Raw genomic sequence first — 144179 nt, forward strand, 5'->3', positions numbered from 1 at the left:
TCCTATCAGTCTGGGTTTTCTGTTTCTTCTTGATTTCATTCATATTGTGATGGACTAACATGAACGCCTTGTGTTGTTCTTGAAGGGCGATCTTATGTTGATCTTCCCCTGCATATCTTCGACGAGGTTTAAAAGGTTTAACGTATCAAGAGGTAATACAACGTCTCTATTGTTCAGAAGAAATGTACATGGGAAAAACTGAGGACTCATTCGTATGAAATCGAATGTCTGAAAATGTCTGCTTAAGTTGAATATCCCATGGTTGAGCGTTGTTTGTTATCTTCTTAGCCATTACGTCATTAAGAGTGTGATGGAATCTCTCCACTTTGCCGTTGCCTTGAGGACTGTAGTAAGATGTTTGTGATGTGGTTAATGTTTAGTTCTCTCAAGGTTTCTTCCACTTTCTTATTCATATTCTCTGTTCCATTGTCTTTAAGAATATGAAGCGGACAGCCATATCTTTCGTACATTTCTTCCATTATAAGGTGTACTCTAATGTTAGCTGACTTATTAGAAACAGGGAAGGCTTCTGGCCATCCAGAGTAAATGTCAGTGAAAGAAACTATAAACTTGTTTCCTGAAAATGAGATGGATATGGTCTTAACAAGTCGAGTCCTACCTTAGCCATGGTGGTCTGTCTCTTAAAATGGGGGTTGAGTCCTCTTATTGGCATATTACGCATCTTTCTCTGTAAGAATATAACCTCTTGTATAAATTTGGCATATAGTATTTTTGTCTGATTACGTCATATGTTTTGTCCACACCCATGTGCCCAAAGTTCTAACTCACGTGGTATATACAGGCACATTCTCGGGCCTTCGGAATCCCCATCTGACAGATAGTACATTAAGTCATCTATTTCAAAAAAAATTCTTTTCTTCAGTCGCCGTTGCTGTTCCCTTGCTTAACCGATTCTTCAGCTTCTTGATCTTCTCATCGTTTTGTTGACTTTCCTTCATATCGACGAAAGGCTCTTAGACTATCATTTCGTCCTGCTGCTTATTTTCACACTTGTGTAATCTTTTAGATGAGAAAGGATTGGAATTTAATACGCTCACTGTAAAGAAATTGTCCTTAATAGCCGGTTCATCAAATTCAAATTTTTCTTCCTCTTCACCCTCAGAGGTAGCGTACAGTAACCTGGATAAAAGATCCGCACAGCAATTGAACCTCCTCTCAATGTACTCTACTGTTGCAGTTATATCCAGCGATACTCAAAGCCCATAATTGACTCCTCCTAATCTGCTTTGGGGATTCTATGATGTTTTTTTAGCGGTTTATGATATGTTCTTATAATAAACAACACTGTGAAGGTAATAGTCCAGCTTCTGGAGGGCGTAGTTTATTGCAAACGCTTTTTTTCTATGGTTGAGCATTTCACTGAGGTTTTACTCAGTTTGTGGGATAGAAAGTATACTGGCTTATCTTCGACAGTCTTTTTAGTGAGGCATGCTCCGATACAATTGTCGTTGCCATCAATGTACACGATGTTGGGCTATTAGTATCTGGATAAGCTATCAAAGGTGCTGCCGTTAAACTTTCTTTAAGGAAGTCAAACGCTTCTTGACAGCATGATCTCCATTTGAATCTGGCATGCTTTCTGGTTAATTTAATCAATGGTTCCAATATCTTGGAGAAATTTGGTATAAATCTTCTATAATAACTACACATACATGTAAAGCCACGGACTTATCGAACTGTAATGGATGCTGGTAATTTTCTAATAACTTTCCTCGGATCCGGTTTGACGCCATGTTCATTGATGATGATGAAACCAGTCTGCTCCTTGCATGAAAAAGATACACTTTTTTCAACTTCAGTTTTAGTCCATGCCTTCTTAGATGAACAAGCATACCTTCCATATGATGGAGGTAATCTTTCGGCGTTTCTTAGAATATGAGGATGTCAACTAGGTTTGCAATAGCAAACTCCTTCTCTTCTTAAAGAACGATGTTCAATAGTTCTTGGAAGACTGGTGCATTACGTACTCCAAATGGCATCCTATTTAACTGAAACAATCCCTTGTGACATGCAAATGCTGTTTTTTCTTTACAGTTTTGATTCAGTCGCGTTAACGGTAGGTGGTATAGCTTTCATACATATCGGCGTAATATCGCATATTAATTCTTTTGTGCAATCAACCAATGCTTTTTGTATTTCATTTTGTAATACGTGATTTGACCTTGGATTTTGTCTTATTTGCTATAAACCTAACTTTGAGAGGTTAGAGCTTTGGTTTTTATTTCCTTTGGACATCACGTAACAAGAAATCTTTAGCATGCAATTGATCCTGGAGTCTAGTCTACTCTTGTAAGACTAATGTTGGACCAATTTTGGCCTTAAAATGTCATACAGTGTAGCAGTGTTTCACAAAGACATACTCTTCGTATTTATTAATACCTGAGATCATATAGAAATTGGACTTTTTGAGCCAATGGCCCAAGTGGCCTAAACATATTAACGAGGCAGTATGCGACCGTCCTGTATTTGTAAATTTACATGTATAGACAATGGATTAGATTGGCGCAAGATTGTCCATACTGGCGGTCCTTAATGTGAATAATATTATATAAATATATTATATAAATATCATATTACTATACGTTTACACACGGCAAAGCGTCGTCTGAGAAATGTATATTATTCTAAGGTTTATTACAAGAATGTCAAGGACTTGTACAGACACTTTCTCTCACTTCAGTTTCTCCAGCACATACATGTATATTCCCGATAGCGAAAACTTCTAGCCAATTTAAATATAATAAAAATGCAAGGTACTGCACTATCAAACAAATGCGCAGAGGATAACCAAAATGAATTATATTTTTCCTCCCCAGTACCCGTATCCTGTTACATGAAAGAATACTTATTCAGAGTACAATTTCTCCTCGTAGATGGTGGTTCAGGGCAAGGCTGTCTGACATTGAAATATTTCTTTGAATAATATGATAATTCCTGTCGTATAAGAATAATAAACCATCTTTTTATTGCAAGAACTTATTTAACATCAGCTAGCGGCCTAGCTGATGTACCCAACTCCTGCGCATTACTGCTAACGCGTGTTGGGGTCCGTGATTTCCACGAATCGATTTTTTATAGATTCTTTTTAGGTCGTTCCACGACGGAATTTCTTCTGACGCGTTTGTCTCGTCTAAATATTTTTTGATATAGTCTCCTAGAGAACCTTTACTCGTAATATACGCAATCATTAGCCCATGCAAATGAAACAAATGGCAATGTCACGTCCATTCTGTCCTCCAGTGGATTAACCAACCAATAACATGTTCAGAGCCACTGAATAAAGGTTTTCCTGTGTCTTTTCAAAACATAAGAAATAATGTCCTAATTTTGGAATGATTTTCTCCATGGTTTAAGAAGACTAGTATTTGTGAAAAGCGGTTGAATTTCACAGCTTTTACATGAAAAGATACAAGTATGAATAAGAAAACCATTCTCTCCATCTCGTTTCTGTCTGTAGTTCCCGATCTGAAAAACTTCGGATGGACGACCTGGGAGCTTCATTGTCTCCCAACACCATCACCAGACCCGTAAAGTGAGGTGGTGCAGTTTGTAATCGTATAAAAATGGCTTCGACGTGAATTTAACATACTTTGTTTTCCGATGTCGGTTCGGGGAACGTAGCCAGCAACGGGGATGGGGGGCGGGGGCTGGCCTATCAGGGAGTTCCCACGTGTAAAATTATTAATTTTAATATTCCAGAAAAAGGGGGAAGGGTGTTTCGAGATCCACTGACACCCCCCCCCCCAAAAAAAAAAATTTGAACATTATTTTCATTAACATATGACTCAACACAAGGAAGAAAAACACAAAACGCTATTTAAAGACATTTGTAATTAAAATTTAAATGCATGTGCATTTTTACATTACAAATGTTTATATTATACATGAAAATTACTCTTTAATTTTAAAGATTCAACACAGTTTCAATATTAAAGAATATAAGTTTATAATAGATTGTAATCGTATTTCCATTAGGCCTAGTAACATAATGTACGCATCTGTTATGTAGAATAACATCGGAGATGTTCCTGCTTGTATTCAAAATTTAATGATTGCCCGGTGCTCAATTTTTTAGCGTTGGGCGTCCCTTTTCGGCGATATACATGTTACGGTCAAAAATTCTTCAGTTTCACTGAATCTTTCACAAACTGACTTTCGAAAGTTATTGTGATGTCATATAAATACTGTGCATTTTTATGCGCTTATATGGTACATTTTTGATAAGGAAAATGCGCAAAAAATATTTTAAAAAACTAGACACGATCTCGTTGCAAGCAACGAGTGGGTGTTCCGTTTGATTATTACCGTCTTCCTTGGAAGACGGTATAAAGAGTTGAAATAATTTACAGTCTCCGGGTTGTGCACTTCCTTTCCTTTGTGATTGGTAGAAAATACATGATGTGAAAATTTACATTTATTTCATTGGTTGAAATATTGTTCGGCGCAAGGGAGATAATTTTCTGATGATCTTTTTTATGTACGACTTAACAAATTTCGTAGATTTCAAATCTTAAAAAGTGAGAAAACGAAAAAGCAATACAAAATTGCTTTGAATGAAATTCAGCCTTTGGTTTTCAGGTCCAACTAGTTGAAAGTAACATTCTATAATATCTATTAAAATTATTTGTTTTTCTTTTAGCATTGTTTATTCAAATATTTATACAAAATAAACAAAATTGATGCGGTATGCCTAATATCGGTAAAGTTATTTGCACCTTAGATAGATAAATACAGTGGGATACCAATAATACAAGTCTACGACCCTACCTAAGATCGCTTTTACCCTATAGTCGATCTCAACTTACAATCTCGGGTACGCAGTTCTCAATTTTAGACACGAAGGCTTAAACGACACATGACATAAGATGTTCCACTCGCCATGCTATGTAGAGGAATGTGACATTTATATAAAAAGAATTAAACTGTCTTTGATAACTAATTGCTGTTTAAGGTTTGTTCTAAAGACGGTAAGCTTTTTAAAAAAAGCTTAACTTGTGAATATATGATAGGGTTGACATTTGGTACGAGTTACTATATCAACTTCCTTTGAAACTTTTGGACCTACACTGCAATATTGAGATTTCCGGAATAGGTCTTTTTAAAACTGCAATATCTCTGCAATGCATTTCTGAAAAGAAATTGTTAATTTTTTTATTTGAAAAATTTTAAAACCACAATTTTCTAGAAATGCTGTTTCAGCGGACCGGAAGTGACGGACGATCATGTTTTATGTGATCGGCACTAAGAATTCAAAAATATATTGTTCCTGAAAATTTCAATGTTGTATCTTTAATCGTTTTTGAGAAAAAGGGAGCATAAAATCACTTTTTAAAAAAAGAAAAACGAACTAACGGACGACCGGAAGTGACGTCATCAACAAAAATGTACGTGATAAAAGCCCTTAATATTTTGTATTATTTGTGTAAATTTCATAAAAATCCGTAGTAGCATATTCGAGATATTTGAGTTTTAAGAAAAATGTTAATAAAAAAAAGAAAATAATAATATAGTGAAAAATAGAGAAAAAGAAACCTAACAAAAACAATAGGGTCTTCCGATTCCAATCACGTGCCATATGAAGCATATCTTTTCATAATTATTAAGCTTATATTTTCATGGTGCATCTAACAAAACCAAATCTTTACATATTTCTTAGAAAATGCGTCAAGTTTAAATCTGAATAACTTCGCTGGTATCATGCTAATAGTTCGATCACAATCGAACTTGTCCGCGAACTTTTCAAACAACCCTCTTATAATCAATATATTAGTGCCAATTAACTTCCAACAATAATTTTAGGTGTTTTATATTTCCCGGTACTTTTCTGGCGTGGGTCTAGTTTGAGGGGGGTTGGGTCCGTACCCCTAGTGAAAAAAGTTATATAGTTAATTTACCATAAAAGTGACTGAGAACACCGCCCACCTTCCCGGCAAACACAAATTTTCTCTCAGAACTCCGCCCCCTCTTCCCGAGGAAAAATTTCTGGATTCGCGCATGCATTGCATTGCGTCGAAAGTTGAATGATGGTGATTGTCATGAAATTATTTACCCAACTAGATTATACATGTAAGATCTTAAGTGATAGTTACCTGTGTTTCTAGGAAAGCCAGCATCTTTATTTCATTCTGTCTCTATAGAATGGGACAATTTAATAATTCTAGCCCTTCAAAACTGACTTTTGTATTTAACATGTTACCCACAATGAATTTCACACATTAATTTACTTAAATTTAACAATCCAAGTAAGAAATATTGGACATATATAAATAATTTTTAAAAGTCACAATAGAATATCATACCTCTATCTTTGCTACGGCTTCTTTGTATAAGGTCTGGTCTCTTTTTGCGAGGCTTGCTTTTTAATCAAACGATACGAGTATACAAGTTTTTCACTGGATGTGGTTATAGATACTTTACATCATGTCTGCATGATATTTATACCCCAAGGTATAAAACAAGGGTTTTTGGGGGGGGGGGATATATATAGGAATCACCTTGTCCGTCCGTCCGTCTGTCTGTGCAGTCGTGTCCGGTCCATATCTTTCTTATGGAGAAACATTTGAAGTTTTTCCTTCACACAAAGATTGCTTATGACCTAAGGGTGTGTCATGACCTTGACCCAAGGTTATTTGGTCAAGGTCACTGACAGAAAAATGCAAAATTTGTGTCCAGCCCATATCTTTCTTATGGAGAAACATTGGAAGTTCTTACTTCACACAAAGATTGCTTATGACTTAAGGGTGTGTCTTGACATTGATCCAACGTCATTTATGGCAAGGTCAAGGTCACTGGCCGAAAAAGTGCAAAATTCGTTTCCTGTTCATATCTTCCTTATTGAGAAGCATTAAATATTCTTACTTGACACAAATATTGCTTATGACCAAAGGGTGTGTTATGACCTTGACCCAAGGTCATTTGGGTAAGGTCAACGTCACTGGCAGAAAGTTCAAAATTGATGTCCAGTCCATATCTTTCTTATGGACAAATATTGAAGTTCTTAATCCATATAAAGATTGCTTATAACCTGATGATGTGTCATGACCTTGACCCAAGGTCAATTGAGGAAGTTCTAGGTCATTGTTTCAAAAATGCTGAATTTCTATCTGTGTAATGTCTTGTATTAATGGAAATATTAGAAGCTAAAATTTGACACAAAGCTTGCTTGTCTTTGGCCACATAAAACTATTTTTAGATTCTCATCCCAGTCTTTCTGAAAATGGCCTGCCCCGATGAAATTTTTTCCTGGAAAAAAAATGTGTGAAAAATTCTTTCAGAAAAAATCGGCTCAGTATACCAATAATACATAATGTTTAAATATTACATGGCTGCTTGACATGTGGATTTCGTTTGATTCGAGTCATGGTTGTTAACGTATGTAAGGATGCAAATATGCTCATGCATTAAGTTAAACAGTTAACTTAAAATAAAATGGAATTAAAGGATAGAAATTGGTTCGTTTACTCATATTAGCATTAACAGTTTCAAAAAATAGAGCAGTTGTTATTCATAGAAAATGGACAGTGAAATAGATTCATCCAATATTTTTTTATAATAGCAAAACTACATGCGTTATGATTTTTTTCTTAGCGGGGGGTTTCATTTGTGAGCCTGCTCACAGTACCTCTAGTTACTTTTTATCTGATATTATCATGAGATATCTAGATTATTCAATTTACCATCAATTCCACATGGACTTTTCCCAAAAAAAATTTCCGCCGTTTTTCTGTATCAGTTTGATAGAATTAATTATATCAAAAATGTTTCTGAAAGGAACGCATTGATCAGGATATGGATTTGTAGATATTTAAGTTCTTCAACACTTAATTAATTGTGTATTATTTAGATATCAACGAAGCATGATCATTGTTAATGTTTGTGTTCATCTTAGTATCTGTCAAAGTAGTAGTTTTTGTTAAAGTAAATGTAGTGGCGAAAAGATCTCGTATCAATAGTGTAAGAAATGCTTAAGGTGGAATAACACATCATCACAAAATGGCTGACCTAGCTTTGGTCGAAACGACATTTCGTTTTATTTAAAAAGATTTCATCGGCGGTATCACGTAACTTACTCCATAGCCGAGTGGAGAAAGTGTCGGCCCTATGACCTGTACATCTCGAGGTCGTATCCCGAAGCTTAGATATTCCTTTTTTATCCCCAAACTGTAAAGGATCTATTTCGAAAAACCATTTAGTTGACCTATAGGGGAGATTTCCCCGAAAAAATCACTTTTGAAAATCAAAGTCTTTTTGTTCTTTTCTATCGTATTTCTAAATTTTTCGAATATGCATTTAAAACCTGTCATATTGCTCTTGCAATTTTATTATTAATCTTCAAAGTTGGCCAAAACAGCATTCTCTTAGTAAAATGGTAACTTTCTGCATGTTTTTGGTCTAGATATCCTTCAGGGCCAGCCTGTCCCTAAACATCTTATACATTTTAATAAGTTTTGTTGTAAATAAACGCATATTATTAAAGTTCATGTATCGTATTATAGAAAGTAAACTGAAAATAAGATTTAAAGATAATAAAGTAAAAAAGGCATCCATTACTCATACTGCTCGGACAACGACTGTAAAACTTTTTTTCAATCACAATACCTTATTGAGAACTAGAACCCAAGAGTTAACTGTGTATGGTCTAAAATCAAGAAGTGGAACGGAAATTCGTTACTTGTTTATAGACGGAAACCAATACCGGCCTCATAGGTCAATTCGATTGTAATAGACATTTGATCCTATTTCGCTTCTTTGACATACATGTACACTGCATGTATGATCATTACATGTATATCTTTCATAATTAAATAATGTACTGTAAATTTGAGAAAATTTTTCCGGGTGTGTTATTCCACCTTTACTTGAAATCCTGTGTTTTGTGTTGCTTTGATGCAATATGTCGTCTTGCGTACAAAGTGGATAAAAGTTAAAAAGGTTTTGAATTACTGGACGAATTACTATGATATGTTTAAAATTGTTGTTTTGTGGAAACCGCGGGATAGCGTTGTTTTATTTCCTTTTACATTAAGGAATATGTGTTGTAAGCTATTGACAACTATTGGCGCGGAGCCATTATGATAGGCAAAAGGGGTTGAAGTTGAGGGTAAATTTGGTGGCATGCTGGCATGAAGTACATCAAGTTACAGTCTTGAGTCCCCGTAAGTGAGAGAGAATTGTACATATTATGCGTGATTTGCGATGTTGGAAGTACATGTAGGCTTTGCTGTAAATTAAACGCGTATCAAATAAGAAATTATAAGTGTCAGCTAAAGGCTTGCAGAATTTTTTTCATAGGATTGTGGGCGGTTGCTTATAGACCCCAAGCCAGATGATCCAGGGGGCGAAACCTTCTGCAGCTTCTAATCATTTTTTTATAGATTTTTAAGAGTAAAATAACCGTGAAATTAACCATAATATTGGTGATTCCGTTATATAATAACAATTATAGTTTCATTTTATAAAAAAAAAATATCTTATAAACTACTACGTCTGGTGCAAGAATATCATGCTAGTGATTGGCTCTTCTCCAAAATCTAGTATTATATAAATAGTGCCTGTTTGGGAGGGTAACAGTTGAAATTGACACCCCGAGAAAACCATTGTCAACCGACGCGAAGCGGAGGTTGACAATGGTTTTCGAGGGGTGTCAATTTCAACTGTTACCCTCCCAAACAGGCACTATTTATTTTGTTATACTGAATGTCTTAATATTAAAGAAAACTTTACTGCTTTTCATTTCTTTTAATAATTGATCAACAATAAACTTCAACAAATTCATATTTTGAATATTTTGTAAATAATAAATTAAACAGTTCAACAATGATTTCAAATGTTCAACAATAAAATATTGAAATTGGAATTCAGTTCATTTTGGAGTTTGGAGTTGATTTAAAATTGTTCAACAATAAATTATTGAAATTGGAGTTCAGTTCATTTTGGAGTTCATTTTTGAGCGTAGAAATTGAAATTAACAGTGGAGTTATTTATACGTGGACAAACTAATGGTGGCATCATGTTTGAACTCTGAGCTTTCAAAACATTGACTGCTTGTTGCTGCTGTACAACAAAACTGCTTGATGAGGACGAGATTTCATCAAATGTTGTGTCATTAAAAATTGCATCAAGATCCTCTTGTGTTAGACTTGAAATTGAATTTTCTTGATCGATGTGGGATTCCGTAGGATTCTTATTTACAGTTCCCAAAGCTGAGCTAAGACAATCCGACATTTGCCTTTTCTTTGGCTCGTTAAGTCGACATGCATAGCTTCTAATTGATGATTCATTTTTGTGTCCCGAAGCACGCATAATGTGTCTTGCCTCTATCCCTGCTTCATCCATAGCTGTTATAGCTGTTGCACGAATTGAATGGTTAGTATATATGCGAGACAACTTGGCTTTCTTGGAAATTTCAGACATAAGGGAAGCTAGAGTGTTTTTTCCTAATGGAGATCTGCAGAACCATGTAGTACTTTCTTCTGAAAAAGCCTCTAATGGACGCTGCCATAACGCATCTAATTTCTTGTGAAGTTTTGACAAATACTTTTTAAATGAATTCACGGGGCACATGCTTCCTAATTGTGGCTGTGCATACATTCTTCCTTCTCCAATTGTTTCATTGGGTGCTGCATTGGATCTGAAATTTATGTACATGTATTAACAATCATTAAAATCATTATACATTAAATGTGTTTTAATAACATAATAATAAATCATTTATTCTTCCTTTTAAAAATGTAATAAATAATCTTTACCCGTGATTTTTGTCAGCTTCATCAATTGCCTGGAACACATATTCTCTTCCAATTGCATCAGTTTCAATTCCAAACGTTTCCTTAGTCATTTTCCGAAGGTTCTCCCGACCTCGTCTGCATAGGTAGAACATAAGATCAAACCAGACTTTGCTTTGTAATCCACAAGGTGTGTTAACATTGAATACAATGGTCTCAGAATTAAACAGTTTATTTAGATCCTCTGTAGAAATGGCTGGTTTATGATCCACGGATCCGAAACCCTTCTTTTTCATGTCCATCACGGCTGCCTTGAAAACTACTTTTGATTCGTGGAATTCTGAGCCATGAATGTCAATTTTGCAATTGTCTTTTAAATATTTAGAAATACCATATTTTATGCTGTTCAATGAACTCACTTTTAGGTTCGTTCCTGATTTTGTCCTAATGGAAACATAAAAAAGTCGCAGATTCTCGTTGAGTTCTTGCTTGGATAGACCCTCGAAATCCCCGCTTCCTCTTTTTTCAATCAGGAAGGTTCGGAATAGACTAACAGACCTATTAATAGTACGTTTAGTACTAACAGAGTCTTTCTCGTCCAACAATTTAGCAATATGGGACTCTTCCACATTTGCGAACATGATTTTCCTTCGTGAAAGTTCGTCTAAGTTGTCGTTTGTTTTCTTTAATCAATCATACTCGGGCGCACGCTTTAATAAACTCTTTATTTATTCGCATTACTTCAAACGCATAACTGACTTCTTTAGGAATGACGTGAATTCTACGGCGAACCGTACGCGCATAATTTACACGCATGTAATATTTTTTAATGTTACCCGTTGCTAAGTGCGTTGCTAACGCTGAGGGTAATATTAAATATTATTAACTGCGTCTAAACCAATCAGATTTCAGTATTTAACATGAAAGTATAACAATAAGCTGTAATCCATCTCTTTACGATCTGCAAGAAGACAGTGCTGCTCTTAATTTGTCTAACATATGAATTATAGTAATCACATCGGTTGCTATTATATTGAAATGAGAGAGAGGGGGCGTCGATGAAAAGATTTAATAGTCTTATAAGTCAACTTGAAGATTAATAGTACAAAAATTAGCATTCATTTTAGATGCTATCCAAAGTATAGAAAAAACAAACATTCGGATTCCATTTAGCTAAATCATAAGTAAAGAAAAGGCTCCCAAAGTTTCTTAGGTCCTTAAATTTTCTTAATTTTGCCCAAGAGTAGCAAGTATAATTTATGAAATGTTAAGACAGTTTTGTTAAAATGATGATTATGATTTGTTCATAAGAAAAATTACATTATCACGTTACTGTCTGTGTGCTCCAACGCTAGCATTTTTTTATGTTAAAAATAAAAGACAATCACAACCTTAATTTATAATGTCTAACTAATCGATCCATTAGATAAGGCATGCATGTGTGGCATGACCATGATCGTAATTTGTAATAAATAGAAATCTATAGCAGATAAAAAAATATTTAAAATAATTTTTCGTTTTTCTAACGGTGTTTACAAGTACAAGTATGTACAATTTTGAAAATATTTATTCATTTACTCATTTACTTTTTATTTATTTTTTAATCTATTTTTTATCATCTATAATTATTTACTTATTAATTGTTTGGTCTTTACATTCATTCTTATACTGTCTATGAAAGATCTGTGTCAATAAAATTGCAGTGATTTTTATCATCTTTTTAAAAATTTGGAGAGAGGAAGAAAGAGATGAAGAGGTGGCGAAAAGTAAAATAAACTTTTTTATAATTACTAGAGTAGTACTAGTCATAATTTAAAAACCACTTTCGGGTCGACGGATTTTATTTTTATAGAAATTAATTCAAAGCCACATTAATTCATTCATTATTGGAGAGATTCTACACAACATGTATAATTTACACGGTTTACTTCGTGCAATACAATGAACTGAATAAACACCCATTCGGAAATTAATATGTTGAGCATCCAACAGACCCAATAAACAGTAATCAGTGTTGAGTGTTATCATTGCAGATAAGAGAAATATTGAACGATAAAATGGTCTACAGCAAGAACTAATACTCTCTCTCTCTCTCTCTCTCTCTCTCTCTCTCTCTCTCTCTCTCTCTCTCTCTCTCTCTCTCTCTTCCCATTTTTTGTGATTTCAAATGGAAAGACCCAAATAATCCACCCTCTAGATCCGCTACTGTAAATATACTAATTGCAAACTCTGAAAATTTCATTGGAACGTTCAATATAAAGTACCGGGGGGGGGGCAGAGGGCAACTTCTTTCTCTGCCGACCAAGTTTTTTTTCCGAACTTTTGTATCATTATCCCCGAGTACCCAAACTCCGTCACCATAAGCAGAAAACCTCCCACGTTTCTCTGTAAATTATTTTTTGTGGTTTTTATCATTTGCAATGACTAAATATAATCTAAAACAATATTCATAATTCATAAAATTATTAACAAAAATATTTTTATTTTTATTCAAATAAGCCCTCTGAATACGACGTTTACCACGCGTGGCTGTTATATCTTCTGAACCTAACTCCGTCACCCACATGCTCTATGATATGGCAGGGAATGAAGACACATTAACAATTTAGTTAAAACTCCATTTGTATCTAGGCAGAAAACGTCCCGCGTTTCTCTGTAAATTATTTTACTTTTTTATTATAAGTAATATATTAATTAATGATATAAACTATTTGAAATATGTAAGGACATAAATCAAACGGCGTCCATAAATTCTGAAAAGGCCATTGTGATTGTTGTTACATGGACCCATTTTTTATTCTGGCGATCATTTCATTTCGATGAAATTAAATAAAATTTAAATTGTATGCACCATTTTTACTTATTATAACTTGGCCTAGATACAAATTGAGTTTTAACTAAATTGTTAATGTGTCTTCATTCCCTGCCATATCATAGAGCATGTGGGTGACGGAGTTAGGTTCATAAGTTATGATAGCACGTGTGATAAACGTCGTGTTCAGTGGGCTTATATGAATAAAAATAAAAATATTTTTGTTAATGAATTAAAAAATTATATAGTTTCAGATTATATTTAGTCATTGCAAATGATAATAACCACAAAAAATAATTTACAGAGAAACGCGGGACGTTTTCTGCTTGTGGTGACGGAGTTTGGGTACCCTGGGATATCTCTTTGACTGACAAAAATTTGAATTTTTTTCCGGGCTTAATGAATAAATTAAATTTTGTTTCATATAATTTCTTTGTTGTTTTTTGGCGGATTGGGTTGTTGGGTCAATACTTTGGGTAGGCTCTTCATACCTGTCTGTTCGGAATGGTTTTTTCCAACGTTCTCGGCTTTTGGTCTTACTCTTTCATTTCCGGACACTTTAGGAAGTTCAATCATGTCGAGGAGGGCAAACGAGGGTTCTCTTTTTATAGGCAGACTCAGCAAGTCAACTAGAGTTCGGGACTTAGAAGATATATTTGAACCGTATGGACGAATGACAAGATGTGAAATTAAATATGGTAAATAAAAGATGTGTTCTTTGTTTCCACAATAGGCCTATCAGTTTACTGTCTTCACAATCAGGTCACTCAATGTAAAATGGCGCCCAGAGAGGTCTGCGTGGTTGTTTTAATCGAACGTTTATCTTGTTATTTCAAATGCATTTTGGTGTCTTTCATTAATTTTGTTGAAAATTTATACAGAATTTTAGACAATATATTATCCATATTATTTTCGGTTAATGTGAGAAATTCAAGAACAGTAACTCTTGTACATGTAATAACACCGACTAGTATATTGTACTAATGTACAGGTTGTTATGAACTAGGCCTACCGAATTTTAAGTCAAATAAAAGCCGTGAATTTTATGAAGAAATCTGATGAGCATAAATTATAGTGACGTGTTATTAAGCTCTATCATGCTGTAAATAAGGGCATAACAAGTTGATTTATATTATATATTTAACAGGTTGGGACCAATCACCCAGATAGAATATAATAGCCTGGTTTGGGATATAATATCCCAAATGAGATACAGAAGTGCAAAAAATGAAAAATTTTAATTTGGTATTTTTTTTATGCAAATTTGCATTTAATTTATATCAAATGCAACAACTTTTTGAATACAAGTTCTCCTTTAAATCTTTAGTTTATAAGATTGGTTCCCAAGAAGTTTTGGATATACTGAGGGAACATACTCTGTAATAGTATAGTTAGTAAGTTACAGAAAATGTTAAGGTTTATCTATTCTAATGCAGATTTACCATATTTTGAGAAAAATATAAATTTCTATTTTTGGCACTTAAAAATTTATATCCCACTTGGGATATTATATCCCAAACAGGCTATTATATCCTACTGTGCGATTGGTCCCAAGTCCCAACCTGTATCATTCTACATCTACTAAGTAAGATTCCCTCAATTTGTTATGGAAATTGTGTATAATTCACTGTTCACTAGAAACAGACAGGACTGAAATTTACATGATCCAGCACTAACCAGTTTATTTATTGGTCGAAACCTTCAAGACCGAAGAAGAATCACAGAATGAACAAAATATTCATTATTATGTTCGACTCAAATTCTCATATAAGACGATTTGACTATTTCTTTTGTCTAGCACACTTACATTAACAATGATTTAGTTACTTTTACTTCATTTTTACAAGCAATTCATTATTTAAAAGGAAGATGTAAATCTAAACAATATTAACATTCTCTTTTTTATTCATGATTCATGTGGGTTATTGTCGCTGCCTTCATATCACACATCAATCACCAAAGATAGTATTGTTGAAATGTATATACACCACCAAAAGAATTCTGTATTAAATACTACATCACTAATGTATAATTAAATTTCCAACTTCTTTAATCTCAATTTTTCTTGTAGGTGCTGAGATGGGTAAGTACCATTGTAAATAGGATTTACAACATGTTTTTAAATCATATTGAATTATTAATGATAAATACTTTAAAAGATATTATGTCAGTGGTGACATTTATTTTCATTATTGTTTACTGAAACACAATGTGTGATTTTCTTTTGATTCATAATCTTTTGTTGTTGTAGCTTATGCATTTATTGACTATGAAGATCACAGAGATGCTGAGGTAAAGAAGAATAGGATAAAATATCTTCTCAGATACATTTACAACCCCTTAAACAGTTCCAATTTATTACTTAGCTATTATAAAATATGACATGTTTCTTATTTTACTGGTTAAGGTTAGAGATATGAAATTACTTTTTCACATTAAAATGTAACTTAATTGTTTAAAATTTCTCACGTTATGTAAAAAATTTCTTTGCTCAGTTAAGATCAAGACACTGGAAAGACATAAGTAACTGTAATTGAACAAAAGTATTATTGTTATTTTGTAGTGTGCATTTGTCCTTATTTAAGTGAAATGAAACAATTAGCCTTTGGGAATTTAAAAGTGTTAACCCCTCAGTCTTGAAACCACAATTAAAATTTGTTAAAATGTTTAGGCAATCAAAATTGTTGATTGTTTAACATAAGAAGTCCATGATATGCAGAGAGTTACCATTAGAGGAATTGTTTATATAAAGCAGAGACAAACAAAATTAGAGTACAAATGAAATGGCAGTTAAGTGTTGTTAATGCGTATACATTGGGAGCACTGCATATGGTGTTGAAATATGATCCTATGTACATCTTGCAGCAAAAGCCGCCATGCCCAATCCAAACCATTCCACCATCTTCGTGACCCCAATCCAAACCCAGGTGGCCACGAATCCATTCCCTTCCATCCATGAGTCCAATCATCAAATCTCTGTAAAAACAAAAGCCAAATTCTGAATATTCTGAAACACAAATAGCTGCTGTCATGTGCTTCGACTTTCTCTTGCTGTCGACCATGACTGCTACCCTCCAGGGTCCATATTTTGACACACGGCCGCCATTGTTAGCCAATCCAATCCATGTTGCCAATATAACCTTTGCCATTGTAACCAAACTTTACCACAACTGACTACAGATTTCAATGGTATTAAAGGGTATACAGTTCAAAGTTAATGAGATTCATCTGCTTTATTTGTTTTTGTAATGTTATGGTCTTTATTTATGTGTACTTTAGTATCATGAACTGCAAGTGGGTACATATTTGACTTTTCATATTTATTTTTATTTTATTTGTTCTTTTTTCTTTTATTAGTACATTTGTTTTTGTCCTTATCTGTGTTTTAGTATTTGTGCTTTATAACAATTTCAAATCACATAGAAAAATTATCTTTTACTAATGATTGCTCCCTAGTTGTACTTTGATTTTACATAAAGTATTAATTTCTTCTCTTTTCTTTATTAGGATGCAGTCCGCTATGAGAATGGCAGAGAAATATGTGGCTCCAGTATCATAGTGGAGAGGGCAAAAGGGGCACCCAGGCGCTCACTTGCTTCAAGAGGGGTCAGTAGTTAATTCTCTTTGATCATAGATATACATGTATATAGACTTGGTATATGCATTGTTTGTATTCAAATACAGTTTAATCAGTGGATTTTTGTTTACGTTCAATTCATGATGGTGTGTTGTGCAGGGTTCTGGCTATGATGACTACAGGTCTGGGCGGGGCTCCAGGGATTACCCTGACAGGTATGACAGGCGCAGCAGTGGTGGTCCTCGTGGTGGCCGCTATAGATCGCCCTCTCCCTCACGACGAAGGTCAGTGTACATTACCTCTTACTCCAAGCTGAATGCTATTTCCTATGACTTACTTTCCAAAAAAATTGATCTTATATTAAAACCAGTTTTTTAACAGTCAAGGTAAACAAAAAGTATGTCTTTAAAAAAAACTGTTGACCTGTATATTATTTGTAACTTTTTTTCTCTTCTTTTGTATGTTAATGCTAGATCTAGATCACGCTCACGTGATAGAAGAAGGCGAAGTCGTAGCCGCTCCCATAGCAGCAGGAGAAGAAGGAGATCCAGTTCAATCAGTCCGCGTAGGTCCAGCAAGAGGTCGCGATCAAGGTCACCAAGCAAGTCCAGAAGTAGGTCAAGGTCACCACAAAGTAAATCAAGGAGTCGATCTCCCCCAAGAAATGGGCAGCTAAATGATGATAAATCTCTGTCACGGAGCCCTGTTGATGATTGAATCAAAACTTTTTAAATGTCTGACATTGTGATTTTCAGTTATGCATTTCATGCATATTCAACCATTGATGGTATGTTTCAGAGCTGTAGCCAAACTGTTTTATACAACATTTTTTCATGATTTTTTTATTTTTGTTGACATTTGAACAGAAAGTTTGTCTTGAGACAAGCTAAAGTGATGATATTTGAGTTTTTAAGGCGTCGAGCTAATGCTCGGCAGCCTTCTAGCGATCGTCTGGATTGGCAATCGTCCAAAAATTCACGCGCTGCGCCGCCTTTTAAATGCGCATAAGAAATAAGTTCCTAAAAGTATTAAACGTAATACAAGATTTTTTTTTCCATTTATTCAACTAAATTGTGTACAAAAAACCCAACTTTGCCTCCCTGGTGATTGACAACTCATTGCATAAGAATAAATTTGCTTATTCAAGAAATGGCGGATGAATACAATCAGGCCTAAGTGTAAAGATTCACTAGATATTATTTTAGTTTATCGCTTACATTTTAATTGGAGACCGTGCCCGATAGAAATAACATTTTAGATGTAAATTTATTTGTTATCAGGCATGGTCTCCAAAATAAATGTAAGCGATAAACGTATCTAGTAATTTCGTTGCAAAAAGTAAACTCGATAATGCAGTTAGTTTGGTTGAGCAGTTTGTAAACAACCATACCATAGGAAATCTTGTTTCAAACGGAAATTGAAATAAATAAATGTATGTTTTATTAATATAATTAGGGACACACTGTTAATGTATTCAAATTATGAACCTATGAAAGTTGTTCAAAGACTGTTTGAAGCAGAAAGAAACAAATTATTTTTGAAATTTCTTCGATTTTTGCAATTATGATGAGTTATTGTATTAAAAAAGCACCACTACCTATTTTATAAGAAAAAATACCGATTTTTGTTTTTAAAGCAGCAGAAAACATAATTCAAATACTTTCTATTCTAAGTCTAATATCATTTGATATGACTATTAGTACAGAAATTCAAATTATTGGTATCATTCTATATAAAAGAAAAAAATGTCAGCTCGACGCCTTTGTGGCCGTTCCAGCCTTTGATTTATTAGTTTAACGATCAGTAATGTTTCTACTAGGGTTTTTTTATGGGAGGGGGAAGACAGGGATTGGGATGTTGAATTTCATTTGATTTTAGTTACATTAAAAAATACTATTACTTTTGAAATGTTCTCACTTAGAATTAAAACATACATAATCAAATGAAAAAAAAACCCAAAAAATAACGGTTGAATGTAAAAGTACATGATTATTTCTGTTAGTCAAAGATTGTTTTTACTTCATAATGTAGGTATATATGTGTCTTGTTTTGTTTACCAACATGTTGTGCATTGTAAAGTGATTAATGAGATATGAAAAGTATTACTTTAATGATGGTTGTACATTTATGCCCACCAACCTTCTCAAATCGAAATAAAATGCAAATTTTCAATGTGTGTTATGTTTATGGTCAATGAAATAGTTTCAAGATTGCTTTGGTGCCATCACAAGAGGCAAGATGGATGACGAGAAGGAAATAAGAATAAAAGAGAATTTTGATGGAAGTTCTGGACACTGGACCATTATGTATATTTAATTCTCTCAAAATATATGTTTAAGATAAAGGAAAATAATTTCCTGTTTTGTTTATCAACCCTCTCCCCGCAAATGGCAAAACGATTGATACTAGAGTTATAGGATATGCAGCCCACATGTAGGACACAATGTGTAGATCTATGATCATACCGGTATTACTAATTGCCCTTTCGACTTCAGAATGCTGGCCCAATGTTGAATATGGTAATGAACAGTTTGTAAGAGCAAACTTCTCTTTGACTGCTGCACGAAATTTACAATGAAACTTTGTCGGTATTTAGGACACAGAGTGTAGATGTGTATATACCAAGAAATTCCGTTATTTTTTTTTCGGAATATTGGCCCTTTTAAATTCAGAATTTTGTTAACGTTGTCAAATACAAGCATTATGTGTAGCATAGTCAAGTAATGGTGGAGCTTGAGGCATATGAGCTTGCTCACCTTTTCTTTCATTTGCATTTGCTATAGTACCTGTTTTCGTCCGCCGTGCAAATTGTTGCTTCTATAATCGACGTAATATTTACTGCTGCTTAGCTAAAATATTTTCAAATAGCTAATGGTTATCCACATTTTACACATTTTAAGGAAATCATTCTCACGACGCATGTGTTTATTGGCATTGCGGGCACTCATATACGTATGAACATGTGTGGGTATCAAGTGTTGTATGACTATCAAACCCCAAAAATGTTAAGTAAATTTCCTCAGTTACTCGTTTTGTTCTTGTTTCACTTACTTAACTAGTACTTAACTGACCCATGTGACCGCAATAAAAATATACGTGCACGTAAAGACGATGAGACAAACGTTACGTCTGTCTCCTTCTATAAAGAGATATTTAATTGATTTGCTCCGCAAATATAAAGCTATCGGTCATACCTCATATAGATCCAGATCGCACAGTCTACATAAAAATCAGAGACATGTCTCTGATAAAAATCCAATCATATATTTAAAGGGGGTGAGAAAAAAACTAGAAAGCATGGTAATTAATTCTAATGAAAACGCTGAGTTATTGATGTCTCTGGTTATAGAGATAATCTCATTTTCAATTCAACCCTTTTTGGGAGTTGATTTTAATCAACTCTCCTATGCCGTTACTCTGGCAAACCGAAAGTGAAACAGTGTTTTGACCTAAGCACAAATCATCACCGCTGACAAGACGTAGATCTTAAAAATAATAGATAAATTCGGTGTACTGTATGCTGTACCATTGTTTTCAAAAGAAAAGTATCTATAAATACCTTGAAAATAGTCAGATTTTATATAGTACGAACAATTCAATTGTTTTTTGTAGTTGCATGTATTCCTCCGCTAGAGCTCAATATAGTCTCGATCAACCAGACGCTCGGCTGTCTCCGTAAATCTCCGACAAGCAGAGAGTCTCTCTTGGTAGTCGGAGATTAACGGAGACAGCCGAGCGTCTGGTTGAACGAATTGCTTGGATCCAGACGTGTACAATTTTTAGAAACTTTTCGATTATACTGATACACAGTTTAATGGAATTAATTCTATCTTTAAATAGTACACAAAATGATTCATATGGGGTTTTCTCGAAATTCTTGTCGGAAAATTTCGAGAATTCATATTATAAAAATTTGCATAACGTTGATTTAAAATTGATAATAATAAATAAAATCAACTCCTGACAGTACTTCAGTACTTTGATTAGAATAAGGTATAGTTTTGGCAACCGAATGAATGAGTGCGGGCTACAGAATTGTTCGGCAAATAGACCTGTGACATTTGAATGAGGTACAAATCGGCTGAGGTGTGCAGTTTAATATTTTTTTTGTTGAACCCCCCCCCCCCCCCCCCCCCCGATGCTACATGCTTGACAAAATAGACGAAAATATTTAATCTGTAATAAAACAACAAAATCCTTTTGAAAAGGTAATAAAAAAAAAAAACATCGGTAATCAAGTGTGCCGTGGAATGGATTAAGCTGTGACCAAAGTATCAAAAAATCATGTGTCTCAAAACGCCCAGGCCCCAAATCGTCTTACACCGCATACCCTGACCTTTGGCTGGTTCCCGAGGCCCTCCGAAGTGCAACGAAGAAGCTTGCATCGGAAAGCCTCGGGAACCAGCCTATACGAAACCGAAAGTTGGGAATCCGGAACAAATATCTTTTTGACCAAAATGTTTGTGCCAGTAGAGATTGGCGAGACGTGTCCACTAAATGAGACAGAATGGATGAAAAGGAAAGCGCTGTTCAATTGTACAGATACAAGTGGCAATCCTCCAAAGGAATATCACTGTCTTACAAACAACTTGGAAGTTCCAGGGGAAGTGTGCATGGGTTCAGGATGGGTTCAACCAAGTAGGGACAATTTGGGGATTTTTTTTTTCTAAAATATGTTTTAAAAATAGATACTCTCGTTTTATCTTGTTGCAACTGACAATTTTTATCAACTCAGTGACTCTTCATTACAATTGAATTGTAAATTAAGATGGGTAATTGAGTTGGTAAAAGTGAAAATGTGCAAGGGTTTGCCTCTCAACTGCTCAGTTCAATACAAAAAAATACCTGAAATTAATACCATCATTTCATGATCATCCTAATCAATATTTCAGTCCTATAGGTCTCAGTAGACCCTTCTTCAAGATGCTCAACATGCTCAAGGGTTTGTTTTAAAAATGAGCAGCCCTACTATACTCATGCTGTCCCAAGATATCCTGGATTTACATTTTGCTTATAGTAATGCATGATATTTATTAATACCTCAGGATTCAAACAATGTTCATTCAAAAGTATGAAAAATTTCCAAGCCCCTGTTAGCTTATCAGGTTTCAATACAATGCTAAAAAATGTTATGTCTACGGGGATTTTGCATTGCAGTAAGCCCAAATGATAATGTTGTAGAATATGTGCGATGTATTCCGAGTGTATTCCGAATGGAGAAAAGATGTAAACATTCCCCATTATAAATCTCTGTAAGGAAAATTTTTTCGTTTCTGTGAATTTTTCCGAGTGAAAGATGAAAATGTGTCAATGAAATTATCTTGGAAATTATTCCTTTCAACTATTTCAATTGCACTTTTTTCATGTACCGCGTATGTGTATTTTTATCAAAAATTGTCCAAATGTGCTAAATATCTTGGGACAGACTATAAACAGAGAACTCTTTAAAATCAACAATTTATGTACTTGAAACACTTGTAAAAATTGCGAGTTTTTGGGCCAAATTTGAATCATATCATATCTAGTTCTTTAAATGTAATAATGCACAACTGTCATTGAAAAAATTAATACATGTATACAGAGAACATGTACATTCATAAGTTTTCTTCAGTTGATAATAAAGTATAATATCAACAGATAAATCTTCTAGTTTCATGAATATACATCTGAACATAAGAACAAATTCTGTTATTTAATTCGATAGATAAGGCAATATCATCCTAAAGTAGAACTTAACAATATACAATATCAATTCTTGCTGAAAAATATCAACAAAGGCAAGCCTTGGCCTCAGCTCTCATAGACAATATATAAATCTTCATGTGTGTTATGTTTATTTCCAGACTACTGTCCAGTATTTAACCTAAACGCTAAAGGGTTTGATGCAGTACCTTGTGATCCGCAGAGAGGAATATGTTCATCTCAACAATTCCAATCTAGAGACGTGTTCAAATGTAAGGAAAGCATGATTTTTTGTTGTTTTGTTATGTTATTAGCTTACCTTAGCCAAAGGATCAAGTAAACTTTCCTGATCAAAGTTTATCTGTTGTCTATCATTGTTGTCATCTTGTTGTGGTAAACTTTTCACATTTTCAATTTTCTTCACCAAATCCATCAGACCAATTTCAACCAAACTTGGCACAAAGCATTATTTGGTGAAGGGGATTTACGTTTGTTCAAATGAAAGCATGAAGGGCCATACCCTCTTTAAAGTGGAGATAAAATTTGTTGGTATTTTTCAAAAATCTCTTGGCCAGAAAAGCTGAAACTTGTGTAGAAGCATCCTCAGGTAGTGTAGAAACAAGTTTATTCAGATCTTTATCCCCTGTGGTATGGTTGGGCCACAATGATGGGGAGGGGGGTCAAATTTTTACATTCATGCAGAAGTATATAAAGAAATATGCTTTAAAATCTTCTCAATAACTATTTGGCCAGAAAATCTAAAACTTGAATGGAAGCATCCTCAGGTAGTGTAGATTCACGTTTGTTTAGTTCCCTATCCCTGGGGGGGGGGGGGGGGGGTTTAGTCGACTTTTTGATATTCAATTTTGTTTAAACCAGGCTCTCTAGAAGGGGGTAGATGTTTTTATTCCTTATTCTCAAAAACTGATATGAAACTGAAACAACAAAAGTAGCTAAATGTGTTAAACGTAAGAATATGTGGAGAAAAAATTGGAAATTCTTTATAAACAAGGTATACTCTACTAAGTTGTCTATTTATTTTACTGGTATATTTGATACTCATAAGAAGACCTAAAGCTTTTTGTTCAATTATGGTAGCTGCAGGTCTGTAGCTCCCTATCTGAAAAAAATTGGATGGATGACCATAGAGCTAAAGTTCCCTATAAATTAAAAAGGTTGCAATATACAGCACACGAAAAAATGAACTAGTATTGGAATGATTTACCGGTACCTTATTTACACACAACATGCACAAATTCAGTTCAAATAATTAATACCATTAAATTCTTCAGACAATTTACCACAGATATCATCGCTTTACTTGCTTCTGATATTCTTTTAAACACCATTACCAGCCCCATAAAGTACCGGTAAGGTAATGTTGTGTTTTTTAATTAAACATACTTCATTTTCCAAAGTCAGCATGTTTTAGAGAAAGTCTGAGGCAAGTAAAAAGACGACTTCATTCAGTCATATTCAGACTGGGAGCAACAAACCTGCAGCTACAGTTATGGCTATTTTTACTCAGATGAGGGATGTGGCCAAGGTACATGCAATTACATACCCTTAATTCTAACTCTACCCATTTATTCACATGTCTATTTCTACCTACTTGATCTCCCGCATCCAACTTCAATTCAAATAAAATTCTACCATGTTTCTATGAAATTTGTTTTCTTTTGCAGCCATTCTGTAAGTCATTATAGACAAAATCTCTTGTTGGTTTGAAATTATAGAGCATGACTTCAATCCAGAGCATACAAACAATTTTTTAGTATTTATTATTGATAAGATATATCAAGATTAAACAAGATGCCAAGGGGCCACATTTCTCTATCTCCCTGAAAAGAACTCTTTCTCACTGTGCATATCAGCATATGCATGTTCATTTTAAACTCTTCCATGCTTGGATCAATGGTTACCTGAAAAGCTACGAACTGTTGTCAGTGAGAGAAATCACCAGGTGAATGTGTGAATGATGTAAAGTCATCCCACATAAAACATTTGTGTGAGGCCCCAGGCTACTAGGCTTTCTGTAAGATAGTCAAAGCCATAACTATACTGACTGCTGCGTACGTGTCCCATTAAAACATGGGGCATGATTAAGACACACAGAATTTCATTGATGTGAATTTCTGATGAAGTTTGATTATATTCAGTCATAAAATGTTTATCTTTTCCCACCTTTAGATTCAGGCTGTCTGAACTTCACAAGACAACCAGAGTAAGTTTTTTTTCTCATTAATATTTTCCAGTGATACATGTACAACAACATCAAGAGTGGTAATAAATACCAACAAAATGTATACTTCAAATAAAGAAAACATTCAGTAGCAGTAAAAATTCAAATTCAAATACAAGTTTATTAGTATCAAATGTATATTTACAGTGTTTTAATTTACACCAGAGGATTGTTGATTTTTTATGTTATCCAGAAATAAAATTTATACCATAAGACACCTTTTTTCATTCATTCAAAAAGTGATTTTGGTAAAAGGTGTTCAGTGACCTTGAACCTTGCATATAGATCAAAGGCCAATATCATAGCAATCTTCTTTGTGAAATCCTTATTCAGGCCATTTATTATAATATCCCTTTGGCATGAACTGGCTCAAATATCACCAAAGAGTTCCTTTGTGATAAGTGTGCAGTGACCATGTCAAAACTCAATGCAAGGTCACAAAAGACTCCTGTTTAAGACTTGTAAGTCCTAGTCTGGACCACTTTGGTCCAATTTGACTTACTGTAGATTCCTAATTAAACGCGAGGAATTAATATCTGTGTAAAATCGCAAGAAGCACCCCTCGTGGAATTTAGAATCTCGCTTTTATTTTTAAGACAGTTTTGTACTTAGGAAATTATAACAAACAATTTGTGCCCGCAATTTTGTATTCTTGCGATTTGATACAAAACAGTGGAATCGCAGAATAAAGTACTCATGTAATATAAGGAATTTACAGTATACTTACCAAATGACTGCATGTAGGTACATGTAGTAACTGTGCAGTAACCTTAAGCCACAAAACAGGACATAGCAATACCATTTGAATTTTAAAAAAATAATTTGTTTATGGTTTCTTTGAATACAGCGTTGTTCAAAATGGTGGCATGAAGCTTGCGCCCAACTTCCTACCACTGATTGCGGGGGCAGGGGTCGCTGTGGCTACCTTAGTGGTCATCAGCATTTGTTGTGTCTGGTACTGTAGAAGGAGAAGTGGAGGATCAGGTACGCTTGTTAAGTTTGACCTGCTATTTATTACTTGATACTGTTGTTGTGTAGGAAAACGGAAGCCCATGACCATGTTTAGATAAACGGTACATGTATCATTGTGTACAAGTAAATGACGTTGCTTTGATTTTTACATCTTATAGACATGGTTAGCATCTTTTTTTTTTAATAATTCAGTCGGTCATTTAATGATATCAAGGGATAAAAGCCACCCTGATAAAAGAAATTAAAGTAAAATGAAATCTACTGTTTGTTTTGATTATTACTTGCTCTAATGAATATATATAAAATACATGGTTACTGTCTTGAAATATAAGCTATACCGGTATTTGGGCGAGGGAAAGAAAACATGACAGAGGGCAAGGCTTACCAAGCCCTCTTCATGTTTTTGACCCGAACCCAAATATCACTTATATTTCAAGACAGTTATCATGTATTTAATACATATTCACAAGTCTGTTCAAGAAGTGTTTACTTTCTTATCCTCAAAAGTACAAGATGGCTGCACATCCCCCTTGAAAGCAAGAGGCTATATTGGGGGCATTGACCGAATATAGCTTTGGTTTATTTGGTTACTTTTTTTTGGTCAATGCAAAGGGTAGCTGCAGGATAAATAATCAGTCAGTTAATTTGCATGTTTAAATTCAACAACTATTGAAAAGATAAGCAGTATCTACTTTCATAATTCCTATTGAATTTGTCAAATAATCAGATGATCAAATGAATATTCAGTTCTATAATGAATAAGAGAACTCTAGTTATTTACATTTTCTCCAGTGTCATTGACTGTAGAATTTTGATTGTAGAATTGCTGAAAATTATAGAAATATAAGTAAGAAGGAATCTTTCTTTGAACATTATGAGGTGATCATTTACAATCAGGCTTTAATTGATTTGATCACCCTGACCCTATTTGATAACCTTAAAATACTCAAAGAATGTTTCCTTATTCCTTAAATTATAGTTAATTTTAATGCCCCTGAAATTGAGAGGTGGATTTTGGTTTAGGATGATAGTATTATTTTTTGTTTATCTAATACATGTGTATCTTTTTAATTATATCACTGTGTTTAAAAAAATCTTTTTGAAAATGTCATCAACTTGTTGTGGTTCTTGGAAGTCAAAGAGAACTATGTATTAAATTATTTCTTGGTGGTTTTCAGTTGTGATTATGAAAGATGCAAATTAAAGTGTACTGGACCAGCATTGTGAGCAGTATGTTTACTTAATGATGATCTGTTTTCAGGGAATAATAAAAAGGATGACATAGAGATGAGACAACCATTAGTAAAGAAATTTCCTGAAGGTAAAAAATGTAAATCTGGCCCATAAAATTATAGAACTAAAACCATAACAATAAATTGTTTTATTATGAAGTACAAAAATGTTTGCATTTAGTTTTGAAAATAGCAGAACTGTAATTAACTTGCAATATTCTTTTATTTTTGCTTAAATTTTTATATGTAAAAAGAAAAAATGTATTTGTAAGTTCTTAAATATTCAGTTAGGTTTTTTCTTTTGATTTGATGATACAAAATGATTTTTTTTTCAAACAGAACTTCTCAGAACTTGTCATTATTTGAAAGCCAATGTCTTCTACCCAACCAAAGTCTTCACAAAATGCATAGGTGTGTTTGAGGTGCATGGCATTTTGACATTTGTTGGTCCCCATGGATCCGGGAAGACTACTAGTGCAGTCAATCTCCTTAGCAAGAAGGAAGGAACACAAATCAATGGCAAAAAATGTGTGGTTGAAATCTGCGAGTCAGTTGAAGAAGTTGGGAGTAAAATGGTTGAAGGTTCTGTTACTTGTGTGCTACTGGATGATGTTTTGGAACAGTATGCCTTTCAACCAACACTGCTTAAGGCTCATAAAGTAATATTCGCAGAGCTAAAAAAATCCATAGATGAAGGAAGACTTCAACTGATATGCACTGTAACAGATACAACTTGGAGAAATTGTGCAAAAGAGATTGGTGACTGCCCACTGTTCCATAGAGACTTTGTAATTGAGTTATCTGAAAAGGTACTGGATAAGCCTGAAAAAGTACAGATACTGAAAAAACATCTAGCCTACAACAAGTTTAATGTCACTCAGAAAAAGAAGGAAGAGAATTTGAAATCAGTAGACAAGCGACATGGAGATAATTCTTTAATTAACATTAATGAAAAGACACTGCAAAACTGGGCAAAGAAAGCTAAAGTCAAAGGAGGTATAGGCATTCCACTTCTCTTCGATATGATGTGTGTAAACAAACATTTGTTTGCATCTGCAGACACTCTTCTATCTGACAGCTTGGAAAATGTCTTGAAAATGCGAATTGATTTTGATGCTAAAGATTCAACAGGCCCCAACAGCAAGGATTTTGTCTGTTTACTGCTTTTTGCAGCCTTTTCTGGCGGAAAAATTTCATTGGAAGATTTTAGAAAAAAAGGCGATAAAAGAAAGGAAGAAGTATATGTTAGTATTTGCAGTAGGAAAGGTTGTAGTATAAAAGAAGAGAATAAAATTGGAGAATTGTTGAGGTCAGATGAATTGAGCGGGTTTTTTTACCCTCTGGGAGATGCCTATGTATTTCATCACAAAGTTTTGACTCCTTTGCTTTTATCGATGATTGCTAAAGAAGACGAGGTCTTAGTTTTGAAACATGCCGAACTTGATATTCTTTTTAAGGTTCTCCAACCTCAGAAATCAAAGTATCCATTCGCAGTGACAGTAAGCGAGAATGCATTATTGTCAGAACTAATTCCAAGAATTTGGAAGGAACCCCTCAATGTCATTGCTAAATGGAAACAGCACGTGGTCATGCAATCAGAAAAACTGAAAAAGCAATTGGAAAATCCACCGTCCTCGGATGGAGAGAAGAAGAAATGAAGAGGAAATGCATTGCAGTTTTGATTCACTCTGAAAGTACATCTATATCATGTAACAGAAGTTTTATTAGGACAGAGAAGAATTCTTTATTTTTTGTTTTTGAAATGTGATCAAACCTGGTATATAATCATGATAATGACAAGCTTAGAAAATAATCAGTGTTTTTCTGTGTATTCTCAAGACTTTGCCACTCTTATTCAGAGTTTAAACGAATCGTGATTTTTTTTTTTTGGTTGTTTTTTGAAACCATGTCCTGGATTCATGTTCGAATAAAGAATGACAGCATAAAAATGCGCGAGAAATGACATGTACTTTGAATTGTTTAGAGGCAGCAAGTGCAAGTACTCATAAACTCGATTTTGGTGATGTGGGAAAGTGAAACATATGAGTGAAAAGTTTTTTTTTACAGATAAGGTTTGACCCAAAAGGAACCGTTATCTTACTGCCAAGAAGAACTGCATACTCGCATGTTGTTGTACATGTACATGTGAAGTGGAACCCAATTATATAGATGGACATGTCATATAATTTAATACATAATTTTTTATACGTTATGTTTTTACGCTTGTGTGAATTAAAAAAAATATATGTATAAACATTGATTTGAGCTGAAGTAACATTATTCCGACTTTTTTATAATCTGACAATATCAGGAGGAAATATGGAGAAGAAATACATTATTGCAGCGAACATTATTCTGTTTTTATCATTATTACACATGTATCATAACTCAGAAGTAGAGGTTTTCCAAAAAAAAAAAAAAGTTGATTAGCTAATTGAATATCAATTGTAAGTGTCACTTACATCAAAGTTCTATGGAGAAACAATATCGGATTAGAATAGACTTATTAATGAACCAGATCTGGTTACAATGATCAGGTTTGACATTCTTGGGAATGATTAATGGATAGACGACTTCTTAATTGTGATTTTTTGTTTGCTTGACGAATATGTCAATGACATCGTTAAAATTTGATAAACCATCGTGGACTAGAAAATATCTCATGAGTGTCTTTGTAAACTCTTAATCGAGTTGAGTATCAGCTTACCTTTAGATGTTGTTAGTAATTGGTGTTTGTTTGTGAATAGGATTGTAATTTTGTGGTATTGTGATCTGAATTATTACATACAGGTACATGTATTACATTTTATCGTCAATGTTTATGTTGACACTGGACAAAAACCATTTTTGTGCAATAACCAATTGTTGTGTCTGAAACAATCAATTTATACATTTATTCTTACCGTTCTTTTTTGGGGTGTACCTGCATGCTATGTCGTAAAATGTTGATAATTTTCGCTGCAAAGGAAGTAATTCTTACACGTTATGTGTAAAGACTATCGCTTTGATTATCCATCAAGTCAATGACTTGTTTTCCTTTACAATGGATTGAATAACACTACCCCTCCCCAAAAGAGTATTTTATTCCCCTGTTCGCTGTTCAAACAGCATTATTCGATTATTCCAAACTTTTCATTGATTTTGCACTGTATTTGAGGGATGATGATATTATAAATGTAAAACAATATGATAAATCAATCATTATTCTTTAATTGTTTCATGAAATAACATTAAAATTAGAAATAATATAATTATGTTAGAAGCACCCTACTAAGACCACGTATTTCAAATTTCACAAAACTCGGTTAATCGTATGATATCCATGACGATAAAGCTTGTCAAACATGTTACATGTTATAACTTTGTTAAACACCTGTGTACTATACATGTAGTTACCAATGCTTCTTTGAGCCGAGGATCCATTGAAATCTCATGCAAATAAACATAAGTAAGCATTTGAAATGTTGCACAAATATTGAGAAGACAAATGCTGTTTGGAGAGCGAGTCATATTTATATTCCTAATACTCCTAAATGTAAACACAGTTACCAACTTGTGTTACACCTAATATTATCAAGTGCCATATATATATAGAGAGAGAAACCTTGTATAGATATATAACCATGGACTTTGTGTCATTTTATTAACATATTTTAGAAATGTATATTAGCCAAATACATGACTTATAAGTTAATGTCAAGTAATGTTCGCTCCTCATTGCTAAATATGTACAATTCAAAGTGTCTTAAATCTTGAATGTGTTTATTTGTTGTGGATTTTTTATATTCTGAATATTTTAATTAAACACATTCCAATCTTCTTTTTTTCAAGAATTCCAGCCATTCTGTGTTTCAGTGTGTTTCACGTATATAACAGAACAATTCTTTTACCATGCATTTATTATTGTATTTTTTTTAATAATTATAGTTTATGATATCCTCAACACATCTTTGAATGTAAATCTTTGAATAAAAACAACGTATTTGAGACAGTTGACTAATGGTTCATGCAAAGAGAAGAGCTATATACATATTTTTGTGATGAAATGTTTAACTATGATTAATGTTAACCTAATTCTTCTTTAAGTGTAAATGTGTATAACAATAACAGATTATTTTGCACATTTGTGTAACGAATCTTGTTAAGAGAAGAGCTCTTATATACCATAATTTTGTCAAAGCCTTTTACATTGTAAATTCAGAAGGTAGAAGTTATTTTCTTTCCTAAGTAGCTTTGCTCTGACAATTATATTCAAAATATTTTGATAAAATATATTAGTTTTTGATTACATTAATTTGTTTTATGTTGAGCAGTATCAAGAATTGTTTTTCTTCAAATTACTGTTTTATTTTGATTAAGACGTTATAGGCACATAGGCGTCGGAACCGGGGGGGGGCTAGGGGGGGCTTAGCCCCCCCCCACTTTTTTTGCAAAGTTATACCTAACCATTATAAACATAGCATGATAGAGGGTTCAGCCCCCCCACTTTTTCTCGCAGGAGAGACTATTGTTCCTAAATTTACCTTGAAAGATTGAGAGGTTAGATTCAGAAGCATACTAGCCCCCCCCCCCCCCCCCCCCCCCCCCCCCCCCCCACGGATTAGGGATTTCATGATTTTGGAGAAAAAAAATTTGGGTAAGTAAATTTTTTTTTGGAGGTATACCCCCCCCCCCCCCCCCCCCCACGGATTAGGATTTCCATGATTTTGGGAATAACTTTTTTCTCAATATTTCTGAGGTTTAGTCTAGCCCCCCCACTTTCAATTTGCTTCCGACGCCTATGAGGCAAATAACCTCTGTGTTGTATTATAAATGCTAGTGTCAACCAGTCTGCTATTTGAATGTATGTTGCTTACATAGAAATAAAGATGTTGTATTAAATATGTTCAATTTATGTTTGAAATATTCAGAAACAATCTATATCGACATGTGATTAAGTTTCAGTTTACAAAATATCTTGGTATTTTATTCAACGAAAACAGAAATTTCAAAAGTTGACGCGGAAAATTTATTCAAATCAGGAGGGCGATCGTTAATATCAAAAAATCATAAATTAAAAGATATGAGATTTTCCTCTTTTGAAAACAATTTTTAACAGCTGCGTTGCACCAGTCCTCGATTATTGTAGTGGGGTGTGGGGTTATCAGAATTTTCACTCTTTGGACCAAGTTCAGGATCGTGCTATACGGTATTTCCTTATTACAGATTAGCACAATTAGCTATTCGAGGAGAATGTGGATGGGCACCTACCAGTTCTCGACACAAAACAAATGTGATTCGTCTCTGGAATAGGTTAATAAAATTGGATAACAACTGAAAACTATGTGCTACTGGACATTCCAACCCCCCCCCCCCCCCCCCCCCCCCCCGGTGTGGAAACTGGGTGGTTTCGTCGTGAATCTCTCTCGACGATAGAATTTGCATCGTTTGTGACTAAAACGAAATTGAAACTGAAGAACACTTTATTTTAAAAATGCTCATTATATAACGACTTACACAGCTGTCGTTTAGAAACCACTTTAGGCTCCGAAAATTTTAATGACAACAATTATTTAGAACACTACTGTGTGCTCAATTCAAATTTAAAGCTTTCAGATTAAGACAAACAAAATTTTCACACTGACTTTTATATTTATAGGTCCGGTGGGCTGGGTGGAACAATAATATGTTACATTTCAATGTGTATATGTTCAATTGAAACACATGTTACTATAATAAATAATTTACTTACTTACCAAGTCCCATTTTTTTACGTAACAGCAGAACCATTATTTTAAAATAATTGATCAGGGAGATCTTTTCTTTGTGTTCAGCTAGTCGATTCAAAGGCACCTACATTTTTTACGTAATAAGAATTACACTTACCTAATAAGTATATATGTAGGTAGGGTGTACATATATTTTCCATTAAAAGGAATTTAGAAGATGGCACTTTATGCAGATGGTTGCGAATTCATGGAATAACAGCAATCTTTGTAATTAGTATTTTATTAATCTAACAATAGCCTAGACAATCGAAAAAAAGACAACAACCCCTAAAAAAAAAAGAATGTACATATCAGTATTTGAGGACAAGTCCTTTAATTTTGAACATTTAGAGAAAGATGCTTGAAGTTTGTAATGAAAATGTCTGACAATGATATGTTTAATTTATTAAATCATACAAACAGAGCTCTTGATGCATAACCTACAGTTTGTCGTTGAACATTAGCTCATCAAATGGAGTCGGACATCAATGGTTTATTTAGGGAAGAGATTTATGATCCCGTCATATGATGTTCATATTAACATATAATCTATTTGAGGAATTATATTTCAAAATCATATTTCTCCCCGCTCCCCCAAGAAACACTGCAAGCTTTATAGCCAATGCTTCCAGATAACGAAAAGGCATACTGTGGTGTTTGTATGGTTATTACTAAAGTTCAATTGGGCCGGAGTAGTTAATTATCAACAGGTTTTTTTAGAACTTATTTATTGTTCAATAATAAAAAACACAACATTAAGTTATAAAGTCATTAAAAGATCACAGTCGTTTTTAAACAATGTACATTTGTAGAGGCAGTTTTAAAAATTCTGAAAATAAAGAACGTGTACTAGCATCACATATTTAATTGCGTGCGTGTTCGATCACCGAATCACAGGAAGTAAATATACAAAAATATTGCAAATTTTGAATTTACTTTAAAAACTGTTTACCAAAAGTTCTCGTGAAATTGAATTTCGGGAGTTTCGCGAAGAACGAACTCTCTCTCTCTCTCTCTCTCTCTCTCTCTCTCTCTCTCTCTCTCTCTCTCTCTCTCTCTCTCTCTCACCAAACTTAAGTAGATACATGTATTTTGTATATAATGTTCGTAGTAATAGCATTTAATAATAATGTAAATCAATTATTTAAACACAGACTATGTTATAAGAAGAATCACAGCATTTGTAGAAATATTGGTAATATAATAAAAATAAAAAGAGGCACCTTATATATGATTCAATAGATGAATCGTAATGCAATTGTTCCAATAATCTATTTTTGTCATTTTTATATCTTAAGTTTGTTTGGTTTAATACCCAAATCGGTATTATTCTCGAGTATATATTGACAACGGCGGTATAACTAATACTGCATATGCACTTATCCATCGTCTTCTTCTTCCTCGTCCTCATCAGATGACTCAGCTGGTTTCTCCCCGAACATATCTTCCCCTTCGTCCTCAATACTAGGCATGTCGCTGGACATAAGCTTTAAGATGACGATTTCTGGGATATCATGCAGCCCGAAAGTGATCACGTGGCCGCTGTTAACAACGTGACAACAGGTTATTTTGGTGTCAGGTGAGAAAACTGCAAGTACAACACCTCTTTCAATATCCCACACAGAAATGTCGCCTGCGAAAACTACAGCACGAGTGTCATTATCGACGATAAAAATTTTGCTTAATTCATTAAATTCCAAACCATCGATGTTTTTAATTTTACGAAGAGAGGGAGTTTTTTGTGGTTCCCATATGTGTATTTCTTTGTTTCCTTTTCCGATGATAACTTTCGAAGCATCTTCACTGATACCGAGAGCCATCACGTTGCTTTCATTCTTTAGTCGTTTCTTCACCACGCCTTCAAAGCAATCCCACAAGGTAACATAACTAGTTCTCTGCTCCTCGTCATAATTTGCCTGTACAAGGTAGTTCCCAGTGTGTGTAAGAGAGGCTACAAGCAAAGATAGCATAGACGTGTCACTCTCAAGAGTGGTCATATGCGTGTGATTTTCTATGTCAAACACACACATGAAATGTGCAAAGAAAGATGCAACGGCGATTTTCTGATCTCCACTGAGAAGATATCTATCAATGCCACTGCTGCTGATCTCTTTCTTCAATTCTTCCACTCGTTGTCGCTCAATATCAACAGCGGCATCTCTACGACGTTGCTTTGCAGACAAAGATTCTACACGGCGCTCCCAAGGTGTCAGTTTGGCTGTATGACAGCGATCTTTTGCAAGCGACATGACGTCAGTTTCAGCTATCTTCTTTTCCAGATCCTTTAACATTGGTCGTATACGATGTTCCACTTGGCCGTTTTTTAAGTTCCAGATAACAAAGTGTGACCGGTTTTCTGAGAGTCCCAGCAGCATTTCATCCTTTAGCATGACGTACTCATGAGAAGGACATGGCGTTATGAAGCATTTCTTGATTTTCTTCACGAACTTTTTCTGAAGCAGGTCATAAATTAGGACCGTCTGAAAGACAGGGCGAGCGTTATCCTTGGCGTTTGCAATGCCTTTGTCAGTTAGAACAACTACTTTTGTGTCCCGCACCACAACAATATCGGATGAATCGGACAGACTACGTTCAATTCTTACAGCCGATTTCAGTTGTTTTGCTCTTGCTATGTTCCACACACTGACAGGTCCATTATTGAATTGGCGGGCCACTGCATATCGGGGGTTTTTAGTCATGGACATGATTTGATAAACACCAGACTGTTTCTTTAGTCTGGGCATTGACTGGTTAATTTTTCCGGTGAGATTCCATATGTTGAGCGTTTTATCGTTTCTACCTGCAGTTAGACAGTATTTGAAATCTGCACATGCGCCTAGCACTGAAGCTCCAGCGTGACGAGCCAAATGTTTATGGTCTTCTGTTTCTATATTCCACACTGCTATGTCTGACGTGTTTGTCTCTTCGCTGGCACATATAGCAATTGCATGTGATCCAATATAGTTAATATGAAGGTCCTTGATTTTATCGTGTATGCAACCTCGAACACTTCGTAAATACTTTCCTCTCTTTAAATCAAAAAGTTCCAGTTGGTATATTTCATGAAGTTGCATGTAATGCTGTCTGCAAGCCACGATGTAATAATCTCGGGATATACCTAGACTTATCACAGCTGAAGAATGGTCATTGCACTTCAGTGATAGAACCTGTTTTCCGTTTCGAACGTTGTTGACAAGCGCACAGTTGGCTCCCCTCGAGGCATGCAGGATCCGTTCATCAAACGAAAAGGGTGCAATCAGAGCGGAATTGTCTTTGTACACTCTGTGGTTCTCGGTGTGGGCCTCACTAATCATCGGATAGCCCGCTTTGTTCAAGTTCCATGTTCGCAAAGTATTGTTCCCATCAAATAAGGCACATAGATACTTCCCTTCTCCTGCCATACCAATCACGGGAGGATCAGGGTACTTGTCTACGCGTAACACGCGCTCTGAATACCGAAGATTCCAGACCTGAATGACGTTTTCCTCCACGGTAACAACGAAAGCAACGTTATATCCAACACGTATTCTTGTGATGTTTGTGCCCACGTCATGAAGGGTTTTCATCACTTTCCCAGTCCTCAGGTCCCACATTTTCATCGTGTTATCTTTAGAGGCAGTAAATGCTTTTCCACCATCTGATGTAACTTCGACTGCTGTAATTGGATCCGTGTGACCAGAGAGCAAATCGAATAAAATTCCTCCGGGTTCTGTCAGGCATCGAATGGATGGAATCAAAGCAGGAAGTGATGGTTCGTGAGCCTGTTTAAGTAAAGCGTGGATATATGGATATCTTGGGGGGTCTCCGGGTGCTCTTGGTATGTCGTTAGCAATGATAGTCGCCAAACGCCCAACAATTTGAGACGCTAGCTGTCGTGGATCTTTTGATAGTGCCTTCGCAGAAAGCTGAATAACATCTGACATCATCTTTAGTTCAGAGTCGGTTGGTTCCACCGATAATCCTGTTTGGTACTCTTCTACAAGAGACCGCAGTGATGTCCCACAGAGCTTTGCATGAATCCATTCAAAATGGCAGAGAGATTCTGATTTGTACAGAGCTATTTGCTGTGAATTGAGTAGATGGTATGGCAATTCGTTCACCTTCCTCACATTGTAGCTTCTATCAGATCCATCATGATTATTTTCGCATGGTTCGTAGTAAAATGGCTGCTTCGATACATACCGGAGGACTCCTTTCTCGCTACCCGTATAAGGCTTTGGTTTCGACGCCCACACTCCCTGAAAATATTCAGCCATGACTTTGTGGTATGAAGGTGCTTTATCTCGGTTTTGAAGATACCGGTCATCTGCCGCTTGGTGAAACTGGGAATGCGCCCAAACATAGGTGATTACGCCATACGTTAGTGTTGGCGTAAGAAGATCGGATAAGTCTTCAAGTAGTCTAATCCATAAGACGCTTGGACAACGCCGCTTTGATGGTCTATAATTAGCCATTACATCATCCATCACTGCCTCATCTAGTGAAAGAATATCCTCCATTTCAATGGAAGCAATTCCTTCACGAGAAGCTGTAATGTACCCTAGCGCGCGTCTCACTAATGGTTCACCATGTTTTGACTCAAGTTTTCCAAACTTTAATGCAGCCAATTTTGTAATTGTTTCTGAAAGCTTGCAGTTTTCAATCTCCGTGAAGGATGACCATGATTTTGATTCCATGAATGCTAATTTGAGATAAAGAGGTAATGAGCATTTGTTGTAAGCTTTTATGATGACGTCAAACTGATGTTGCGTTAATTCACGATTGTCATGTTGCAACCAGTACTTAAGTATCGACTCTGCGTCTTCTTGTGGCATATTGGGAATCGCTATTGTGATATCTTTGTTTGATCCGTAGACTTTCATAAGGCCTGGAAAACTTTCAAATTGTTCTTCAGGGTTTGTTGTTATTATCATTTTGACGTTGTGTGGGAGTTCTTTTGGAAGCCAAGACATTTTGTGTCCTTCATGTTCGTCTGAAAGAAGAAATAAAGACGATACAAAAACAGCTACATATTATAACACGAATGTTGAAACTTCTTACGTATCTACCAGAAAATACTGATTTTTTTTTCAAAAATCTCACAAATGAAGACAAACTGTGACATTTCTGCTCTTTCATTGATATTATTGGATATCAATGTTTCCTAATTTAGTACAAGTTTCGAGGACGATACGCAATTTCGTGGGTGATATGCCTTTCAATAAACTATGCTGACACATATCTAATTTTTTTAAATTGAGTCAATGACAAAATCAACGATTTTTAAATAATCATTGGTGTTCATCGAATATATAAATATACATGTATATGGAATCAAATATATACAAATCCAAGGAAGTTACATACCAGAGAGTTGGTCTACAGCGTCAAATATTAAAACTAACGGATCTGCTGTTGACGCATGGCCAAGTCTTTGGGCAAAGTCATTCACGAGTCCTTTGAATTCCTAGAATATTTTTTAAAAAAAAACATTTTTACCTTTCAACCCTCTTTTCTGCATTAAAAAGGCTTATTATACATTGATTAATAATTTGTTGTTTGTTACCATTGGAACCTCCTCTGTTTTGCTTCCAAATATATGAGACATCTGTAAACATACACTACGCAATAATGTTCGGACGTTTCTCGAGGCTGTTGTACGACCTACTGTCCTTATGATCACGTGGGATTTAATCCTAAAACCAAAAACAATAGACATAATTACATTGTAGATACAATCTTTCATATTCGGGTTTTTGTGAACTATCAATAAATAAACTTACCCTTTGAACCATTTTTGAGTTTCGAGAGCTACTTTACAAGCAAGCGCCGTTTTACCACAGCCAGCTTTGCCATGTAAAATTAGAGGCAGACGACACTTTGACCGGATATACGATTTCACTGTTTGTAACAGTTCCCGTCTGCCTTGGAAATGCCGTCCTCTGAAATAACAAAGAAGAGATATAGAAATAGTATCATAAAAATAAAATGGAAAATACACCTTAAAACAATTTAGTACCAAATACACAATTTTAGAGAGTCTGCATATGATATACCTTTCCTGACAGAGGGACACATGCTGTGAAATTTCCTGGTACAGTTTAGAAGTTGGGTCTATCTGCTGCACGTGTTCTGTGATGTGACAAGAAAACTCCCTTTTCAGCACCTCTAGTACTTGTTTGGACATTCGGTCTAGATAGAGGTGATGAGCACGGTTCTGTGCTGGCTGAACGCCTCCCTTGCTCCACTCGATCTCGTGGTTTAAGATGTGGTTATTATCCACCTATACAATGTAACGTACATTAAAGATTCAATATACTAGTAGTTATACACCAAATTATTTACAAATTAATATTGTCAGTTGATGCATCAATATAATGTCTATTTTTATTCTTGAAAATTGTTCATACTTTTTCCGGAATGATTTCCGTTTTCAGTTTTTGCATGTAAGATGTCTGAGGTTCCGACAACGTTTTGTCCTGTGTGGAACTTAAATCTGCGTAGTCGGCCATTGTCGAGTCTCCAAGATTACTTAGCAAGTCCGTAATGTTTCTATTGACAACAATGACGTCTTCCGTGACGTCGTCATTATTCAAGAGACATTGATCAAGTTCTTGTTTAAGGGCTGTAAAAGAAAATGAAACAAATTTGTTATCGAATTTGATAAAGGCATATTTATCTTTGATATTGATAAAGTACGAAAATATACGCCTGATGTAACTTACAAGACGAAAAATAATTCTTTCTAGATTGTTCATCTTTGATGGCCAAATCCGCGAATTGATCCAAAAGTTTGCGTAGTTTTTGAACAGTTTCGTTCCACATAATTCGACCTGATTCTCGTGTTCGTGCGTCCCCTCGGCTGTATTCCTTGATCACTGAGCTAAAATGACACATCAAAAAATGAAACTTCTGTTTCAAGAGTGGTTTTGACAATAAATCGATCGCGACATATCATATTCACACACGAATCAACTTTGTTCTTAACATATAAGCGGAAGCATTTTAGCTGACTAAGACGAAAATATACTTTCGGTCAAGTAATCTTAATCTTACACTCAAATCTTAACCTTGTGTAGAAGGAAATTTTAAACACACCACCTTATGTTTTGGAGTCTGTACACTGGCGGTAGACAATTCTCGTCCAGTTTATACCACTGACTAAGGAGATGGGGGCTTGGCATTGTTTCTTCTTTTACTTTCAGCGCTTTGATAATTTGTTGCTCCCTTTTGACCATGTCTGCCAAATTCCTGAACATATTAAGAGACTCCTTTCCCGTAGTTTCTTCTAGCTTAATGTTTAGATCCTGTGTTTTGAGGTGGTCCTTTTTTGTATCCTCCATGATCTGGCCTTCGGTGAGACCCTGTTGAATCTTCTTGTCGCGATCCTGTGACGCTGACTCGATTTCAGCGATTCTTTTTCTCATTTTGTCAACTTTCTGTTTCCATTCATGCAAGGACTGTTCGTGTATTGAGTGAAATTCGTCTACAGGAATCACAGACGGAAGAATGTAGGACCCATACTTGTTTCCAAGAACGACCTACCATCAACAAACGTTAACAACGATAAGAGGAGGACAATATAATAGAAAAATGTCTTTTACTAATTAACAATTCTTAATTGTCAATGAGTCCATAGTCATGGACTCATTGCCAATTAAGAACTGTTAATTAGTAAAAGACAAACGTTTTTTATTTTTATTGTACTTGTGACGAGTGTCAAATGGCAAGGGTACTTTTATCATAGGAAGAATGTATGGAATGAATATATTTAAAAGATAGATATTTATAAACTGACCAATACGATCCCACCACTAGTTGACGTCTGACATTTCCGGAGGTAGTTAAGACACATGGACGGAAGGCTATGATCCTCTGTACTGTCGTCCCTAAGTCCCCAGTGTAGGTCGTGTATCTGGAGTTCAAACCCATGTTCTCGACAGTGCGTGCGCAGCTCCGGATATACTTTCTCTAAAAAGGTGGATCTTTCTGCCTCAGTGTCTAAAACAACAAAAAACCATTTGTTAATAATATAACGAAAAAGGTTATGCTTTTGACATTCTAAGTTTATACATACAGTAAATCAAAGCTATAACGAAGCCCCGAGGAAAAGCTATATAAATTAGTTGTAATGTAACCATATTTCGTTATATTCGATCCGAAAAGATTTTGATATACATGCATATAGTAGTATTTTTATAAAAATCAAATTATATATAAATTATATGTACTTGGATTAGCTATAACTCTGTTTTACTCTTAAATAATATACGGCAACAGAATTTCAGTGTAAGTGAAAAGAAATATTCTACAAAACATGTATGATCATTATGGTTTTCTTTTATTCTTGTATACATCGATCATGGATACTTGCCCGTGAAGCCAGCACTGATATAAAGGGACACCGATTTACTCTCTGCTACACATGGAGGGTGAACGTCTCCTTTCAAGATGTCCGCCATGTTATCCGAATTCTCCCGCGCTTTGTGCCTTGTGATGGGTCTGAAAACAACGGGTGTTTGAACTGGAGAAACCTGCAACTCCCTGAAGTTTTCGTTAACGTCCGGTTCTTCATTTGCAGTCACTTTTGATAACGTCATTAGCTCTTCATCACTTTCGTCACCATCCGATAAATGTCCGTTCGTTGTTTCGTCACTACCGTTAGCCACTTGGTCTTTGATTTCGGGTAATACTTGTTTAGCGGGAAAATCGCCATTCATTTCCCCGTCTTCCTGAGATTCGACTTGTTCTTTTTCACACTCGTCACTACTCAACAATTTTGATTTTCTATATTGGTTTCTAAACGGTATTTTTTCTCCTAATTCTGAGTATTTTGTAAATATGTTTTTGTCTTCCTTTTCGTTCTGTTGAAAATTGAAAAAAAACTTATCAAATCAGTATGGGCAAAGCATGCGTTCAAAACTGCGTTTTTTCGGTATGCTTTTAATGCTTCTATCAGACCATTAAAATAACTAGTAATCTTTAAAAGTAGTAATGTATCTTGTCCAATGTTTAACCCAAAATATTTCCATTTTGAATACTAGAAAATTGCATAATAGTATTCTTTTAAATTGGCTGTTTTATTTATTTTCTCATCAATTTAGATACCTACCATTTTTCCGTTGGTCTTTGTCACTGATTCCTCTGTTTTCTTTTCTTCATCAGATTCGGCGTCAGTGCTTTGGTATTTGTCGTCAAGGCGTTTGTTCAACTTCCTCTGAATAAGTTAGTCTTAATGAGTATCATTATGCATGTATCACCGGCTTCATATTAATTAGAACATGTCACTGTGAAAAAAAAAACATTTACCACTTTTTATTAAATATGATACATGCTAAAGAGTTAACTCGCGTTGTACTTACCCTCAAGTGAGTTACCACTTTACGGTCAATTTCAAAACTGACCCTCTTGTACTTTTTCTGCCAATGACTTTCTCCAGCCTAGAAAGAATGACAAGTTTATCAGTATTTCATACTTAGGAACTTCAAGGTTTGGAAAGTGTTAATTTTTTTATAAATTTTTTATAATGTCAAATGCAATAAACATGCGATTGGTTCATTCAGAAAATTAAAAAAATGATCTTGATGATCAAAAACGTTGAAGGGTTGCAATAAATTTTTAATATGAATAGATGTATTTGTTTATATCTGCATAAAACAAATAGTGTATCGAAAACAATACCATAAACGAGAATTACATGTACGACACAGTATGATCCAATTTAAAAAATAATTTCATCATACATGTATGTTGTAAAAGTAAAACCAACCACAAATATACTTAGTCTGATAGAATAGATAGTGATGTACCTCGTCCGGGTTTTGGAGGGACACAAACCCCCGGGGTGTCCGGTGGAACGTGGGCTCCCTCTCCATGGGAAGAGGCGGGAGAGCGTTGGCGCGTTTCCTTCCTTCATCTGCGGCCTGGAAAAAAATGTACAGTCAAAGAAATGTTTCTTCATTTTAGTTGTTTTTTTTCTTTGGATGACATTATCATTATGCATAGAGAATGGGCCAACTGCATCTTTGTAAAAGCTGAGAAAGCCCTGCAATAAATTTTTCATGCTGAGTTAAGTGTGTGATGGGACCTATAAAGTTATTGAATTATACTTTGTATAAAAAATTCTGAGTTGCAGTGAATCATAACAAAGAAAAACAACACTGTTTTATAGCGAGGAAATTAATGTGTTGTCTTTGAATCCTGGAGATATTAACCAGTGTATGGTATAATGGAATTCTATACCGACTGTATCAATAGAATTGTTTACAAATACATCAGTCTGTATTGGATTTGCAAATATTCCCGAGCAGAAAAAGCAATTAGAAATATATCGTACAGGCAACATCCAAATAAATATAATATGTACCAAGAATTACTGACTGACCATTAGAGAGACGCTTTCTGTTTGACAATAGCGTGTGTACTTAGGAGGCCCTCTATGAGAGAACAATCGACTCACGGGGTTCAATCAGCATCCATTACCAAGATTTGTCAATAGAAAAACTATTCTTGTGATTTGTTACATTGATTTCATAAAACCAATGCATACAATAAAATTATAGATTCATACCGATTCTAAATCTCAAGAGCTTTAGAGAAGAGTTGCTTTGTAATAAGTAATGCCACTTCATCCAGATATAAATAACAACATGCCAAAGAATTAATTTGCAAATATTAAATATATGCATAGTCAGACAATTTTTCTGTCAATTCCCCAACTGACCCTAAATTCTTTTACTTAACTATGAAATATCAGACCAGATAAACAGCAATATTCACCAAAGATATAGTGAAGTGTTCTTCACTGAAATGTGCTGTATTTACATACAAACACAATTCACTGTGAAGGTGCTTGAACATTGTTGTTTTGATTTAAGCACTCTTAAAAGCCAGCAAACAGTATTGACACAAATCAAGCAGACGACTCGGATTTCACACGTGATCTTCGAAACTTTACTGATGAGCCAATGGATGACGTCTTGACCCGGAATCATAAACTTTCTCTTTTTTAGGGGTATAAACTTTTAAATTGAATGACAGATTTATGAGCTTGATGATTTTGTCTTTTGTTGTTTTTATCTATGGTTTAAACACGAGTTTGGGCTTATCGAGATCAAAATAAATACCTCAATCACATATTCTTAGTATTGTCGTCATGAGAAGGGGACACTTACTGATAAAAACCAAACATATTCTTACACTTAAAGTTAAACTAATAGTGAAGACCCGCGGACAACAATGCTGTGCCCTCCAGAGTCCCTTTAAAGATATTCTGAGGGATTATTAAGTCCGCTTGCGTTTGCAGAATGGCATTTACCTGTTATTGAAAGTTTTAAAGAATGGGAAAATGGTTTTTCTACACCAAAGCTATGGAGGGTAATCGTGTTCAAAAATCCAGACATGTAAACTTGTAAATCCGAATATGCAATCGTGTTGATGTGTGAGCCTGAGCCTGAATATGTGTAATTCTGATCGTGTAACCTATAAAACTCGGGCATAAACACGTGTAAGATTTGACTCAGTTCCTTCGCATGATGCACATTTTGCAACTTTATTGTTTACATTAGTTAATTAAACCTTCAACTTTGCACACTTTCAATCCGTAGTTTCTGCGTTTGTAACTTCAGGCTCGGCAATAGCACATCTGACATGATACAAATTAACAAATGTAAAGTCTACAAGTTTGTCGAATTTTAACATGACCTTATATGGAAACAGTGACGTCAGTGATAGAAAAAGGCTAGCTGCAGGTAAAGGCATGCCGTAATCGCCGGAATAGGGACGGAATAAATAAAAATATATATATTAGGTAAGCCTATAATCATATTATCTCTGGATAACAACATTTCATAGAGTATTATTTTTCGGAAAATTAAATTATGGGATTGGTGTACATTTTATCAAGATAATGTATAAAAGATGCGAGTAAAGAATTCGATCGGCTTCAGATATCCTCTTAGAACTGAAAAACATTACATTTAATGACTTTGTTTGAATACACGTGTATAAAGATATATACGCATTTTTATTCATAGGCGTCTGAACAGGGGGGGGGGGGGGGGGTTAGGGGGGCTGGGGGGGGGACTTAGCCCCCCCCCCCACTTTTTTGCCAAGTTAGACCTAACCATTAGGAACATAGCAACAGGGAGGATTCACCCCCCCCCCCTACTTTTCCTCGCAACAAACAAAATTGTTCCTTAAAAGACCTTAAAGAGAATGAAATATTAATAGTGATATTGAAAATTAGAGTCATAGTAGGTGTACTAGCACCCCCCCCCCACCACCACCACCACCACCACCACCACGGATAAGGAATTTCGTGATTTGGGGGGGGGGGAATTGGGCAGGTAAGATTGGAGTTATTGGTATACCTCCCCCCACGGATTAGAATTTTCATGATTATGGGAATTCTTGTCAATATTATTCATGATTAGTTTAGCCCCCCCCCCCTTTCAATTTGCTTCCGACGCCACTGTTATTAGAGTACATGCAACAAATTGTTAACGTATAGACCTCGGCTGAATTAAGAAAATATCTCCAAATGCATCCTTATCGCTACCTTATCGCTGTGACCAGACCCCCCCCCCCCCCTCCCCACGCGAAAAATTACACGGGGTCCGTCATCCGAGTTGCAAAGTTATCGATAAGAAAAACAAACTATTTAAAGACATTGGTTCTGAGATTGTGATTACCCGGTAATATGAGACATAAGAAGCGACACCCTCTTTAAAAAAAATGAATAAAAAATCCATGCAAAGATAAGGTTAACTGTCGTGAAATTAAAATTTGTATAAATTATTTTAAGAAATGTTTCTTTGCATTGTCGGCAATATATAGGGAAAAAAGCCTATCATGCAGGTAAGAATTGACATCTTTAAAAAATCATTTTAAGCAATTATTACGGCATTGAGTATGACGTCCTGAATGTCGGTTCAATACAGACTCACTTTGTGAAGTTGGCTGATAAAAAATTTCTGGAGAGCTAGTATAATACAACTTTACAGCCACTTGTGAACTAGCTGCAGGTCTGTAGCTCCCTGTCTAAAAATACAGATGGACGATCTTTGAGCTACAGTGCCTCCCATAGTAAAACTTCAATTTACGGCGCACAAAAAATATGCGCTAGTTTTTTTTATTATTATTGAAGATTGTGTTATTTTTTATCTTTCACTAACACAACAACAAAAAGTATAAATACATGTAAAGTAACATAAATTTTTCCGCGAAAAATTACCAAATACTTGCAGGTCGTTTATTCTAACTAATTCAGAAAAATAACAAGAGATAAAAATGGGGTACTCTATATGCAATGTTTTTGCCCAAAAATGGCTAGGTTCAACAGCTGATATTTTTATAAATTATCAGAAATCAAAATCCTAGCAATTTGCTTACTTCTGATATATATCATAATGTATAATTGATCTGCAAAAGAACAACTTCCTATCTTGAAAACTGTTCGAAGAGTTATCGGTACAATAAGGGTACCTTTTTGACAGCCACTCGCCCGTCTGCAATTTTAACTTTTTCAATAATCGGAAACCCGGTTAAAAATTCACTCTCAAAATTCTTAGAAGCAATTCGGAAGCAATGGAGTTACATGGGACCTCATGGCGGTCTTCGAACGCCTTGCCGCTCAAAATATATTTACCCCCTTAGGAAATTTCTTGATCCGTCTCATTTCTAGAAAAGAGTACGCATTTACTTATATTCCAGTTTAAATTACATGTCAAATTTTTTTTAGAGATATAAGATATTAGGCATTTCCTTTTATAATACCATGAGAATTATATTACGGAAATTAGCGCATTCGTCACATCGGCAACGTTTTTTTTCTACATGAACCTCTTCCTGTTTGGTCCAGTTTCAATCATACCTCAATTTTTTTCCTAAAAATAATAACGTTGTTTTCGATAGATAAGGTGTCGTTCATTAAAAGCTTATTGCAACAGTTTAGCTGAATATTATGTTTATTTTTCGTTCATTCCGGTCCGGCGGTTACGGCATGCCTTTTCCCACAGCAAGGCAGTTGCCATATAAGGTCATGTCAAAATTCGACAAACTTGTAGACTTTACATTTGTTAATTTGTATCATGTCAGATGTGCTATTGCCGAGCCTGAAGTTACAAACGCAGAAACTACGGATTGAAAGTGTGCAAAGTTGAAGGTTTAATTAACTAATGTAAACAATAAAGTTGCAAAATGTGCATCATGCGAAGGAACTGAGTCAAATCTTACACGTGTTTATGCCCGAGTTTTATAGGTTACACGATCAGAATTACACATATTCAGGCTCAGGCTCACACATCAACACGATTGCATATTCGGATTTACAAGTTTACATGTCTGGATTTTTGAACACGATTACCCTCCATACAAAGCATCTCTTGAAAATCTAATCAAGCGTGGTGGGTAATTACAATTTGGGAATATTTTGTTCAGGTCTTTGACACCATCCTTGTTTATAATAAATTGGAACACCGAGCCTTAGTAACATGTACCAAATAAGGAACTTCAAAGTTTGTACTCATAAAACAACATTTGACCGATAAGAAAACCTACAAGGATTAATTAGTGTATAAAATTAAAAGAAAATAAATAAAAGTAACTAATGTAGATATTAAATTCAATTAAATACAAATTTGATCGACAGACGAGCGATGCTCTAAAGGCCAATGGATTTATTTGTTTCGAGGAAAAATCAGCGATACATGTATATAAAACGGTTTGAAAATAAATGTTATACAATTATACATACAAGTATCGAAAGCGTAATTTTGGTGTATTCTTCTGTATTTTTATCGTTTTCTTCTATGACGATAAAAATTCGGTTGCTAATAACTAGCGTTTTAGATTTATTAAATTGCAAATGAAAATTAAACATTGATGGACACTACATATTAAAAAGATGTGGATTATAAATCGTTCTTACGACTTCTGATTTGTCCGCTTAACACTAGTATCTAAATGATCATGTCACACGTAAAGTACTGTCAGATAAAATGAGGAAAAGATCATTTGAAACAAAAACAACAAGAAAGATGAAATATAACGATCCTATTTATCTATTAGATCTCTTTGATTTTCAATGAGTAGTGATTTTATTACGATTATTTATCAGCTCCCAGAAAAATGGAAATATCAAATTGTGAAAGTGTATCGAACTTGTCTGAAAGCAAAATTTTTCCGGGTTTTTAATGTGTATACGATGAACGCTGTTTCTTGACTACATTATAACGATGACCGGTGAAATGTTTAAGTAGGGTAGCTAGGATTGGGACTCGTGTGTCATTCGAGGCTCTGTGTGCTAATATTGATTTCTGCGGTGAAGCTAATTTCGGGATGAGAAATTGATCTACTCCCGTAAATTATAAACCAAACATTGAGCCTCTACTGAAATTTTTGGTAAATGTTTTTATCACGAATCGATGGGTTTGCTCTTTGAAATCGAGAATGTTGTTAAAGTACTTGTTCTTCAAATCACGTGTATCTGGTATGCAAATTGTAAATCACTGGGGTTGTTTTTTTTTTATTTTTGGAAAGTATTGAAAATTGATTTTGCTTTATTCTACAAAGTAAGTCCCAAAATCAAAAATGCTAAACTTTTATTTTATTACTTAGGACTTATTCTCCCATTAATGATCAAATAAATGTAATGACTATGACAAACTATCGTATGTAATTTTGAAAGCAGTTTATCTTCCCGTATTCCGTCTCTCATTCGAATAAATCGCTTTAATATTTCCCCAAGTCATTAGGTTGATAGGTTGATTGTCTGTAAAGATTTAACATTTTTGTAGAATACCCATTTTAAATTATTCATGCTCTAATACAAATTTCTAATACCGCCGAAGACTTGCATGCACAAGCTAGGACTGACTTCACTGGGTCTGGAATTAACGTACACGTACTACCGGAGTGTGAAATTGCAACTTCGAGGTGGGCTTTTTGAAATGCAATTTTAAAAATAGGAAAATAAAATATAACGATTTCGGAACAGAACATCAAAGATTTTGCTCGTAAATTAAAGAATATGTGTTTTGGAATTTTCGAAAGAAAAACCTTTACCCATATTTATAATTGAATATGATGTAATTGCTCATTTACTCAACATGGAAAAAATGAATCATAATTGCAACCGTTGCTAGCATAAATATATATTAAGCATTTGATCTCCACAAAGTGAACTTTAACTTTAGAATATCATTTTCATGTAATTGCTTATTTGCTAGCTTTAAGGGATAGGGATGGTAATTATATCGACGGGGTCTTAGACAGTTTGAATAATCGAAGGAGGCGTATATGTTTTTAAGGGGATAATCCCTTCTTTGTCTGTTAAAGAGAACCTTCCTATTCCTTTTAAAAGGAAAGTGTGACTTTTTTTAAAAAAGATTTCTTTATATTGCATGCCATGCCATCTATTTTTATACCGTTGATGGAACGCATTAAGCCTTATTTAGTCTGTCAAACATGCAACGACTTGTATTCAAATAAATATTCCTATTTTTAAGAAAAGATTGACCCATTCAAATAATAGAAATGATAATTTTCATAGAACTGAAAACCTCATCAAGAACACTCTTAAAAGGAACACGAATATGAAACGTGTTCATTTTGGCTTACATTTCACTAGCTTCTCTTTTTCTTTTAGTCAAATAATAAAACGAACATTGAAATACGCTGCCACTCCAATTCGAGAAAAACAAAATATTTTGAAAATGTATAGAAAGTTTCAACAGAAGGGTTTTTAATAGCCAGCTACTTTTGGATATATTGCACAATCCTAAATATACACGTCATTCGAAGAGAACAATGTTAACAAACGCAACATTCTTTCATAAGCGGACTTGAAATTTGTCATTAATCGACTGAAATATTTTCATATTTAGAGATAATCATGAAAAAGATCTTAATCTTACTTGTTCCATTACGACTATTCTCTCTCTCTCTCTCTCTCTCTCTCTCTCTCTCTCTCTCTCTCTCTCTCTCTCTGTTGGATTTTTTTTGGGAGGGGGGGGGGGTTCAAAGAAAAATATTAATGAATCGAGAGAAGTTACCTTAATAAGTGAAGATATCCTAGTATTCACATTTTGCAGTTGAACTCCATCAATACTTTTCAAACGCACTGTGCGTCTGTTTTTAGGCATTGAAAACGGGTGAAAACGGCGGTTTTCTTTCACTCCAAAAACAGCAGTTGGCATAGCCAAAATCTTAGTGTCGTATTACAGATTAAAAATATTTATCCGATTTTCAGTCAGAGTATGTATATTCCATCACAACGTTCATCAAATTTTTAGAAATCTGAGAGATAAACTGTCGTTGATATTTAAATCCATTATCTACCTCTCTCAGTTCTGACTTCATTTGACGATTGCTAAGTAATTTCCTAAAACGGTCTTCAAGCCGTGGAGGGGAAAACGTTTTAAAGGGACATCTATATAGCGAAAACGGATATATAGACAAGGACTAATACAGGAGGATTATTGAAGACAGAAGGTGATCGGACGGTTCTAAATTATTCAACAAACAGCGGACTTTAAACTTTTAACAACGACAGACTCACCCCGGAGACGTTAATGAAATAAAACTCTCACAAAAAACTTTCGGAATTAAAATCATTGCCACAATAGGCGGCAAATATTTGTTTGGTACATGGAACATAGTGTTTTTATAAAGGCTTTTGTGGGCATTTTCTTTTTCTTTTTTTTCCACTGTGGGGTTTCAGACGATTACCCTGTTGTGGTATTTGCACTTTTCAGTATATATACTGTGTGGTTAAACACCTACATATCCGCCACGTTTCACCGATTTTAACCTCTTCTTTCCGAAATTCGATTTTAATTACAGTTTGGACCTGTTTTAATTCACGGTTGCTAGGAGTTTCATGAATAATTATCACGGGTTCGGAACAGGGAAAGATTTGGTATGGTCAGGGTCAAAGATCAGATGCTATTATACCTTTTAGAAATTATTGCAAAGAGCCAATTATATATTAACCAGGTATGCATTTATTGAATGTATAATATGTTATTTAAAATTTTCGTAGTTAAAACTAAATGGTATTTGAAAAAAAAAATAAAGTGTTTATTTTGAAATAGTTATTAGAATAGAAAAAATGTTGCATCAATTTAATATCTAAGATCGCTTTGAAAAATTGCCATATTTAGATCACAAAATTACGAAATCAACTATGAAACTATGAAATCCAAACTGTCACTCGAGTCGCGGATTATCGCAATGTAGCCTGAACCACTGCACTCCACTTTATAGGAAAGAGAATCCACATGAAAAAAACTCTTTTAAAATGACGATGTCGAGTTTTTAATAAGAAATACAGATATTAAATACATTCATTTACATTGTACAACTAATTCTTTCAGATTATATTTTCAGCTATATTTTCAGATATATTTATCAGATATATTCCAATATTTAAAAATTAATTTATTCCTAAATTAATGGTTGACACCAATAAAAACTGAAACGGCCACTCTGTAAAGTTAGAAATATAGCACGTACTCTCCAAAGGACAAAGGTTCTAAATCAACTCCTCAAAGTAGTTTTACAACATTAATTTACTTTCTATAAATCATTAATACATGTAGTTTAGCCTTTTAACCACATTGCACTTTATGTAATAGACACGATCGAGAAAGGTGCATGGTACCAAAACAAAATAAAAATGCTTTTTAAAGATTAATATTCTTATCGCAAAATATGTTTAGCATATGTAACCCAGTAATCAGATACACTAATATTTTCTGTGTTTTCGTCCTTGAGTTTATAGCAACCCTTTATCCTCAACTAAAAAGTTTACAGTCTGCTTCGCATAATATTTAAATCTTCATATACAATGATATATATTCAGAAACAGGCAATGTAGTGGGTACTTTAGTGGTTTAAAGAGGTACAACGATATTTGCAATCATGTAGAAGAGATGCAATTACAATTTTTAAAAAAATAAACCAACTAGGATAGGAATGCAGTTTCTCTTTTATGAATCGTTATATGCAGTTGGGATAATTGCAAATTTTAACAAAAACATTAGGGAATCACTCCTGTTTAATGCATTTGATATGAAAGCTATTTGTGAAATGGGCTTTAAATTGTGGTAAATGCAACAAAGAATGCAAATCTTGACACAGACTTTATTGGAAATTTCGAATTTACTTTTATTCATATCGCCTCTCATCGATGCGTGTAATAATAATTTTGCCAAGCCTCGCGTCCTCTAGAACCTGACAACTTCATTCCATTTCTAAACATGTTAAAAGTGCATACATATCCAAAGGTAATACCTCATTTTTTTTTTCATTAATTAGACATTTCCTATCTGAATAACGGCATTAACAGATGCTTGATGAATTTTATTTGTCTGTTGACAGGTCTTGTACTTGTATTACGAGGATGTAAATTATTTTTGATCTGAAAGAAGCACGAAAAATTGAGCTATCTTATTGACATTTATCTAATAATCTATACATATTATTCTTTTGGACAGAAATGTAGAACGATATTGTTGGTAAGCAAATCTTATCGGTGGGTATGAAAAGTTTTAAAAAATGATAAAAAAAAAAAAGAAAAAAAGAAGAAGTATATCACTTCTTTTAGCAAGGTACAGCAGATGAAAACAATCATTTTAATTTTTATAAATTATTTGGACACAGAATTATAATATAATTGATTTGTTTTTATTTTATTCTACTACCCTCCAAATTGAACGCACTTTAATTAACAGCGATGACTTACCTTTATCAAGAGTTTGACTCTCTTGTCAATATCCTTAGAAATACGTACTCCATCGCGAGATTCCTTAACACGCAAACTCGGAGTTTGCTGCAGCGATCTAGAACTCCGGCTCCGCGATTCTGACTCTGGGCTTCGCAGCAAATCGACTTTATTCGGATGGAGTTTGTGAACGACATCCATTGATATCTTACAAGTCACTTCTGATTAAATCCCGTATCGTTCATGAATTTAAATACAAGAATTGCCCCAGTTATTAAAGCATCAATTTTCTTCCAAAATATTTTTACCCATTAGGTCAATGCGTGTTAAATGAGTAGACATACACATATTCAAGTATAAAAGAAATCGAGACTATTTAAACATTTCTCCATGTTCACTTTTCGCCAGCATTCATTAGAACCTTCTAATGCCTGGTGCTTAAAGACTCTGAATAGCCTCAATACCGTTTATATAGACATTTGAAAATTTATGTTTTTTCCACCAAACAAAAGCGCGAATAGACTGATTGTAGTTTAGTGGCCGCACCTATGGCGCTGATGTTTAGAAAGTAATAGATTTTTGGCTTGAATTTTAATTAACCATTTTTATTCGGGGTGAATTTTTTTTTGAACGAAAATTATCGCAATAATTCATAGTCATGTATCGTTATTTAAAGCAACATTAAATACGTGCAGCGACTTTGATGAATCTTTAACGGAAACTTTAAAGCTCGAGAACAAAAGGTCTTTTATTTTATTTGGGCCACTTGAAACTTTCTTGTTTTAAATGTTAAATTTGAGATTGTAAATCAGAATAGTTCAAAAGATCTCAACTCTAAATGTACTCTGTTACTTGATGATCAAAAGCATATGAATGAGGGGATTTCGACTATATGTTATGTTAATTCAAAAACTGCTAAAATTGGTAAAAATACTTGCACATAAAATACTCAGTTTATGAGTGATTTATTTACTTTAAGTACAGATGAAAAGTTTTAAAGAGGCATAACCCCTACTTCAACGATCATAGTTCTAGGACCAGATTTCAACAACGATCGATATAGACTATATAATATAAAAATATAAAGAAAATGTACGCTTAATGCTGCAGAATAATGAATACGATAGATAACGATGACCGTAAAATCTTTTATCTTTGTTAAACATATACTGTCTACAAAAGTTCATGCAGCGTTAATACGTTAAAAGAAGGAAAGGAAAACATTTAGAAAACAACATCTTAAGCTGAGAAGACAGAATCATGCAACAGAGAAATGACAGCTTTTTCTGACAGTCCAATAGCCCTAATGGAAAACAATTAGTTATCCGAGTGAACAACAGAAGACAGGAAATAACTCTGGGAGGACAGTGATAGCTTTATCCCGAATAAAATACAATATGTCCTCTGTTAGAAATGGTTTAAGTGTGACAATCTGTCCAAAAGTATAACAGTATGTCAAAATTTGTGAAAGGATTTCAGTATGCAAATCTGCAAGGGAGAATTTAAGTATGCCCATCTTTAAGAAGGACTTTATAAAGTCCAGTTTTTCCAAAAGGAGGAAAGAAAAGATATATATGCCCATGCATAAAGACGTGTTTTTCCGAGCCTGCCGGAAAGGCCCGAGAAGCTGCGATTGTGGATAGGAATGACAGGAAAATAGATATGGTAGAGAGGCGATGATTAACCTGGATTTTGCCTCTCTGAACTCCATGCGTGTTTACAACCTAAAGTTAAACATTTAAACGAGGACGTTATATATACATGTATTTAAGATTTTTAAATTAAATGATCGGTAAAACTTTAATTACAGAGATAAAAGTGATAAACACCTGACTGTTAATTATCCAGTGTAACATATTTACTGGAGTAGAATTTGATAACTTTGTGTTGAAAATAGTGTCTTAGATCTCGAAGGTTAGAAGATATAAACACGTGCAATGAAAGAGACAGGGTCGTGTTAATACTAAAACTGACAGCAGGGTTTTTATTATAATTAAATGTGTATTGGGGTGTAGAAAAAATAACCTAGAAGTTCTTTCGTGGAAATTTACAATGTATGAAATTAAAATATTTTCAACGAAATGTATTCTTCACCCAGAATGAGTGCATAAAAATAAAGAGAAAACCCCGTGAATGTAATAATAAATGTTGTAACTGCATTTTATTTTTATTCAAATCAGAACTTTAATACTCTCATAGTCTAAATAAGTTACTAATTGGCAATAGTGAGTCATAAAATTCCGAAAACTTGCAACTGTATAAATTCAAACTTTAAAACTTTACTAGGCTTGTATGCATTAGATTGATGTCGGTTTACAAGGGAGTGAATCTTTAATTGCAGATATTAAAAGTCTGCACATCGCCTTTGGTTATTCAAATCAAAAGAAATTTTTGAAGTTTACAAAGTACGAAATCATTCTGATTAAGTCCCCGAGTATATAGATGAAACCGTACACCAGTCGTAGTGGGAAGATTCGGGTGGGGTTTTTAAACCTCATGATTCTAAACAAAACACCATTGTTTTACTTATTACAAACAGTGAAATACATGTAAATACATCCAACACATGATTCAGTTTCCGCTAGAACTCTCACAGTAATCCGATAGCACATTTACCTGTTTAACTCAGTGAACACAGGCAAAAAAAAATTATCCCTTATTACTTAAAGTTGTTTTTATGCTTTTGAAAAATACTTGGATCTTCAATGTACAGTACTGTATGTGAAATGTGGTTCGGGGTAGAGGGGTATTTTGTTTTTAGTCTTGCGCAGCAAGGTGACATGGGACATTAACAATCAGTAGAGCATTTATCACTACTGTCCCGACTTCATACCAAATTCTACACCGAAGAGAAAACATACAAACAAGAGAGTTTTTATGAGCATACACGTAACATATGTGACTAATTTTTAAAGAAAGGATTAGAATGTACACTATTATAGCAGAAGAAAATACAAGAGTCCATGGGCCACATCGCCCACCTGAGCAAAAATAGCCTAACTCTGATCAAATTAGCATTACAGTATCAAAATCAAAATATCTTGACAACTAAGTACAGTGGATCTTGCTCAAAATTGTTTAAAAATCTACCGATATTTATCCACATATTTCTATGGTAAAAAGTCCTTTGCCGTTGTTCCTGTAAGAAGATTTTTCTCTATTCCTTTATAACCCCCCTCTTTACTCTGCTTTTTGGATTGAAAACTTTCCCAGAATATTTTTAATTTTCAATATATTCCTATGTAAAAATTTACCATCCCCCATTGTGGCTCCGCCTTACACCCGGGGGCCATGATTTATACAAAATTGAATCCACACTATTTGAGGATGCCTCCACACAAGTTTGAGCTTTTCTGGCCTAATAGTTTTTGAGAAGAAGATTTCTAAAGATTTTCTCTATATACATGTATTCCTAGGTAAAAATCCACACACACACACACACACACACAATTGTGGCCAAACCCTACCCCTGGGGACTATGATTTAAACAAACTTGAATCTACACTATCTGAGGATGCTTCCACTCCAATTTGAGCTTTTACTGGCCTAATACTTTTGAAAGATTTTTCTCTATATAATACTGTACTATGTAAAAATTCATCTCCCATCATACCCCCGAGAACCATGATTTAAACAAACTTGAATCTACATTGTCTGAGGATGCTTCAACTCCAATTTGAGCTTTTCTGGCCTAATAGTTTTTAAGAAGAAGATTTTTTAAAGATTTTCTCTATATATTCCTATATAAATTTCACCCCCCATTGTGGCCTCAGCCTACCCCCGGGGACCATTATTTAAGCAAACTTGAATCTAAACTATCTAAATATGCTTCCACTCCAATTTGAGCTTTTCTGGCCTACACATTTCGATGTTGAACTGTGAACCCTCTTGGGGCCCTAGTATTGGTCCGGGGGTCATGCATGGTTTTATCATAAATCTTCACTATATAGATGTTTGTATGCTTTGGTGTAAATGTTGGCATTTCTAGTGCAGTGTATCTTGAGAAGATTTTTTTTAGACAAACACTCTATCTCTATTGTTTTGTGATAACTTATCTCCCTTTTAAATAGGGTTTTGCCCTTTATGTCAACAATTTATAATTCCCTTCCCATAAGAATGCTTTGTACCAAATTATATTGAATTTGGCCTAGTGGTTCTAAAGAAGTAGTCAAAAACATGAAAAGTTTACAGACAGACGGACAACAGGTGATCAGAAAAATTCACTTGGACCTTCGGTTTAGGTGAACTAAAAACAACACATTATTCAAAACAATACCAGAGTCCAATTGAAATATATACGATAGAATACGATAAAACATGCCCTTCCGCTAATTTTTTTCAAACACCAGGTGCTTTGTCCAGTTGAACTCTAATGCTCTTTTGCAGGACTTTTAAAAATGCCACACACAAAGTAACCATTAAACCAATTGTATCAAAATCTCCATCGACCTTGTAAAACAACCTTTGTTTCACAAAAAAATCTGATCGCGTCCATCTCGTATATATGAATGTCTCGTATATATGCATATGTTGTGTACCTTACAGTGCACGTACAGATAGGTCGAAAGGGCGCGTCTTATCTCATGCACATTTTGTCTGTGTCTACAGTCAAAGAGAATTAATCTTTAAAACTTTTCAGAAAAAAAATTATTCTTAAAATTAACGTTGAAGATTTAAAAGTATTGACAATTTTTATCGTTGTGTTCGCGTAACAAACATATGTGTATATGCATGTATATCCATGCTTGTACTTTGAACAGGTAGATTCTGTATCTGCATGCAGAACAACAATAGGAACGGTAACTCATCTTTTACCTCGGAAACAATGCAGCAACGCAACTGGAATAGACAAAATTACCTCCACTGACATACCGGCATATTTTTAATTTCTACATTAAAGTTCGCATTCTTTTAGCAAGATTTGAAAAGACTGAACGAAGTAAAGTCATCATTGAGACATATTACCTTTCTCTCTCCTGTCCAATCCACAGGTACATAGGTTGTTATCCAAACCTTGGATCGAGCAGTAATAAAATCAGGGAAAACAGTCGACATTTTCTTCAATCCTTGAAAATTAGTTCAAAACTCGTATTATGAAATCAACTTCTAGTGAAAATCGGTTTCTGAATTTTGTTGATTGCTTTTATGTCCTCGGGTTTTTATGCATTTCAACAGTTTCTTGCTACTTCATGTAGCAACAAAGTTTAGTCCAAGTAATCTGATCTAGAAACGACAATGCATCGTCTACATTGATATTTGTTTTACGACTGGGCTTCAGCCAGCAACATCGAGAGCTGCATGTGACAACGAGTCCTGGACTAGTTATCTTTTGAAGATGTCCTTCGAATTACGATGGGTCATTATCATAAGTACTTTGTCGATAGCGGCCCACTCGATAACTTTATAGCAAATGAACAGTTTAATGCTTCTTTAATGATTCTTCTCCGTTGCTTCCTTTTTGACATGCAATTTGTTAGACCCATCCATGACGCATGCGCAGCATCATCTTTAGAATTATGACAATAAATCCAGTGTCACATATAAACTGTGATGGCGAAAGTATACAAACTCATTGTATGGTTAAATTCCCGACACAATGAAGCCAATTAAAGTAAGTCTCCTCTAAACAGCGGCAAAACAGCGGGGGAACATTAATTAAATTTCCATGCTATACCCGGTTACAAATTGTGTATCAATTGTCCGCAGTAACTCAATAAACAGGCGTCATCTATTTTTCATAAAGTTTAAAAGTTCATTAGTGTCGTATGGAATGCCATAGCTGCCTTAAGGTCAATTTCATATTATATGAACTGGTATATTTTTTATATGCAATAGTAATATCATTATATGCAGTGCTAAAATCATTATATGCAGTGCTAACATCATTATATACTGTTATTTCACCATTATATTCAGGGGTAAAATCTTTATATGAAGTGGTAACATTATTACGTTATGTCGTAAGATCATAATGTGCAGTAGTTTATTCATTATATGCTATGAATAAATCTTTATATGATATGATAAACTCATTTCATACAGAGCTTAACTCATAATGAACTATTGTTCAATCGTTATGTTATATGGTACACTCTTCATGTGCTGTTGCAAAATCCTTTTATGCAGTGCAACTTCTTGACATTAGGTGATAAGTTCATTATATGCAGTACTAACATCATGTTATGGTGTATTAAAACCATTATGTATGGTGGTAAAACCTTTATGTATTGTGGTGAAAGCTTTACATGCAATTGTAAATCCTTTATATGATGTGACAATTTTATAATATGCCGTTGTTGAGTCATAATATTATGAGGTCAGTTCTTTACATGATGTGATCATTTCATTATATGGAGTGGTAACTTATGCAGTCGTAACTCTTTATGATGAGGTTGTAAACTGGTTCTCGCTGAAAAGTTTTAATGGGGAAGAGGTCCAGTTTTATTTTGAAAAAGATGCCGCGCGGCGTTCATTGTGACGATGAACATTTCCTGGTCAACTTGTCGTTTGTTTTGAAGAGAGAGAGAGAGAGAGAGAGAGAGAGAGAGAGAGAGAGAGAGAGAGAGAGAGAGAGAGAGAGAGAGAGATATTCTCTGTTCTTGATACATCGATGTGTGATAAATCGAATGAATTTTTAGAAGAGTAAGCGTTTAATTTTAAAAGTAAAATAAATTTCAAAAATAAAATGGTTGTACTTTGTAGAAATTTAATACCCCCCTCTGCTTCTAGATCCGCGCATACAGTTAGGAAGATCACTTTATGTATCTTGATATTAACATAGAACAATTTGATTTCTACTTGCTATCGTGTTTTAAATATGTAATTCTTTGGAACTTTTTGAATTAATAAATCTAATTCTGTCTCTTCAAAAACGTTTAAATTGAGGAGTTACTTTGCTCTTGAATGTTATTTAAAATAATTTTAATAGCATCCATATAAACCGTGGTGCTTGGAACAAACTTATCCGTATTTTGCTGATTCATACATTATTGCACGGCTTGCTTTTAACGATGTCGAACAATATGTATATATATTTTGAAAACGACATATTTTACAAAAAAAAAATACATGAACTTTATCGATTAATGCGTTACTTCCTCGTTCAGCAGCAAATGTTTTAGCTGCAGATCTGTAGCTCTCTGGTTGAAATCCGAATTTTTTCAACCAGAGAGCTACAGATCTGCAGCTACAAATGTTTATAATGTGAACAAAGTCAGTAACGTTGAAAAAATCAGCACACATGTAAAATATTACAATGACAAGCGTTTTGAAACTTATTTATCCCGACATCATTTATTTTCAAAAGAATGGGAATAGGGGTATTACCTTTTCAAAAATTAATTTAAAATATACCAAGAAGTTAGTCTCGGTGATCATTCGGACATCCTGCGTAACCACTCGGCTATACTAGACACGATGAAGTTTGCTAAGATTTAAACACCGTTCTTTAACTTCGGAGGTTTTCTTTCGAAGTTCAATCTTTAAAAATATGCCTCTTTGAAACAAAAATCGGATTTGCCATGAAACCAGTCACATTTTTCAGTGAAACCATTTTACAATTTGTTTAATGCATGGGGGTCTTGAACGGGGGTGGGGTGGATCGCGGGGAGGACCCCGCCCCAGAAAAATTAAAATTTCCATGAAATTTCCAAAAAGGACCAAGTGCGGTTTTATGCCATTTTTGCCCCCCAAAATCAAAGTTTTAGAAAGAGCTTTAAAATAAGGTGAAAGATAGTTAAAATCCTATTGGAAATAAAGGTGTAAAAGATTATCACCACAGTGACGTCATAATGTGGAAAAGACGTCATGAATATTGCATTATTTTGATAAATTGATGTTTTGTAGCAAAATATGGGTGTTTTCCGATGGTTTTTCGACTGGGAAACATCGAGCGCAGGCTTGCTCAAGTACCATTTTTTAGTATAATATGTATAACTATCTGAAGAAAAACATATGTTAAAATCGCACTTGAGCAGACCTGCGCTCTATACTTCCGAATGCAAAATATAGAGCAAAAATGAGAATATCTTCATTTGTTTGCAAATTTGCGGGAATTAGGTCATTTAAGTGACGTCATAGATAAACAGCGAGTGAGCAATGATGACTAAAACCAAGATTAAAGTTATAGGCATCCTTTTTACAATGATTTGTGAAGATTTCATTTTCATACGGTACTATTTAAAAATTGGTTGAAATTGGGAGCAGATATTTGACCATACCGCACATAGTCCTTTGCCTCGGACCCACCTCCCCCCACCCCTTCGGCAAACTTCAGTATTCATCGCACCCCCCCCCCCCCCCCCACCGAAAATTTTGTATTGATCTGCGTATAAAATGGTCCTATTAAATGATATGAAGATATCTGCAACAGCTTTATGGAAAATAGCACAGGAACTGCAACACCTTCTTTGTAGAATTTAAAATACAAATATACATGCCCGGTGAGCTTAAATTTTATACAGTGGATGAAACAACCATAAAAAGAGGTTAAGACCAACCAATTTCTTTATTATTTCTTAAAAATCAAATTAATTTTAAGAAAAATGAAAAATAATTTTTATTTATGTCTATGAATAAAAATTTGTCTATTCCTTTTGTGTTGGAGGCATTAATCAGCGAGGAGTAGCATCTACCTGGTACATTGAAACAAAGGTCTTTCGGCTTTGATTTTAAAACGCTTGCTTCATTTTTTGTAATTTGTTTTACTCTTAAATTAAAAGCATACTCTACTAATAATACATTCGATTTTTCACACAAAATGGGTTCAATGATTGATATTATGATATCGATGTGAAAGGACAGATAAACTCTCTCTCTCTCTCTCTCTCTCTCTCTCTCTCTCTCTCTCTCTCTCTCTCTCTCTCTCTCTCTCTCTCTCTCTCTCTTCAAAACAAACGACAAGTTGACCAGGAAATGTGCATCGTCACAATGAACGCCGCGCGGCATCTCTTTCAAAATAAAACTGGACCCCTTCCCCATTAAAACTTTTCAGCGAGAACCAGTTTACAACCTCATCATAAAGAGTTACGACTGCATATAAAGAAGTTACCACTCCATATAATGAAATGATCACATCATGTAAAGAACTGACCTCATAATATAATGACTCAACAACGGCATATTATAAAATTGTCACATCATATAAAGGATTTACAATTGCATGTAAAGCTTTCACCACAATACATAAAGGTTTTACCACCATACATAATGGTTTTAATACACCATAACATGATGTTAGTACTGCATATAATGAACTTATCACCTAATGTCAAGAAGTTGCACTGCATAAAAGGATTTTGCAACAGCACATGAAGAGTGTACCATATAACATAACGATTGAACAATAGTTCATTATGAGTTTAGCTCTGTATGAAATGAGTTTATCATATCATATAAAGATTTATTCATAGCATATAATGAATAAACTACTGCACATTATGATATTACGACATAACGTAATAATGTTACCACTTCATATAAAGATTTTACCCCTGAATATAATGGTGAAATAATAGTATATAATGATGTAAGCACTGCATATAATGATGTTAGTACTGCATATAATGATGTTACCACTGCATATAATGATATTAATATTGCATATAAATAAAATACCAGTTCATATAATATGAAATTGACCTTAAGGCAGCTATGGCGTTCCATAGTGTCGCCTCTAACGCTTTAACACTGAGTGAAGTGAATATTCAGCTTTCAAATCATAAATAAAATCAATATGGCGCTTTTACTTCTGAAGTCATGATAGATTTGCATGTAATCGCGTAAAATCGTTAAATCGAATTTTTAAGTGCATTTAAAACTCGAAATCTTTCAAATTTTGTGCCTCTCCGCGTGTGACTCATGCAATAGACCAACGTTACCAAGTGATTAACAATTTTATGAAAGTATCGTAAATGTTCGTAAAGGGATTGTTTCTTTATAAAGGGAACAAATCGCTGTGTAAAAACCTGTTAACATGTTGCATTGTAAATGTGTGAACGAGATATTTCACAATGCAGAATTTGTTAAATTAAAGCAGTGGTTCACATTATTAAAGGTCAAATTGGGGACAGAGCCACGAACCGTCAACCATTCTTCAAATTTTCAAAGAATTTTTTCAAAAATCCCGTTTTTGGATATCAATAAGCAAGTTCTCATATCATCCAACCCTCTCTCTCTCTCTCTCTCTCTCTCTCTCTCTCTCTCTCTCTCTCTCTCTCTCTCTCTCTCTCAAAATTCAAAGATAAATCAATAATGTTCTCAAAGTCTGTTAAAACTTCACAGAATGTTTGACTATTGTATTTTGTTTTATTATACTTTCATGTTAAATTCTGAAATCTGATTGGTTAAGACGCAGTTGATAATCCGTTCTATTACCCTCAGCGTTAGCAACACCCTTGGCAACGGGTAACACAACGAATTGTTACATGCGCGTGAATTATGCGCGTACGGTTCGCCACAAAATTCACGTCATTTCTATATAAAAACAGAAAGTTTTCTTTGTACTGAAGACATTCAGTATAATAAAATAAATAGTGCCTGTTTGGGAGGGTAAGAGTTGAAATTAACACCCCTCGAAAACCATTGTTTTTCTCGGGGTGTCAATTTCAACTCTTACCCTCCCAAACAGGCACTATTTATATACTATAACATTTACCGTGTCAATGATAATTGTATTTTGTTCTATAACATCTACCGTATATGTAAAATCATCTTCAGTATATATTATAACTTCATGCACTTTTATGATGCAATTCGTACATATATATTGAATTCAGGTAAATGTAGGTGAACGAAATCTAAATGAGTGTTAATAAATTCAGTTATTGGATATCTGCATCCCGTTAACTACCGGTACATGTATAGGTGAAGTGTCAGACGAAATTAGGTTACGCATCACAAATTATCTGAATATCTGACTTGTTTTTATTTTGGATGAATCTACCGAGAAAAACGAGCGTGTTTCACATGTACTATTACTGTATAACGAGTAATTGGAATTAATTTGAAGATTCCTCGCTTTAAAAGGTGTATGGACCGTCAATTTGTTAGAAAAACCGGCATGTAATAATGACAGCATTTAGCTGCTATTTTTAGACAGATTGTCATATCGTAAGTTTTGTGTTTAGACCCATCCAGTAAATTCAACATTTAAAATATGACACAGCATCGTCGGAACCCACGGGTTTTCTATCCGCTACACTGGTGTATGACAAAGATAATGAATGAATAGGTACTGCGTTTTCCAATTTCATCAAAATAACTTTACATCTGTGGGTCAATCAAAGTGCAACACCCGTATGTATGAATTCGAATTCAAGGCCCTATCACTAAATGGAATTTGTTAAAGTTTTCATTTATTGTTATTATAGCAACTAAAATAGATACAATGTTTCTGCATCATTAAAATTTTGAATTCATTTTTTAAAGTGCTTTACTAATTCATTATCTCTTAGAATCGATGACTATTTCAAGATCACCAAAAGAATAGCAGCATTGAAAACAACAGACTGGGAACATACCCTTTAATTGGTTCTTTATTTAGATTACTCTATAATCACTGATTAACATTTTTTAGTACTTTCACTTGTTCCATGTGAATAATTAAAAAAAGAGTCAAAGAAAAATGTAGAAATACGCTGTAAACTTCAACAACTCTCTTTGGTGGTTCAAGGGGGATATGAAGGTATCGTAGCGATCATTGCCAGAATATTACATTTAGTGTATATGTTGATTATCTGTCAATGACCAAGGTCAAGGTCATATCATCATCAGGGCCAAGACACAACCTTGGGTCATAGATAACTTTTAAATCAAGTATATGAGAACCTGTTTTCTGATAGTGGGACGTAAAGGTAAACTTCTGTTGCCCTTGGTACTCGAGGGATCAAGATGGAATCAGTTGAAGTTACTGTTACTGTAACCTAAATCCTCATTAGTGAGTTAATAATATAAAGCAAATGTTATCGGACATAATGATCCGATTTTAATCCCACCAGATTTTTTTAAAGGAGTATATATATGTCCTTAAAGTTGAGAAAAAAAGGTAAAACGTAAGCGAAAGTTCAATTAGTATGACAATAATATGTCATCGTGATATTGTGGACAAAGAGAGTACAACCTAGACAGTTGTTCCTTAGAACATGACCATGCACAATCATGTCAACAGACTGACAGACAGACACACGGACGGACAGAGGGAGCGGTGGACGGAGAAAGGTGCCGACGGACGTTATGATCCCATAATCCCCCTCTTTCGAACTTGGTTTGCTGGTTTAAAATACAATGATTGAAGAATAAAAAATTAATAGACTACAATCATAGGTGGAAGGATTGGAAAGTTGTCTATGAATGATGTTCTTAAATATATATATTCTTGAGAAAAGAAAAAGTTTTAAACTACATGCTTTGATAACGTATCGCTTTTTTAAATTTGTTTAAATTTGGTAAAACAAAAGTAAGGTGGATGTCTCACGAGATGAATCAAACAAATATCTGTTCAAATACCTTGGTAAAGAAAGTGAGCGCACAAGATTGTAAATTTGCAGGAATTCTCGACACGAATCAATTGTGATTTAAATGTCTATAACCTCGAAAGGCTATGTCATAATATATTATGTTTAGAGTCGAAGTACATGGCTATTCCGGTTATTAAAAAACTCACAAGCTTTCAAAAATGACAATGAGAGGTAAACTGATAACTAGTTATATTAGAAATGTTAATGCAAACATATTTTAATGAAGTTATATTGTGTATATCCTAAAAAACTAGTAATAAGAAAAGAAAATAGTGTTCATACAGCAGATCTAGAAATCAATAACGACAAATTAAAATATACCGGTATATTATAATTCAACATTATGTTATAATAAAAAAACATTTAAAACAAAAAAAGTTTTAATTTAAAAGAAAAAAAAGACCACCAGTTGGATTTGAACCCAAAGCACTGAATGTATGTATTTACTAATCCAGTACGAAACCACTGAGCCATGCGAGACTTGTCAATATGCGATGTAAAGTACTGTTTGGAACAACACTGTCATATCAATGGACTTTGTTTTTTATCCTTCAAAAAATAATTTTAAAAAGTACATAATTAGTCATCTCTGGGTCATCTCTCCATCTTTTTTTAAAAAGCGACTTTTTAAATATTGAAATGTGTTATATTTACACGTTTCAAATTTGTGGAGAGAAGACCCAGAGACAACAAAATCATTTAAAAACAGTTGTAAATAAGTAGGATTTTGCATGAATTGCATCGTGTTGCTATATTTAGACCCATATTATGATAAAACCTTTTGCATTACAAATATTTTTCCACTCATTCCACATCCAACAGAAACCAAATAACGGTTATAATTCGAAAAATGTTTCAAATTAATTGATGAAATTTTCACTCTCCTTGTGCGCCAAGATTCCTGCCGAATGTACATCTTAAGCGCCCACTTTCTTAAGGCAACAAGAAAGATAACTCTTATCATTTCACCAACTTCGATAAACAATTTTATTTCTTATATTAAAACACCACGACGAATAAAATTCAATAGTGTTGATGTGGCTTTAATGTAGACACACTTGTTCTACTCAGTTAACCTTTAAAAAGGCTTTAATATAATGCCTTTGTGGCAAAATAAAACAAAGTGAATATTTCACTACAACTACTCTGTAACAAGGGGAATATTGTTTACCTGTGAAATTATTTGTAAGGTGGGCTGGAGACATCATACAAAATAACACATTTCGGTTTAAATTAATGAAATGTAAAGAGCAAAACAGCTTTGATTTTAGAAAGGATTGTTGCTAACGGTAAACTAGATTTAAATTTCATTTTCATTGTAAGAAAACATTATCACGTACATCTCCGTATCGACAATGGATTCGTATATATAACATGGGTAGTAAGGAGACACATGTGATTTTACATGCATGTTGACACAAACCATTCACTGTCCATACGAACGCCTGCTTTAGCTGATTTTTCATAATTTACACATTTTTGGAAGCCAAGTAATATTTAAGTACATACCTATCGATATCGGACCCACCAAAATAGTTTAGATGACTTGCGTCACTCTACTTTAATTCAGTAAAAAAAAATAATCAATTTTATTAATTAGCAATCAATAATTCAAATAATAATTATTTTTCCTTACAGAGATCTTGTTTCAATGATTTCAATTGTCCAAAAAAGACCACGGATATTAAGCCCTTATAAGGAACAAGATGAGTCCAGAGAACTGAATTCTCTCTCTCTTTAGTAGTTATTTTAGAAAAGTTACAATAGAATCAGTACTCTGTTTCTTCCCAAGAAAGTTTAATAATTTTAATTAATTACTTACCTTAACCGAAATCCTCATTCCAATTACAGTGTGAGATTTTGGTCCTAATGATAAAAACATGGCCTCCTTTTTATCCAAAGCAGACACCTCCCTCCTCAACCCCATCCCCTGGGGAATCACGTGACGAAGCTCCATCGTCTGCTCGCAAAAACGTCTTCTGCTGTCTGTCATCTTTAACAAATCTAAGTCGAGTCCTGTTGGTTGTTCAATAACATCTTGTTGCTCTAGCGAGGAAGTCGTAAGTAACTTTTTATCTATCCAATATACACCTCTTTTGGGACTTTTAAATACATACACGGAACACGGGTGTCAAAAGTAAGTCTTGGATTTCATAGGAATATGGAGAGATTGGCATCTGATTACAAATTTATTGGAGAAAATCAAAACAACAGCGGCGTTCATTCGCCTCAGGAGATCCATTTGAATTGTATCATATTGATGGTAAAGTCGAGATTATATCATTGAAATTTAAATGACAATTTCTGTCTACATGTTTCCATGAAGAAATAAACCAGATATTTTCTACACTGTACGTTCATTGTTTAAAAGGTCTATATAGGTAAAATAGAATCAAAAGCATTAACAAGATACTTGGTCAGACAATTCTTCATCTATACAATTAACGGTATTTTGGAAATTGAAAGTTTTTTATTTTCCATTTTTTTTTTTTTGGTTACGGTTACTTTGTTGTATTTTTTTTTAAATATTGTTTTGTTTTATTTGATATTAGGTTATTTTTATCGGATGAGGGTTTTCGGTATTGACTTAAATTCATTGCTTATGATATTCAAAATAAAAAGTAATTAAAGTAATAAGAATCCATTACTAATACAGGATAAAACTTCATGTAAATGCAATCAGTAATAAACCCAGGATATCAGACGCCTTCTAAATCAATAATTAACGTATATACATGGGATCGACTCCGTCGACATTTTAATTTGGACATTCATTGCTACGAAACCGGAACCCTCTAATCATTTCTTATTACAGAAAATAGATATCTGTCAAAACGTATTAACTTATCACTGTACCTTTTTATATCTACTGTAAGTCCGTGTGTAATATAAGCTGGATATTAAAGATTTATCAACACAAAATCATTCCTACACAATTTCATTACATCACAAGAGGCCCATTGGCCACACCATTCACCCGAGCAACAATAAGTTTAACTCTTATCTGATCAACTCAAAAATGTGTTACACCCCCTCCCCTTTCCCCCAACAGTAGCCTTTCTCTGATCCACTAAACCTTACCATTATCTCAACTTAAAAATCGTTCAAATTATTTTGCATCAACTTTACCGCCTATATATATATTTCTATGTAAAATTGGATATCACATCCCATACCTGTTGGCCTCCATGTACGAATTTTAATCAAAAATGTTGTTTCAGTTGCTCAATTGAGATGAAATAAAACAAAACTTGAGAACTAATTGCTACTACACAATGCTCTGAACTGAACTGACTTTCAAATTGTCTCTTATAGAAAATAAATGTACCCATTTACATGAATATTGATTATCAAAATGATTCTTTACTCAAATACAAGCCAAGTCATGCGTGTTAAGCTGCTGACACAAAGCATGTATAATTTAATTTTATATGTTCCATCTTCCTCAAATACAAAGGATCATGAACAAAATAGTCATTTAGTTCTCCTTTTTCTGTCACACAATCGATATCGCACGAAATTCGGCATAGTTTAGTATGGAGAGATATGTTCGGTAAAAAATATCGTGGTCAACTTCAAGTAGAGCAACGGTTACTTTATCTTGGATCTTTTACAATAAAATCAAGTTTCCTATTGAAATCAGTGTTGAAGTTTCGTGGGGGGAGGGGGTCACCCCTTTCATTAAAGAAGAGAAAAGAAAAACAAATCAGGGTTAGGAATCATCTTATTAAATTCATATAATTATGACTTAATAAACATTGAACAAAGAGGCTGTTATGATTTTAAAATGAAGTTTTATTGATGACTTTTTCACAGGTCTGAAAGACGTTATTTAAAAGACCCCGAAAATATTTCAAACATTGTTTTACAACTTCTATAATTGTAGTCAATAGCTATAATACTGTACTGAAAACATAAAACTCTGCGCCAAATCTATTGATCTAGCTCGCAATATTTGAATCATAATTCAATGCCTTCCAAATGTGCAATTACCATGTTAAATGTAGTAAATAAAGGTTCATACAGAAAAAAGAAAACAGTAATTGCAAAATGTTGATTTTTTTGTTTGCCAACAATGAGTTAAATCCATAAGGAAAGACATTAACATTCGTCAGACAATCATAAGACGTAAATGAAGTCGCAACATTATTTAATATCAAAATTAATGTTTTACAACTAAATGACATCGTGTGCCTGTTGGTTACCGTTCCTGAATTAATTAGCATTTTATTGTTGACACTTGCAGTAAAAGTGAAAATATTATACAACAAATTCTAACAATGCTCATCTTTTTTATGCACTTGGAAAAGAGGAAATCTTTTTTCAACTATATTAAAATTAATACAGTTGGAGCCTGCCAACCGAATTATGTCTAAATGGACTCCATTTTCTCCTTTGTATATTTGTAAAATTTTCACCCATTACTACGGACCCACATTGTGGGCCCTCCTTGACTTTTAATGATCATGGTTTGTACAAACTTTAACCTTTCAGGTATATATGAAAGCTTAAGGTAAAGTTATTATATTACTGAACAAGTGGTTCTAGAGATTAAAGGGGTTTTTTTTTAGAATACACATATATCATCTTAGATTCTTTTATTCCCCCATTCTCTTTTCTTGAAAGCGGTACATGAGTCCTTCCCACCGCTATACCTGAAAACCGTTTGCCCAAGGTTTCCTTGTCTCAAATTTGGGTTCAAAATGATCATTAGAGGTTTCAGAGAAGATGACCATATAAAATATAAATACTTGGAGCAACAATGATGAAAGACACAGGAAAAATGATTGCCCTCAAACACTCACTATGTTCTTCAGCTCTGATAAGCTAAAAATATGTTTCCAACTCGGTGTAACATGAAACAATTTAATGTGATAAAAAGTTCTATATACATCAACTTTTATGTTTTTTCTTCATTTTCTTCTTTTTACCAGAGCCCTCTAGCATTGCTATTGCATCCTCTGTTTTTCTCTTCTTTTCTAGAGTAGCCCTGAAAACAAAAATTGACTCATTATTATATTTCATAGTTTGACTGTTGTGACATATTCTCAACCACAACTCCGTTGATACATGTATTTAAAAACAAACACTGTAGATTTTAATGGACTGGAAATATTTGCAGTGGCGTGGCTGTCACAAAAACACAATAATTGATTCTCATTAACCAGAACACTTAATACTCTCTTTATGCTCAATCTCTTAATGCCAATCATCTTTCAGGCTGACCCCAGTACACAAGAGCTTCTCCTTTCTGTTAATCATCTATTAGCACTTTCTATAACTTGCCCCTTTAATGCTGATCATCTTGGAGTTTGTGCCAAGAACCTCCAATAACTTACCCCCTTTGTGCTACAGGTCTGAACTATCATAATCAAGAAATTACCTTCTTGAAGTAAATCATCCTTGAGCCTGGTCAAAAAACTTTACCCAATGATGTTGATCACCTTTCAGCCTGCAGCTGGTTCAATTACTTGCTGCTCAATGCTTATTTTTCTAGAGTCTAAACTAACAAAACCTAAAGAACAACTTACCAATTTGTGCTAAAGTCTGAGCTGAACACATCATACAATTTACCCCTTGATGCTGATCATCTTTGAACCTGATCCTTAACCTTTAATGCTGATCATATTTAAACCTGATCCTATAACTTATTTCATAATGCTGATCATCTTTGAACCTAATCCTAAACCTCAAAGTTGATGCTGGTCATCTCTGAACCTGATCTTAAAACTTACCCCTTGATGCTGATCATATTTAAACCTCATCACATAACTTACTCTATAATGCTGATCATCTCTGAACCTGATCTTAAAACTTACCCCTTGATGCTGATCATCTTGGAGCCAGAGCTGAGTGCCTGCTTCCACTCATGTTCCGATCCTTTCACTTCATACTGTGTCAGGTCCAAGTCTTTGAGAATGGCCAGCTCCTTCTTCTGAGTGGCTTCCACTTCTTTGGCTGCTGCATTCTGTAGAACAATAATTCCATGATTAAGTAAAAATCCTGCACTGTTTCATCTCTAAAAGACATTAAAAAATATATATCAAATATATCTATACCATGCAATCAAAAAACATGTATAATTTTGACACAAAAATTCTCAAAAACTATTTATGCAAACAAGAAGACGGTTTTGACAATTTACGGCAATAAAATCTATACGACACTGTACAGCTGTGTATATAAATTTGATTTTATTCTTTGCATGTACTAGACAATAGATCTAGGGTTCGCAAATCCAAGCAATTTTTCCGGAAAGCTAAAGTTCTGTAGCTCAGCAGAATACTACAGTCATCTATGAAGCACATTTTTTTTGCCTTCATGTTTCATTATTTATCGCAAATATAGCATGGATGTATACGCTACGGCCGATGTAGCATTACGTTGAGTGACGACTCTTTCTAACCGGTATGTATTTCAATTGCAAGTCGCAACAAACTGGCACATTTATATATTTATATTTACATCTACCATGTATAATAATGACTGTATTCATCGATGAAGCAAAATTGCTGTATGAAATGGCGAACCAGTTTAAAAAGTGTGTTTTTGACAATTGTTCACATCATAAAAAAAACAAGAAGCTATTATTGTGAGATCAATTATCGCAGTGATATAGTTTATGCAGTCCTGATACAGAGTTACATGTAAACGTCACAACTGGCAGTTGGTGCATAAATTATCAATACCGCGTAAGCAGACAGGGTAACGGCTCATTTAAAATAAAACACAATTTCATACATTATTTAAATGTATGTACAAAATAATTAGCAGATATAATGCTTAAAATATCTGATACAGTGAAAATTAATTCTCATACTGAAATCGACACATAGATAAAACATAGCCTGTAACACTGCATACCTAACAGAGTTATCGTTCCTTATCCGCTAGGGTCCCTGTGAGAAATACTCTTCCGGCCAGGGCCGTAGCAATAGACCATGGCTATTTATAGCCACCGTCTAAAAAGCCATTGTTTCTTTGATGGTTCATCTTACTTTAAATTGTGTTTGAGGTATTTCAGTGAATTTAAAGAGTGGTTGAGGTTGAATACAAGAAGTGAGACATTTCTTTTAAATACTGACCAGTTCATCCTCCATGGACTGTTCTGTGGGCTGCAGTGTGATTTCCTTTCTCTCTATCATGTCTTTTTCTACATCAGCTTCCATGACAGCATTCAGACACTTAACAATTAGTATCACATAACAGTTAAAAATTAAAACAGAACACTAATGAATTTGAAGATAGACAAAATGACAATAGTACATGTACATGTAAATTATTATTCAACAGAAACATATGCATGTATTTGCATGTACATGAAGCTGTATGTAAATTATGATCCGAGGTTATATTGTTGTATGAAATACAATAACTGACATAGCCTCTAAGTTACCTGCTACTTTTTTTAGTATTTCAGCAGAATCATCAAAAACAATTTATATGTCAACAGTGTATTAAATAAAAAGATAAACATTTATTGATTGTTATAAAAGGTAAGAAGTTTTCTCACGTCACTATAAATGCCTTTACCAAGTATAATTCTACACTTCCTTCAGCTGAAACATATAAGACTTACATTTACAACTTTGCGGATGATTCTGTTAAAGAGACCCAGTAACTGGCTGGAGGGGAGATCAAGCTCTTTCTCCAAATCCTCCACAGTTTTGTGTTGCAAACCTAGACCAAGAAGCATGGCCTGTGTATAAAATAAAAAATAAAATAACGTGTGACAATTCTAGGAAATTAGACAATTACATATAAATTCTTTCATTAATATCATAGTACATTGTAGTTCAAAAGGACTTTAAAGAGAGGTGCAAATGTCTTAAATTTTTATCTCTATACAAAGCAATATACATATGTATTAAAAAAATATTTTAAAATTTCAACAACAAAATGGTTTGCCATGTATGCCATAAATGTCAACAGAATAGCTTGTGAATCAATAAACTGACTTACACTCTGTACAATACTGAGCTGAATGTCCATCTGGTTGAGGAAGAAGAGCCGACTGATTGACGGTAGCAGGTCCACAATCAGGTGATAGTCCACCATGTTCTGGGCATACAGCTCCAACCTCTTAACATCGTATCTAGTGAAGTAAGTCTCCATCTCCTGAACTGTTGGATCTACAATTATCCCAAGGAACTAGGTTTACTAGTTACAATATAGCAAAAGTTTAGCTCTGAAAATGTTCTGCAATTCTTTTAACATAATATATTTTAACTGTGGTATACTCAAATGTATGGTAAAACATGCATACAGACATCTACATTCAAAATTTACAGGTTGATGTCTTCAAAGAAATATAAACATTCAAAGTTTTAATTGAGATCGAAAGCTAGATGTATTAATCCCATTTAATATTCATACCATTGGCAAAATTACCCTACATTTAAATGTACATTTGTTGATACATGATAGGTATTGTAAAACACTGTTACAGCTAAGTGCCAGGGTTGACCAATTTTGATTCATAACAGTAAATGTAATTCATCTTAAAGTTTCAGTAATAAAACATTTTTAAGACTGAGGGAAATGAAACTGTCTTCATTGTAAAAGTGAATTCATTATATCTAAAGTATATTTTCTGTAACCATGCTTAATTGTAGTTGTCCATCTTTGTTAGCTGTTTCACTACCTACTTGTTTTTCTGGATTTAAATTGTTTCTGCTCCAGGATGCTAAGCGACATAGATGGAGTGAAATTCTTAAACTGGTATGCTAATAATGACACAAAACGTCTTCTAAAATCTGTAACCAAAAAAAATAATAATAATAATAAAATTCAAAAATTTCACAAAATTCAAATTAGAACAGATTCCTGAAATATTACCTTGATTACCTACAAATAGCAACATGTACATACCTTTCCAGAATGCATATAACCAAGAATCCTTCTTCCTGTCCTGTCCATCCTCTGTATCTTCATCAGACAACAGGTGTAACATGATACAGGAGTGTTCACCTGTCAGGTCATTCTGTAATATGTCAGGTAAAACATTACAATAGGTGTGTTATACGATTCAACAGAAAGTGTTCATCTGCTAATTAAAGTCAACCTGTAATCAGTCATGTCACAAGAACACAGCCCTTTAATAGATGTAAATTTTGAGAATTTCAATATTTACATTGTACATACATGTACATGTATAGTCAAATAGGTATAATAAGTCACTTACAGGTGTTTGCCTGAGGTACACAGGTGCAAAGCCATTTTTCTTCCAGAATCTGCAAAGACAGATTCTTGTTTAATTACATGTGTAAAAGTAATCATCAAGATTCTGTAAGCTATGATTGCCAGCAATGACCTACCAATATAACTAACCAGTAATTAATTGTAATAATACAATGAAAATATTGAATGAATTTGTCTTTCATTCTGTACACAAATTTGAATACAAGACTTGATATGCATTGAAATATAATATATATATTTAAGTATAGTTCACAAAGCAAACAATAAAAAAAATGTACATTGTAGGAAGATTATTTTGAAAAGTAAGCCTTAATTTTGCTATTGGGTTTTTTTCTACGATTATTCATGTACTTACTTGAGTAAACCAGAAGTCAGGCCATAGGAGACGCCGAGATAGTCCAGCTTCTCCGGTTTCCTCTCACTCAGCTTCATCAGCAAGGGAGGTAAATTCTTCCTTGGGGTAAGTCTTTCCTCTAGTAAATCTACCTCCTGTTCAGTATAGCAGACATAAATATACAAAATCAAGTGAATCAACATCTATACATTTACAGTATTATTCATGACTTGTAAACACTCGAACGTCAATTTAGGTATCAAATATATATATATATATATATATATATATATATATATATATATATATATATATATATATATATATATATATATATATATATATATATATATATATATATATATATATATATATATATATATATATATATATATATATATATATATATATATATATATATATATATATATATATATATATATATATATATATATATATATATATATATATATATATATATATATATATATATATATATATATATATATATATATATATATATATATATATATATATATATATATATATATATATATATATATATATATATATATATATATATATATATATATATATATATATATATATATATATATATATATATATATATATATATATATATATATATATATATATATCCTGAACCTGGTTTATATGGATTTGATATACATTTTGCAAGGCAAATGTCAGAGACTCAAAATCTGGGTAATTTTGTGTTTTAATTGAACTTTAAAAAAACCCATATGAATAGAATTACTGGTATTAGAGGACAAAATGGGAAACAATAATATTTTTTTTATACATGTTTAATATATGTACATACAAATTGGGCCTTGCATTTGCATCTGAAAATTGCTTGACAATAATTTTCCTGAGCAGTGCAATATAAAGAAATGTTTTCCTAAAAGCTATGGGGATAATATTAAGCTTGCAATACAGTAAGTGTGTTGTATGTTACCTGGTCATCCACTACATTGGTCTGAGGTTCTGAGTCCACTGTCTCTGACAGACTGACCACCTCACCTTTGTAGTATTGCTTCAGCAAAGATAGAGCCCTGCTGCCATAGCCCATCTGTTCAATTTAGAAAAAAAAGCCAATCTTATTTATCAAATATTACATCATATCTACCTACCTACGTCAGCACGAAAAATCTTCAAAGAGGATTAATTTACATGTATCTGACTTTCATTTCAAAAGCCAATGTGTCTGGCTTGGCATGATGTCCGATATATTTATGGAAAATTTGAGTTATGAAACCATTGTTCTATGCACGCTAGGCGATAACAGACTTACAGACTGGTAATCAGGGTGTGTGGCAATCCTAACGACGCGGGCTCCTGACAGTCCTGGGAAATCATGGTCTTGAAACTGTTGTAGACAAAAAAATTAATAAGTGTCTTGAGTATCAATACCATTTGTAAATGCCAACCAGTATGAAACCTTACCCATACCAGTATATTATCTGCTCCATGTTGTATACATAGACCTATACATTTATATGATGGAACAATAATCTAAATAAACATGTAACGCGTACTCAAAGTTTTAGCACCTAATACATACCTGTTGGGAGATGGTCCAGGGAATCAAGTCACCAGATGCCCTCTTTCCCCTTGACAAACTGCTCATTATAGAGGCTTTAGAGATTTCTCCCTCCAAACACACCTACAAAAACAGGAAATCTTACTAAACCATGTCAGTCACAAAATAAAACAAAAGAATGTAAATTAACATAAATCAACTGGGGACAAAAGACCAGCTTACCTGGAGTATACATAGAACCTCAGGGAGGGAGGTCTGATTGGGATCCACTGGACCAAGCAATGCAAAGACATGATGAGCGGGGGCATCAGACAACAACTGAAGGTCATTTGGAGTGTTCTGAAAGGTGAAATTTTTAACTCATAACATAGGTACATAACTAGGTACAGGAACAGGGGGAATAAAACTCCTTTTTATACACCGAGGCGTGTTCAGCAAAGCCGATGCTTGCGAATGCTTGCGAATGCTTGCCAAAATTCCCTATAACTGTAACACATATTTTGGCAAGTGATCACAAGCACCAGCTCTGCTAAACAGACCTCATATTGCCAATGCATTGCATAGTACTCACTATATTGTAGGCACACGTACTGTATTAATCACAATGTATACACAATGGAAGTAGTGTTGAATATTCTGAGAGAATGCAGACCTTGTAGTGAGAAGACACATAGAGAGCCATCACTCTGTGGAGGAACGCCTCTGAGGCTTTATGATAGGAGAACAGTGTGTCTCTGTTTATGTAGTACAGGTCACAGGCCTCAGGGAGGGGGCAGCCAGAGGAAATTCTGGAGACATTTGTTGCATCCAAACACAGTAGGTCGTACAGCCAGCGCTCCACAGGGTCTCCATTGGCATAACGTATAGATTCATTCAGCACCACTTCATGGAGAACTCGGCCTGAATAAAAGAAAATATTTCAAAACTCAAAGGAATTTGTTAATGGTATACATAATAATCTGTAACACTTAATTCAATTTGTTGAAACTGTATAAATAATAACAATATTAAATCAAGATGTTTTTTGTAATCATATATCCTCTAGAATCTATTCTATTCCATGTGAATGTATCTGACCTGACGTTGACAGGACTCCATCTGATTTTTTGGTCATTGTGATTGTCTTCTGGACCTCTGAGGAGTTCCCACCAAATGTACTGGACTGCTGCCTCAGCTGTTGGACCAGCTTTAGGGAGAGGGAGCGCCCTGTGCCCTCATATCTACAAACAATGTGAAATTGAAAATATACAGATGCTTTCAGCAAATACATAATGTTGAATTAAGAGTTGTACAAAATGAAGTTACCGGTACTTGGTTTATGGATCTTACTCATTACTCATTAATTCTGCATAAACTGGATGGACATTATATTACTTGAAAAAAATCATCTTAAATCTGTGAGGTTCACACCTAAGGAATAAATTATTATTTATTTGTGAGAATAATTTGATAGTTTGACTCACCCATTGATGGTGGAGGACATGAACACTAGATAGGGCCCAAGCAGACTCTTAACCAGTGGGAGAGGAATGGCAGCTGCCTCATCAATACACACCAGTTCAGCCTGACCAAGCTTGTGGGAATCAGTCGGATGGATGTACTGAAAGGGAGGGGAAAACATTTAAAGAACAATTCATTATCTGAATGTAATAGAAATCTTTCAGCCTCAGTTTTATTTGTGTTTCTCTGGCAAATAACCATTTCAAAAGCATGATACATGTAAATAATTAAACCTAAGTACATGGATTTCTACATGGCAGTTTTATCTATTAACATGCTCATATGTTCTTAAGCTAGTAAAGCTACATGTTGCCCATAAAGTGTACCTTTATATGATATTGACAAATTCAAAGAATCTACCTGTATAGTTTGCCTGTGTTCTCTGAAGATGTTTACTCTCACAATGGCTCTGTTAAAATCTGGGTTGGTGGACTGAATTATCTCATAGTCCATGTGTTCCTAAACAGAAAATGTTTAATAGCAATATAGACATGAATAAATTTGATTTTCGTTACATTCCTAAGATTAAAATTTTCATGTGGATATTCAGTATTTTTGTTTTATGAATTAAAGAATAACAAAATCACCTGGTATTCTAGAGCATCAAATCCTTTGAATATAAATTCAAATAAGGTTTTCAAATTTTCTGGACTTGGTGCAGTCACAAAAATATTGGAGTATCTGAAAACAAAGGTATCATAAAAGCAATTGACCATTTAAGATATCAAAGCATTATCACTTTATACCTATTTTATTTCAAGAGATCAAAAACATAAAGGTACTGTACCCGAATCCCACAGCTGTTGCCATAGCCAGCCCCAGAGCAGCTGACTTGCCCCGCCCCCTGGCAGCCGTCATGATCACAGTACTCCTCAATGTCTTCTCAGATATAGCCTCAATAAACTTCAAAAGTGCTTTACCCTGCATAGTTAAAAAGAGTTACACATTCATTTGCTTAAAGAAATAATTCTTTCTGTATTTTACTTTTTAAAAAAATATTTTTTTTGATGTCGAGTTGATGTGGTGCTTCCAAATCAACTTGCATGATCCTAATATAATTTTTATCACAAAATGTGCAGTACTAAGTTAAGTTTCAAAAGAGACATTTACCGGTATTTAATTACACAAAACTATGGCAGGGTCTACTCTGTGCTTAAGAATCTTCAGAATCGGAATACAGTTGCCTTTAGTTTGTATAATATCAACAAGGGATGGGCAAAATGATTTAGTACAAAGGAAAAATTTTGAGATATATTAAAGTCAGAACATAGGGACTAACTTATTAGCCCCTGATTCATAGATTGCTTGAATATAATAGAGCTTTCTTCTCTGACCTGGTCCAAAGTTCTGCAGCAGTTCACAATGGCTCCTACAGGCTGAGTGTCCTGTAGAGAGTCTTTCAGCTCCTTCAGCTCAACCTCCCTAGCAGGAACATCCTCCTGTAGTACACATGTATGTATGATTATATGTGTAAGTGATTTCAAAACATTAAATTTCCTTTTTACATAGAAACAACATTGAATTTCATTTAATAACCATCACAAATTTGTTTTACATCATAACATTCTGAATTATAAAAACACAAATACAGTTGAACTTTGATATCTGGAATACTAATATCTCAAAGGCAATGGATATGTCGAAGTGATTTGTAAGTCCCAACCACTTATTTTTTAAGTAATTTACCTTCAATACCGGTATCTCAAATACTAGGATATCTCGAAGTTTTTAAACAGTCAAATCTAGTTTGAGATACTGAAGTTTTACTATATACATTAGTACTAAATCAATTGACAATTTTGATAGTATTAAAAATTAGAGATTCAATCTCTAAATCTCAAATAGTTCAAATATTAGCTATAAAAGTATTCTAAATTCTGTTGCACAAAAATTCAGTTTTTATTTGCTACTGCATTCACGACTGTGGAGATTACACAGTACATGTACATAAGATGGTCAAGGAATAAATATGAATACAAAATCTGTACTTACAATAGACTTAGCAGGTACAGGTTGAATGTTAAGATTGTGTGAAGAAACAGGTAAAATGTTGAACTGGTCATCAATAACCATGCAGTTCTTGCACGATGCCAGAGAAAGCAAAAATCTACAATGTCAAACAAAATAAATATACAAATATTGTCATATAGCATTATCAAACTTATTTTATTTGCGTAGTCTAATGCTGACAATTGTTTATCATGGCCAATTCTTTAGTACAAAAAGCTGTATACTGTACCTTTTTTTTTTTATTACAACACTTAATTAATCTGCTTAAATTCATGCTTAATTAACTGAGCAATATGGTTAATATACCTTTCATTAAATCTACCAACAACATCCTGATGAGCTTCTGTTCTGAATCTTGTGTGTACATCCTAAATGTTAAACAAGCAAATTATACTTTTTGACATTTTCATAGTATGAATACATTATATATGAAATTGTGTACATATACACTTTGAAGTTAATCAGATAGTGTGCTACAATGCACACATTTTGTAAGAAAGGAAACATCTATAAACAGTAAAAAAATCTTAACTTGTGATAAAAAAAACTTCTTTTCTTGATGTCATGAGGTTGTTTACAGTTTACATCACCATGTTTCTAAAATCATTATCTTACAGAAACTTTTACAATATTGCTTAACTTACCATGGTCATGGTGTACAGTTGTTTGAGGGAGTTCATTGTTTTCAGAAGAATAACAATCAGTCCCCCTCCCTCTACTGTCTCTATGGTTCGAGCTAGAAGGTTAGGGGTCAAGGCCTCAAAATCCTAAAAAATAAATTTATAATATATCAGAGAACAAAAGGATCTATGCATTCTTAATTCAAAGCCATAAAAATTCAAGTAAATACGATAATATCTTTTTTCTTTAAACTTTTATGGTTACCCGGTACTGGTATTTCTCAGTATCTTAATTTTCCTTATATAAAATAAAAGTACAAGTTTTTCAAGTACACAAGGGACCTTTCAAGGTAAAGTGAACCAAGAACTCTATTACCTGCAGTATGCACATGCCGAATGTCTGTCCTAGAATTTTGTGAGTTTCAGCATAGTAACAGTATCTGATGGAGGTTGCAGCCACAAACAACTCAAACGGATCATCCTCTTTCATGTCAAGCTTTCCCCGTTTTATCTTCTTTTGCAGCTGCTTCATTCGTTTCTTCCGATGGCTGCAAAATATTTTAAGCTGCTCTTTAATTTTGTGTTCATGGAAAATTTTCATGAAAAATTCAACATTTTTTTTTACTGCTTTTCAGCTTTCACTTCATCATACGCAAAAAGTCTGGTAGAAAATTCAACATGAACTTTTTACATTGTGTGTTTTTTTCCAAATTTTAATATCAATTCATACCTGCTAAATCCCAGCTCTTTTTTGTAGCACCATAACACTGTAGGTCTGGCTTTGACTGTTGCTTTAGACAACATGTGATGTAAAATTACCACCTGTAATTTAAATATACACTCAGATTTTAACAGTCTAAACAAACATATACTCTATCTTTGATCATTTATTTTCTGCCTCACAAAATGTCATGTCTATGTGTGTTATGTACCTGGTCTTTGCCGTGATCTCCAACCACAACCACCAGTGACCGATGCTTCTTAGCAGCTCCATTCTCAACCAGAATCCTCAGTCGGTTATCTATCTTTTTCCTTACCATATTTTTAAACTGGAGAGACACTTAAATTGCCTATGGGAGAAATCAAGATATGTAAAATAAGCATTCATGGTATATGTTGTAATATTGAGCAGCATGTAAATGTAAGAATATCAATTCTACTCTTATTAAAGAGAATATTTACATGTAAACCTAATTTTACTCTGGGAGTAATTTTTTTAGTTTCATAAAGTTTCAAGACAACTAGGTCCATCATAATTCATCCACCAAGTGACATGTACATTGTAGTCTACAAACATGAGGGTAATTCATGCGATTTTAATCTTACACATCTTTTATTTGTCCCCAAGGCATTGGGATAGAAAGAAAATGATCAATTCATATAGAAACCATATCAACTTGTTTATATTTTAAAAATACAGACTGGAACTTGATATTCTGTTTAGAATGACTGTTCTGGGAAGGTACTTACACTAAGATTATTGTAAACTGTAAATTGCGTCCTCAAGATTAACAGTGGCCATGATCATCATTTTGCTCAGTATCTACCATATATCAGCTGTATATTGTACTGTACAGGTAGCCTTGTATAATGTATCTGGATATTGCTGTTCATAAATTGCTGTCAAATACCTACAGTGCTTCAATCAATATACTTATACATACCTTAAAATAAGTGGTTATTTGGGATTTTAGCATATCATTGCATCGAATTAGTGCAAAATCAGCTTGTAAAGTGAATACTGTAAACGCAGTCACAGTGTTTTGGTTCAACATGTGCTCGCGTGTACTTCCGGTGAAACATAACGATTAAAACCGATTATCTTTTCCGTTATCCGTAAAAAATCTTACTGGAATAAAATATATCAAATTATATACTTCTCTTTGGTACATTTCAGTAAAAAACATTTAACTGAATAATGTAACTGAATGCTTTCTTTCTATTTAAGTAAAAATTATCTTTTCTGAAGACCATGTATTAATCTCGAAATATGATTATAAATTCAACCTCTAAAACTTTTTATTCATTTTTCAGTTTTAGATATTGGCTGATTCAAATTCAACCAATGTTTATAATTTAATGTTATATAATAATTAAATTGATTTGGGAAACGCATTGACATATGCAAGTTACCGTAACGTACACGTGTATATTATCGGTGACGTAATTTCTGTCGTCTGCTGCACCGAATAGGAAAAAAAGTATATCAAGAACGTCGTTGCCCTCATTATCCACAATCTGTAAGTGTTTTCTTTAAAAAGGCTTTAAACTTTATCACGAAAATCTTATATAAAGGCCTATTCAAATAAAGATAAGTTTTTGTTTGCTGAAATTATAATAATATTTAAATGTAGGGTAGCACAAATATCAAGAAACATTGTAGGACTAACGTTATGTGTTTTTTTCTCATGCTCTGTGTTGTAGAAAATAAAACGTGAAGTCTGTAATCATGAACACTTCGACATATTCCCGACCACTGCTTGGAAAACAACCAGGTTTGATACACCCTTCATGCACGTAGCATCGTTTCTTTGAAAGTGGGGGGGGGGGGGGTGGGCAGACTCATCCAAAAAATCTTGACAAGCAAAAAAAAAATCCTAATGCGGGGGGGGGGGGGGGGAGGGAGCAAGGCAAGTATACCTTTAATTTACTTTCAACTCAACTGTTTATTACATTAACAGTTGTTAATGATGCTACGTGCCTGTCCTTGCTGCAGTTACATTTTGTGTACTGTAGAGATGACACATCAGTATATTTGCAGACAGCATGTGTAATGCTCTCTCTCTCTCTCTCTCTCTCTCTCTCTCTCTCTCTCATATTGAAATTAATATATCGAATAAAACAAAGGCTTTGTATAGTTGATTTAAGCATTGATTGAATCATTAATTTTTGAAAGATGCGGTTTCATAACTGCAACGGTGTGAGCATGCAAATTGAATACTAAAATGATAATGATTCAATGCTTATATTCACCTTTTTTAACTTTAGTCCCATTTTTCAAAATCTCTGTCTTATTCTATGAGTAATGCATGCTGAATATCGTGCACAACGCTGCAAGTTCTAAATACACAATTTTATTTTTCATTCTGTTAGATGAAAATAAACTTTGGTATTATGATAAATAAATAAATTGAATTCATTTAATTGTTAACATTTGTTTATATCAATGAAATCAGCGAAAGTATAAGATCAGGCCGATCGTGATCCGGTTTGACGTCGCGAGTTGAGTCGGTCATATTCTTCAAGAAATACAGAAGGATATATATCGTTTTCATATGCACCAGATTTGGTGATTAGGTCTTCTGTGTTATATATGCATAAATATCACTCAAATCAATCAATGCAATTTAATAGGGGGAAAGAAAGTTAATGTAAATATAAATCCTTTGAAAGTACCCCAGAGAAACATAAATCAGACTGTCGTGAATTACGATTTTCGCGACAACGCTGGTCATTTTATTGTTTTGATCAGTTGACATTGGTCTGGGAAATTGGTTTTATGTTGTTTCTTTTTTTATTGAAGATAATGCAGACATTTTTTTTTTATAGTGTAATGACTTTTCTTTATATCCGATAGTGTCACATTGATAAGCTCATGGGCGCAGTACTATAAAATTAAATAATACATGTAAGTCGCATGACTTCATTCACTCTAATTGTAAAAATATGATGAACATAATCAACTATGATTATAATTTGTTTAAATATGCTCTTGCTTGCTTGATTATTTAAAAGATATGTAAATTATGTAAGTTGAGTAAAGTCTTTTAACTAATCAAAAACGCAATAAATATTTTTAAATTTAATTATCATAATGGGGCCAAAATAGGCTCATCATGACATAAAGTCCTTAATTATTTTACTTGATACTAGTATTTATCAAAAAAATTATATTTGTTGAGATCCTGTAAAGAGATAATTCCAGCAGAAAATGCTGCATATCCTAAATATTTAATCATATGAAGTGTTTGGATTTTAGAAACTGTCCTTTTGTGGGACCAGAAGCTGCATTAAAAAAATTAAGTTAGATGTTTTATAAATATCAGTCCCGATCTGGCCACTTTGTACGGCGAGCATTGCCCCAATCTAAAAAAACAAAAACAAAAAACTAACAGACCCATATAGGTTACACAGGTCTTGAGCGTCAATATCGAATTGAGATTGTTAAGCAGGAAAAAAAAATATATCCAATAAAAACTACAGTAGATTCTTCCTCAGAGAAAACATGTCGCTCAAAACACCACACACAAAGTATTTATCATTAAGTTATTCCCAGAATTTAATCCAAATATCGCGGGTGACATAACATACTCTCTCTCTCTCTCTCTCTCTCTCTCTCTCTCTCTCTTAAAACTTCATAAGACATATGAATTCTGTTATTACATTACTACCATAACTTTTCCAAATATACAAAATGGGATCATTTACCATTCTTTGTTATAGCCCGGATCCTGCTGGTGGACAGTGAAAGTTTCCCCTCGGACCCGGACATGGTGGACTGTTTGACCGAAGCCATCAGCAACTTCTTCTCCGTGGCCTGTAATCTGGGGGGTCCCTCCAGAATGTCATTGTTTGGAATCATGACTTTTTCATCTTACCCAGAGGTAATTATAAAAAAAATGCAGATACTTGGCAATGCGATATAAAATTATACTTATCTGCTGGCATCTCTTTATTATTATTTTTTTTTTTACGAAAATGGGCGATTGAACAGCTATACTTTGCATTGTTGCGCCTTTGACTTATAACTGTAGTCAGCCCGGAGGGGCAGATTTACGATCAATAAGGGTTATTTTATTCTATGAATGTAGTGACTCTATAGTTTATATATTCTATATCTTCCTATCCTATTGACCAACAACCGCTAGAACTACGCATACATATGTACATTTATATTGATGATTATCAGATAAGGTCAAAAGTGCACCATCACATCTTCAGTGTTGATGTGGAAGTCGTCCATGATCGAATTTGCAAAAATTAAAATAAAGTTACTAATGATTTCAACATACGCAACAAGCACGATAATACATTCTTGATGTACATGTACATGTAGCATCCCCCTCTTCCGCAAACAAACAAAATGTTGAGGCTTGTACCGTGTATGTAATGAAAGATAAATTCCATAACCATGCAATAATTTTTTCGATGAACCGATATTTAGTATATTTTTGACAGCGTATTTCTGTGATTTTCGTATGTAAACAGTTACATGCAGGTGATCAGCTCAGCACAAAATAAATTTTCAAGATGTTAATCGTCTTACTGTATTATCCCTTTTTATGTAAATTTTGACAAGCTTGGGTGTCATATTCACATTTCCTAGTTCTTAACGAGAATTATTGCAAATATTATACCGATTTTACCCAGCTTATTTTTCTATTTATGATGTTCGGAGAACGCCTAATTTCCCGACATCGTGACAAAATACTTCGCCAATAACATGATATAATGCGCCTTATTTCAGTACAGCTCGTGCAATTCTCAATGTATCCTCACCATTAATTTCTTCTAGATTCTGTTACCTCTGTCGCATGTGAAGAGTAATTATGGCAGAATTCAAAGCGCCGTAAAAGACTTGCAATCCGCTTTGAAAAGCAGAAATTCGGCGGCGGAGACGGAAACTTCTGTCACCAGAGCCATCGAAGAGGCTTGTCGACAGTATCAAAGATATATGTCTTTCAACAGTCTCCAGGTATCGCATGCACATCCCATAAACTTCATTTTTTTTCCTTTTTCTTAATTACATTTCGAAGTCGGGTGGGTTTTATTGAATAGTACTCTCTGTGTGATGAAAACCTATCTTGCCTCTTTTATTTTTTGTTCTTTTTTGGCTTCTTTAGAATAAATAAATCTATTAACGATCAAAACAGAGACGCTTAACATAGAGATGTGAGATATAACAATGAGCGATTCTAAAGCTGGATCATTTTCATTTATTACAGATTTGGCATTGCCATTATTAGGATATAGATAAATCTATATACTTAGTATGAGCAGTATTTCTAAAATTATCTATCCTTTGTCAATGATGTACAATGCATATACTTATTGAATAATTCGCATCTCTTAGCGGAGAAAATGCAATTTTCTTCCTTAAACAGAGTTGATTCAAATTGTTATTTCAATTTTTATTGCAATAAAAATTGGCGTAAAAATAGAAAAGGATTATAAGAGAAAATGTGCACCAATTATATATATATCTCACTTGTACATGTAAGTAAAGAAATTGTTCAAAATATCCTCTGCTTTTTTCACCTTAGACATTATTTTCTCCAATTAAGATTTTATTTACACATATAGCGCCAAATATCAATGTAATGCATTCTGTGCGTCAACTCTTGTATGATCTTTAATTTTAAGAAGTACCAGAATAATAATTACTTTCAAAACGAATAGGGGATTAAAAACAACCATAGGATTTTTGAATATCTTTAGATACCGTGTACGTACAATGTATTCGTCACCAAAAAATAGCAAACACGGGCCACTCCCGCCTACAATCCATAGATTGTCTACTAATATGCATAACTAATCTATAAATAAGACATCGAGACTAATTAATAGTGTACAACTGGTCCAGTTAATCAGCATATATTTGATAAGTATTTGCCTTATCAAAAAAGTCAAAAGAATGGTAGTGCATTCAACGGAATGCTTGCTCATTATCGCTAAAGACAGATTAGGGAAGTCTGGGAAAATGTCTTTGATGTATAAAATGATCACGTGTATAAATAAAGCAAGAATGCATCAATATTGTTAATAACACAGCGCTATGCAAGAACCTAAAGAGGCTAATTTGTCCTGATCAAATACATGCCGGTCTCCAGTACGGTCCAAGTACCATTGTGCTGGACAACTGAGGGGTAATTAACCCCATTTGCTGATTAATTCTCCTCGATTAGTCATCGATTTTAACCAGATGACAAATTTTAAGGGTCAGTTTCTGGAAAATTACACTTTCATAACATTTAGATCACATTATGAAATCGACGCCGTTTTCAAAATCGATAAGGATATTTGGTTATTATTTTGCTTGCATTTGGTGTTTGTGTTGAATGATAATCAGAACAATACATTATGACATAAATTGAATTTTATAAACTTTTTGTTGATAAATAAGATATATTTGTTATTTCTTGGATATCTTTCAATAATTAGAAATACAAATGTATCATTGAATAAAGGTGCGAGGAGTTCTTCAGCAGGTAGAGATAGTTTTGATGACGTTAAGACAAACAAAAAAGATGCAACAGCAGATCGAGGAAGCTCTGGAAAGTAGCGACCTAACAAACCTAAAGGCAAGCGTTACCCCTGTGTTTCAATTCAAAGCTGAAGTAAAACCCACAAGCACATGTACAAGTAAAATGATCCTTTTCAAACGAAAAAATTATCCAGTATGAGAATATTATACTGTCGATAACATCGCAATATGCTTGACTGAAATCTATTACTGATTGTTATTTAAGGAAGTTCAAATGAAGAGAATAGCAAGTTGTTTTATTTATGGCGATAGTGGAAAGAAAGTAATCATGCATTTTTTTTTTTTACTTACATGTTGCCTTACTTTAATGGTATTAACTACGTTAAGACTTGTTGGGTTTTTTTTTTATCTACAGCGAGTCCAGTTGGTGGAGGTAGACTCGTGGACCAAAGATCTGATGGAGACCATACCAAGTCTGAGTCAGAGCAGCGGCTTGTCTTCCAACAGTAGTAGTCCAACCTGTGGACTTCTGGACGTGGTCCGTCTAGACGGAGGTTAATTCATCATCATGATCATCAAAAGCAACATAATTACTAACATCACAGAAAAACACAATATCACTAACAATGATTTTCATCAATAAAATATTGAATTTTTTCATAATTACAAAATGCATCATCATGATCATTAAAATCAGACAATCATCATAATTTTACAAAACAATCTCACGCACATTGACTTTAATGGCAGAATTTTTTTCTTTGAATGGCAGCTTTGTATTCCTGAAAATGCATAATTCTATTTGAACATATTTTATTGATAATTCCAAAGGATTGGGCAATGTACTTGTATGTAAACCCTCTCGAAAATACAAAGTCAAGCAGTGGTTAGAATAAATGATAGAAATACATAATTTCCTTTTTACCACATGAATTATAGTAAATCTTTGGTATTATGACAATTTCTAGACCTGTAAACTTTCCCTTTCTAATTTTCTTAACAATCTGTTTAAGTTACCTAATATTAAGGTTGGAATGAAGAATGAAATGAATGATTTGTATGACTATTTCAGACGGTCTAAGTCTTCAAAACTTCTTCAATGCCTGGCTTTTGAATACAGACACTGACACCGAACACCTTCACTTAGTCCTACCCGAGGATTCTTTTTCTGGTATGTATGTCTTTTGAAGCAATTGAAGCAATACCCTGATTACTTGTTACATGTATAATGTGCAAGTTGAAAAATTTCACCATATTTAATCAAAATAGTCAAATGATACAGCAAATTTTGATAAAGTTTAAAAAAAGGAAAACTAAATATCCTTTAAACTTTTTGTCTGATTTCTATACAATGAAATACCAAGCGTAGCAAATCGAGTTACTAGTATAGAAAGGAACTTTTGCTTGAATTCGGTATCAAAAGTAATGGATTAGTAACATTATTTATATAAACAAATTTACAGTTAAACATAAATATCCTATATTAAACAGTGTTGTGTGTTTTATTCGAGCTCATTTCATATGTGTCCAAAGAAACTTTGACTATCATTCCCTTGTTGAAATTGTGTGAAAATTGAAATGATATTATCAATACATTATCCTAATGATAGTAGTATATGTAAGCAAGATATCCACAAATCTGAGTGTGGAAGTAGCTAAATACATGTAATTTTAGAGAATGACATCGTCTGATACAGAGTGACCAATTTTCCCTCTCTGCTGTATCATCAACCGATTCACCATAAAATATAGCAAAACAGGTTTATAGTATACATGTACATAGAGACCAGTAGATATTTAGAATTCAAAAGTGCATTTGGATACATGTACAATGTTAATTTCTGGAAAAAAGGTGATTAGTTAAACAGGAATTTGACGACAGCCTATATAAAAAAAAATAGACACATATTGGAAAAAGAATGTGAGAGTTCGAGAAGTAATTAGAGACCTCTCCATAAATGGCCAATTAATCATTGCTTTGTTATGGATGATCCAGGGAATTGATGACCGCCCAGGCACATTTCTTTTCACTAAAAGCACCATGCCCAATGTCCTTTGTATGGACCGTTTTTCATCGTTTTCATTTACGAAGCACAAACATTGTAGAGCATCTTTCCGATGCGATTTATCATCAGTGTTTGGATCGAGGACAAGTTCATCCATCACCCTAAGTGTTCCCAATACCTGTAGAGTATCAAGTTCCATATAGGACACTTATAAGGCAATCCCTAAAAATTGGATAACTTCATCATTACCATATAGATGCGCGGACATCTAATCTAAACTTATGAAAACAGTTTTTGATGAATTGATTTATCTGTTGATCAAATGAGGGTTTTTAATTCATCAAGTTTCTGTAGCTACAGATGTCTGCATACTGAGGGTAAAGAACCAAGACCTGGTTTTTCTTTTTTTTTTCCTATTTCAAAAGCCTGATTCTGTATTTAGAAAGTAATTTCACAGAGAGGAGGGAAATAAGAAAACCACAATTTCCTTACGCATCTTTACACACAAAGAAAACATCTTGCTATATGATAGTTTACAACACTGATCACGACGGTTGAAAGATTTATGTTGATTATTTTCATAAATTAAAGTAACAAATGATTTCTTGATGGAATTCTACATTTGTAGTGTATTCCTTTTCTTTAACAGTAATCTGCGTCAATCCTACCTCCAAAAACAAAAATATAACTAATTCCTATGTTATTTGTGAGTATTTTTTCAGATGATAATTGAAAAGTATCTTAATTCTGTCTTCGATTAAGATAATGGTAACTTTATCATTCGGTGTGATTTACAAGAGAGGGTCCTAAATCCAGCCCAGCTGCCGTTTTATGAACAGTTTGTAAGTACTTATTTGACCAAATGTAGTTGCCGGAATTTCATTTCTCTCATCAGCTATACCATAGTATCCCTTCTTTTCCATAGACAGTACATTCGGAATCTGCAAGCATGAAAACCTTTCCTACCCCAAGCAAAGCTGCAGGAATGTGGATACCTATACACCGTATTATCATTACTGATACGATACCTGTACAAAACATATGTGAATCTGTCATCTTTGGTGTGGTATGTCAGTTTCTAGGAACTGTCATGTTAAGTAAATTAATGTCATCAGAATTCTTCATATTCCGAGACAAATAGCGAATGCTACCAAGACAAACGACGAAAATTGTTTTGAAAATTTGTTTGCGCTTCATTTTGGTAGCCAATGATCGTCCAAGCCACAAGCTGTTGGAAGTTAGAATGGGAAGAATTGGAGAAAAATCAGCAACGGTTTAAAGCGCTCTGCTATTTACTTATGGAGAAGGTACATCATTACATAATTCACTAACATGTCGTAATTTTTGTTGTCTCTCACACATATCCAATGCAGGATTGTTAATTTGTAGCAACAAAACCAATTTGTTGCGAGGATTTGCAACAAGTCTGGTGCTTCTACAATTTAACTCAACAAAAGCCTGCATCTGCGTTTATATTGCATTGTCAACCTTTTGGGTTTTTCATGCAAAGCAACTGCAATAGGCTGGTTTATTTTCGGAGCATTGAGCGTTGTATAATTTAAAATTTCTAATAGGATCATTAATTGCTAGAACATCAAAACTAGAAAATTTTGAGTATGAATTTCAATTTGAAGTAAAGTAAAGATTAATTAAAAGATAGTAAAAACATCTTTTTAAATTAAGGGCAAATTTTGACATTTTTGTGCAATGTGTCTGAAGGTTACCATACCGTGGAACGTTAACGCAATCTTTTTTGTTGTTGTTGTTGCTGTTGTATTTATATGCATGTCAAACTTTTTATTTGCGTTATCGATATAATACTGTGAAATAATTTATAAATCTCAATATAGCTAATTATATGTTCATGAATCCACAAAGACAAACGTGCATGTACTTTAGAACAATTTTAACAAGAACTTGGACTTTGGGTAGTTGGTGTCAAACAGCAATATGACGTAGGCCTGTCTATTTCATTGCTGGTCACTCAGCCATAGCTCTTTGAACCCAACAAGATTTGTCTGGCTTTTGACATAAGACGATGTAATCTGTGCATATTTCACCTGAAAACATCGTCATTTATAACTTGATTTGATTAAAGAAATACATAAATGAACTCTACCGAGAGTCCAAACTCTTGTTAAAATGGTTCCATGTAATATACGTGTGATTACATGTTAGGAAATGGCCCTGATAGGACACATCAAATCCCCGGACCCTAGTCTCCATGGTGGGAATAAGAAGGCAAGTAAGACTCTTCTACCTGGAAAGGCATCAGAGGAAAAGCCATGTGGCTGGTATGTATTCCTGCCAGCTCCCAACGGTACACTTCTTGTCAAAGGTATTGCCGCCAAAGAACTTCTTCTCCCGTACACTGGAACAACAGTAATGGACGATATATCGGACGAAGCGCTGGATAGTATGAGGGAAAGTTTTGAAAAGGTATAATGGTTTCAAAATCCAAGTATTCTACAAATCAATTTTATACATTTGTATTTAGTTAACAACAACAAATTAACTTTCTATGACACATACGTGTTAGCTAACTTTTCAAAGGATTATGATTTAGTGGTTTAAGACAATAAAGTGGACTATTTGATATTGTTATACTTTCATGTTAAATACTGAAATCTGATTGGTTAAGACGCAGTTAATAATATTTACTATTACCCTCAGCGTTAGCAACGCACTTGGCAACGGGTAACATTAAAAAATGTTACATGCGCGAAAATTATGCGCGTACGGTTCGCTGTAGAATTCACGTTATTCCTATATAAAAGCAGTAAAATTTTCTTAAAAATTTTAAAAAAGACATTCAGTATAACAAAATAAATAGTGCCTGTTTGGGAGGATAACAGTTGAAATTGACACCCCTCGAAAACCATTGTCAACCTCCGCTTCGCGTCGGTTGACAATGGTTTTCTCGGGGTGTCATTTCAACTGTTACCCTCCCAAACAGGCACTATTTGATATCATTAACCAGAGAATTTCATCAGTGATTCAAAAGAACTGAACAGTTTTAATTCGGCCTTGCAACTTAATTGATTTATTCTGAAGACTGTGTTTTCAAAAGTTTTCTTGAGATACAGGCTTTTCAGAATTTCTGTTATATTAAGTTAGAAGTTCTGGACAATTTCAACCCACTCCAACGACCCTCTGGACTTTATCGCTGTTTGAAGGCAAAATACGGATACGAGGAAGACAAACATACAAAGCACAAGTCCAGCCAGATCATTGACGTGAGATCGATATCTTCTGTTTTCAATCCATGCCAGAAAGTCATTGATAATTCTGTAAAACTTTGGGGTAAACCTTATGGTAGAAATTCAGACGTTTAAGGACTGTTATTTGTTTCTGCTTGAATTTGTTTCTAGTATATTTATAATATCTTTAAGCATTCATAAACCGTAAGCTAAACATGTCTTTACCCATTTTTTTCTGAATAAACACGTGTTTGCCTCAATCATTAATTTGGATCGACAAATTACTCAATGATCCTTGGCAATGAAGCGATTTAATATTTTTTTTTTATCAAGAACTGAAATCGTTAGGCATGTATTGGAACGAAAGGCAATTAATTATTGAAAAACAGATATTTTTGAAGTTTTAAATCTCCTTTAAACTCAACCCATTATTCTATATTTCATCATTTCTCATAATCGTTCGTGATCAAACAACGATAAATCCCACGCCGCACATACTAATAAAGAATAACTAGGCACATCGGTTTTGAATAATAGATGTATAGGTAAATATTTTAGATTAGTTGAAATGCATCAAAATATTTTGAAATTACTTCAGACGGTATTGATTTGTTTTCCTTTTTATAAAATTGTTAGATGTGCAGCTCCCCTAAGCAGCCATGCCCAGGAGCTTCGTTAAAAATAGACCACACGGGACGACGCCATCCGACAGGCAGAGGCGGCACACACAGAAGAATGTCTCCTCTCCCCGTCAAAGTCGGTCGGTTGAGATCCCTGGTAGAATTTCCACAGGAACTTTAATGGAGAAATTGCCTTATCTTTTTTTTGCCAGGAATTTTTAAATCAAACCAAATTTATCTATTGCATAAACCAATGTGAATGTAACAAATAAGGGATATCTAAAGGTTAATTAAAACAGTTGAAATATACAATTATGCTTTTGGTAAGTTTTGCAATACAATAAAACCAAAACTGATTAATTGGATTAAATGGTTTTTTTTTTGTTTTATGCATATTAGAAAGACTTAAATTATTCAAGTCTACTCCATCAAAAAAAAAAAAAGCACACAAGCCATTCTAATCTCGAGGGTCAGTATATGGAGTTGAGTATAACGATACGAAAATCGATTTCGGCAATTGTTTACGTTATTACCTTTTTAAGTCGCAATATATGCAAGCCTAGAAACTGCAGTTATAAACTGTATGTTAGCAAACATTGTTTTTAGTTTTGAAACAGTAAGAACTTTTAGAAAAGCTATTTGTTGGTGCTCTTAAACTCCGATTTTCTCAGCCTTAAAATATGTGTGCTTTTTTATTATAATAAACTCGAGCTTTTCTGTCTGTTAAGGGAAATGCTTTCTTTATCAGGTGAAAATACAATTAATTCAGTCAATTTTTGCCGCAATATGACTTAGCATTTGATGAAATCTCAAAATGCGACTGGTATCTCCAATCTGTCTAGGAATTAATGCCAGACAAAAAAGTGGTACCTTTTGAAGGTTTTATTTTAAAGAACTATTATTGAAATATTTACAGAAATCAAAGACCTTCTAAAAGGCTTCCCCATCTTCTAAAGTGAACATAATTCAAGAGTTTATCATTACATTTTTATGACATTTTGATTCACTTTGCCCAGATTTACTTTGAATTTAAAGGTTAGCAAGTCACCGATTTTAAATATTGAAGTAGACTGTGTTTGGAAATAATCTGCTTCACTGAAGTTCAAAGGATTATAATTTATTCATGTGAAAACTTAGAAAATATAATGTACAATATGTTTATTTTTTGAGTAAATATACCAATTCGACATTTAATCTTAACCAATTCTCCAAAACTGAGATTGAGTTGTTGGAGCTGATCCGGGTTTGTCGTAATATGTTTGAAGAAAGGTTCTTCCATTTCTCATGAAATATGGCATTTTACCAAATCGAAACATCCCTCCTCGTTTGGCCGGTCCAGAAAGGCCATCAAATCTGTCGTCTGGAGATGAAGAGTCTTCTATATAGTCTGTCATAAATTCGCCCGAATTAAAGCCGTCCCTTTGTTCTTCGTCAATTAAATCGGGGATATAATCTTGTTTATGAAATATATTCCCTAGCTTATTGACAAAAATATCGTCCGTGCTCGGCAAATGACTCACTTGGGACTTCCCAATTCGGAAGAATCTACTATTCGATCTTTTTTGCGGAAGGAATTTCTCCGGTATATCGTAAAAAGCAGGTCTTTGATATTCGTACACTGGGACGGCAGCGGTACTCATTACCAGAAATGTAATTTTTATACACCAGATACGAAAGATCATTGTCAATGGTGATCTGAAAGGAAATCAATGGATATCTATTAAATTTCTTAATTATTGGGGTTGCATTCAATAAACCTACCCCGCACAGATTGTATGAAGAATCACAGACAGAGATCTCTAAGGATACTTAATAGTGATAGGAGAACAGTTTGTATTGAATAGCTCGTCTTCCGTATGTCCGATGCAGAATGCATTTAATTCAAATTCGTACAAAGGCCCTTCTTAAAACGACAATGTAAAAGATGAGATTTTTGGAGATGCTTGATAAGAAAAATAATGTTCAAATAATGTTCAAAGAGACACATTTTGAATTTCATCAAAATGTGTCTCTGATCAACAAAAAAATTGGCGGAAAATAAATTTCAAAGAAGTGTAAAGAAATATTACGTTAAAAATGCACCAATAAAACACAGATTTCTACATTACATGTATATACATAATAAATACAGCTTTTACTTACTTTAACGTCTCTGATCCAATATCAACTCAACGAAATTTAAATCGAGTTTTAAAGGAATTATCTGTCGCACCTTTGGTTTACTTTGCGGAATCTTGCGTCACAACCAAACACACGCAAAAAATGTTCTCCGAAATTGATATTTTTTCAAAGCCTAAAAAAGGACAACAATTTCAAGTAGTATTTAGAGTGTTGCTCATACTGTCGCTGAATCCAATGTTTTATGATTATATTGCCTCTTGACAAATTTAATTGTTTGATATAAACATAATCTGACATTTTTCGAGGGGAATGAAATATGAAACCAACGTAATCATATGATGGATAAATCGTTTCTATCAATCACCCAGCCCCAACACCGATCCGCCTATTCATGTGGAGCAATCCAAATATACGTATGACTTTTTTATGATTATAATTTTTTTTCTCTTCACAGATGTAATATTTGATTTTCCCTAATGTGTATTTCACTGGCGATAATTTGTATAAATGAACCAATTGTATATCATTGAATTGTTAGTAATCTCTCAGAGGAGAACAATGATTAGCTTTGGGACATTCAAATCCAATGGCATTTCCCCAATCAAGTCTGAATTATAAATGCATAAGGTATAGAGAACACAAGTGTCAAATGTATTATACATAAGAACCAATAAAGGTAATAAACAAAAAATTCATGATCAAATGTATTATAACTCAGAATTTAAAAAGATACATGAAAAAAAAATTAAAAGATTATAAGCATTTCTTCATATCAGTAAACTGTGAAAGCAGTTTATATATTCCTTGGAAAGTAAACAATCATTTAGAAACGAAATCAAGTTCACAACCAACTTTTGATATGGTTTTACTTTTAGTGTAATAATTTTGGAAGCAGCGATATTTAATAACCCCCCCCCCCCAACCGTTTCTAGATCAATCAGTTATCAATGAAAAAGTATTCCACCGAAAGTTTCTGTTTTAATATTACTTGAAAGGTTAACAACATGAATACTTACATAATAAATTTTTCTTCAACTAGTATATTATAGTAATTGCAATGCACACTCCAAAATATCTCGTAACCACACTATATATTCATTTTTGTAATTATATTTCTAAATTGAAACAGATTCTTCATTTACTAACATTATTATAATTGAAGTGTATCTACATGTACAACTATTTAACTGTCTCAGCACTTTGAAATTTTGGTTCTTAGTCATAAGTCTTACCTGAATTGTGTTCCCTGTTGATAATTCTTTGCGTTTTTTCGCTCTTGCTTTATGTCGATGTTCTGTTCTACTATTTCAAATCAAATCTCTGTTTACGCACTCTTATTTATGATTACAGTTCTGTTTTATGTAGGGAGAAATAAATACCTCTGTTCTCATTTGACCAAGATGCTGGGTATGTTTTATTCTTAATCTTCACACAATACAAGCATTACTCTGAGATTATGCGCTTGAATACGGCCATGAAATGGGTATCTTTAAACCTTTTGGATTTTTTCCGTTCGTTCAATTGATTAATTAAAGCAAAAGATGAATGATTATCATAATTTTGCATTAGATGAGCTTCTTTACCGCACTCTTTGCTTCCATGTCGTTATCCTATGACAAAGAAAACAAGAAAACATCGATGTGAAAGGCCATCGGTTGTCACCCGGAGAAGTATAAGTGAAAATCTTACCGTCTTACACGGAATAGATCTTCTGTTTTTCATTCAATTTAGAAATTTCAGTAGTGTGAACCATCACGAAAAATGTTGTTAAAAATACAACAGATGAGCATATATCATAATCTTATCATAAATACATACATACGTAATGATGTTTATGTATCTTATATAATGAAAAATATTTTTAACCAAAAAAGACGGACCGGTAAATGTTTGTGATGGTAAGGTTTACAAACATGACAAATATGCAGCTCTAAAAGCTTTCTGTAAAATAAAGATATATATCAAGATAGACTGAGACCATAGGAATGTCTCACAAGATTTAATTTTTTTTTTTGGGGGGGGGGGGGGAGGGGGGGTTCTGTTCTTGTTTAATATTTTTTGAGGGGTGTTTCTTGTGGTTTTTGTTTGTTTGATCTTGTGGGGTTTTTTTTGGGGGGGGGGGTTTTGGTTTTTGTTTTTTTTTTGGGGGGGGGGGGGTGTTTTTGTTTTTGTTTTTTGCAAACCTGTATATAAGGTTAATAGTTATATTACTTAATTTAAAAAAAAGTATATTTGAATATAAATGCAATACATATGACAAACATGTTTTTCTTAATATATATATAACTATCGAAAAACAAAAACAGGATCTGTCATGTTGTACGTGAGCATTTTAACAACAAGCTTTCTTGAATTAAAGATCAGAATAGCGGAGAAAACATTTTGTTCATTACACACTTAAATAGGAAAGATTTAATGTTCAACACAGAAAGAATTTCCTCGGCATAAATACATTGCAGTATAAATCAGTTTTTTATATACTTACACGTGATTATTATTTATTTTTTCTTGAAAAAAAAACCCCAATATTTTTTGCATTGCAATGAAAATTGATCAATATATCTAATGCATAAATATTTACTAATCTGCTCCGTATTTTAATGATATTTTGAATGATTTTGTCAGTATATCAATATGTACGTATACTTTAATAAGTTATTAACACATTTATTTAATTATCTTTATAACATCGACTGGCAGATGATATTCTGGTACTTTTTTAAGCTTTTGGCTACTGCTCGTAATCATTACATTGCTGAATATAGATGCATCAATGCTAAAACACATATATATGCAAAGTCATGCAGACGGTGTAGGACAAACAGAACAAAAATATCCATGGCCCTTGTACTAATGTCATCGTTGCTTTAAAATTAATTGATTCGGAATTGTTTTATGGGGGAGGACAAGTATCATTCCTCCAGTAAAATTTACATTGTTTGACAATTCCATCCTCTGATCTGATAAACCCATTTCTATGCAACAGTCGAGGTGCGTTCAGAGGCAGGCACTAATGGCCCCTAACTTATTGTAGATGAACAGCTTAGTGTTGGGGAGTTTGATCAATCACCTTGGTAATCCGTTTCTCTGTTGTGTTCACCTAGTTGTTCCGCCTTGTTGCCAGTGATGAATCGGTCCTGGGGTATCGTGGTCCAATATTTACGGAGGAAAAGCAGGTAAACATGATTGCTATTTCGGTTGCTCGTCATTAGTCTTCGGTGTTTGCTGAAACCTTACGGGTGGATAATTACCAGCCAATTGTTGTCTTTGATGAAAGAAAACAAAAGTTCGAACCTATTGCTCTGTTCATCTGAAGCCTTTTTAGGATGATCATGTCAGGGAGGTTGATTATAATCACATCTTATGATGAATTAAAAGAATAATTAGGTCATTATGTTAATTTGAGCTTGATATTGATCAATCAATAGATATTTTCCTTTCATGTAAATACAACTCGTTTGAATTAATAAGTTTATTTTTCAGGTATATCAATATTTCACTGATAAATATATATACCCATTAGTATAAATATCTTTAAAGTAGTAGCAAAGATGAAATATGAAAATCTCAAATATTCTATGGATTACAAAGCATTGACGTCAAAGCTTTGTTCATACTTTTCTATTTCGTAATAGAAATTCGTCCGGGCACTATCAAATTTTGATTTGATGGTAACATCACACATGTTCGTGAAACTGCTGCATGTTGATCGATTTTCAGTTTCAAAAATACATGCAAACGATACATTGTACCATGGTTTGGGAATACATATAGACGTATCGCTGGCGAGTTTAGATAGGGTGCGGGGGCCAGGGGCATGTCCCCTTAGAATATTCAAAATATTAAGTTGCTGTCGATCAAGACTTTAATGATATTGTATGTTAATATGAAAACACGTTGAAATAGTTAAAATATCAATTAAAATTTTATTTTCAGAGTTATCTAAGTTGCCAAATATTTGAAACTCTTGAAATGTAAGCGTAAGTCCTACATTGATATTACTTAAAATAAATTATACTTTACTTCAAATAAGGTTCAAAATACCGGTTTTACCAGAGGAAATGTTTTGTTATCGTCGGTTTTAATGGCTAGTTGTCACTAGAATTAACTTGCACCAGAAGACTAATCACACTCACTAACCCCAAGAAGTATAATGAAAAGGTTTTGTTCACGAATAAAAGTGGCGACTTCTGAATTTTTTAAAGAAGTGAATCAGAGCAATGAACTTCGACATTAGAAATTTGCTAAAATGAAATAAGATTCAAACTCATTGCACTGTTTAACATATCTTATATCAGAAAGCACTTTACCAGTGTTTTCTTTCTTAAAAATATTCTGAATATAGTTTATATGATATAATCTCTAAATGATAATTAATGACGTCTTACTTGAGTGTTTGTTTGGTTATCGCTTGCATTACAAGACTCATTAACTTGAATATCATTTTCGAACCAGAAATAAATTTTGTTGCGTCCTCTTGAAATATACACAAATAATTTTTTTTAGGTGGATCAGGTATTTCATGTAAAATATTAATTCTAATAAGTCTGAACAGGTATTATCTGTTAGATAATCTGAAATTGGGGAGCGGCCAATTGGGTTGTTCGTAGTGTACCTATTTGTGGACTGAATTGAAGCAATCACTCTGAAAATAACTTTTAAACCGTCCTTATAATCAAACTTATAAAAAAAATTCAAAAGTTTCTAATAAGGATTTAGTGTTCTTGTTTGATTCGAGAAACGTTTATCATTATCATAAATGAATTTGAATTAAACAGTTTCTTTTTACTTCGATATTCTGAAAAAAGGTTGGTGTTATTTGATACTTGTACATAGGTATCGATTAATTGTATCCTTTAATAACTTTTGCATAACTTTGAGGATTATTGAAGTGGACCAATGTGACGGTGAATATGTTTGCACTTAAGAATATATACAGCAACTATGAGAAATCTTTGCACTGCACTCTTAAACTAATTGAGAAAAGTAGGTAAAGAATTCAAAGTTAACAACCATATTGTTTTATGAATGACCCAGTTTTGATCATACAAAAATTCCTGACCCTCTTTTTTCCTCTCCCTTATTTGTTGGTGTTCAACAACAAAAAATTCAACTTTTTTCCAACGTTTAATTAAAAAAAAAAATGTAGGGGAAATTCAATTTTTTGATATCTGTTGTATACATATGGGAATGATTTCCGAAATTTTGACATTAATGCGTTAATAATACATGGACTGAAAAAAACTCATTTTGCAGACACCCCAGAGATCAAACGTGCTCCTTTGTCGACAATATGAGCAATGAAAAGAGTGAACACTTGTAAGCCATCAATAATTTAGACGTTACACCAAACATTGACTTTTCCCACGTTATTGACTTGTGATGAAAACGCTTATTAGAATTAATCCAATTAATCATCGTTTGATGCAAGTTTTAAGTAAACAGCTTCTTCATAAAGCAAACAACGTAGTTAGTGCGTTTCTTTAAAGAACGATCATTTGATGAATGTATCTTGATGTTCTGGTATGATCTAAATTACAGAGTCTGTTAATGAAAATAGAAGCTATTTGCGAGGTTTGTCTGTCATGTGCAGTCTTTTTATGTTCGGGCTATAATAGTCCTTCGCTATACTATAAAACAAATGTTCATTTTGTGACACGAATTTATATGTAGAGTGTACTGTATAATATTGTTTCTGACATTTCATTCTATTGCTTTTTTTTTAAATTCTGTTTGACAATTTCATAGTAAAAGAATTTTAAAAAAATCCTTATAGGATCTTTCGGTAAAAAAAAAATTCGGATCACAACATGTTTAATTGAACTATTGTATTTATGAATATATATGTAAGTACAAAAAAATCATCGTATTTCTCACAGCTTAAAATTAACGTAGTAAATCGTAAATTTCATTCAGCAATTCAATGGCAGATTGGTTCTTTGAAAAACCAAATGGAGACGTTTGACAAACATAACCCATCTGTTTGTGAATAATCTTAAAACGTCAAAATGCTCCTATCAAGTCCGAATCGCTTGGTTTAACGCTGAACATGTTTGATTTTCAGTAGATAGCAATCTCTGGTTCTCCCAGCAAAACCTCTTGTTCCTGTTTGGTTATCTTTCTTTACGAACCCAAAATTGGAAAACGCAAGGTGATTTACTGGGTTTAATATGAAGCACATTGGAATAAAGAATCCATAGCCAGAGAACCATTAAAGTACAGGGGAGAAGTGCTCAGTTGAACATGAGGTTTAACTATAAAGAATACTGTACATAAATATGAAATGTTACAGTTTCCGTTTGGGTACACAGGGGAAGTCAATATATTTTGTTCCTTTTCAACGAACTGGTTTCATAATACCTTAATACATGTACAGATTAAAAGCCAATTCAAAATTTGGTTGATAAGCTTTATTTCAGAACACTTTCAAAAGTATTGAATCAAAAAAGCAATTGATTATCAAAATATATTAACAGTCTTTTATATAAAATATTGGTAAATTTTATCACATGAGACATATTAATATTTTATCAGTTGATACAAAAGCGAAATCACTTGTGCTACAGTAGTTTCCATTTCTTCTCTTTTCTTAAAAAAAAAAAGCACAACTACAAACATATATTTCAGCATTCATGAATAACCAATATTGAAGCATTTAGATGTGTCATGACTAACTGAGCTAACTGGATAACTTAGTAACCTTTATCTTAAAATTCAAATTTATTATTGGTTGTACATATTGTAAAGCAAAAGTTAGTCAAACTTCAAATACATTTACAATTGCTCTGTTCTCTCTCAAGTAATCTATTGCTAGAAGCACTAAAAGGACTTTTATCTAAACGTCTTTCTTTTGTTATCCTTTTGGATATTTTCACTTAAATTTAAACAGCATGTATCGCTTTTTGAAAACATATTTTCGAAAATTTTCGTTGTTACAAATACTTCACATAGAACTGTCACTTTGTTCATCGTCTATCAAATGGTTATCGCTCATGCTGCGCTTTCCAATTCGTATAAAGGAACTTTGTTGGATTCTGCCGTTTCGGTAAAGCGGATCACTTACAAGTGATTGCAGTAAGTGTTGTCGACCGATTCTCATGAAAGCCGATGTAGGGACTTTGCCAATTCGAAAGAAAGCTCTCTTGTTGAGGTTCAAGTTTTGTTCTGGTGAAGAATTGACGCCAGAACTTCTCTTGGTTACTTTGTTGCTTGAACTTTTACCGATTCTGAAAAATTGACTTGCTCTTCTAACAGGTTCGTCAGAATTTTGATTGAATGATTCTGAAGTGTCTTCATTTTCTGGGTTGGATTGACTTTTATCTTCTGTGAGATTATCGCCTGCTTTATCTGAATCCCCAGAACACTTTTTCCCTATTCGAAAAAATCCACTAGCTCTCTTATCATTCTCCTCTTTGCTATTTACGCTTTTCCCGATACGAAAAAATTTACTCGCCTTTTTCCTCATTTCTTCAGGTGAATTTCTGCCAATCCGAAAAAATCCACTTGCTCTTTTCTCCCCTTCCAGTGGAAATGCTTTTCCGATCCGGAAAAATCCTTTGCTTCTACCAATTCGAAAAAATCCACGACTTCTTTTATCGTTTAATGCACTTTTGCCTATTCTGAAAAAGCCTGAAGCACGTTTTTCGTCCATTTCGTTTAAGCTTTTTCCAATTCTAAAAAATCCTTTCCCTCTTTTGTCAATGGGAGTTCTGCCAATCCTAAAAAATCCGCTTGCCTTCTTGTTCATTGGGTTTTGGTCGACGCTTTTTCCTATTCTAAAGAAACCCTTTCTTTTGTCTACATTCTCGGCACTTTTACCGATCCTGAAGAATCCGGATGCTCGTTTTCCATCTTCATCTGCCGTGTCGTCACTGCTTTCTGGGTCAAACTCAACGGGAACGTATATTGGTGTCTCTGACTCACTATTTACAACTCGAATTAGTTGGAATTTTTCAGGAATATAGTTATCTTCTTCTTTGACAGTTTTGCTGTCAAACTTTTTATCGTTCGCTACATTTTCCACTGCACTTTTTTTTCCAATGCGAAAGAAACCTCTGCTTCTCTTATCGTCGGCTTTGTCTCCTAGTATTTCGTTGGCACCTTCTTCTGTTTTTATTGGGTGGAGAAGTTTGTTTTCGTTAATTTCGGCGTTGGTGGTGTAACAGTAAAATAAGCCTACAATGATGACATGGTAAGGTCGCAGCATTTTTAAAATCTGAAAAAATGTAAATCTCATTATATTTTAAGTATAGATAAAATTTTCACATTTATATCTAGATTTTAATTATGTTTCAGTTGGGCAAATTTGTAGCTTTTGTTGCCTGTCTCTGAACCAACAATTTTTATTGTTCTTAATAATCCTTCTTTCTCATCCTTTTTTCAAAATAAAGAAAGAGGAAGTGTCTTCAGTTTTGTTCTGCCCAATATCCATTATTGAAATATATGTGCTGGTCTACTATATTTTGCGAAAAGGTTTTGAAATTCATCAATTTCTTTTGTATTAACATTTATGGAAAATGAAACATTGTACTTTGTTTTCGGAAGGACTGGTCGTTAAAAATATAAGATGTGTACAGCTTTGCAAAATGAGTCAACATCGGAATAAATCGGCAGCAGGTTGGCTGTCGTGTTTAAGTTTGTAAAGGAAACTATCGTGGGGAACCACTGTATGTTTATACCACAATATCCGTAACCATTTAAAAGCATCTTTTTAATACCTATTCAACATTGAAAAAAAATGATAAGAAATTTTTTTTAACAGAATTCAATTTCTTCAACAACAAAAAATGTAAATTTGATATGAAGAGTAAAGAAACTATTCTACATAACCTCATTGACAATATTTGAGTGTTTCATAATGGTTTATTACTCGATTTAAATCTTTAAAAATTAAATATAATGTTAAATGTTCTAAAAGGAAACCGTCAGATTAATTAAGTTAAGCAATAAATCTTTGATTTGAGTACTGTGCTTCATGTTCACACTTTAATCAGGCGTTCTAAAACTGTTGTTATTGATGTTTCGCTATCCGGAGTTTCCATGTCAGCCCGGAAGAGTCCGGCAAAAAGCCGGATTTTTCGATAACGCTTGATGGCGTGTGAATTGCAAACACCACCCATAAACACCCAGGGAAATAGATTTACTTCATCACAGGGACCATATAGTAATGGTATCGAGCCAATATCTCTCTCTCGGTCTGATAACGGCATCGGAATTCAGCACTCTCATTCGGGGTATTTTAATTGTTTATGGTGTTAAAATACAGGCATTAAATAGATCATTTAGAAAATAATCCAAGCTGATGATATCGCATCAGAGCGGCTGAGAGATTACTAACCTATGGAGATTTGAGGGAAAAATTCCTTTTGAATTTATTTATGATAATATATCTATATCCTAATACGTGTACATAAATAAAAATAGAAAAAAGTATTTGAAAAGCACACACTCTAAAATTCACATAAATTTGCATTAAATTTATTTATAAAAATTGAAACACTCAAAAATTGGTACTTGTTCATGTCTATTTTTATTATTACAAAGTTCAGAAAAAGATTGAAAAAAAAATCATTTTATAGTCAAACTTCAAGCACCACTTAAGAGAGATATATATAATATATATATATATATAAATATATATATATATATATATATATATATATATATATATATATATATATATATATATATATATATATATATAATTTTTTTTAAAGAAAATTATTCTCCGATTATTTATACAAACCTAACGTTTTCTTCTGTATCAACTGCATAGTCTTATCTAACTACGATTTATTGCACCAAAATGCATAAAGATAATAATATAGGGACATTATATTTCCTTAAAATTTTGATTTCCTTTTTTATAGCAAAGAGAATTTAAAAAATAAATTCTTGAATAATAAAACGTTCATCAAGCAGAAATAGAGACCTGCGTGTTAAAAAAATCAGTTTTTATGAATTGATGGGAAATTGCAGACATTGAATGATTATATGTAATATATAGTCAGCCATGTCAGGGGAAATTCTATGAATAATTAAAAGTTCGGGGATTAGGAGGTGAAGTCTGTGTACTGTAATGATTATTTGATAATTTTTATTGGCTTTACCATAATGATAATGTATATTAACGTTTTATTTTTTTTTTCCTTCCCCTATTTATCACGAAATGGTATATGTACTATACTTTTGTCCTTTTCTTTTCTTATAACCACAAAATTGAAATCCGGCCGTTACAATTGTTTTATATGTCTACGTGCTTGCGTAAATAAAACGTGTAATAAGTAAGGAAATGGTTTAAAGTGTTCAAATCTACAATATCAAGCAAAATTATCCGGCATATTACATAACTATGCATTCAGTTTTCTACTGTAAAGTTATGACTTAAGCAATGACTTAACTATTAAGCTGATGTGGTTTAAAAACTTCTGAGCACAATCTTATAATTATCATTTATCAGGTGTTATTGAAAGAGAAAAAACATCTAGTGCCCCAGTATTTCTAAAACATTCAAGGATGTTGTACCCTTACATCTGTTACTTTATATTCTTTTTGAAGCTTTAGCGACCAAAAAGAATTTTTTATATGACAATTCCATTTATGGCAGAGATTTAAAGAAAGAAAGCAAGAGAGAGATGGAAAATAGGAAGGCTGTTTTACGTTAGACATTTTGTTTTAATGTGATATTCGTTTGAATCGTTTGCTTTGAAATAGGCTGAAACACGTGACTCCTAGTACTTCAAACGATCAGCTCTAAATCCACACAAAGTGTTATACTTTCCGACCAATTAAATTGGTACCTACTAGATAAACGGTTTATTGATCTGTCTAGTCAACTTCATTTTAATGCATGCCACTATAATAAAGGTCCTTTTCCCTAGTTAACAATTTTCAATTGTCAGTGGGTCCATGACAGCGATTCTGCAATAAGTCTATGACTGGGATGTTGTTGGTTAGTAAAACACAAAAAGGGTCTGTACAGACCCTTCTCTTTCCACCTTCCTCATTGAACACACTCGAAACTTCGTTTTAGGTGTTTACAAGATTGCTTACATGTATTTCTTAATTGATGAGTGTGATATTTTTTGTTTCATTATTTATTCAGATAGAAGAGGGGTAATAGGGTATTTAAAATCACATTTTGATCATTGGTTTTGAAAGGAAAATAAACATTTTTACCAAAAATAAGTATGCATGCTTCGAATTCATACAGACCACTTGCCACAGCAGAAATTAAAATGATGATAAAGATTTAAAACTTTTAAAATAAATTCAAAGTGTTAATTGGCAAACAACAAAAAAGCGGTTTAAATCCGATAAGCGTTATTTACTAAATGTGCAATGTTTGTTAATATGGTGTGTTATATATTGCTTATATATTGCTTGAATTCCGCACATGAAATTGTTAACTAAGATTTTTTATAATTTGAATTATTCTTGTAAAACATTTGAGTAAAATGTTTGTGCAGCAGGAATTTTTTAGGATACATGTACATAAAATAATTGTATCGGTTACGAGCTAAATATTTTTGCAGAAAAGTTTTACCCAAGCTTTTTACTTTTAAAGTTAGTTTCGATTCGTTCACGTCTCTCAAAAATATAATTTAAAAAGATACTTACGTTTCTGAAAAGTCTTATAAGTTTAGTCCTCTTGTTTTGCTTGGTTCTTTTTGTCGGACCCTTGTCTGCAGCCTTTCTGGGATTCAAATGAAAATTTAAAGATATATGTTCCGGTGATAAATCGCGCTGATCACGACGCTATGACGTAGGCAGGTAGAGGATCGAATTAATGCGCCTTGATCCGATTTGGTACAGCAACTGAACCAAGAGGCTACAAGCCAGAGAGCATTGTGTGACATCGATTTATTCAATTAAGGTGTAGCTTACAATAAGACTTTGGGCTTCTTAGGTTTGATATGGAATTGTCATACTTTGTTAATACATGTATATTCAATCATTGATTGGAAAAGGAGAAGTTCTCCTCAAAAACGTTACAAAAAGTACTTAAATTGGACAAAACATGTTTTTACTCTCTGTAAATCGCTTTAATTTAAAGTTTCAGTCACGTGTTCAAGTGTTAAGTTTTTACTCGAGTGGCGTCATCAAAATAGTTTAACAGAACATGTTGTAGGTAATGTATGAGTTATACGAAAGGTCCATTTTATAGATATTTGCTGGGTATGCAATATTTCTTTTCTTAACGTTTTTATACATAAGTTAAAATATAAAATACCAGAGAGAGAGAGAGAGAGAGAGAGAGAGAGAGAGAGAGAGAGATTATTTGTTTCCTTCGAAACTAGATACATTCAGTCAAGGAAAGCCTACCAGGTATTTAACTTGTCGATAATTGTCCGGAGATGTAGGGGCTTTAAAGATAATCGCAAGTAAATATTTATCAAAAGTCAAATACGTGTGGGGGTACATGTATTTCAATCATCACTATGTTGACTCATTAGTCTCCTCAAATCAATATGCTACTGGGAAAACAATATCACCGATACGAATTAAATTTATATATGGGATTTAATATGTTCTTTTTATCAATGTTTCTAAAGTTACTTAGTAAACTTACTTACTGCCCGTGACGTCTTTGGCGTATAGTGTATATAATACTCACGTAAACCAGCAGCTTTTTAGAAACATAGAATTATTGAAATAAAATTTAGTTTTTTCATTATTAAATTAATAACTTATTTTTTAAGAAAAGAGGAGAAAGTACAATGGCATGTATACTCCGCGAATTAATAGGCATTTTTCACTGTTTCTTTTATTTTGTAAAAAAAAATTGTTTTATATATATATATATATATATATATATATATATATATATATATATATATATATCTATATCTACATCTATATATACACACCAACATTTCTCTTAACAAATGGCAAACATATGTTATTGCACACATGGTTGCAAATATTAGCTAAGAAAAAGTGTTTGTTTGTCAAACTAAAAAAAAAATGAATGATCAGGATAGTAAATTATTGATATGGCAAATTGTTGTAAAAGTCTTTGATTTTTGATCAATTATTCATTGTTTCAAAAAACATAATTAATTCATCACATTTTTTCTTTATAAATTACAGAGAAACACTTATAAATTACGATATGATGGCATTTTATACAAATACAAATACAAATATTTTATTGGCACAGACACAATTACAATAATTGGCAAAGGCCCAATGAATATATAAGAACATCATTGTATGTTTACAATAGTTTATATGAATATTTTATTTTGATTGCTAACTCCTTCATTTTGAAGGACTTTTATAGAGATTAGTTATAATTGCCAGAAATAAAACATTTTAGTTTTATTTTTGTTTGAAATTATCTATTTAACAACAAATGTCAATAAATGAAGAAAGAGCAATGAAATGCACTCTATGAACGCACATACTGCACCAACTTTTGCAGAAGGCTTAATTACATTATTTCTAGAAACGTAAATGGGATTCTTAAAGCTCTTTTTTCTGTTTTGCGCTTTGCAGGTCTTATCTAGAAATGGTTTCAACAATCCCTCAAAAACATAACATCACCAAGTAGCTGTGTAAAGCAAGCAATTGAGCATGACACCTCAATATCTCAAAACCAGACGATGAGCCCTTTAAATGGGGATTTTAAGGATGCAGGAAAAAAGGGGATTTGACACATTTAGTTCGGATAACCTATCATTGGATCAGAAAAGAGAGAGAGAGAGCGCTAGCAGTATCTTAATAGATTATATGAATTACAGAACAGCCAACTTCATCGAGTACGCGTACAGAATAAAGTTATTCCTTCTCGTCATGGAAAGGGCCATTCTGTTGAAAAATAACAGAGTGTTCTTAAGCATGAGATCTCACAGTAATTCTTTACATGTGATTGGAGATTAGCACCTTATCATGAAAAAAATGGCCTGATAGATCCACGCTACAAAGCGCCGGAAATGAACATGAATTTGATACAATAGATTATCAAGCTATGGCATTTCGCTATAAAATTGGCTCTAAATACACATTCAAGTTCGCCATTCAGAATATCACAATTTCCGCAGAATGCAAAGTTGTATGGATGCTGAATTCCGTGAATTGTCACCTAGGAGAAACTTTGAATGCTGAAATAACGTTTTGATTTCTTTCAAATGACGCGGGGCTTTGTTTTTTTTTAATCATCAGCACCGATACTATTATTTATTGTACTACCTAAGCTCTGCTGTCTAAATTCATCAGATTATGTAATAAGCAGTGATTAATGACAAGGTTTCGATAAGGTAAACAATATCCATGGTCAAATTAAAACTTAAAAGGTTTGATTAATTTTGGTTCAATATTTGATAGGCTATCGGAGTACACACGGACCATGAACATGCAATTATGATCCATCCTAATTAGGCCGGGACAGATTAATTAATCATATATCTATACATCGCTCAGCCGGTGGAGAAGCAATTCAGGAGTTCTTCACATTGTATTTTAGCATGTGTGTATCCTTACACATGTACCTGCATTCAAATTAGACGTGGGGGCTTAAAAATCTTGCATTAATTTATATTGGTTTTGTTGTTTTATAAGTATATGTTAATGCAAATATTTGGAATAGGTGTATAAAGAACCTTCTAACCTGAGGGGGGAGGGGCGGAGCAAAGAAAGTCTGTTGCAATTTATTAAACCATTTTCTTTGTTAAAGCAATGAGAAGAATCAATTTTGATCTTTGTTTTAGATCTGCATGGTCTTAAAAGTTTAAAGCTTTCTCACCTTTTTAGGTTACCCGAATCAACCCGAATCAGTCTTAACGAAACCTTTAAAATAAAATCCTACTACAGAGGGGAAAAATCTAAACGAAATATTCAAAGGTATTTATGCCGTGAGTATTCGTGAGTAATTTAGAGGCTAAGGACTATGTACATGTATAATATAGGCCTAAAATAGCCCCCTAAAATGAACATCATCATTTCACTGTAATTCTTAGTTTTCTTTGTACAAATTTAATATATATTTGTTTCGTCAGTTAAAAAGACGCCTTATAGTAAGTATCCCACATATGACCAAACGACATGATTCTGTATTGCTAGTGAATGCTAAAAGCAAAACAAACTACACAATACTTTTTTTAAAGATATATATATTTTGTTTTCAAAATGGTCAATACATTGAATATAGAATTTGATTTGGACAGCCTTTCGGTTTCATTTAATCATCCAGTCTGCTAGAATTGTAAAATATCAGCTATTATTATATAAATAGTGCCTGTTTGGGAGGGTAACAGTTGAAATTGACACCCCGAGAAAACCATTGTCAACCGACGCGAAGCGGAGGTTGACAATGGTTTTCGAGGGGTGTCAATTTCAACTGTTATCCTCCCAAACAGGCACTATTTATTTTGTTATACTGAATGTCTTTTTTAAAATTTTTAAGAAAATTTTACTGCTTTTATATAGGAATAACGTGAATTCTACAGCGAACCGTACGCGCATAATTTTCGCGCATGTAACATTTTTTAATGTTACCCGTTGCCAAGTGCGTTGCTAACGCTGAGGGTAATAGTAAATATTATTAACTGCGTCTTAACCAATCAGATTTCAGTATTTAACATGAAAGTATAACAATATTTACTAGTTTGAATGAGTACATAGTTCAAGACACAAAAAGAGCAAATATCTCGTACATACTATACATGCTCTAGTTTAAAAATTTATTTGGATAACAATTGATTAACTAAAAATGTCATTATGCAAGCATATATATTACTTTCGATTTATATATGCTATAGCAATTTTAAAATCTCTTCTAATATACAGATATTCCTATGTTCAAATATCATAAACATTTTAATTAAAAACTTTCATACTGGTTTTTTTCCCATAATCCAATTTCAAGTTTTCTATCTTGATTATAGTTAGCCATATTTTATTTCCAATTTACCGTTTTTGGTCATCTGTCAATATATATGCGATATCCATCTGGCAGAAATCTTTCGTACTTTCAAAATAAGCTACAAAATGAAATGCACCCGCGATTGCGATAATCATGCCAACGGCTTTGGAAGTATCAAGAATCGTGTATCTGCCATCATTTTCAATCATTTCCCTGACTTTTGAGACTTTTACCTTGTCTGTTACAGTTACAGGTCGGACAAATTTTGCTGCATCTTTGACAGGCTCTGTGCCAGTCAGAAATTTCTTTCTCCACCTACGAACTGTCTCATAAGATACCTTATCAGACCCATAAACTTCCACCAATTCAGTAAAAATCTGCATTACCAAATGACCAAGTTAATCCTAACTTTTATATAATCTCTAATTTATTTAACATTCTTAACCCGTTTTCCTGTCGGTTTTAAAACAAAGGTAAAAAAGTGGCTCAATTGAAATAAATATAAGTTTAAAAATATAATGCTATTATAATACACGACGTGCACATTTTTAAAATACAGGGCTGCGTTTTCTTCGATTGGAAAGGAATATAGATAATGAAATGCACGTCTCGGTTAAATTCTCTGCCAATAAAAAGAAAAGAACCATATCGGCCGTCACACAATAGAGCGGCAACTCCAAAAACATCAATGAAATAATTATTTGTTGTTTCCCGGGGGGACTTGGCGAAATAATGATTTTTCTATAACAACGCGTTTAATTCCGATTCCTTTATATTTCTTATGCCATTAGAATTCACGGGATCGAAATCCACAATTCCTAACCACGAACATATGATGTGTATTTATCTATACATACAATCTACAATGCCAGAAATATGAATTTCCTTTAAATTCTAATTTGATCGATGTACTGAAAAACGGCATAACTCTACAAAATGTTATAAGATCATCAAAACCCAGCAAAATCGAATAAAATTGTGAATGTAGGTATTAGGAACGTTTATATCATAAATGACAGAGTTTGTATTGAAAACTGAAAATGCGTTTGGGTTTGAAAAAAGCATCTATTTATTTAATCATACAAACACAACCTGGTTCACATTTGTCGCATATCATCCATAGATTTACTAGCATTTCTATTTCAAAGAAATTATCATATACCTGTATTTTTTATAGGTATGTTTGTATATAAATATTTAGCATTAGAACGATTCTTTACGACTGCTATTGCCAATTTAAAACAAATTTCGGATTATTCATGTTTGCATGGTCTATATCCTATGGAAATCCGTCAGGGAAATTCATTTACTGTACGCCTATTGCTGTGTTCTTGTTTTGGCGCATGTGCAAAAATAATTTGAAAAGCAGCGGCATTTGGGTATTTCGAACGCTTGAATTAAGGCTGTTTATGTGATAAATCACAGAAACTGTATTCTCAAAAAATATTTCTCAGTTTTCTTGGTATATCAGTGATTTTTATATATTTTGGAAGAACATACTGAATTTTAGATGTGCATTTACCGAATATAGTATGTGATATATGTAGACAAGTTTCAACATGCAGATTAACGCAACGATTTATTGGTAAGCCAAAGTTACGGGTAATAAAGATTAATCCGATTTATATGGGTTCAATCTTATTATAATAAGATGTTGTGAATCCACTGCCGTTTCTCTGGGTTTGGATGCGGTTACTAATGCTGTACTTCTTATATTCTAATAACTGGATTAATACAATTAATTAAGGAACCGAAATGAAATGTTCCACGGTCCGAAGGATACTATAGTTTGTGAATGATAATGGGTGCGCTCATAGTTCTGCCGTTGGTAAAGAAAAGTTGCTGTTGGTAAAATTAACTACCCTTGGCATATCAATGGTACCAATGTTTTTGCCAATGGTATATTTTTCTGCAGACGATCTAGAGTGTGGGAAGTATTGGTAAATGACGTCACAACTCATCATAGACATGGCGGCGAAAATCAAGACATAGATCCCAGTTTTGGGGAAACGATTTTCCCTCTAACTATGACGATTTGGGTGCAATATATAATGAAAATGTTATTGTTGTATAGTTAGGTCAGTACAAAGATGTTTATTGTTCGACATGTTTACAACAATGTAATCAATATAACCAACGTTACCATTGGACTCCCATTGGTAACATTGGTAAAATCAATAGCATTTGTATGCCAAAACTGTTCAGGGTTTATTAGAACAATTCGTACCATTGTCATCCAATTGCACCAATGGTATAATGAAAGTTGGTACCACTGGTAAAATTATGAACCCACCAAATATGATCTTATAATAATAATTAATTTGTTATAGACACAAAACGTTATTATATTGCTTCAACTTAATATCATTGATTACAGAACTTTGCTTTTCATGTAAAAGGACATCCATCCGTGTTGTTTGGTGTATACATGTATATAAACAAGCAGCTATTTATTACGCATGAACACATTTTCCCTGCATGGTTGAGAATGGATACTTCTATAAAATGTAAAAATTTGGAAGAGGTCCGTGATCTCCAACCAACCCAGTAAAGAAACTTTATTGAAATGTTTCTCTATATAAATGGTGACGTCTTCTTGGCCAACTTTGAAGGCGTATTGAAACACACACACCCAAAAAAGATGGAGTAAACAGTTGTCAGTAGCCAGGCTGTAAATGATGGTGGTATCTAATGAGTGACTGTCATATACATGTATTGAATTTTTGAAATGCATAGAACCATTTTAACAAGAGCTTGGACTTTGGGTAGTTGTGTCAAACAGCAATGTGACGTAGGCCTGTCTGTTTCATTGCTGGCCACTCAGATATGGCTCTTTGAAATCAACAAGATATGCCTGGCTTTTGAGCTATAAGACTACGCAATCGGTGTATTTTTCGCTTGAAATCCGCGTCATAATCAACTTGTTTTGAAGTAAGAAATAGATAATTACGTCTTACTGAAAGTTTAAGGTCTTGTTAAAATGGTTCTAATATCCAGCAACAACAACAACGTAACAATAAAAACAACAACAAAATCAATTCAATGTTTCAAAATTCCTTATTATGAAATAATTCTTTTGTTTGGTTTCCAGTGTGATATTAATTGAACAAGTCTGATCAATTACAAACCATAATGATATATTTTAAAACACCCCAGAGATTTGACCACAGGCATCCTTAAAATCGTTTTCATGTATAGTCGCAATGGTTCTATGCCATCTGACGAAAGACAAATAGAAATCTCAATCTGTAAAGCAATATAAAAAGCAAACAGCAATTATAAGAGAAAAATAAAGAATACAGTATTCAAAATATTAATCAGTCTTTTTGGTTTACTAGAACTTATAGTTTTATTCAATATTGAACCCCCCTACCCCTAAAATTCTAAAATATTCCGGATATATTTTTTCCATTCCATTTTTTTCGGCTTTTAGTAAATATTTAGCACGTTTTTGCTTTCATTTTCACTTCATCTCATCAGAGCAATTTTCTTGATAAAATACAGGCATAATGGATAAAAAGTATCATGAGGTACGTCGATAACTGAATCATTAAGATTCTTAACTGTTAAGTGGATCTCATGTCAAGGTTCTCTCTCTCTCTCTCTCTCTCTCTCTCTCTCTCTCTCTCTCTCTCTCTCTCTCTCTCTCTCTCTCTCTCCAAATATTCTGAGCCGGACTCTTCTTAGAGCATTTATGCTCAGGCACATTAAAGGGCTGTTTAAAATCTATTTACAATTCTTGAAAAGGTGCATAAAAGTTTAAAGAATCAGCATGTCATCTTGAGCAAATCTCTAAAGGCCTAATAGTCTGCTGGTAGCTTGCCTAGCAAGACCTTAATTTTTCCACTGATGTTTAGTTTGGAGATTTTTCCATTGATTGGCTCACCATTCCACCATTCTTGTGAAATTGTGAGTATTTGAATACATCATTGGGTGATACTATTGTCCTCAGAAGTGAAGACCAAATATGTATCACTTTAAAGGTCCAATAAACATATACTGCCCTCAATCATTTAACGATTGAGGGCAATATATGTTTGGGCATGGATTTAATAGATCAGTTGAACTAGAACCATTTTAACAAGACCTTGGACTTGGTTCTATAAAAAGCAACATTAACATGGTCACATGGTCATTTAACTCAGATATAATTTGTAGGATATTTAAATTGTTTGAAGATCGAAGGAAATGTTTGAAATCATTTTTTGAGTACAACAGTTAATTTACTTTTACTTATGGTTCAGTGTCATGCTCTATAATCTATATATATATTTTTTTTAAAATCAGGAACACCCAAGGAATCTAATTCCATCTCTTCTGCGACAGTTTTATGATCTTGGCTGGGTTACGGGCACTGGAGGAGGCATTAGCATCAAAGATGGGTATGATAATCTTGATTTTCAAACATTCATCAAATATAAGAACACTTAATAGATACATCATATAGATCTAATTAATATGGGTGTCTTTTAAAATATTTTCTTTTCTTTTTTTTTGGAGAGATGAGAGAGAGAGAAACAGAAACAGACAGAGATTTCTTTTTTTAAAGAAAATCATAGGTTTCATATTTATATCCCATTGTGCAGCAAACTTTTTAACTTCGAATTATATCATCACATTAGAGAGAAAAAAAAACTTGTGATTTTGCCAAGGTATTATTTGATATCAAGATTTCACTATCGTGTTTACACTACAATGTAATAATTAATTGAAAGCTGCGCAGCAGTGAATGTATTATAAGAACTATTGTATAACGGTATATATTTACCACATGCATTATTAATTATTTGTAGGAAGGACATCTACATTGCCCCGTCAGGTGTTCAAAAGGAGAGAACTCAAGTAATCATATTCACATGTCTCTATATTCTATTACACATGATAATAGCCTTTTTTACCTAGTTAACATTCATTTAATTGAACTTGATTGAAATGATCTTATATGCATATATAGATGGTCAATTCACCTTTAATAAATTCGTGGCAAAATAAAATAAAACTAAAGCTCTTTATCTTAATATCACACACTTTTTTCAGTAAAAATGAGTTGGTTAAGCTGAAATAAATAAGTTGTGTGTTTCCTATTCCACTCTAAAAAATTTTAGGTTGTTATACATGTAGATCGATTTTTTTTAACATTGTATTGTTGCTTTCAAAATTAAGGGTCCCTCTGAGGCTCATGAAACATTTGAAGCATTGTAGTACATGCTAGTACATTGATTACAGGTTTATTCTGACAAAAATGTAATTTTCTCAGAAGAACCCAAGATTAAAAATTTGAAGTGTTAAACTCTAAATGAATACTTCAAAAAAACTGTGTCGTAAAAATCATTACTATGTGTTTATGGCCCATATAGTTTAGGGATGGTTAGGGGGAAAACCATAGTTATTTATCTTAGCTCAATAGGGAACAATAATGATCCACAGTTTGTAATAATATGAATTTTTGATTTAACTGTAGCCTGATGACATGTTTGTTCAGACAATTGATGATGAGGACATAAGTACCCCTCCCCCTGCCAAGAAGTTGAAGAAGAGTCAGTGTACGCCACTGTTTATGTGTGCCTACAGAATGAGGGGTAAAATATATACAGGGCTCATGGTTTTCTTTTGTACATATTATATATAATGTATAGATTTACAATCTTCCAAATCGAGAGATTTTTATGATATAAAGCAATTAACAACTACTCTTCTGCTTATAAAAAATGCAGATTCAAATACTTTTATGGATGATGTGTCAGGTCTCAAAAGCCCTAAGGAAAATAACAGGGCTATTGATAATACATAATACATGTATAATATTATTAAAACCAAAATTTATGATTCGCAAAGATCGTAGATTATCAGTTGAAATAAAAAAAAAATATTGTTTGATTGTTCCATCAATTTAGTTTTTGCTCAGTTTATTAAAGTCATATTACAAAGTTTAGCATGATCATCATGAGTAGAGCATAACCGCATGTGTAAAGAAGATTTTTTCTATGGTTCTATATACTCTAGATATTTTTAAAAAAGATAAAAAAAAGAAAGTTGAATGATTAAATTCTCATGTGTGAATACTGAATTTGACAATAGAATAAGTACTTTAATAAAGTTTTAAAGTTTAAAGACAATTTAAGCCATTTATACACAGGCACTTGTTTCTGAGAAAAAAAATTTACCATATAGAATAGTAGAATAATAACACTTATACTATAGGGTAAATTTTTTTCTCAGAAACAAGTGCCTGTGCATTTATACCCATGTACCAAACCCATGTACAGTGTATCACAACACTTTATAAGAATGCATAAAGTACAGTATGTAAATTTGTTTTGTTGAATTAATAATTTATTACTAATTGCATGATTTCATGATTAATAAGCAAAATGATATCTTTTATGCAGATGCGGGAGCTGTCATTCACACACACTCCAAGGCCGCTGTCATGGCAACGCTTCTGTACCCCGGTACTGAATTTAAAATCACACACCAAGAAATGATTAAGGGCATCAAGAAGTGTAAATCTGGTAAAATCAAATAACTTCCACTTTGTATGCATGCATATCGATAATACTAATCCGTGCCTCTTTTTTATTAATTAACTGAAGATAATTTTTATCTGCACATAAGCAGCTCTCTAGAAAAGAAATTGAACTTTTCTTAAATTTATATAGTACATTGCTTACAATTTGTGTGTATATGACAAAGTATCAAAATATTTTTTGTATATTTTATGTCTTTCAATTCCATCTCTTTGCACTTCAATTTCTTTTGACAGCATTTTATGATAGCCTATTTTAAATGATTTATTTGTACCAGGGAAATAAATTAGTATGAAGTTAATAATTATGCATTGTACCTCTTTCTGTTGAACCTCTATGCATAAATATGTAATATATCTCTGTCATCTTTTTTGTAGGTCAGTATTACAGATATGATGAAGAATTAGTGGTTCCGATCATAGAAAATACCCCCTTTGAAGAAGATTTGAAGGTATATATACATGTATCATATTTTTGGTATATACTTATATTTAGACACATATACCTACTAAACATAAATTTCCCTATATAATTTTGGATGCATTGGTGTTGGTTCTCTATACCAGTAGGTCTGTTTGCTTCTCTTGCTCAGTGTCCTTTTATTTTTCTTTTGCATATAAAGTGTCTTTTGTGAGAGATACAGTTCTTATTTTATGTAAATCATAAATCTATTCACTGACAGCTGAAAATCAGAGTAACTCACATTTAAAAATGTCATTTTAAATTTTCAGAAGGAATATGCTTTTCTGAAATATATCTGAATTCACCAACTAATTTTCAATGGTTTATTGACATCACCATGTTGGCATACAGTCAAAATGAAATCAATTGACAGTATAATATATATTCTTAGCAGTAATAATCATAGTTTCATCTTTTTTGTAAAAAAAAAAAAAAAATAAAAAACCAAATGTACCGGTATGTATGATTCAAATGCAAAAAGAATATACAAGTAACACTTGTAGCTATGAGCTTTCAAATGGGGTTTTAGTTATTAAACATGTACTCTGATTCATAGCAGTAATAATGGCAACATATTAAAATCTATCTTGTCGAAAAAAGATGCAAGGCCCTCAAAAAGAACAGGTGCGTCTAAAATCTACACCTAAACAGATGTCCATAATACATGTGTCAATGAGATTTCAATGGGCGTTTTAAATACAGAAAGTCTATCAAACACGTGCTTGGAGCCGTGATGACTTTGATACAGTCACATCCATATGTCACTTGTGTTTTAATGCATGTGATGGAAGGGAAAGTATAATATTAATATCAATAAGAGGATTACAAGCGTATTTATAGTCATTATGCTATAGGACTGATTCTGTACTTGCACTGTTAATATCCTAATTTCGTAGCAATTCTGTGATTAGGTAACTTCTCCCCCAACAGCTGATTTGTTTACATTACTTGGTATATTAGGTCACATCTGATAAAAACATCATTGTTTGATTTTATCTCCTCAAGTCTTGGAAAGAAGTATTATTTGGGTGTTGGTAAATATAAAATGTTTATTCCACCTGTAATATAATGCTAAAACAAAATCAGATTTACTTGTAGCAACACAATTTCTTTGTAGGATGTAACGTTAATTAATATTCTGTTTGTATTCCACCCATAATGATATTACAGAATTTTGATACATGTACAACAGATGTGCATGCTTATTATAAACAAGTTGGTAACCATGCAGTAAATTCATATATAAATCTGACTTAAACTTGCATTGGATATGTGTAATTATAATGCATGCATATTATGTGTAATTAAACTTTTATGTATATGGAATGTCGGGTGTAGTCGCTATTAACTTGTATTTTATAATACACCGGTACATAGAAGCTGGGAAAATGTGAGCCGTCCCTTTCTTTGGTTATCTGTTGAGCGTACGTGATATCCTATTTGTTTAAAAGTTCTTTTTTCTTTTAAATTCAGAATCTTTTTTAAAAATATTTAATAAATGATAGTATTTTAGTAATGATTTCTTGATTGCATTATTTGTAGGAAAGAATGTCTTGTGCCATGACAGATTACCCAGAATCCTGTGCTGTCCTTGTCCGTCGCCATGGTGTTTATGTTTGGGGAGAATCTTGGCAAAAAGCCAAAACCATGTAAGGCATGCTATTATATTTGTTCATGTAGTAATATTTATATTGAATATGCAGTACATGTTACTCAAATCAAGAGGGGTCCCCATCATCACTGAAAATTCAAACTTTGTAAATTCTCATAGTAAAGTCAATGTAAACCGACATATATTCATGTGCAAGAAATTTTCCCAAGGTTTGCGAGAGACCATTAGTTGTGAATTATTCCTGAAATGCCTCTCATTGTATTTTATTTTCCAGATAATCTACATCATGGTTGTGAAAATTAGTCACCGCGATTCAGTTTATATCCGGTTAATCGTAAAATAAATTTGGTGCAACTAAGAAGTTGGTTTACAGGACTTAGAATAAGCCTCAGACCCCCTCCACCACCTATGGCAAACAAATTTATCCCACAAATCACCTCCTTCCTTTGGGAACGATTTCTGGACCCATACATGTATGCATTACATTAATATACATACATGTACATGCATACCCATAACAATACACAAATCTGTATCATTAGATATCCATCAGATTTAAAATACTGTCGCATGAATTTGAAGCAATGTACAGGACAATTGTCGGGGAAGGGAGATGTGATGCATGTGCTGAAATGTAATTTTCACGGGTATTTACAAGAACATTTAGGAGTAGCATTTGCGTGGAATTTGCATTCATTTGAGTATGTATTTTGATTACCTTATTGCATATATTTTGACATGAAAATTAACCATAATAATTCATTCCAGGTGTGAATGCTACGACTACCTCTTTGACATTGCTACACAGATGAAGTCTGTCGGGCTGGACCCCTCAGAAGTCCCTGTCCCACCTAAAGGGGCCTACCTGCAATAAGGACTACGTTTTATTCTGTAGTTAAACTGTGCTTTGTTTTGTAAATAAAATTATGTAAACACTTGTTTATACATGCTTATTCCAGTTATTACTGAAGTATTATCACAGCCGACGGAACAATATTCTGAATATTTATCATTCATATGTACGAGGAAAATATTCCGAAGCATTTAAAGCGCAATAACTCTGCGAGGCATAAACTAGCAAGACTTCATTACAAAACTTGTGGATTTGTCCGGAAAAAAATGAGGTAAACCCTTCATGAGTTTTGTAACGAGCGCTGGTATAATTAGGATTGTTCAGATAGACGTCTATTTGGTCTTTTATCGAGCTTCGAAAATTAGCGGACTGCCAACATCATGTCAACGTATGACTTCGACCCTTCACAGGCATTGGTCATTGGAAACGTCAAAATCGAATCACCGAATAGAAAGCGAAGCAACGATCATTCAGTCAATGATTTGTGATATTCTTTCATGCATGGTGTAAGAAATCACCGTTGTTTGTTTTCCGCACGATATTTTAGTATACTAAATTTCTAAATTCTGGAGTTCTCTTAAGTTGTTCGTAATTAAAATAGATAGAACTTGAATACGAATCATTTGTATAAAATGAAATATCAATTAGAAATACATTGAATGTATTTAAGATTTTTTAATATAAGTATTTGCTGCATAGTGCTGAAAAAAAAACCCAAAGTTTTGGTATATGTCTGATAAATTTCGAATGTTATTTAGACAGGGTCCTGGAGCAGGATTATATTTTAATGATAAAATCATTATTTTCTGAATTACATACATGTATATAAAAATATGAGCGATTTCGTCGCACGCATTTTAATGTAAACACGTATAATCTAAATATATTATCATGCATGAAACATTTTAAATACATATACAAATTTTTATAGAATATATATTGTATAGTATATACAATGTATATTGAAAATATTTTTACAAAAATAATAATTGTACGTTTTAACTTTAAGGCAGACCGTTGCTAAATATTTTTTTCTATGTTCTCTTTACGCATGCACGAATCGTCGTAATATTGGATACCGAAAAATGTACAAATGTATGATAACTATGTATTATTACCAAAGTTGTCACAATCGAATTAGCGTAGGTCGGGAACCATTTTAACCCTGATATGTTTAAAATCGTTTAAGAATGAATGCGCGGATCGGGGGGGGGGGGGGGGGGGGGGGGGTCGAGGGGGATTCAAATTTAGTAAATTCACATTGTAAAAAAGCGAAATAGGCCTCGGACCCCCTGGCAAACACTAACATCCATCCGACCCCCCACCCATCCTAGAAAAAAATTATGTGTCTGCGCATCAAATGCATAATCTCAAGCATCCTCACAATAACAGGGGCCCGGAGTCCCGCACCAACGGCCACGAGCGGACTCAGGACCCCTGACATTGTGAGGATGTGTCTAAATGAAAAGGTAGAAAAAATCTGTCAATATTTTTATCTACTTGTTCTTTAGATCTATAACCTTAACAACCTTTATAGTCTTTTAAAACGGCATACCCGGTTAATTCATAAAAACGGAGGGGAAAAATAACTATCAACATTGATGCGTTAAAAAAAAGATTTATCAACATCAAATTCTTTGATTTTTCCATTCTATCTGCAATACATTTAGAGGAATATCCACATTTAATGTAAACATTTTGATAACAAGAAAATCTTGATAAAATGCGGAATAGTGTTTGGAAACGTTTTAGATTTTACATTTAACTCAATCCGGAAGTTACTGTGTCGTCTGCATTGTTTACGAGTTTCAACCTGCACTATGCCTAGAACAAGCAAAAAAGATAGAAGTGGACATATGCAAGAAGAAACAACAGCAAAACATAAACTGAATTTGGATAACGACGAGCCTGGAACTGATAACAGTCCTACAAGCAGCCCATTACGAGGTAAGCAATAGGTTTATTTACGTTGTAAGGTTCCAAAAATTAAAAGTGATCAATATGTTTCGAATCATGGAAACTGGAAATTTCAGATTGATTGGTTGTGGTGGATATGTTTGTTTTATACGTCGTTTCAGAGGAAACACCGTTAGTTCCAAGACAAGGAAAAAAGAGAGAAAATGAAAATTGTGACGAGTTTTCGTAAGTAGAAAAACATAACGGATGTGTCAGCAAGATTAGATGATATAAAATTAAAGTAAATACTGCAAACTTAATTTCTTAAATACTCACTTATTTATTGTATATACTGTATTGATATATTAGATTGCAAAGGATGTATCTATAGCCATACAATACTGATTTTGTAGAATGCAAATTACGTATGTAGTTGGATCACAATTTCAAAAAGTTGCATTGCCATTCCTTTATTGGTTACTTTAGGATCCGCACATGCATTGTCATTGACACATTTTATTATCAAATTTTAGATCAGAAATGCAGAAAATGCTAGAGTGCTTTGGAGGTATACTATTTTAAACAACTTCACGTAGCCTACTGGTTTTACCGGTATACATGTATTTTGCCATAGTGATATTTTAATTTTTTGAAACTGAAATAATAAAATGAAGGAAAATATTGTCCTCCATGTCCATAGTTATTTTGTAATGTTGTTCTCTGTTTAAACTGAACATATATAGAAGATGCTATTTTTTTTTGCTATGAAAAATTATACCTATTTAATAACATTAGCCTCAAATCATTGCGTGAGATAGAAATAACAAAGGTTAAGGTTGCTAGGATTTGGATGCAAGATGAAAAATTTCATCTCTTTCTTTCCTTAAGCTGGGGACTCTTTCCTTAAGCAGGGGGCACAAATACTCTGTGTTATAGCTTGTTTTAATGATAAATAAATCAATTATTTAAAATGTGTGTACGTACATTATGCATTAAACTGCATTTTGAATTTAAAAAGCTGACATATCAAAGACATTGGTGAACAAGAGGAAAAGACTTGAACAGTACACCCAGAATTCTCTGAAGTCGAGCACTAAAAAGGTTGAAGATATCTGGAAAATGCAACAGACTGAGAGGTACATGTATATATACAGTTTAATTAATTTCAACATCTCAATTATATATGGCACACCTAATAATTATTTTTTCATAATTGGTGTACATATGATAAACAATGCCTGTATTAATTTTTTTTATAATTGTTGTACATACGATAAACAATGCCTGTATCTTTAACAGACAAAAGTTACAGGATGAGTATGTGAGACAAGTTGGCACTGTGTTTCAGCAGTGGGAATCTGATCTAGAGAAAGCCAAAGAACAAGAAGAAAAACTCAATGTAACCAAATCAATTCATTTGCACCACATTATTATCTTATATTCAATAACTTTGCGATACAGCATTTTTGTTTCAACAGTTTACAAAATGCAAGGATGCTATTGGTTTTATTTTTTCTGTAAATCTGCTGCAACTTAATCATTAAACAAATGTTATACTTATAATAAAGCTGTGCATGCTTATTGTACCTGGCAGTGTTGTGCAATCATTATTGTGGCTCTTTATTTACATGTTTAATTTATTCAAAAGTTCAGTGATATACATGTACAATGTACATGTAATATATATCTTGATTTTATATCAACAGCAAATGTTCAAACAACAACAGAAAATGTTTCAACAAGCTAGAGTTGTACAAAGTCAGAGACTGAAAACAATTAAACAACTACATGACCAATTTACTAAGGTAAATAAGCTTAGCTTTACGAAATGTTCAAAATCAAATCAAACAAATTCAAAATGCTCGTCTTCTTTTGTGTTATATATGCATTATGAATTATGATCAAAGTGGCAGTTGCAGTTGTAGTTTTGATGTACAGTATCTGATTTTTGGGAGCTATTCTTACTTTGTTTATTATGGATGTGGATTAAGACCATGCAGCCTTTTAGATAAATATTTGATAAACAAAAAAAAAAAAAAAATCCAAAAGCAAAGGGTTCAAAGACTATCTAATGAGCCTGTAGGCAAACTTAAAACCATTATTTTGTTTGCTTATTTAGGGTCATTAAGCAAAATAACTCAGGGCTAAAGAAGCTTGTATTAAAATTTCCTGAAATACTTTATTTTCTTAAAATTTCTCATTTATCAACAACAGGGAATTGATGAATTGGAAAGGTGCCACCATGACCAGCAATCCTCTGTCCAGTCTGAACTGAAGAAAGAGATGTCTCTTCTACAGAAGAGAATACTGATGGATACTGTAAGTCACACATGTACATATATTAATTATTTAATATCTGTATAATGCTCATACATGTGAACAATAGTATTTTCTACATGTACATGTATTTTCAAATAGTGTATTTTACTTATGACAAACATATCTTATCCATGCTTCTACATTTAAGTACATGTATGGTATATAAATATTTTTTCTTCTTACAGCAACAGCAAGAAATGGCCAATGTTAGAAAGTCCCTGCAAACAATGCTCTTCTAAAGAAACAATTATTGTTATGAAAAACCTGTTAAGTTTCAATATTTCCAAATCATGATGTTCTGTCGTTGCTTTCATTTTGATTATTTTATTGATTGTGCAGTCCCTTTGTTTGTTGACCTAGAAATTTTCAGCAGTGAATAAAGAAAAATTGACTGTACTTCTCATAATTTTCAGTCATTTACGACAACACCAATAAAACTAGATTTGAAATTTATAGATCAAAGCATCCAGTTTGTAGTCTTGTGTTCTTACCCGAGTGTTTTGCATATTAAAATGCATTTTACGAAAAAGTAGGCATTATCGTGATGTTGACTTTTTTAGAACTTCAATTTAAGCAAAGAAAATTGGACTAAGGAGTTTGTAAAAGACTTATGTTTTGCAATGAATTTTGCCTCTGGGTCAAAGCCCATACTTAAGGCACTGGCACTCTTTGCTTGAAGTAAGAACCAAATATTACACAGTAGAGAGAAATTATATGTTCAGCTTCATCTGCTTTAACCTTGCTTGACTTTACTCTGTCACAATCTTCAAATGAAGTAAGAGTAGGATGGGATCAAGGGGAAAGCAGACGAATATCATGAATTTTTCAGTATGGTCAAAATTGATGCAAGACCACTGCACACCCTTTACTCACAGTCAACCTACGATTGGAGTTGCACTGGAGTACAAGTGAAAATTAATACATTGAATTCCAAACAATTGAGTGGACATTGTATAAATGGACAGACTGATCATTGTGCAGAGCAGGATGCTAGTTAGCTTATTTTAAACGTTAAGGTTTAAAAAGCAACAAACAAAACAATAGATAAATTCACTACTGAAAACCGGTATATGCAATATGATAAGTCTAACAAGAGGCCCATGGGCCACATCGCTCACCTGAGGAATAATAGGTATGATAAAATCAGCTTAATGGAGTCATAATACAAACTATCTGGACAATGTACAATAATACATGTAGATCCTGTATAAATAAAATCCATTTTCCCCTGGATATTCTTATGTTTATAATCATTAGTCCCTTTTCTAACAAGATGATTTTATAGTCATATCATATGTTGAGTATTGCAGTTCTCAAAATGATCCTTAACAATAGTTTATATATTAGATATAAACGTACATCAAACTCTGAACCTTCTCGGAAGGCCAAAGAATTGTCCTGGGGCCAAATTCTTAACAATTATAAAGAAACACCTGGCTGATTAGTTTCTGAGAAGATTTTTAAAGATTTACCCTATATATTCCTTTGTTAAACTTTGACCCCCCCCATTGTGGCCCCACCCTACCCCTGGGGATCATGATTTTCACAACTATGAATCTACACTACCTGAGGATGCTTTCACACAAGTTTCAGCTTTCCTGGCTGATTAGTTTCTGAGAAGAAGATTTTAAAAGATTTACACTGTTTATTCCTATGTAAAACATCGACCTCCCATTGTGGCCCAAACCTACCCCCAGGGTTATGATTTTCACAAATTTGAATCTACACTACCTGAGGATGCTTCCACACAAGTTTCAGCTTTCCTGGCTAATTAGTTTCTGAGAAGAAGATTTTTAAAGATTTACTCTATATAATCATATGTTAAACTTCGACCCCCCATTGTGGCCCCATTCTACCCCCAGGGGTTATTATTTTCACAACTGTGAATCAACACTACCTGAGGATGCTTCCGAAGAAGATTCAGCATTGCCGGGAGATTAGTTTCTGAGAAGAAGATTTTTAAAGATTTACTCTATATATTCCTATGTTTAACTTCGATCCCCCATTGTGGCCCCATCCTACCCCCGGGGGTCATGATTTTCACAACTTTGAATTTACACTACCTAAGGATGCATCCACAAAAGTGTCAGCTTTCCTGGCTGATTAGTTTCTGAGAAGAAGATTTTTAAAGATTTACTCTATATATTCCTATTTTAAACTTCGATCCCCCATTGTGGCCCCACCCTATCCCTGGGGGTCATGATTTTCACAACTATGAATCTACACTACCTGAGGATGCCTTCACACAAGTTTCAGCTTTCCTGGCTGATTAGTTTCTGAGAAGAAGATTTTTAAAGATTTACTCTATATATTCCTATATTAAACTTCGATCCCCCATTGTGGCCCCACCGTACCCCGGGGGTCATGATTTTCACAACTTTGAATCTACACTACCTGAGGATACTTCCACACAGGTGTCAGCTTTCCTGGCCGATTAGTTTCTGAGAAGAAGATTTTTAAAGATTTATTCTATATATTCCTATGTAAAACTTCGATCCTTCATTGTGGCCCCACCCTACCTCCGGAGATCATGATTTTCACAAATTTTTATCTACATTACCTGATGATGCTTTCACACAAGTTTCAGCTTTCCTGGCTGATTAGTTTCTGAGGAGAAGATTTTTAAAGATTTACTCTATATATTCATTTGTTAAACTTCGACCCCCCATTGTGGCCCCACCCTCAGGTGAGCTAAAAAGGTTAAGGTTACAATACAATAAGTTGTTAAAGTTGGTTTCTGGAAGAACAGGCTTTGTAAATTTTCTTAATAAATATTGACAAATTTTTTAATTTTTTAAGCTTTAGTTTTTAAGATCTGTGTACAAACATAGAATTGTGAGCAAATCTCTGTATCTTGCTTATAATTCGAAGCTTAACACTCAAATATGGTTAGTAAATAGAAATTGTAAACAATTAAACACAAGAAACATGCACTACATGTATAACAAATAAAGAACACAATTTATTTTTTCGAAATGAATCATATATATATACATGTATATACCTACATATTTCCGTCAGCGATATCAAACTCTATTTAAACTGAATAAACTCGAGAAAATGCCGAGCATCTCAACAAAACCTATTGCATTAATCTACATGTACCATTACGCAAAAGATTATGCCGAATTACCGATAGAATGAATTGTATTTCAGTACCCCTACATCCGATTTTGCTTAATTTGCGCAGGTAAACAGTTAACTGTTTGATTTACCGAAGTCTCTGTTTGATTTGATACGTAAAAATCACGAAATACAGACGATAGTTTCCAGGTTACAAAGCATAATGAGAACGAAACGAAAATCAGAACAAGCTAACACCATCGTCATGTGTGAAAACTATCAACGCATTGAAATATTTAGCCTCAATTTACTTCACAAAATCGGCACCAATATATTTTGTATGTTTCAAAATTTCCCTTCATACGCAAACTGTTGCACAACAAGCAAATTCATCATAGTCAGAAAGACCTTTTTCGTATAATGTCATGGCTGCTTTAAACAAAGAACCTCGTTTTAGAAGTATGGAATCATTTTACCGTATGCCGAACCCGAAGCTATTAAACTGATTGAAACACGCCTTTCCTTTATTATTATTTTCGTAATAACTCAGATTTGAAACAGAATTACCACTTAATTTTTGCAATTTATATTTTCCTTCCCATAAGGATAATTTATGCTAAACTAGGTTGAATTTGCCTCGGTAGTTCTTGAGAAGAAGATTTTTTAAAAATGCACCCCCCTTTTTCTACAGTTTCAAGGTTTTCTCCGCTTTGAATACAGATCAAACTTTTATTTCTGCAATTTATATTCGCCCTCCCATAAGGATGCTTTGTGCCAAATTTGGTTGAAATTGGATAAGCGGTTTTAGAGAAGAAGTTCAAAATGTAAAAAGTTTACAGACGGACAGACGGACGGACGGACAGACGGACGGACAGACGGACGACGGACAAAATGTGATCAGAATAGCTCACTTGAGCTTTCAGCTCAGGTGAGCTAAAAATGATAGAAAAAATACAGTCAGACAAAGATATATTTTTATTTCATTTTATAGAAAGTTATCAATGATTTTAACAATATATAGCCATATAAAGATGTCAAAGACAATAGCAGGCAAGGGAACTATACACAACATTTTGTAAGATACGCAAAAAATAAATAAAACTTGCATTGCAGATGTTCTAAGAAACGATCATTAATAATGTACTACCTACGAGCACTTTTTCAATGTTAATTGCACTATTCTTATTCCTTAAAAACTAACGTTTCTGCATTCTAAGCAGAAGTTGCATTGACAATTATATATAAACAAATAAAAAAAAAAATGAAAAACGTTGTATTGGTCATCTCCATTGAACCATTTGAGAGATAAAAAATTGTCTGGCGAGAACTAGTCTTAGGCCAGACAGAAAATTATGTACTAGTAGAGATAGACTTATGCTCTACTTGCCTATCAAAGATTTCCTTGCAATAGGCAACTACATGTTTATGTCCATGTACATGCATAAATAAACTGTTCATGATTGTACGAAGTATTTGCATTTCTATGATATCTACAAGCCATTTTTATAGTAATGTTGATGTTATTTTTCTGGCTAGTAATCATCTGGACACTAATTATAGACTAATTAAACTTAAAGCAAGTTTAAAGCCCCATTTACCAGTTGAATTTTCATTAATGTTATAACTCAACAATTTACACATATGTGTTGATTGGCTATAGTTTCATCCATACAAAAAATGGTTTCTCTTTTGCACACAAAATATTGCACACAGTTTGGGACTTTTAAAACGAATTTGAGAATGTATTTAGTAAATATTGTCATACCAATAATATTTCTGAGAAATTTTACTACTGATTCCCCACTTTACTTGCTTCAAATGATTTTCAAAACACCCTAAATGACCTCAGAGAGTGAAGTATTGGTGTGTTTTTAAAATTCACAAAGGGATCAAGAGTCCACAGTTTTACTTGTAAACGAACAACACGGATTGACTTTACAGGGCTGGTGAGGGTGTTTAAAAGATATTCAGACATCTTTAGTAAAATGTTCAAAGAATATTTTGGTAATGAAATTTTCACAGAATATATCCCTAAATTAGCTTAAAAATATCAAAACCATGTTCATCTTTTTGTGCACAATAAACATACAGTTTTTTGTATGGAAGGAACTGTAGCGCCACGATCTGTCAACCCCAATTTCCCAGGAGCTGCAGTTCTACAGCTCTAAGCATACATGCATGCATATTTCAATAATTTTAAAAAATTTATTTATTGTAATACATATTTCAATAATTGAAAAAAGCCATTTATTGTAATACTTGTATATATTCCCATCACTTTATTTTTTGATGAATTAAATAACCTAAACTCCGTACAAGAATATATTCTCCCAAAGTGAAGGAATAAAATTTATTTCATTTTTGATTCACAGTGGTATTGAAGTTAACTTTAATATGATGTATGTAAAATATGACTTAATTTACCATTCAATACATTTTTATAGATGGGACTCGCTTTGTTATTTAACTGAGGTAAAAAAAAAAAAAAAAGATTATAATCAAAGTACATGTGTTCTCTATATATACTTAAAAAAGAGGCAAAACATGAACAATTTTTTTTCGGCAAAATACTGGTACTGGTAAATCAACAAATGAATGACTTGTAAAACATTTGTGAAACAGCCAAAAAGAAATAACCACTGCAAATGTACATTTCGAAAAGATAATGTACAGTTACATGTACACTGTATAACTTAACAAGTAAAATACATGTACTAGACAACATTAAAACTGGATAAAGAAAAAAGATATCAGTAACAAATTTCTGTTGGCATGTAACAGGGATATCTACATGTAAAAATCATATAACTATTGTTTTGTACATCTAATTTTGAAAGAAAAAAAACCAAAAAAAAACACAACAGCCAAACAATGATGTAATCTTGTTTTAAAATTGCACAAAAGAAAATGACATAAATTTCCCTTTTTTAATAAAAAAGTGAACAATTGTTCCATCCTTGACAGCTGACAATATTGACAATGAAGTTCTAAGCAGAAAAAATAGTTTTGGGCATGCACGTGGCAGTGTTGGCTCAGTGAAGGAGACATGTTTTGATCATTACTGTTCCAGAGCTGCTGGGCTAATATTTCTGGGCATAATTCCAAGAGAGGCCGACAAGGAATCCGCCATCCATACAGGTAACAATGGATACAGGGTCAGGAGAAACTCTGCCCCTGTCCCACATGGGTATCTCTGCCTGGGACGTTTTGACAATAGCCCGCTTCTGACCGCTCTTGTCACCGGGGTCAGATCTGAGGGGTAGCGACCAGACCCCTCAATTATGCTGTTGTAAATACCATCAAGGTATCGCCTTCCATAAGTGTTTCTGATCTCTTCACTTTCAATAGAATTCCAAATTTCTTCTTTTCTACGTAGTATGTTGTGTTCTTTCATATTGTCTGAAGTAAAAGAAAACATTCCAAGAACATACAAGATATATAGGAGATCTTGTTAACTTCATAAGTAAATAATTAAAATAGCGGGGTTTCTTTATATACAATTGCAATATTGCCGAATTGTAAATGTGCAAGGACAGACGCAACGTTCCTAAATTTTATATACCGGTAATTTTTCTTGATATATTATTTGTTATCTATTAGCATTTAAACCTGTTTATTTCCAAAAATTCAGGGTACCCTACATTACCAGGCAATTTTTAGAGCTTGAATATTTAGAAAATTTCTTAAAATAGCATGCAATTGCATTTGAATGCTTAAAGATGATATTATAGTACATACTTTATATCTAAAAAAAAGTATCATATAACATGAAACAAAAGATGTTTGTGAAACATTAATGCCCTCCTCCCTTGGAAACATCCACAAAGAAAAAGAATGATTTCCAAATGCAAATATTTGGAATTTTTTTAAGTCCATGGGGCATAACTCTGTTGAAAATTGCTCTTTCATACCCAAAATCAAAGCTGACCTAGACATTAATTAGATAAACCTGTATACCAAATTTCATATCAATATGTGCACCCTCTGCGAAGAAAATGAGCGGAAATTGCAAATAACTGGAATTCTTCTACGTCCAAGAGCCATAACTCTGTTGAAAATTGCTCAATCATACCCAATATCAAACTTGACTTAGATATTATCATGATAAATCTGTATACAAAATTTTATTTCAATCAGTTTATCCTCTGCAAAGAAAATGAACAGAAACTGCAAATAGCTGGAATTTTTCTACGTTCAAGGGTCATAACTCTGTCAAAAATTGCTCGATGTTCCAAATTTCAAACTTTACCTAGATATTATCATGATAAACCTGTATACCAAATTTCATTTCAATATGTTCATCCTCTGCAAAGAAAATGAACGGAAACTGTTGGTGGACCGACCGACAGACAGTAGCAAAGCAGTATGCCCTCCCTTCTTCGAAGGGGGGCATAAATATAATTATGGAATTAGTTAATGGAAATCTTCCCATTGTGGAGATCTGATCTTAATTTCCACATTACGGTTCTTTATGATATTATCTTTCATTTATATATACATGCAGCCTCAAAAATCCCAATTCAGATCCATGCAGCAAAATATCACTCAGATATGTTCATTTGCAATTATGGCATACCAGTAATTTGTCACTCTATACATATCATCCATACATGTATATTATATGTAAAATAAATATTTTCCTACTCAGAATAGTCTAAAAATGTTTGCATCCTAGAGGTCTTCGATAATCAAGGGTTTATCTTTATCCTTTGATATGTTTGTTAAAGGAATTAGGAGCCATTCTTTTAGAATTATCAAATACGGTAGGGGTGATCAAATCCAATATAAAAGCCCATAGGGCTTTATGATGGATTTGGTCAAGCTCAACCGTATTAGGTCACGTCATAATATTCAGTTTCAACATATTAATATTCAAAGAATGATTCCCTGTTACTTATATATAATTTTCCCCAATTGTTCATTAAATACTATATAAATATTTTTAGTTTGTATAATCATGCAGACCTTGTTTGCATCCCACAATGTATAATCTGTGTCTTTGATAAAATGTATTGGACTAGATGTTACAAATTTGATTTGTAGTTTTATCACAGACAAATACTCTTGAAAATGTAGATATTTACCTGTAGAAAACCCTGTTGGTTCAATGACAGAAACTTTCACTCCCCACTTCTTCATTTCCTGCCTAAGTGTATCTGAGAATGCCACCAAAGCATGCTTAGAAATAGCATAGGCTCCATTTCCTTCCATTGTTATTCTGCCTAAATATCAACGACAAAGGCACTACTATATTCATGTACCTATAAGCTATGCCACACAGAAATATACAAAGTCGTCAATCTTTGTGCAATTCTAAATTTACTCTTGCAAGAGTGCAGATTCTATTATAAAATAAATATGGATTCAAATATATATGATGTTCTTTACTATAATTACATGTGTGTACACCTGAAAAATCACACAGTCAGCAAATAAGAAGGTGTACATTTCCCATCTCAACTCACCTAATAAACTAGATATATTAACTATTCTTCCCTTGGCCTGTCGTATTGGAGGAAGCAGAGCCCGGGTGAGAGAGATGGCTCCCAGAATATTGGTCTCCAGGACTTTCCGGAGCAGGCTGTCCGATGTCATTTCTATCTCTGAGAAATACCACACACCTGCATTGTTGACTAGACCCCAGAGTCCTGTAAAAGAGAGATAACCTGCATTAAATTTCTGGTGTACATGTTCCAATGAAAACAGCTAAGTGAAAATGCTAAAAGATGGACAATATAATTTCCCTTTTAACATTGGGTAATTAAATCTGTAGATTTATAAAAAGGTAAGTTGCCCTGTATCAATTGAATACTGTAAAGCAACACTACATCTACGCCATTTCATGACCCTCTATAACCAAGCGTTTATGACTTTTAATAAAAGCAATTGTTTGTTTGGTTGAATAGAAAATTGCATTTCCAAATATTTAACCCATCGCAGATAACAAATTAAAAGATAAACTGTCCCATTGAAGCTACTGAAATCATTCTTAAAGAAACAATTCTAAAGCTTACCTTCTGAACCTACTCTGTTGTTTATAAAACTAACCACATTTTCAATGTCCTTCTTGTTTGTGATATCAAGTTGGAGAATATGTACACTGTTAAAAAAAAGTTACATTAACACAAGTTATACTACTGTAAATAATACATATCAATTTCAGGAGCAAATGACATGATTGGATTTTGCTTTTTTTGCTCATAATTCATCTTGGTGGATTATATTTTACTCATTTTGCCCTTAAGTCACATTGGTATATATGTAAATAATGTGGGTTTTTTTAAAAAATATTAATCATAATGGAAACTGACTTTAATCTTCCTCTTACTTTTCTGAGCAGTTATTGTGGAGTGAGACAGCTCCAGGGCTGTTGGTATCTAAACAGGCAGCATAGACCTTCATACCAAGACTGTCCAACTTCCTCACCACAGCATGACCAATTCCAGAATCACATCCTGTAAATATTACACATATACATTAAAAATTGATTTTATAAAACTGCCATTTCATAACTGTTTAATCTATCAACAGATTACCGGTATATGAACAACATTTTCTGCAATGAAGCATTCTAACAAATAAATATTATAATGAACAATCAGATGTAGTGGACTTTCTGTTTCATTTATGATAGCCCATGTTTCAACTGAAGAAAACCTTGTCAAAATTCTTTGTGGTGTATAATACCCATCCTTTCTTCAAAGAATTGTTCTAGAAAATACTTAAAAGTGCATTTTATGTTTGGTAAATTATAGCAAGTGTCAATTGTGAATGCCAGCAGCTCGCTTGATTTAGTCTTTCGGTCACTTCGCAATGATCAAGAGAAAACCGCAACGACATCAAGGCATGCTGATAAAACAGTGCGAGTGCATTAGAGAAGTATTCTGTAGGTTGGAAATTATTTTTCAATTATTCTTATATTTGAAATTATTCTTATATTTAGAATGATCTTAGTTAAATATATGAGAGATAGGGTTAAACCTTGAACCAAATTACTACAGTGAACTATGTGTAAGCTTTGAAAAGGCTTTAACTCCAATTGTTTAGACTCCTTCTCATAGAAGGCAGAAATGTGGCAATCCTTAAAATTTTGTTTGGAATTGCCTCCTGGAGGTTTCTACACCCAGGAGGGAAGAAGGTGGTTGTTTTTTTTTTATTTTTCAAACTTGAAGTTTCACTAATTAAAAATTGGTAAAAAATCTCCATATAAAAGAAAAATTCTCTATATTTTGCTTCTAACATACTAAAATTTTATCAGTAAGGGGTATTTCAAAGAGGCGGCAGGCAATTCCAAAGGAACAAATTTATTTTGGCCTGAGACATCACCGCCCATGACTTCAATGAGAGAGATGAGAGGCAAGTCTTGGGAGAGAGTTAATGGAATGAAAGTGTACAATTCAAACATAATTATAACGACTGTGTCCTACAGTGTTCAGAAAATCTATAAACAACCTTTTTGATGAATGAAAATTTTGTTTTGCTGGCATATATAGGGTGCAGTATATAAGCAAACAGTTAACTACAACATGTTTTTATTTCAACACCGTAGAACATCTCTCAGGAATACATTAATTATTTGATAGACAACTAAACAGTTCTCTTTTAACAGGTTGGAAACAATTCCCTTATAGAGAGAACATCTAGCTAAATTGAGATTATTCCTTTTAACACTAATAAAAACATTCCAGTAAATCAGTAAATCACTAAATAGGAGATTTTGACACATTTTTCCTTTAAAATTTTTATCTTGTTTTCTTTCAACAGAGGAATATCCAGGAGAATATTTTTATATTTTATTATCAATAATAATGGCACACAACATATTTGCTTCAAACTTTATTAGGCTATATACATGCAGCTACATTTTTCAAAATCCATTCCAGTAACAAACTAAATCTTTTCAGCAGATTTCTTACATGAGCCTCTATAGGTAACAAATGTGAATCAAATTAATATTTACACATTAAGCCATACATAGAATTATTTGTTCTGCATTACATTGCATTTTTATGTGGATTTTTTAATTTCATTTGGATTTTTTTAAATTTTTTTTTAAATACATTTTGAAAATCTTGCAAATATTTACTAGAATTTTTTATTTCATGTACTGTAAACAGAAATAATCTCGCTTAGGCAAGATGTTCTGTCTGTAGTTAAAGGAGAATTGTTCCCAACCTGTCTAAAGTCATATAGAATAGAATAATTGAAATATATAACATTAAGCATTTTGTTAGGATAATATTTATTTTTAACATCTTGCATGTTGTCTCTAATAGTTGTGTGCACTGTGCAATAAAAAATTACAGTGACTGACAACTTTTTTTTAATACCTGCAACGTTACCCAGTCAGCTATAGCGCAATTGTACTGAGTGGGTGTTTTAGCGACATGCTTTGAATTTAGTAAGCAAAAAACCTGACTGTCACCATGTAAAAAAATTGACAGTGTTCTATTTTTATGACGAGCTCGAATTAGACTATGATTTTATGTCATAAAAACATATCTGCATGCATGCAAGCATTGGTTCAATATTGACAGTATTTGAATTTTCAGTGCGTTTAAAAAAGATCATATGAATGATTGTAAAATTTCAATAAATATGTATTATTTGTACCTGTCACCAGAACTGTTTTATTTCCAACAGGTAGATGACTTGCAGGAAGAATTGAATAAATAAACAGACAGCATCCAGCGAAAGTCAGCACACCCCCTGGTCCCTTAATTAAGAATTGACAGAGAGGCTCTCCCAAAAATAGCACTAGGAGACTTAAAACTGATCGGAATCCCATTCGCAATTCATTTGTCAGAAACTTTGACAGGACTGCCATCGCAAAAACCACAGTGACAACTGAATACAACACAGAATAAAATATGACGTCATCTTCGTCGAGATTTTCGAAGTGTTCTGATTGATTTTCAAAGGACATGGCAGCTGCTAATAACACCAACATTATCAGTAGATGAGAAATAAGCCGAAAGGTTCCATGCTGCTTCATCCGCTCAAGGCATGATCACATCTTTCCGCCATCTTTATATACATGCCAACAGGATTTTGTTATCGGTATTCTGATTAGCTGACCGACTGGAACGAGTTTCTTACGCTAAGTTTGATTCGACAATAAAGAGGGCAAAGCAAAAAGCAAGATGTCTGCGCCCATTGCATCGTCGACTGCAGCGATACTATTCCTGGTGGTGATCGGATTGTGCATTGTATGGGTTAGTATTTTGAGAATGCTTAATCTTTAATTGTACAATCTCTATTTTTTCAATTTTTTAAGCTTCTTAAGTTGTTTTCTATCATAAAGTAGCTGTTTCATTGATGTCAATGATGGGTGTCTGACAGCTTCTTCTTCTTCTTCTTCTTCTTCTTCTTCTTCTTCTTCTTCTTCTTCTTCTATTATGGGTTACTGTTTTTTGAGAATGCTTATTCTTAATTTGTACATTTTTTTTCGATCTTATAAGCTTCTTATGTTGTTTCCAATCATAAAGTAGCTCTTTCATTGATGTCAATGATGGATGTTTGACAGATTCTCACCATTCTTCTTCTTTTTCTTCTTCTTGAATTCATTTTTAAGCTATCATAGTATCTTGGCGTCAAGTGTTTCTGATAGTCTAACACTAAACACTACCCCTAATGATATTCAATATTCAAGAATTTTTAAACTATATTATTTTCAACCTCAGACATAGCATAAAAAATCTCCAAAACAAAATCAAAGTTAGTCGTCATCATATGCAGTTTTTAGCTATAAACAGAGACATGAATAACAGAGATGGGCAACTCTGCCATTAGCATGTTTTGTTGTTGAAAAATGGTACGGGACCATTCTTACTTTGAGAACTACATTTTAGTAAACTGAGATAATGATCTTAAACCAAAAGTATATTGTTGTAATGAAAAGTGTGCATAGGTTTTATACATTTTTAAAACAAAAAATTGAAAAATAATTAAGATTAATATATAGAAAATATATTAGCCAGCTATAAAACACTGGCGAAATCTCGGACGACGGGTAGCCAACTGCCTCCTAAAACTCCTCTTTTAATATTGTTTATATGACATAAACTCATGAAAATGTAATATTTTGAATGTTTTGGTAATATGTTTTAGCAGTTTATATTTCGATATAATTGTTTATTAGAAAGATATACTGATTTAAACTGGGAACACTTTATGATAGGGACCGCGGGATTTCGCAAGATTTCGATCTGCTGCCAATCTCTGTTATTTATGTTTATGCTATAAATAAACTGAATGCTGCATTTGACGGATGAAAAACGTTTCATATTTTTCCGATTGTATGATTCATCAACATTTTTTTTTCAATAATATTTAATTAACATAAATGTGGCACAACCTTTTGAATTTATATTCAATTATATATATTTTCAATTTTTTTCCAAGCTTTTATTTCAACTGAAACCATCCAATTATTTAATTTTTCGCATAACTCCATCTTATTACTTATGATTCTTACAATGAATACAATCTTTTGTATGGTAATTAAAAACATTTTAACTTTTATTTCAGAAGAAGTTTTTTATCCACACCTTAGAGTCAAAACTAAGAAAGACTTTACTACTAAAGTTATATGATTAATTTAAAATAACATGTAAATATGTCATCAGAGGTCTATTTGACGGGAGGATTACCCGGTAGTATTTTAAGATACTGTGATATTATAGTTAGATTTATAGGCAATTTTAGTGACTTAATTTTGTGATTTTAACCATTACATGCAGCATAACTGTTATGCTGCATGTAATGGTTAAAAATTAACTCTAATACACATGAAGTATATATGTATAAAGTCGAAAGGAGATTTCCAGTGTCCCAAGTACTTGTAATTAGAAGAATGATTTTAATTTGGAATATTCTCACACAACCAAAATAGACATTCAAAAATACATGACAATCAGAAACACAAAATATGGTTGAAAGTAGTAGGTGAACCCATTAAAAGACTGAAACCTATATACATGTTTTTGGAGAAAGATATGTTTCAAATTTTCCAAATTTGAGTCCATAAAACAGATACAATTCAGTTCTAGATATTGTTCATCACACCTTGGAAAGTTTGCCGCCAGTTCCACCAAAGCAAGTTCCACCAAATCAAATTAACAGAAAATTAAGACTGCGTTCCCCAATGAACAATGGTCTGACAAGAAGGAGGTGCATTGTGCACTGGTGCTTGAGGACACCAAGTATTGACTCGCATTCTTTAGCCTTTTGTCCAAGGTGGAATAATACTTATACACCTGGAAAAAGTCACTCATTTAACAGTAAATTATTTGATTATGAAAGATATACATGTATTGATAAATACACTGTACATATGTCAAATAAGCAAAAAATTTGCAGTTTGGGGATAAAAAATGAATATCTAAAATATAAAATTCAGTAAGTAACAACAAAAGCCCCTATGGGATTCGAACTCTGGATGTACGGATCACAAGCCCAACACTTTAACCTGTGGACTATGCCTATGGTGTAACTGACGTGTTGCCTTCGATAAAATTCTTTTAATAATTTTTAAAACAAAATGTTGTTTTGATTTGAGATCATCGTTTGGGATGATATGTTATTCAACCTTAATTGTGACAATCGTTTTATGATATTTCTAATCTAATTTATATCATAATCTTTATTCCAAAAAATTACTAATATTAACAAACATTTCTTTAAAAATCATATGTATACCAATCTATATATAATACAACAAGGTTGCTAAATTTGCCTCTCAGCTGAGAGACTCTGCCGGTGAATATATGTTGAAATGTATTATCAAACTACAACTACTGATAAAGAAGTTTGAAAAGAATTTCTCTTGCCTGATATTTATCAATTTAATATCCCATGCTTAGCGTACATATACCCCTAACATTCACAACTGATTTTATTCATCTTGCATAAAGTTTGTAAACTACTTCATTGTAATGGATTTCAATACAAATAAGTTAGAGTGCATTATTTAGAGCATTCAACAAAATCTAACTTCTCATATTGTTTTCGTTGGATCATCATATTGCAAATATAAAAGAGAGCATTTTTCAATATTAAGGTTTGTTTTACTATCTTGTTGTAGGCAGACGATGAGTTTGAAGGGGGGTCAAGGACTTTGGTGTTGGAGCACAGTTTTGATTCTGGTAATTTGGTTATGCTTCAGTATTTTCATTGAATTTATCTATGTTTTTATATCATACAGAGTTTATCAAAATATGTGCAATCTTATATTTAGTTGACATTTAATGACTCGAGATTGCTATACAGGTAACTCTCGATAGCTCGAAGTCCATGGGACGGAGGAAAAACTTCGAGGTTTCAAGAGTTCGAGTTTTCAAGAGTACTGAATTTTCCAGGTTAACCGACGGGTTTTAAAATTAGTCTTACCGGATGTTATGATTCAGCCATTTATTTAGTGCTAACCTTACGCACGTGCTTAAACAACGTTTTCTTTTCAGTAAAATATACAGAAATGGATGTTTTTCTTTAAAACTGAATAAAACAACAGTTACTATTAAATAAATTCATAATAATTATTTATTTCATGCATCATATTAAGACCAGATTGCTCAGTACTACTGTACTGGGAGACGATCGACATGTCATAAATGTGATAACTGAGTACCACCCATTGTTCCCACTGTACGGGTCCTTCACCAGCTGTAAGAACTTGTTCAGCAATAACCATTATAATGACAATATTGCTGCTAAACATAATTTTTATAGTTTCATAATTTTAAAATTTGACCAAGGCTCAATATCACCGTTTCGTCTCAATTAATTTCTCATTTTCATTGCGTCTCCAAATTATCGTAAAACGGTTGGTGTTGATTATAGATTAGGTATCGGTGTAGGCAATCATCAAACAATTATCACCTTGCAGGACAAGTGTTGCCTAAATAAACAACCCATGACACGGGTCCCCCGTCTAACGCCTGGAGCAATTTAAATGACCAAGTAGGTGTTAATTAGGTATAGCGCTTGGAGATACAGGGCGACTTCGAGGTATCGAGAGTAAAAAACTATAGATTATGAAAAACGGGACTGCAGTTTGACTTCGTGGGATCAAGGGTTTCGAGAGATCAAGAGTTCGAGAAATCAAGAGTAAATTTGCTTAGTTATATAGGGAAAAAAATCGGGACCCTAGACTCACTTCGAGCGATCAAGAACTTCGAGGGATCGAAGTTCGAGCCATCGAGAGTTACCTGTACATGTACTTATTGTATTATTTAATGCAGGAACAAGCTGTTGGAAATATTGGGAATAAAGATTATCCCTCAATGTTAGATAAACTTGCAAATTATGCCTAAGGGTGTAATGAAGTGTAAGTTAGTGGTCCCTTGCAATAATTATGTATAGATGATTGAAAGACATTTTTTTCCAAACATTTAAGGTTTGAATCCATCATTTACCAAAAAAGGAATGGTAGTTTTAAAATCTGTGAAGGGAAATCGAGCATTCTTCTCTTCTGTTGCTCCACTGACCTCAGATGAACTGGAGAAACTAAAGGTAATATCCTTGTCAATGTAATCTGTACAGTCATGTAGCAACAACAACAAAAACTTAATTTCCCTCTCTAGATGCCAATACGTTTACCCTTACAATGCCAATAATAATATATTTCTAGAATTTTTGCTAGACATGTCTCTATGGATGACTTCCACATTTCATAATATTATTTTCTTTTTTCTGGTCAATATATGATTAACCTTTCACTGAAGCTACACAGGATACTACAAGAAAAATGCATGAGTACTGTCAAAGGGAGATAACTCTAAAGAAGTTTATTAGATAATCAATGTGGTACTGAAACCATTTTTGCCTGCTGTCATTTCTGGAATGGTCATATATCTTATACATTATACATAATTACACCCCCCCCCCCCCCATTCCTAACCATTTTTTCATCTTTATCTATGTGTCAGGCCAATGGAATGGTACATTTGACAAAGTGTTTAGGTCCATCCTCATTATCCTTCTCACCACTTGTTCATGAATGATTACTAATGCATATAATGTTTCTCTACCATTACCTATACATTCATTATTTTCAATTGGAAAACGTGTGTATTTGTTAATTGAATTATGGTTTTTTTTGTTTTTATTCGTAAAGATGTTGGCCAAGAAAAATGACATTTACCGCTTGAGGCTTCAGACAGGATCTGGATCATCAGGGGAGGACTATGTCACTACATACACTCCAGCGGTAAGTGTTAATGTATTAAGGACTATGTCACTACATACTCCGGCAGAAAGTATTAATGTACTAAGGACTATGTCACTACATACAATGTACACTCCTGCTGTAATATTAATGTACTAAGGACTATGTCACTACAATCATTCAAGCTGTATGTACGATACATGTACTATGGAGTATTTTCACTCTATACATACAATTCATTGGTAAGTACGGTACTTTAAGTGAGGACTACATCACTACATTCAGAACAACCTCAAGTACAAAGATCATCATCTCTACATACACCTTAGCAGCAAGTGCATGAACTATACCAATAATATACTTCAGTTGTAAGTGATAAAGACTATGTTACATGTAGTACATGTAGTACAAAGAAGTATACCACAATTTGTTATGTACATGTACATACGTGTTCTGTAACAAACATGACTGTGCCACCACAAACGTGCACTCTTATAGTTAGGCGTAGATAAATTAATTGTGTGTTTCCGGTTCCCCGACCGACCCTAAAAATATGCCCCGACCCTAAACATTTTATCGTCGATATATTAATCCGGATATCAACTATTCCGGTTTTACTTTTAGAAATTCTAATCTTAGTCACTTCCGTGTTTGAGAAAACACATATTCTACACCAATTTAAAGATTTATTTTGACAGCGATTTCTTGTGGAAAATGGCATCGTGCTTGCCAAGCACATTGTTGTTCCTCTGTCCAATGACTGCTATACTCTGGGAAAATTGCCAGTTGTAAGCCGCCCTTTTGGCAGAAAAAAATAAACTCATCTTTTCCAACTTGTTTATTGTTGTTGAAGTGAAAAACAAAAATAAAATGTTTAAATAAAATAAAATGTTTTCCCTACCTACCTACCCTATTTTTTTTCAAGCTGGAATAGGAAACACACTATTAATTTATTTTGGCCTTATTCTCAAAAACTAAATATAACTAGATGCTGTCATTAGACAGTAATACCCGCACCAAGTGTTTGCCCCTAAATAACACTGTTTTGTACCAGTTTAATTAAAAATGAAGGCCACATGCAAGCTCCGGTAATACATTTAAAAATTATAATTTTCATAACTGAAGGATGAGATCCCTTCTCATATGATAATACACATGAGCAGCACTTTATTGTGCAATTTGGGGTTGAACTGTTTGCAGTGAATTTTCAGTTAATCAATAATTTTAAAATTTCATGTCATAGAAAGTATAACGGTCTATATAATTATTACAAACAAAATTAAAATTTAAATTATGCCCCCTCCCCATGGCGGTTGCCGGTTTTAGATTTGCTTCTGTGTGCCTACATGTACATCATCGTGTGCACAGATTTGAGAAGGGGTGGGAGTGAGGGCCGAGGGGTCCAGACACCCCCCCCCCCCCCCCATGAAAATTCATTTATATCAATTGTAAAATTACCAAAAGTACACCTTGGACCCCAATACTGTTACAGACATGTAAACGCTCTAAGCCATTGCGCTTCAATGTTAGGTAACATTATTTGGGGGGGGGGGGGGGGGGGGGGGTAAATATTTAATTAATATTTAATATACTTTATTGTTTATCTCAATAGGAAGTATACATCACAATATGCAGGTGTCCTGTACCACCTTAAAGCTGTTATTTACCTTATAAAATAGTGCAAGTGGATTTGAAGCTTAGGTCATAAAAATACATGCATGTTTACAAATAACTGATCTTTGTATGAAGTTATGAACACAGGTCTGCAGGTCTCATTAGCGGGTACTAGTTTTACCCAGCTCGATT

The 144179-nt window shown here is 33.5% G+C and overlaps 11 protein-coding genes and 1 long non-coding RNA gene across 20 annotated transcripts in view; 6 read left to right on the forward strand and 6 right to left on the reverse strand.

Moving 5' to 3' along the window:
• Positions 1-9855: 9855 nt before the first annotated feature.
• LOC128155177 (uncharacterized) lies at positions 9856-11643 on the reverse strand. 2 transcript variants are annotated; one of them, XM_052816775.1, is made up of 3 exons: positions 11165-11304; positions 10770-10883; positions 9856-10651 (listed from the first exon to the last, which is right to left on the reverse strand). In XM_052816775.1, the coding sequence occupies exons 2-3, from the start codon at positions 10856-10858 to the stop codon at positions 9961-9963; spliced, it is 780 nt and encodes a 259-aa protein (XP_052672735.1). In that variant the 5' UTR covers positions 10859-10883; positions 11165-11304; the 3' UTR covers positions 9856-9960. The 2 variants fall into 2 exon arrangements, with proteins under 2 accessions (XP_052672735.1, XP_052672725.1); XM_052816765.1 differs by having other exon boundaries at positions 10770-11643.
• A 2463-nt stretch (positions 11644-14106) lies between these two features.
• LOC128157250 (probable splicing factor, arginine/serine-rich 5) lies at positions 14107-19310 on the forward strand. The gene is made up of 6 exons (XM_052819711.1): positions 14107-14255; positions 15629-15640; positions 15809-15849; positions 17065-17163; positions 17294-17418; positions 17608-19310. The coding sequence occupies exons 1-6, from the start codon at positions 14132-14134 to the stop codon at positions 17849-17851; spliced, it is 645 nt and encodes a 214-aa protein (XP_052675671.1). The 5' UTR covers positions 14107-14131; the 3' UTR covers positions 17852-19310.
• A 2222-nt stretch (positions 19311-21532) lies between these two features.
• LOC128190377 (uncharacterized) lies at positions 21533-29666 on the forward strand. Its single transcript, XM_052862408.1, has 6 exons — positions 21533-21772; positions 22978-23088; positions 25007-25040; positions 25906-26042; positions 27292-27351; positions 27602-29666. Exons 1-6 carry the CDS (start codon positions 21592-21594, stop codon positions 28918-28920), a joined length of 1842 nt encoding a protein of 613 aa, XP_052718368.1. The 5' UTR covers positions 21533-21591; the 3' UTR covers positions 28921-29666.
• Positions 29667-33249: 3583 nt separating this feature from the next.
• Positions 33250-67420, reverse strand: LOC128180999 (uncharacterized). Of its 4 annotated transcripts, none has more exons than XM_052849245.1 (14): positions 67052-67420; positions 42798-42911; positions 42351-42428; positions 42101-42205; positions 41363-41852; positions 40787-40989; positions 40090-40529; positions 39714-39871; positions 39399-39613; positions 39045-39271; positions 38772-38930; positions 38555-38684; positions 38356-38455; positions 33250-37981 (listed from the first exon to the last, which is right to left on the reverse strand). In XM_052849245.1, the coding sequence occupies exons 1-14, from the start codon at positions 67220-67222 to the stop codon at positions 34389-34391; spliced, it is 6183 nt and encodes a 2060-aa protein (XP_052705205.1). In that variant the 5' UTR covers positions 67223-67420; the 3' UTR covers positions 33250-34388. The 4 variants fall into 4 exon arrangements, with proteins under 4 accessions (XP_052705205.1, XP_052705223.1, XP_052705196.1 ...); XM_052849263.1 differs by lacking the exon at positions 67052-67420 and adding an exon at positions 57680-58347; XM_052849236.1 differs by lacking the exon at positions 67052-67420 and adding an exon at positions 52736-52941.
• A 2661-nt stretch (positions 67421-70081) lies between these two features.
• On the reverse strand, positions 70082-81524 carry LOC128162119 (RNA cytidine acetyltransferase-like). The gene is made up of 26 exons (XM_052825320.1): positions 81391-81524; positions 81189-81280; positions 80835-81006; positions 80483-80605; positions 80145-80206; positions 79821-79935; positions 79163-79267; positions 78616-78749; positions 78416-78509; positions 78189-78287; positions 77792-77928; positions 77406-77548; positions 76981-77228; positions 76551-76667; positions 76350-76451; positions 76080-76154; positions 75744-75857; positions 74786-74919; positions 74414-74462; positions 74101-74212; positions 73878-73985; positions 73192-73361; positions 72809-72928; positions 72315-72413; positions 71049-71197; positions 70082-70219 (listed from the first exon to the last, which is right to left on the reverse strand). Exons 1-26 carry the CDS (start codon positions 81496-81498, stop codon positions 70123-70125), a joined length of 3078 nt encoding a protein of 1025 aa, XP_052681280.1. The 5' UTR covers positions 81499-81524; the 3' UTR covers positions 70082-70122.
• Positions 81525-82899: 1375 nt separating this feature from the next.
• LOC128158911 (meiosis 1 arrest protein-like) lies at positions 82900-93829 on the forward strand. 2 transcript variants are annotated; one of them, XR_008240065.1, is made up of 12 exons: positions 82900-82953; positions 84902-85062; positions 85974-86153; positions 87646-87759; positions 88078-88216; positions 88735-88833; positions 90431-90510; positions 90594-90734; positions 90874-90975; positions 91847-92107; positions 92786-92904; positions 93505-93641. XR_008240065.1 is itself a non-coding variant. In XM_052821900.1 (12 exons), the coding sequence occupies exons 1-12, from the start codon at positions 82908-82910 to the stop codon at positions 93667-93669; spliced, it is 1611 nt and encodes a 536-aa protein (XP_052677860.1). In that variant the 5' UTR covers positions 82900-82907; the 3' UTR covers positions 93670-93829. The 2 variants fall into 2 exon arrangements, 1 of the variants encoding a protein (XP_052677860.1); XM_052821900.1 differs by having other exon boundaries at positions 92782-92904; positions 93505-93829.
• Positions 93830-94589: 760 nt separating this feature from the next.
• LOC128159589 (uncharacterized) lies at positions 94590-96964 on the reverse strand. Of its 2 annotated transcripts, XR_008240163.1 has the most exons (3): positions 96842-96964; positions 95631-95781; positions 94590-95183 (listed from the first exon to the last, which is right to left on the reverse strand). It is a non-coding gene; the product is annotated as an uncharacterized LOC128159589 (long non-coding RNA). The 2 variants fall into 2 exon arrangements; XR_008240162.1 differs by lacking the exon at positions 96842-96964 and having other exon boundaries at positions 95631-95898.
• A 5238-nt stretch (positions 96965-102202) lies between these two features.
• On the reverse strand, positions 102203-107424 carry LOC128163616 (FMRF-amide neuropeptides-like). The gene is made up of 2 exons (XM_052827250.1): positions 107229-107424; positions 102203-103824 (listed from the first exon to the last, which is right to left on the reverse strand). Exon 2 carries the CDS (start codon positions 103813-103815, stop codon positions 102553-102555), a length of 1263 nt encoding a protein of 420 aa, XP_052683210.1. The 5' UTR covers positions 103816-103824; positions 107229-107424; the 3' UTR covers positions 102203-102552.
• A 7472-nt stretch (positions 107425-114896) lies between these two features.
• LOC128189240 (methylthioribulose-1-phosphate dehydratase-like) lies at positions 114897-121016 on the forward strand. Of its 2 annotated transcripts, none has more exons than XM_052860774.1 (8): positions 114897-115004; positions 115762-115856; positions 116268-116316; positions 116936-117053; positions 117864-117986; positions 118379-118452; positions 120006-120112; positions 120844-121016. In XM_052860774.1, the coding sequence occupies exons 1-8, from the start codon at positions 114984-114986 to the stop codon at positions 120947-120949; spliced, it is 693 nt and encodes a 230-aa protein (XP_052716734.1). In that variant the 5' UTR covers positions 114897-114983; the 3' UTR covers positions 120950-121016. The 2 variants fall into 2 exon arrangements, with proteins under 2 accessions (XP_052716734.1, XP_052716742.1); XM_052860782.1 differs by having other exon boundaries at positions 116936-117017.
• A 1563-nt stretch (positions 121017-122579) lies between these two features.
• On the forward strand, positions 122580-125535 carry LOC128155302 (synaptonemal complex protein 3-like). The gene is made up of 8 exons (XM_052816947.1): positions 122580-122875; positions 123007-123070; positions 123358-123392; positions 123843-123960; positions 124124-124223; positions 124531-124629; positions 125039-125143; positions 125329-125535. Exons 1-8 carry the CDS (start codon positions 122749-122751, stop codon positions 125380-125382), a joined length of 702 nt encoding a protein of 233 aa, XP_052672907.1. The 5' UTR covers positions 122580-122748; the 3' UTR covers positions 125383-125535.
• A 5527-nt stretch (positions 125536-131062) lies between these two features.
• LOC128178694 (retinol dehydrogenase 7-like) lies at positions 131063-137307 on the reverse strand. Its single transcript, XM_052845988.1, has 6 exons — positions 136820-137307; positions 134535-134661; positions 134221-134306; positions 133672-133854; positions 133291-133428; positions 131063-131605 (listed from the first exon to the last, which is right to left on the reverse strand). The coding sequence occupies exons 1-6, from the start codon at positions 137199-137201 to the stop codon at positions 131265-131267; spliced, it is 1257 nt and encodes a 418-aa protein (XP_052701948.1). The 5' UTR covers positions 137202-137307; the 3' UTR covers positions 131063-131264.
• The window catches only part of LOC128178713 (ER membrane protein complex subunit 10-like), a 31309-nt gene continuing 24399 nt past the window's right edge, over positions 137270-144179 (forward strand). The window contains exons 1-4 of one of the 2 annotated variants that reach the window (XM_052846010.1): positions 137270-137421; positions 140292-140352; positions 141603-141718; positions 142323-142415. In XM_052846010.1, the coding sequence (XP_052701970.1) occupies positions 137350-137421; positions 140292-140352; positions 141603-141718; positions 142323-142415 (342 nt within the window). In that variant the 5' untranslated portion in view covers positions 137270-137349. The remainder of the gene's footprint in view (positions 137422-140291; positions 140353-141602; positions 141719-142322; positions 142416-144179) is intronic. The other variant, XM_052846018.1, reaches the window with a different exon arrangement.

The sequence above is a fragment of the Crassostrea angulata genome, chromosome 1, assembly GCF_025612915.1.
Source record: "Crassostrea angulata isolate pt1a10 chromosome 1, ASM2561291v2, whole genome shotgun sequence".
NCBI lineage: Eukaryota > Metazoa > Mollusca > Bivalvia > Ostreida > Ostreidae > Magallana > Magallana angulata.

Bases quoted from the DNA above. Each gene is read 5' to 3' on its own strand.
- LOC128155177 (XM_052816765.1), bottom strand. From the start codon at position 11,386: ATGTTCGCAAATGTGGAAGAGTCCCATATTGCTAAATTGTTGGACGAG. The intron at 10,652-10,769 runs GTAAAGATTATT...CATAAATTTCAG, and splicing joins GAAGCTGACAAAAATCACGG to ATCCAATGCAGCACCCAATG.
- LOC128157250 (XM_052819711.1), top strand. From the start codon at position 14,132: ATGTCGAGGAGGGCAAACGAGGGTTCTCTTTTTATAGGCAGACTCAGC. The intron at 15,850-17,064 runs GTAAAGAAGAAT...TTTCTTTATTAG, and splicing joins AAGATCACAGAGATGCTGAG to GATGCAGTCCGCTATGAGAA. The intron at 17,164-17,293 runs GTCAGTAGTTAA...TGTGTTGTGCAG, and splicing joins GCTCACTTGCTTCAAGAGGG to GGTTCTGGCTATGATGACTA.
- LOC128190377 (XM_052862408.1), top strand. From the start codon at position 21,592: ATGTTTGTGCCAGTAGAGATTGGCGAGACGTGTCCACTAAATGAGACA. The intron at 21,773-22,977 runs GTAGGGACAATT...GTTTATTTCCAG, and splicing joins TTCAGGATGGGTTCAACCAA to ACTACTGTCCAGTATTTAAC. The intron at 25,041-25,905 runs GTAAGTTTTTTT...CTTTGAATACAG, and splicing joins AACTTCACAAGACAACCAGA to CGTTGTTCAAAATGGTGGCA.
- LOC128180999 (XM_052849236.1), bottom strand. From the start codon at position 52,915: ATGGATGTCGTTCACAAACTCCATCCGAATAAAGTCGATTTGCTGCGA. The intron at 42,206-42,350 runs GTAAGTACAACG...TAACTTATTCAG, and splicing joins AAGTGGTAACTCACTTGAGG to AGGAAGTTGAACAAACGCCT. The intron at 40,990-41,362 runs GCAAGTATCCAT...TTGTTGTTTTAG, and splicing joins TATCAGTGCTGGCTTCACGG to ACACTGAGGCAGAAAGATCC.
- LOC128162119 (XM_052825320.1), bottom strand. From the start codon at position 81,498: ATGGTAAGGAAAAAGATAGATAACCGACTGAGGATTCTGGTTGAGAAT. The intron at 79,936-80,144 runs GTATATTAACCA...TTGACATTGTAG, and splicing joins GTTGGTAGATTTAATGAAAG to ATTTTTGCTTTCTCTGGCAT. The intron at 78,288-78,415 runs GTGATTTTGTTA...TTTTCTGTTTAG, and splicing joins TTGATGCTCTAGAATACCAG to GAACACATGGACTATGAGAT.
- LOC128158911 (XM_052821900.1), top strand. From the start codon at position 82,908: ATGAACACTTCGACATATTCCCGACCACTGCTTGGAAAACAACCAG. The intron at 82,954-84,901 runs GTTTGATACACC...TCTTTGTTATAG, and splicing joins ACTGCTTGGAAAACAACCAG to CCCGGATCCTGCTGGTGGAC. The intron at 90,735-90,873 runs GTATGTCAGTTT...TCATTTTGGTAG, and splicing joins AATCTGTCATCTTTGGTGTG to CCAATGATCGTCCAAGCCAC.
- LOC128163616 (XM_052827250.1), bottom strand. From the start codon at position 103,815: ATGCTGCGACCTTACCATGTCATCATTGTAGGCTTATTTTACTGTTAC.
- LOC128189240 (XM_052860774.1), top strand. From the start codon at position 114,984: ATGGATAAAAAGTATCATGAG. The intron at 115,857-116,267 runs GTATGATAATCT...AATTATTTGTAG, and splicing joins GGCATTAGCATCAAAGATGG to GAAGGACATCTACATTGCCC. The intron at 117,054-117,863 runs GTAAAATATATA...TCTTTTATGCAG, and splicing joins GTGTGCCTACAGAATGAGGG to ATGCGGGAGCTGTCATTCAC.
- LOC128155302 (XM_052816947.1), top strand. From the start codon at position 122,749: ATGCCTAGAACAAGCAAAAAAGATAGAAGTGGACATATGCAAGAAGAA. The intron at 123,961-124,123 runs GTACATGTATAT...TATCTTTAACAG, and splicing joins AAAATGCAACAGACTGAGAG to ACAAAAGTTACAGGATGAGT. The intron at 125,144-125,328 runs GTAAGTCACACA...TTCTTCTTACAG, and splicing joins AGAGAATACTGATGGATACT to CAACAGCAAGAAATGGCCAA.
- LOC128178694 (XM_052845988.1), bottom strand. From the start codon at position 137,201: ATGAAGCAGCATGGAACCTTTCGGCTTATTTCTCATCTACTGATAATG. The intron at 134,662-136,819 runs GTACAAATAATA...TAATATTTACAG, and splicing joins TAAAACAGTTCTGGTGACAG to GATGTGATTCTGGAATTGGT. The intron at 133,855-134,220 runs GTAAGCTTTAGA...TCTCTTTTACAG, and splicing joins CAACAGAGTAGGTTCAGAAG to GACTCTGGGGTCTAGTCAAC.